Source organism: Diceros bicornis, chromosome 3 (assembly GCF_020826845.1).
Source record: "Diceros bicornis minor isolate mBicDic1 chromosome 3, mDicBic1.mat.cur, whole genome shotgun sequence".
Classification (NCBI taxonomy): Eukaryota; Metazoa; Chordata; class Mammalia; order Perissodactyla; family Rhinocerotidae; genus Diceros; species Diceros bicornis.
In genome coordinates, this window is record NC_080742.1 from 33684232 (window position 1) to 33828410 (window position 144179).

At 37.8% G+C, this 144179-nt stretch overlaps 1 protein-coding gene across 1 annotated transcript in view; it reads right to left on the reverse strand.

The window, feature by feature from the left end:
* SEM1 (SEM1 26S proteasome subunit) overlaps positions 1-6667 on the reverse strand; it is a 23006-nt gene extending 16339 nt beyond the window's left edge. Inside the window, exon 1 of the mRNA XM_058525929.1 lies at positions 6502-6667. Within this exon, the coding sequence (XP_058381912.1) occupies positions 6502-6577 (76 nt within the window). The 5' untranslated portion in view covers positions 6578-6667. The remainder of the gene's footprint in view (positions 1-6501) is intronic.
* Positions 6668-144179: the final 137512 nt, after the last annotated feature.

A 144179-nucleotide genomic window follows, 5' to 3' on the forward strand; every position in this document is an offset into this window, starting at 1 on the left:
TGAAGAAACTGAGGACTAAGAAGGTAACAGCTCAAGGAAAAATACAAAGGTCAATCTCACTCAAAGAAATCAATCCAAATCAAAATGATGTGATTCCATTTCTCATCCATCAGGTTTGCAATGACTAAAATGTTTAATATGGAGTGTAGGCAATCTTATGTGAGAAAAGGTGAACTGTAGATGGGAATGTTAATTAGTGAAATCTTCCTTGAAGGCAATTTGAAAACATATGTCAAAATTCAAAATGCACCTAGTCCTGGATGAAGTGTTAGAGCCCAAGCAGAGCCACGAGGGCACTCCTGTGAGGGGCAGCATTTCATGGTTGGTGTGTCAAGAGCCTGGACAGGGTGAAGAAGTCATCCAGTGCTGGAGGAAGGAAGGGAGAAGGTGGCCTGGCACAGAATGTTGAAGCCCAAGTGGGATAAGGAGGGCATCTGTGGGTGTAGGGGGCAACAAAGATTGGTTAGGGAGAAGGATGACCAAATAGACAACAAATTATAACCCACTGAACGAGAATCCATGAGTCTGTACTGATATAAATAAGCAGATGAATAAACTGAAAGTTTGATGATGAATGGAATACTGTATTTACACAGTTTCAAAGTCTATCCTCAAAAAATACCTATTAATTACAAAGGGAAAATGAATAATCTAACACTGCAAAAGTCTCACAGACACTACCTTAATAAAGTGATCCAAGTGAACATCACCAGTAACGGAACAAATGAGAATCATGTTCCACCCGACAGGATGAATGAGAACACAGCATCACGACTATGATACTCCTGCCAAGGTCCAGAACTTGAATCTAATCATGTGGAAACATGAGACAAATCTAAGTTGAGGAACATTCTACAAAATAACTGGCCTGTAATCTTCGAAAGTGTCAAAATCATGAAAAGTCAAAGACAAACTGCTCAAAACTGCTCTAAAGTCTCAAGAGTCATGACAACTGAACGTAATCCATGATTCTGAATCAAAACATTATTTAGACAATTAGAGAAACCTGAAAGGGATCTGTGGATTAGATGATACTAATGTATCAGTGTCTTAATTTCTGATTTTGATGGTTGTACTGTGATTGTGTCTTTGCAGGAAAAACACATTAAAATATTTAGGGGTGACAGGCATCAGGCTGGCAATTTAGTCTCAAATGGTTCAAGGGAAAAAGGTTGTCTGTACTGCACTTTCAATTATTCTGTAAGTGTGTGATTATTTCAAAATAAAAATATTAAAAAAATGAAGTTGCCAATTTGATCTGGCAATTTCCTAAGAGTTTATCTTATAGATAAGCAGAAAAAATACAAAGATGTAAAAATATTCATTGCAGCATGTTCTGTAATAGAAAAAATAAAACATAAAAACAAGCAAACAAAAATCCTAAAACCACCTAGATATCTATCAATAAAGAGCTAGTTAAATAGATTATTCAACAGATATACAATGGACCAGTGGTGCGCAACTACTAAAAAGCATGAGGTAGATTTTTATAATTAATGTGAAAACTTGTCTAAGATATATAATGTAAAAAGCAAGTAGGAGAATAGTATATATAATATGGTCCTCTGTGTGTATTTAAAGGCTATATACAAACACACACAATATATATATATAAATTCTGGAAGGATACTAAAAGAAACATTTAACAGTGGTTACCACTGGAGCATGAGAAACGTTTTTGGGGAAAGGCAAGGAGAAACAGTGATTTACTTTTCAATTTATACCATTTTATAGGTTTAAATTTTTACTATAAGCAGTTTACTTACACAATTATCCTATATATTATACTATAAAAATATTTTTAAAAAGTTAACTAGCAGGAGTTGACAAGCCAAAAGTTGATGAATGATGGATTTTGAACCTAGGTCTGATCCTAGATTCATCATGCTTATTCCATCCGGGGTTCAAAAACTTTCTTCTTGCAAATGATTATCACAAATGGACATTCAGTAGGCACTTTGCCATTTACTGTATTTACCATTTTTCTTAAAAATTTTTAGCAACATGAAGTCTCCATGCTACCACCATGTAACTAATTTAAATGTGTGATGGTATTATTTATGTGTCCACTATATCATATTTAATAACTGAAAATAGCAAAGCCCCTTTTGGCACTAGGTAAACTAACCAGCGCAGTATCTGACATAGTCAATATTAGTTGTTTCTACCTTCTACAATTAAGATTCTAAGGAATCCTTCTATTGATGGTTTAGTCCAGTTGGTATCCAACGTTCACGTAAACATTTCTCAGTGGCATTTTTCATAGGACAATTCTTCCTTGTGCAGGACTGGTCTACGCACAGCAGGCAGCTGAAATCCTTGGCCTCTATCCACTAAATGCTGGTAGTTATTTCACATTCCCACCTGTCAAGTGAACGCGACATCCAAAAATACTTCCCTGGCTAAGAACCACTGTAAGATGTCCTACTTTGTTAGGTATAGCTGAGAGTACCTCAGTTATTCCAGAATGCTGGCAGCATTAGGGCACTACCAGCCTGTTGTCTGCCTCGACAAATTCCCATCAATAACAGTGTTTTACCTAAGAATTTCTCAAGGAGGATGGGGAGGTGGGTGATATACTGTTCTTGATTTCTTCAGACAATACAGCAGTTTCACTGGTTATAGAAAAATTATAGAATACTTAGTATAATAGTATTCTCTTGGAAATACCATTGCTTCTGCAGGCAAACAGTTTCATTTCAAATATTCTAAAAAAGCTTTTCCCTTGAAAAAAGAAAAAAAACCTCTCAATTCTGGCACAGGAAGAAGAGAAAAGAACCTGAAGGCCCACTTGTTTTCACTTTTACTCACACCTACTTCTGATTGTCAGAGAAAGGAGATTAATGAAAACATTTTTAATACCCTTTCAATATCTGTCTGATATGAAAAATTGTTTGAAGCCTCAAATAAATCATAGAGTATTTTAGTTTTAGACGCTGCCCTACTACTACCAACCTAGCTGTATGATCTTGACAAGTTCAAGCTCCTCTACACTTTAAGTTGCTTTCCAGTTCTAAAGTTCTAACCACGCCAAAGCCTCCAAAACTATATTATAATCAATCATGCCCAGAACAGTGAATGTCTTCCTAATAAAGCCTATTTTCAATCAGTTTAGTCAAGAAGACGCAGAATGCATTTCACAAAGATCCTAAACATGATTTTTTAAGTTTCTGCTTAATGACTAGTAGATTACACACTCACCAATTAGAATTGTGAGAAACTGAAAATGTAACACAGATCCACAAACTAAATAATGAAAAAAAAAGAGCATTTGTTCCTCAGTACCTTCAGAGTCACTCCACGTTACACCTCACACTAAAGAAGAGCTATTCAGAAGAAACAATGAGGCCTCCATGAAAACACATTAATCTTAGTTTCCTTTTTAATTTTATTTATTTATTTTTTCCCCCAAAGCCCCAGTAGACAGCTGTATGTCATAGTTGCACATCCTTCTAGTTGCTGTATGTGGGACACGGCCTCAGCATGGCCAGAGAAGCAGTGCGACGGTGCGCGCCCGGGATCCGAACCTGGGCCGCCAGCAGCGGAGCGCTTAACCGCTAAGCCACGGGGCCGGCCCTTAGTTTCTTTTTTAAAACAGAAATTCCCCTTCCTTAAAATGACTAAACTGACATCCTACCAGACAAGTTATCTGGGATAAGATGTAGCAACAACACTCCCAAAAGATGGACAATCCTTTAGTCAAACCAGGGATACATAATTTCAGTAATGGTTTTCACATGGCAGGCTCTTAACTGCAAGCTACCCTAGACAATGGACATCATTCACTTTCTGGCCCACGGAGATCGAACAATACCTTTGAAAGTAAGACCTCCTACAAATTGAAAAGATGGTTACAGGCAATTTCAAGCTGTATCTGTTAGTGAGTTTGTCAATGGCATATTTACCACAAAGACAATCACAAGAAAAAGAATTTCCAAAGAAGGCAAAGAACTTGGAAAGTAATTCAGGGCATTAGTAACTGAACTGAAAACTCAAATACTGAAAGATTCAAAATAGGCCACTGTTTTAAAGTATTGCTCCTCTAACTTTAATGTGCATACAAATCTTTTAGGAATCTTGGTAAAGTCCAAACTGATTCAGTAGGTCTAGGCTGACATTCTGCGTTTCTAACAAGCTCCTAGGTAATGCCAAAACTGGATTAGTTCCATGGATCACACTTGGAGTAGTAACTCCATGTATTTAGTCACACGTGGAGACTAAACCATGACGAGGCCAAAAAAATGTATGAAATGTACAGTTTCAAAAGATAAATGCTTCTTTGGTGATAGTTTTCCAAGTTTTTTTTCTTTGTTATTTATCAGAACAGTTTTTATTAGTAAATATTGATTGGTTTCACTTAGCGGGCTAATTTTGTATGCAGCAAAATCTCACTAATTCAAATTAACATGAAAGGACAACCTGAATGAATTATAAACCACTGCAGAAACATACGAAACTTGAACAAAACAAAGGCATTTCAAACGTTATTTCTTATTCTAAATGGAAAATCTCCAGAAATGAATTAGGTTCTACATATTCAAACCTGAAGACAACAAATATTCTGTAAGGTGACCAATAAATGATGCGTTACTTAACGCTAATACTGTAAGTTAGTCTGTTGTGAGAGGCCTTTGTCTTCAGAAAAAATATTCTTTGCTTTTCCTTTACCTTTATTTTTTTTTTACTACGTAACTACCAACATTTTGAAAAATTGCTGCTCATAAAGTTAGAACAAGAACAAACTACATATTCTGCAAAAGCCAATGACACGAAAGCTGCTGAGAAAAATCACTTGTATCATCAGGTGCACAGTTATCTCTAGATCCTTTTCAAGCAATCAGTTCTCAACTATTTTAAATAGTTTCATTTATTCAACAAGCATTTATTGACCACCTACTATGTGCCACACTTTGCTACACTTTAGGGATCGAGGTTGGGTTGGGGACTCAGTCAGACCTTTCAGACCCTGGCTTGACCACTTAATGGCAAGGTTTTTAAATCACTGAGCCTGTTTCCTCAGGGTTGTAGTAATAATCAGACTATGTAATGTAAATAAAGTGCCTAACATCATACCCTATATGTGATAAACAATGAATAAATGCTAACTATTTGAAATAAGAAGTTTGAGCAAGAAGTGGACCTTGCCCTCAAAAAGTCAGTTTTCTACTACGTAGCTCAGTATCGGAGGATTATAAACCGACTTGAAAGTGAGGCAAAGAAAACATGTCTAGACAGATAAATCCACTACCAAAACAAAAATAAACAATCCCCACAATATATAATGAATCCCAGAACTGAAAAGAAATGTGCTTTGGGTTAGTTTATGCGTTTGTGTAGTATGCACACTAACGTCTTCTTCCACTAAACAAAATAAGAGTACACTATAAATAAAAAGAACAATGTTCCAGCTATGTGGTTTTATGCACAATAGGATCATGATGGGGTACAACTTAAAGACAATTTTAGTGAAGCAGTAAATGCTTAATGTAACAGATTTGTACACCATAAACCACAATTCTCTTCCTACCACCTTCAGAAAGGCTACCCAGTAATAACCTTCTGTTCTTATGAGATAAATATTTACCCTACACATAACAATTCGCCAATAAAGTAAATAATTCTGAAAACCTAACCAGCAACAACGATCTAACAAATAAACAGAAGCAGTGCAGCGAAAGAGTTTAAGAGCTCTGGTGTCAACTGGGCCAGATGTCCATCATTTCTAGCCAGTTATATGACACTGGACAAGTTTCTTAACTGTTCCAAGCTTCAGTTTCTTTATCTGAAAAATAGTAATATCGGTACCTACTGGCTAGACTTGCGAAAATGAATTAAGTTAATAAAAGCAAAGCACTTAGACAAATAACCACGCAATAAATGTTACCTATGTGCTATTACCTACAATGAGAAAACTAAAGCTCCTCTTGGTAACCACGAAGCCAATAAAAACATAGACGTCTGAGGGTCTTATAAATCCTTAAACTTATGTTTGTTCGAAGTTAAGTGCTCAAAAATAAGTAAGGAACAAGAGTAAGACAATGCGTATTAAGCACCAACACCTGATCCTCCCATTCTACTTAACAGGCTTCATTTGTAAAGTCCTAAAAGCAAGCAGCACTGGTCTAACCAGAAATAATTTAATTCTGGAAGGTTTAAAGGCAAAGGAAGGCTGCTAAATCAAAAGAAAGTAAAGAGAAAAGAGATTATGTAGACATGAAGGAGGTGGCAGTAACCCAGGTGAAGAGTAGAAGGACCAACCATCCCGGACGCGCGCTAGGGGCCCAGGGTCACCGTGGCTCCTCCCAGTGAGGAAGGAGAGGCATTCGGCCTCACCGCGGAGTCCCAGCGTGACACTCTGAACCCGAAGGCGGCCGCACGGAGGTCGCGCGTGCAGAGTGGGGGTCCAGACTTCCCCAGGCGCCTCCGGGCCGGGCCCTTGCGTCCGCGCCACCTCTAAGCGGAGGCCTGAGTCACCGTCCGCGCGACCCAGACGCCGGTTACCTTCCGCAGGGAACTCCTCGAACTCGTCGTCCTCCTCGAGGAGACCCAAGTCTACTGGCTGCTTTTTCTCAGACATCACGACCCTCGTGCACAAAGCCTCTCAGGCCAATAGGAAAGTTGCAACCTACACTCCGCCTCACCACAGCCGCCACCGCCACTGCCGCCTCTGAGGCCGGCTCTACCATAGAGACGCGGGAGACGAGCAACGCGAGGAATGCTGGGATACTGGAGGTCCACCCAGCGCTTCCTGCGGGTTTAGCAACACTTCAGAGTTAGAAAGGTGAATTATTTTGTACCTTTACCGTCTTCTCCGGACTCTGAATTGACAAACCTGAGATCAGGGTAGGTTTCCTTGAGTGGAGAAGACTCATAATGTGTAGAAAAATTAAACACCTCTGCTTAGTTTACGGCTGAGGAATGAATTGTCGGCTAAGATTCGTTAAAGGTCCGCTGAATGCCAGGCCCTTAACGTAGATTGGCTCCGTCTTCTTAAACCAATTCCCTAATCATAGTATTAAATATGTCCACCTCACAGAAAATTCAGGTTCAGAAAGAAATAGCCAAAGTCACTCAGATAGTGCTAGACGATCCAAATGTAGATTTGTTTGCCTGACTTTCATCTCCGAACTTTTCCATTATTGAATGTTCCTCCATCTTGCAATTAGACTGTGGTGAATACCCTGTTAAATAGAGTGTGTGTGTGTGTGTGTGTGTGTGTGTGTGTGTGTGTGAGATAACCAGTTTACAGGTTATTATAAAATAATACTGTGTAAAACTCGATGTATGTCACATTTTGTGGTATTCAAAATATTTGAATTTTTTGAATATTGAATATTATTTTGAATGTAGTGAGCTATATAAAAACTATGTTATATGTATATATGTAATATTATAGATGAATATTACATAATAAATATATATATAATTGGGTATTATTGTAAATTTTGATACATATGTTTGTTTATGTGTTTGAATCCCACTTCTTCATTCAACAGCATTTGTTCATACCATGTACCAGGCATTGTGCTGGAAATCAAACATGTATAGACAAGGTCTTTCCCCTCGAGGAGCTCGTATTCCACTAAGAGACATGTAAACAGATAAATTACAATGAAACACAGTAATACATTTGAATCTCTATTTTAAAATAAAATTATCTGAGAAATGAACAGTGTATAGGTGTACAAAGAATGGAGCAACTAAAAGAGCACAAATTTGGATGAGAATTTGGGAACCTACGATTAGATGTAAATTTTTAAAAAATAAGACGGCCCTTGTAATACTATTTTGATTTGTATTGATTACTGAAAACATTAGCAGTCTTCAAATTAGGTTCAAAGTATATGTAATTTGGCATGTTATATAAGTAAATAGCAAATTAATGAAGGAAGAGAAAAGGTGAGGAAAATCTAAAACTGGAAGTAAATGTAGACAGTAGAGATGTAGAAAGTATGCAGTATATTTCTTCATATTAAAGTCCATTTGTATGGCAGCATTTGCTAACCCTGATGAGATCTCTTCGAGTTTCATACTCTCTGTCATGCCCTCTGTCACAGTGCTAAGAAGTGGTGGAGCTGTTAGATCCTAAGGGCTTTATGAAAGGATAGGAAACAAACCATCTCAATGTGTGGAGAGGCAGACAGTTGACACAAGAACCCCCAAAATCATTTTTTTCTAACACTACTAAACATATACACATGTCAGAAAATGGCAAAAACACGTAAATGTAGACAGAGTGCAGAGGGCAAAAAGGTAGAATGAAGAAGAAAATCCAGCCTTAGGATTGACTTAGCTCTCTGTGGCTAGGAAAGCTGCCACAACTCTAGTGAGAAGCATTGTAGTCAAAACTGTGCCTTTACCTGCATATCATATCATATGTGTAATTGGTGGGTTATATTTAACTTCACAGGAAATCAAGTTAGCAGATTTTATAGTAGATAATTCCGTTTGTCTCAAGCACATCTTTTTTTTCCTAAAAGTTCCATTTGGGACCCACGTGGTGTTAGTTACATCACAAATACCTGAATCCTTAAATTTGCTGTGGAGTAATCATTCAGTAGGTAGGCAGAATGGATCACACAAGATTGACTTTTCTGTATCTATCTATATCCAGGAAGAAATGGTGAGGGGCTGTTAAATGGCTGATAATCTGGAGGAAAGACCAATTTCAAAGGCACCTTCATTTTGACTTCAAGAGAGCACAGCTAGTTAGCTGGCCATGAAGACCTGAGGAGGCAGACCTGTACCTCAAGTCTCTATGACGTCCTTTCAGGGTATGTAAAAAGCTTGGGCTCCAGAGTCACTCTACCTGAGTTCAGACTCAGGCTCTGCTACTTACTAGCTAAGGGGCCCTAGAAAATTGCTTTCCCTCTTGGGCCTCAGTTTACTTATTTTTGCAGTGGGAGTAATATGTTACCTTCCCAATAAGGTTGTTGTAAGGATTAAATGAGATATTTCATGTAAAACACTCAGAAGGGTGCCTGGTATGTGGTAAATAGGCAAGAAATAGTAATAGTCTGAAGTAGAAAGGAGAGTGATAATGCTGATTCCCACCCTCTAGCAATACATAAAACTCCTCAAGGTTAGAGTAAAAGTTTATTTCCAACAGCATTCATGCTTGTCATCAAGAAGTACTGAACTTTTGCTGTGCTGTGGCTGTTGTTTTTATCTGCCTTTTCTAACCTGCAGAACACAACCATGTGCTGCAGCTTCTCTCCGAGTCTCCAAAGGGCAGGTCGTAGATGAGATTCAATTCATCAAGTCCATGTTCAGGACCCGCTTCTCCCCACCGCATCACAACATTTAGTCAGCTACCAGCACCGTCATCAAAATTCCACATACATTTGTGATAATTGCAAGTGTAACTCTATTAGGAGAAAATGGAAATTTGAAAGGGTGGGGCAAACTAAACAATATGCAAATTGCAGCAATGGAAATAAAGTAGGGGAAGTGTAGAAAGGATGAAATATTAGAAAGTAGAGATTGGGATATCTTTTGTAGAACATCTCTTATTTCATATAAATCCATACTCTGTTCAAATTTTCATTCTTTTTGGACCTTTAAAATGTATTCACTTTCCCCTGAAACAAATCTTGAAGGTCTTTAAGAAAAGTGGACTGTTATAACTATGAAGGCAGACTCTGGACACTTGCAGCTAGCTCTAAACCCTACTGTGATCTATGTTTTTTTAATTATTGTTTATTATGGTAAGAATACTTAACATATCTACCATCTTAACACATTTTTTTTTTTGTGAGGAAGATCAGCCCTGTGCTAACATCTGCCAATCCTCCTCTTTTTTTGCCAAGCAAGACTGGCCCTGGGCTAGCATCTGTGCCCATCTTCCTCCACTTTATATGGGATGCTGCCACAGCGTGGCTTGCCAAGCCGTGCGTTGGTGCGCGCCTGGGATCCCAACCGCCGAACCCCGCCCCCTGCCCCAGGCCGCCGCAGTAGAGCGTGAGCACTTAACCACTTGTGCCACTGGGCCGGCCCCTCAACACATTTTTAAATGCACAATACAGTGTTGTCAACTACAGGCATGATATTATACAGCAGATCTCTAAAACTTACTCATTTTGTATAACTGAAACTTTATACCTGTTGAACAGCAGCTCCCCATTTCCCTCTCCCCCCAGTCCCTGGCGACCACCGTTCTGTTTCTCTATTTTTATGAGTTTGACTATTTTAGATACCTCATGTAGGTGCAATCATGCAGTATTTGTCCTTCTGTGACTTGCTTATTACACTTAGCGTGATGTCTTCAAGGTTCATCCGTGTTGAATATGGCAGAATTTCCTTCTTTTGTATGGCTGAATAATATTCCATTGTGTGTGTGTGTGTATACACCACATTTTCTTTATCCATTCATCTATTGATGGACATTTAGGTTGTTTCCATATCTTGCTATTGTGAATAATGCTGCAGTAAACATGGGAGTGCGTGTATCTTTTTGAGATCCTGATTTCAATTCTTTTGGATAAATGGCCAGAAGTGGGATTGCTGGATCATATAGTGGTTCTATTCATAATTTTTTGAGAAACCTCTATACTGTTGTCCATAGTAGCTGCACCATTTTGCATTCCCACCGACAGTATATAAGGGTTACAATTTCTCCACATCTTTGTCAATACATGTTACCTTTTGTTTTTTTTTAGTAATAGGCGTCCTGACAAATGTGAGGTGATATGTCATTGTGGTTTTGATTTGCATTTCCCTGATGATTCATGATGTTGAGGATCTTTTCATATATCTGTTGGTCATTTGTATGTTTTCTTTGGAGAAATGTCTATTCAAGTCCTTTGCCCAATTTTTAATTGGGTTATTTGTTTTTTTGGTATTGAGTTGTAGGAGTTCCTTTTATATTTTAGAGATTAACCCCTTATCAGTTATATATAGTTCGCACATATTTTCTCCCGTTCTGTACATTGCCTTTTCACTCTGTTGAATGTTTATTTTGCTATGCAGAATTTTTTAGTTTGATGTAGTCCCACTTGTCTATTTTTGCTTTTGGTCTTTGTGCTTTTGGAGTCATATCCAAGAAATCATTGCCCAGACTGATGTCATGAAGCTCTTCCCTATGTTTTCTTCTAGTTTTCTAGCTTCAGGTCTTCCATTTAAATCGTTAATCCATTTTGAATTGATTTTTTTGTGTGATATATGTTTAATGGTTTGGCTTATGGGGAGTGGGTAAAAATAAAATAAAATATAAGAACATTTTCTTTTAAAAACATATAAAACTTGAAAATATGTCATTTTTGAAATAAAGGGATCTTTTTATTCTTTTCTCAAAATTATTTAACATTGTTTATGGATTCTGCTGTGAGCTACATGCTGTGCCGATGCCACATGAGGATGTGGTTCCTCCCCTCTTAGAGTCTAGTAGGTTCTTTAGCTTCTATTAGTCCACCTGGAATAAAGCTTCTAAAATTTTTTTGGAGCAAATGTTTGAAACTAGCTATTTTTCTAACCAGCCCTGGCAGTCTCGTGGTTAAGATTCAGCGCTCTTTCCACTTCAGCCCAGGTTTGTTTCCTGGTCAGGGAACCACTTCTGTCTGTGGGTTGTCATACTGTGGTGGCTGCATGTTGCTATGATGCTGAAAGCTATGCCACGGGTATTTCAGATACCAGAGGGTCACCCATGATGGACAGGTTTCAGCAGAGCTTCCAGACTAAGACAAACTATGAAGAAAGACCGGGCCACCTACTTCTGAAAAAATCGGCCGTGAAAACCCTGTGAAGAGCAGCAGAGCATTGTCTGATATAGGGCGGTAAGGTGAGAGTTGGTGCAAAAAGACACGGCAGGGTTCCGCCCTCGTATACATGGGGTCACTAGGGGTCAGAATCCACTGAGGGCACTAACAACAACAAATTTTTCTAAACTTTAATGTGTGTTTGAATCTCTGTCGATCTTGTTACAATCTTGTTAAGATCTTTAACTACAATTAAAATACAGATTTTTTTTAATAATTTTATTTATTTATTTTTCCCCCAAAGCCCCAGTAGATAGCTATATGTCATAGTTGCACATCCTTCTAGTTGCTGTATGTGGGACACGGCCTTAGCATGGCCGGAGAAGGGGTGCATTGGTGCGTGCCCGCGCCGGGGATCCGAACCCGGGCCGCCAGTAGCGGAGCGCGCACACTTAACCGCTAAGCCACGGGGCGAGCCCTAAAATACAGATTTTGATTCAATTGGTCTCCCTAGGGCCTGAGATTCTACAGTTTTAACAAGCTCCCAGGTGATGTCAATGGCGCTAGTCTGGAGACCACATTTTAAGAAGCAAGGGGTTAGATGAAAAGGAAGAGAAAAATAGTCTGAGTTTCTGAAATTGATCCAGCTAACAATACTGCATGAGGAGTCTATAACTTGTTGTGGCCCCTTTAACAGTATAGGGAAGAAAAGACTTGCCCTCTACTCTCCTTGGTTTAATAGCTGGGTCTATAAAATAAATTAACGACAGGCAGATTAATGGGGTAAACAAATTTATTAATTTTTACTGGAGCATCACAGGAAAAAAAGTGAATACCCAAAAAAGCAGTGAGATTTGAGAGCTTAAATACCATCTTACTAGGGGAAGCGGGGGAAATAGGTAATTTAGGGGAGAGTAAATGATTTTTAGGAGAGACAAATGGCCCTTAGAAGAATAGATGGGAGGTCTGATAGTTTGTGACATAGTTTGTCTGGGTGTGGAGTTGATTTCTAGTGATAAGATTCAGTCCCAGAGAGGGAATTTATGACAGTTGAATTCCTTTTGGAAAATCTGTCTTTAGGCAGATAAGGGAAGTTCAGAGAAAGCCTCTTCTTACATTTGTCGTTTTTCAAATGCCTTCAGCTCAAAATAATCCATATACCAAAGTGGCATATTTAGGGGTGGCCAGAACTCCTTCAACAGCCATACTAAATTCAAATGTTTGCCTCACACTACTGGAATTTTTCCTCTGAAATCTTCTTGCTCCTTACACAGTAGGAGGCTTAGCTCTTCTTAGAGGGATATGTATCTGTGAACAATGCACACTCACATCTTCATTAATATTATGAGTACTCTATACTCAATGAATGGTTCTGGACTTTGAGAAGAATTATAATTCCAATAAAAGAAGATTTCTTGGCTCTTTTATCATAACAAAATGCTTGGACAAATAAAAATGTGAACAATCATAATTGTAAAATAACTCCAAAATATCTAGATCTCATTGTAGAGCAATTAATAATGAATAGAGCAATGGTTATATAAAATCCAAATGCTAATAATGATAAGTACTTAATCTACTACAAAGTAAAAACCCCGCCAAAAAAGACCCATCTTGCACCAAAATACATCTTCAAAAATTGATATTTGCATGCCCAAGACTTGTTTGAAAAGGCGATTATGGTCTCACAAGTAAATCATAAGAATTTTTAAAATTTTGTAAATGCTGTATTTATATGACAGACAAGAACCACTCTGAAGGAATCATTATGGTTTGCAAAATGATATGCAATTTCAAAATCATCTAAATCATTTCAATTGCCTATATTTACATTTATATAATGGATATTTATAATGGTGATTATTTTAGAACTTACCTTGTTTTCCAGGATCTCACATTGGTTTCTATGGGAACTAGAATGGCTCTGAAGAGGAGCGTTTTAAGAACTCTTTTCACATTCAGTGACTGTTAACTGAACTGCAAATTCTGTTTGTCTGTTAACGGTTTTTAACTCTTAAATTTTAACACAGAAATAAAAATTGGGCATTCTAGCTTCATAAATCATTTTAAATAATAAAAACTATTTTTATGAAACATCTGGCACATCGAAACATTTGAAAACAAAATAACTGGCTTTAGGAGCTAATAATCTGTTCACTTTATTAAATTCATTAGTGATTAATCCACATTGGCCATGTGCTTGCTCTTGGAAAATTGTGTAAAGAAAACTTCAGCAGACATGTTGTTTCAATGATTTTCTCTGCTAGTGATATGTGTGTGTGTGTGGTTATATATATATAATGTTTTCTTACTTTTGTAAAAATCCCTTAAAGAGGCAGTGTAGGGCCGGCCCCGTGGCTTAGCGGTTAGGTGCACGCGCTCCGCTGCTGGCGGCCCGGGTTCGGATCCCGGGCGTGCACCGACGCACCGCTTCTCCGGCCATGCTGAGGCCGCGTCCCACAAACAGCAACTAGAAGGATGTGCAGCTATGACATACAACTATCTACTGGGGCTTTGGGGGAAATAAATAAATAAAATTATTAAAAAAAAAAAAGAGGCAGTGTAAAATGTTCTGCATTTAAAGTTTCCCTCTGCATATGCCTTGCCCATCCTGTACTGTTATGTACCCTGGTACTGCATTGTACCTTTACCATGTTCTCACACCAGCTGGAACTTATTTTTTGAAACAAGCTCATAAGTCTTCGAATTTCAGTTTTTCTTTTTCTTGGAATAGATTTTTAGATCATAAAAAGCCCAATATATAACTTATGTGTTAACATTTGTGCAGTTTACTATATTTAATATTTCCCCACATTTCATGTTTTCCCATAAACTTTATTTTTTTAATTCCCTGAAGAAATGATATTTCAGTATATTTTTATTCAATTCCCTCTCAAAGTAATTAAAACCCACTAAAAATAAGAGAAGCCTATTTCAGAAAAGAGTGCTAAAACTAAATTTTTGTTACCCAAACTGTAAAAGATCACAGTTGAAAGCACATGGCATCCCATAACCAGGTTATGTAATAGCTATTCCAGTTATTGCTGACATATAATCTGTGTCTTAAATCCAAAAAGTGCATGTTGATGGCAGAGTGCCAGGCAGGGTGGAAGACGTGAGAATGTTTTTTACCTTTCTTGGATTGGTAGATTTCTGCCTGTAATCAGTGTGGCCCTGGCCTTGGTCAGGATTGCTCGAGACTAGTGACAGTTTGAGAAGTGAAGCTGCTGGCATTGTGTCACCAAGAGGCCATCCTGTAATTCGCTGATCTAGTATAAACTCCAAGAAATTGTTTTTTTTCTTTCTTAAAAGTATTTTTCGGGGCCGGCCCCGTGGATTGGTGGTTGGGTGCGCCCGCTCTGCTGCTGGCAGCCAGGGTTCGGATCCCGGGCGCGCACCTACACACTGCTTCTCCAGCCATGCTGAGGCCGCGTCCCACATACAGCAACTAGAAGGATGTGCAGCTATGACGTACAACTATCTACTGGGGCTTTGGGGAAAAAAAAGGAGGAGGATTGGCAATAGATGTTAGCTCAGAGCTGGTCTTCCTCAGCAAAAAGAGGAGGATTAGCACGGATGTTAGCTCAGGGCTGATCTTCCTCACAAAAAACAAACAAACAAACAATTTTTCATTCAGATTTGATTTCATGAAGTAAATTAGGGATTACTACACTTTGAAAAAAGTGAGGTTAAATAAATGGGAAACACGTAACCAAATGTTTTGGGGAAATGATTAATTGATTGGCTCTTCTATTTTTTGCAAGTTGATTTCGACGTGAAGCAGAAAACAAGCTGAAAAGTAAAGCTAGTATTATGTTAATCTTCAGAAGAGAAATATTTATCTTGAAAAGTATGTGAATCTGAAGCTGAGGGATATGATTGCCTGTCAGGTCTCCTCCAAGTATGGTCCGTGGACCAGTGCCCACCTGAGACAAGATAAATACAAAAAGTGAGTCCAAGCATTTAGAAACTCTTGGAGCAGTTTGACATCGCCACTTCACCCAACTCTGTGATTTTGTAATTTACAAAAATCAGTCCATGGCATTTGGGAATTTTTAAAATTTGCCCTTTACTACAATTAGTTTGAGATACATTGATCTAGCATAAATTACTGTAAGCCAGAAAAAAAGAGTGCATTTGAACTTCACAGTATTGAAAGTAATTTATCCCGTGTCATTCTGTCTGAAAGCTGGGAAGTGAAGGGTTTTTACCTCTGAAAGATCTCTTTCTAGCCCTAGAATAACATGTTTATTTTCATAAGATTACAGCAAAGGAGGCTGAAGCGGATATTCTCTCCTTTTGCAGATGTAAAAACAAAAGTGCAAAGGGCTTAAGTGAGATGTCTGATATTACACAATTACTATCAAAATTTTCTAGTCAAGTTAAGTGAAGAGCATTGCACAGAACTTGTTTAATATTCTAATAAATAAAATAAAAACACCCTAAGGTGGTTATGGCAGTGAATTGGATATATTTGCAATTTCATATGGTAGATGGCAGTGCTTCGTCTTATAGTTTTAGAAGGAAAAGCATTGTGTTACAGTCGTTTGATGGATGACTAGTGAAACTACACATACTAAAAATCAAGGTGAAGAGTTTGAAGGAATTCAATAAGCAAAAACAAAATTAAACAAAGAGAATGAAGAAAGATTAAGGTAGGAATGCATGTATTAGTTTAGCTAAGGAACCCATAGAGCAGAAATGTAAGTCCACACTTCTCTGAAAGGTATAAAATCCCAAAAGAGAAAGGGCTTGCTAACTTGGACTACAAATAGGAGAAATAAAATGAAAATATGAAAGGGAAAATTTAGACAAACATTGGGAATTTTTGTTAATTGTTAAGAGTATTAGGTTAGTTGAGTGGGTGCCAAAGGAATCTCTGAGGATATTTAAAACCTCATTGAACAAAGCTGTGGACATTGTATTGTGGAGAGCAAGACTTCAATGGCAAGAGGGATGGACTGGATCAACTGTGAGGTATTTTCCGGCTCTAATTTCTGCTATTACATAGCTCTGTGAAGAATAGTTGCTAAATTGCTTGATCAACTCAGACAAATAGAACTCAACACAAGAATAAAACCCCAGACAAAACAATAAAGTCAGCCAAAATTGAAACACGCCCCTCCAAAAAGAAAAAAAACTCTAAATATTGCATCATACCCCAAAGATGACAAATTCAGGCTCTGGCAACCTGCCCAGAGGAATAAATTCCAGAGACAGGACCCTTCGGTGGGCAAGCCCAATGAACAGGTTGGGAGAGTTCAACTTCTCAGACAGCCTTGCAAAACCTCCCAGCTGATCTTGATATTAGAACAGGCTTAAAAAGTGAAAAGGGAAAGAAATCTGTTAAAGAGCCTGGTCTATGAGTAAACTAATTCATTTATTCATTTTGCTAGGATTTATGGAGTACGTACTATAGGCCAGTCACTACACTGGGGTGGGGTACACAGGTCAACAAAAGGAAAAGATCTCTGCCCTTGTGGCACTTATATTCTAGTGTGAGGAACGATAAACAACACAGGATGATATAACTTAAGGGGTGGTAAGTGCTAACGGAGGGCTGGGGGTCAAAAGAGTAAGGAAGATGAGGGGCAGGGGGTGGCATGGAATTGGGGCAGCTGACTTTACTTACTTAATAATGCAACCAGGGTAGAACTTATGGAGGAGAGACATCTGAGCAAGATTTGAAGGAAGTGAAAGGAGGTAGCCAAGTGGATATTGAAGGAAGAGCATTCCAGGCCTAGAGAACTGTAGAGCACAGCAGGGACGTTGGAACAAACCTCGTGTGTCTGAGAAACAGAAAGAAGACCAGTGTGGCTGGAGGGGAGTGAGTGTAAGGAAGACTATTCGAGTGAGGTCAGGGAGGCCTTGTAGGTTGTTGTTAGGACCTTGTCTTTTACTCCCTCTGTGTAAACTACCCACAACATCTTGCTTCAAGAATCCTAGGAACTCAGTAAAGAAACTAATTCATGCCAGGTATCAACTTCCCTGGGAAGGCACTCCACCCACACATCAGCAGTGTTCTGCATACTCCTTCAGTCTGTAAGTTTTAATAATGTCAGCATCATCCAGCAGTGTGGGTCCATAATGTATAAATATGTCTTATAGTTACTGCTACTGAGAATGAGGAAGACTCATCAATATTGGAACTCTGGATATTTGCTTCCATTTATTCTTAGACCAGCAATTAAAAAAATCCAAACAAAATTACATTTGTGATCTTTGTATGATGTTTGTACATATGTGAAATATGTATTTTGTCATAGAAAATAAACCCCTAATATCAGCAATTCTATTATGGGCTCTTGCTGTGTGAAACCTAATCTTTACTAGGGGCTTGATAAATATTTAACGGTAAGGAGGAACTTAAAATCAATTTAGAAGACAAAAAATGGATCTGCCTATGAGAAGTAAAGGCAATATTAAAAGGAATTATTAGATGTTTTCAGATATTTGAAAAATAGTAATAAACTTAACTTTTAAGTTAGAAAACCACTGTTAATTTTCATTCATTCATTGGAAAATTTTATCGAGTACCTGCTATGTACCAGGCAAGTTTTCTTGACCCTGTGGATACAAGAGCAAACAACACATGAAAGTCTGCTATCTAATGTTACTCTATTAAAATTCTCTTCAGACAGTTCATCAGATCATCCTTGTGTAAAAGAACGTAGTTGAGGGCATGGCTTGGAGGCTCATCTGCAACCCAGCATCACCTGTTAAGATGAGACATGGTCCGGCAATTATGCTTCCTGACCTGTCCCCGTCTGGTCATCCACTCTTTACAATCCTCAGGCAGAGACTGCATGCTGAAAATTCAGGCACTTTGGAGAGAGAGAAGAGCACAGCATTTGAGTTAGAGCTGTGTTGTCCAATACAATAGCTGCCAGCCACGGTGACTACTGAGCAATTGAAATGTGAATTGAGTCTGAATTGAGATGCACTCTAAGTATAAAATACACTGGATTTTGATGACTCAGTTTGAAAAAAAAGAGAATGTCAACTATCTAAAACGTTTTTATATTGATTGCATGTTGAAATGCTAATATTTTCAATACATTGGGTTAAATAAAATATATTATTAATTCATCTTGTTTCTTTTTACTGTTTTTTATATGACTACTAAAAAATTTAAACTTATATGTGTGGTTCACTTCCTCCCAGTTAGGAGATCTGCATTTGATTCCCAGATCAGCTCAGTACTATTGCGTAATTATAGCTGATTCTTATTGAGTACTCAACTCATTAAGTGGCAAGCTCTCTTCCAAGCATGTTGCTTGTATTTGAACATTTCATCCTTAGAATAACTCTGTGAGGAACCATTTCTCCTGATGAGTAATTTGAGAAGCAGAAAGGTCAAGAAATTTGCCAAAGGCTACAGATCTAGTGAGAGGAAAAGCAATGAGGCTTTAAAGCTGTAACTAACCCAGTGGCTCTTCAAACCTGAGAGTTCTTCAGAATCACCTGCAGGGCTTGTTAAAACACAGATTGCTCTGCCCCACCTCCAGAGGTTCTGACTCATTTGATCTGGGGTATAACCTGAGAATGTGCATCTCTAAGTTTCCAGGTGATGTTGATGCTGCTGATCTGCAAACCACATTTCGAGAACTACTAATCTAATTAATGTATTGTATACCATGTATACCAATCTTAATAAAGTCCTCAGCCTTTTTGAACCATAATTTCTTTACCTTAAAATGTGGATATTTTATATACCTACCTCACATACCATAAAATTTACCATTGTAAAATGTACAACTCACAGATTTTTAGTGTATTCATAATTTTGCAACTATCACTATCTAATTCTGGAAATTTCCATCACTCCAGGAAGAAACCCAATACCCATTAGCAGTCACTCCTCTTTTCCCCCTCCAGGCCCTGGCAACCACTAATCTACTTTCTTTGTCTGTGGATTTGCCTATTCTGGACATTTCATACAAATGGAGTCATATAATGTGTGAAATTTTGTGTCTGACTTTTTTCCTTAGTGTAATATTTTTAAGGTTCATCCATGTTATAGCATGTATCAATACTTCATTCCATTTTATGGTCAAATATGTAATATAAAATTGTATGGGCATACTGCATTTTGTTTATCCATTCATCAATTACATCTATTACAGAAATCAATTAAAACATTTTAATATGAAAAACCAAAGGGAATTTGATTCCCTTGATGTTGATGCACATTTGGGTTGTTTCCATTTTTTGGTTATTATGAATTTGTGTGGGTTTATGTTTTCATTTCTCTTGGGATATAACTAGCAGTGGATCCAATAGGAGTGGAATTGCTGGCTCATATGATAACTCTATGTTTAACTTTTTGAGGAACTATCAAACTGTTGCCAAAGCACTGTACCATTTTACATTCCCATCTGCAATGTGCAAGGGTTCCAGTTTCTCCACAACCTTGTCAACACTTGTCTTTGTCTGTAGTTTTCATTATAGCCATCCTATCTTCTTTGGAGAAATGTCTATTCAAATCCTTTGCCCATTTTTAAATTGGGTTATTTGTCTTTTTATTGTTGATTTATAAGAGTTCCTTATATATTCTGGTTACAAGTCCCTTTTCAGACATATACAATTTGCAATTTCTCCTATTCTGTTGGTTGTTTTTTCACTTTCTTGATGGTATCCATTGAAGCAAAAAGTTTTTAATCTTTTTTTATTTAAATATTTTTAAGTAAAAACTGTATATATTTAATGTGTAACACGGGATTTGATATATATATACATTGTGAAATGATTTCTCCATTTAAACTAATTAACATATCATTTCCTCACATAGTTACCATTAAAAAGTTTTTAATCTTGATGAAATCCAATTTATCTTTTTATCACTTGTGCTTTTGGGTCACATCTAGAAGCCATTGATACTCCAAGGTTATGAAGATTTAGGCCTATAATCTGTTTTGAGTTAACTTTTGTGTATGGTGTAAAATAAAGGTTCAACTTCATTCTTTTTCATGTGGATATCCAATTATCCCAGCACCGTTTGTTGATCACAGGATTCTTTTAAAATTTAGATAAAAATACTTCAGAGGTTGTATTAATTATAATGTGTTTATTAATATTAATTACAATACTATTTTTTCATCTCTGGGTGCTTCCCTGCTCTTCTATCACAGCTTTGTAACCACTATGTTTAGAACAGAACAAATATCTTCTGAATTAAAACGTCAACTTAGTAATGACTGACCACAAGATAGGCTTGTTCGATTGTACTCCCCCATTTACTGTTATATATTAAAGTACCAAGATCCCTACCATTATGTCATCCTATATTAATTCCCCCATTCACACATATAGGATGAGGAACAAAGGAATGTTTATCCTATATGATGCTCCTTTGTGATTTTATAATACCATTTTGTTTTTGTTTGTGCTATGGTACCCATTCAACTGATGATATTAATACAAATTTGAAACGTGGTAAATTATTCCCATATGCTATTGTAGTAATTGGTTATACAAAATAGACCCAAATAAGATGAATGCTAGAAAATAAACAAACAAACAAAAGGCAAGTCTTACTGTGAGATTGACAGCAATTAATATATATAGATACTTTCTTTCCATGGGAAGTCGGGTAAATGGAATATAAAACACATTGTCGAAATGTTGTAAGAGGGTTACAATGGGGGGTGAAAATGTAGAATTCAAAAGGTGTGGGTGCATATGGCATCCAGAAAAATGAGAAGTATAAAGTAAGAATTTTTTGGTATGTCCCTAAACTAAGGGCTCCTGGGCTAGTGACAGGAATATTTAGCCTCCTGGACAGATATAACTCTGTGGTGCCATAAGTATAAGAGGAAGTTTCAGCAAGCTGTCTCAGCTTAAAAACATTCTCTTTGCTTTATTCCCTGGCTCCATAGTCATTAAACCCATGGCTGTCCTTAGTTCATTTCTGAGGTCACTATCTAGAGGGAAAAAAATTAACTTTTCTTAGTATAAATACCTTGCATTATAAATTAATAAACTTTTCTGGTGATTTTATGGAACATAAACTCTGTTAGATGAAGTTCCAGATCTAAGGACTAAGTGAGCAAGAAAATCCTAGACTAGTGTTGAGTCTAAGCAGCATTGCTGAGTAGACAGATGATAATGAAATAGAAATCAAGCCACAGAACCTTGTGCATTTGTTTCAGGATCACATTTATATTCAATAAAATTCTAGCTAGTTACTCTCATGAGTCAAATGATAGAAATAAAGTTTGAAGTCAAATTCTCCTTTTTCAGTATGTTGATTGAATAGCTCCTTAGCACTCAGAGAATTCTGGATAAGGATATAAGTATCCGAATAATATGTTCATGGGAGATGATTCCTGTGTTGTGAAAATGCCCACTGCATTGGCTAACACACTTTTGAAAGTTCCTAAAAAATAAATATTACCCACAAATAGGATTCTAATCAACATTTTTCCTTACTATTTCTTCTGAACTTCACGCTTTTTCCTTACTATTTCTTCTGAACTTCACACTTACAAATAAGAACTAAAAGCCAAAGGGTGTCATCCCACAACTTCAGACAAGGACTATGACTGGAGGAATTTTATATAATTTATTAGCTTTTACGATTTCCCCCATGCTTATTACATTCTTTTCTGCTGTCAGCAATTCCTATAGTACTTATTCTAGACTTCTAAAGCAGAAATCGTATGCATGTCTGTACAGTTAACAAGAAGGTAGTAGGGAGTACATGATCCAGTCACAGCCAGCCTTGGAGATGAGGAGAGGAATCTCTAGGGATAGATGCAGTGGGAACAGTATTAAAGAGAAAAGGAATGCAGGCTATGGAATTCAGTCTTACAACTTTCAAGTCATGTAGTATTAGAAGTCAAGCCACAGAGCCTGGTGAATTTATGCTCCATAAGATTCTTGTCAGTAGCTGCCATGAGTCATAAGTCTTTATCACCATGAGTTCCACAGGACTACATGAGGGAAGAAAAGGATCACTTGGAAATTACCTTGGGCCAGAGACTGGACCTGGTAGTTTTCACAGAATAGCCTGCCTATCTCCTGTTGGTCCCAGCGGGTGAGATTCTCTTGAATTAGGCACTGATAGCAGAAACCATAAGAACAGCAGACATCACAGAAGTGATGACCATACCCCACCCTGGCGGCCTAGTTTCTGTCATACACCTAATCAGGTCTCCCATCAGGACCTGCAGTTGCCCTTACTGTCTTGTGACTTCTGATTACGCGTGGGGTTGTTTTTACACTCACATCTCTGACTGAATTGAACATCTGATTGCCTCGCTCTACCTCACATTACCTGAGGAGATCAAGCAATGGTGTGTTAACTCCAAGGTTCAGGGATGGGGAGCAGTGGCAAAGCAAGCATAAATATGAAAGCCAGCACCTACCGTCTTATGAAAAACATGTGTTTTTTAGGGTATTAGAAAAGCAAGCTGTAGTTAGCTTAATTCCGAATTCTGGGGCTGATTCCAAGCAAAGCAAAATTCCCCACATCCTGAGCAGAGCAAGTCTATACGTGTGGTGGCCTTGATGTCTTCTCCCTAGGCAATCACTTCTCTTACCTTAGAACAGCATGGCCAAGTTGCCAAGGATTTTTCCCCTCGCATTGAGGGGCTGATTCATGAAACAGTGACTTGCTAGGTTACACTGTGTCCTGGATTTTAAAAACTGAGCAGGAGCCAGGGTGTGGACTATATGCAATTCTGCCCCCAGCTTGTGTCAGCATGTCCTGGTATTTTAGCAAAGTTTAAGTGTGTGCTCATTTGTGTGAAGAAAATCCAACAAAGGAATAAAATCAATCATTATAGGCCTCTTTATTGACAGGAACATCAAATGTTCTGGTCAAAGGTTGAAATGAATGAAAACTGATTATTTTAAAAAGCTCTGATATCAGAATGCTAGTCCTAAAGTAATTCTTTTTATGCACTATTTATTTCATTAAATTTTATAAGCCTCCCACAAGGTAGAATTTTGTCTATTTTACAAATGGAAAAATGACTTTTTTAAGATCATAATTAATCAATAATAAAGCTAAAGAAAAATAGCCCTGAATTTCTTAATCTCTATTCATAATGGCAAGATGGGCAAAGTCTAATTTATTACACTTCCATGATAAACACATTTCCTGTGAACTTAAAAAAAAAAATGCTATTCTTTCTGTGTCCTTGGGATTTTTAAAGAAATGTGAGAACAGGAGAAGGAGAATACACATTTTAGGGAATTTATGCCAAGCAAAATCCTATTTATATGCTCTTTTGTTTTAATTATTTTTTAAATAAACTTTATTTTTTAGAACAGTTTTAGATTTATAGAAAAATTATGAGGATAGTATGGAGATTCCCATATGCCCCATACCTAGTTTCCCCTGTCCTTAGCACCTTAGTATGGTATATTTATCACAATTAATGAGTTAACATTGATACATTATTGTTAATTAAAGTCCATACTTTATTCAGAGTTCCTAGTTTTTAGCTAATGTCCTTTTTCTGTTCCTGGATCCTATCCAGGATATCACGTTACATTTAGTCATCATGTCTCCTTAGGCTTCCCTTGACAGTGACAATTTCTTAGACTTGGTGTTTGATGACCTTGACAGTTTTGAGGAGTACTTAGGTATTTTGGTTTGAGCTATATCTATATCTATATTAGGTATTTTGTAGAATGTCCCTCTACTGAGATTTTTCTAATGCTTTTCTCATAATTGGACTGGGGTTACGATTTTTGGGAGGAAGACCTCAGAAATAAAGTGCCATTTCATCCCATGATATCAAGGGTGCTATCAACATGACTTGTCACTGTTGATGTTGACTTTGACCTGGCTGAGGTGTTTGTCAGGTTACGTGCTCTTTTGAAATTTTATTTAATTATACAGAATGATCTCTTCATTGAAAACTATTGACTTTAATTTTAAACATTCCAAGTAGCAGTAGAGTTAGAACTAGCTATCACTATACAGGTTACAATACATAAGATATGACATTGCAAATTTAGGAGAGTGACAGGAGGAGGAATTAAACAACAGAAAAACTGGTTTAGTGAGTCCTAAGTTCATCACGTGGACAATTCCTATGGAGCAGATCGATACTATCAGTTCTTCACTAGCATATTTTACTTTGCAAAACATGCTGCAATCACTCTTTGGTTATTTTTTTTCCCCAACATCCCTATGAGGAAGCAAAGTAGGGCTTCCTTCATTCACTGTCAACAAGTAAAGAAAGGGCTTTGAAGTCAGAGGGACTCGTGTTTGATTTTGAGCTTAGCCACTTTCTGCTGTGTGATCTTCAGAAAAACTTTTGGGAACACCTTGTCTATAAAAGGGGTCAGTGGTGATATGTACAAGAACACAAAAGGAGAAATGTGAAGTAGGTTGGGCAAAGAGGCATAGATTACAAAGTGGAGAATAATGTGAATTCCATGGCTCTTATATGTCATAAACATGTGTGTTCTTAATGCTCATATGCTTTATGGCACAACAGAAAACATGAAGCAGATATTTTGCTGAGGCCTCATGGTGTGGTGGGGAGACTCAAGCCCACTGAGTAATCATCCTACCATCTCGCAATCAGGTGAATCACATTTCAAGTGCTCAGGATTTGGAGTCAGAAGACCTGGGTCTATATCCTGAGTCTGTCACTTTTTACTGTGTGGCATTGGGCACGTTACTTAACATCTCTTAGCCTTGGTGTAGTTGTATATAAAATGAATAAAACGTAGGGATTAAATAAAAGCATCTGGTACATCAATGAGTATTAATTACATCTGAATTTTATTCAACTTTGGAGACAGCTAAGAATCAACTTGCCTCTGGAATAAGTAGCAGAAAGCTACAGAGTATTCTCAGCTTTGCTTTCAGTGAAGGAATTGGGCTCATAATGTCCTAGGCCATTATTTTGACATTTTGTTTAAGGCTAGTTCTTAATTTGACTCACTTATTTTAGGCAAGAATGTTTTCAAAAGACCTAAGTGATGTTATTAACAAATGGGTTACATCTTCTCCTCACAGAGTTAAGCCTCTAATTATACCTTGAGCTGATTTATTAGTACTACAGGCTTAAACATTTCCTAACTATTAAGACTGACTAGAGACTCAGGATAACTGTCCACATGCAAGGGATCTGAATGGTGAAAACACCGCAGAGGAAGAGGTTGTACTTGGTGGATGAGTCACAAGGAAAGTCTCAGAGAAAGGTATTAATTAAGGTAATAGGAAATTATAACAAGTAAAATATGGGTTAAGTGTCAGAGAATTTCCGTTAAGGACATACTTCCTGTGATAGGAGGGAAGAGTCTTCTAAAGGAGGTGATTAAAATCTCCAAGCTTAAGACCTTTAAAACGAGACTGAACAGAATCCTTATGAACACACCAAAGAGAAAACTCCTGCCCTGGTGGCCAGTGGAGAGGTGGTGAGTGATCTAATAGCCTTTTGCACTTCTAAGGACCTTGAGTCACTGATTTACCCGATAACTGAATACATCTCAAACCATCAAGTACTGCAGTTCTCTCCTTTGAGTGTGTACTCGTTCTTCCTATTGACACTATTTTCTTTTGGTGCAACCTTCCAATATCACTGATATTAACATAAAAACTCAATAAATCTACCTTCGTTTTTAAGATCCAATATATATATTTTGATTGTTCTTCCAGCAAAGGAAATTTTATTTCTCAGGATATAAAGGATAAGTGTTAATTTCAGTTTCCTCAAAGGGAATATAAGTTATTTTTAAATGCAAAACTGACTTTAACTTTTTTGGACTTAATTCTTTCATTTCTTGTTTAGTAGAGTACTATTAGTTTGGCAGCATCAAATGAGTGGGAATGAGCAGCATCTCTTAGGAACACCACCACTGGATATGTATCTAAGGAATGAGGAGTTGTTAACAACATCACTATTCTAAGTCCAATAAGGAGAGGATGCACAAAGACCTTTGCCTGTGCATCTTTGTGCCCCACCCGTAGTAACCATAAGTGGGTTGATCTGTATCTCAGGCAACATTGGGCCATAGCACTCCTCTAGGCCCATTCTGGCTTGAACTTACCCTCACTCATGAGCAGGCGAGGTGGACAACTATGTGGAGTGATTTCAGGGGTGCTGGAAAGGTCCTTCTTACCTGCCTACTTGGTGATATCTACAACAAGCATCATTCTTTAATTAGCATCAAGATGTGACACCCTCCCCCCACCAACCTTCCTCATCCACCTCTTCATCCTGCTCCTGCCTCACTCTCCACTTCTCCATATCTTCTCTTCTTCCTCTCAGGCTCCCCAAACTAGTGGCGCCGCTATTTGCTTTGCACCCTTATTTCATTTAATAGGCAAGTCCTGTTAAATCCACTTCCAAATATCTCTGAAATCATCTACTTTTCTCCACTGCCTTAGTTTGATCCACACTCATCTCTTTCCGGAATTATTACAACAGCTTCGTGAACTAGTCTCCTTGCTTCTTCTCGTCTCCCTTCAATCCATGGTCCACAGAGCAGCCACGGTGATCTTTTAAAACACTAATCTGTTTTAAAAGATTTAAAACAGGAGAAGAAGTGGAGAAAAGGGAACCCTTGTGCATTGTTGGTGGGAATGTAAGTTAGTGCAGCTGCTATGGAAAACAGTATGGGCGTTCCTCAAAAAATTAAAAATAGAACTACCATATGATCCAGCAATTCCGCTTCTGGGTATTTGTCCAAAGGAAATGAAAACACTAACTTGAAAAGATATCTGTACCCTCATGTTCATTGCAGCATTATTTATGATAGCCAAGACATGGAAACAACCTAAGTGTCCATTGATGGATGAACGGATAAAGAAAATGTTATTTTACATATATATATATGTAAAATAAAAAAAAAATATATATATATAATATAGCCGTAAAATAGGAAATCCTGCCATTTGTGACAACATGGATGGACCTTGAGGGCATTACGCTAAGTGAAATAAATCAGGCAGAGAAAGACAAATACCATATGATCTCACTTATATGTGGAATCTAAAAAAAGAAAACTGAACTCAATACAGAGGACAGATTGGTTGTTGCCAGAGGCAGAGGTGGGGGTGGGGGGAATGAGTGAAGGGGGTCAAAATGTACAAACTTCTAGTTGTAAAATAAATAAGTCCTTGGGATGTAATGTACAGCACCATGACTATAGTTGACAATGCAGTGTTGTATATTTGAAAGTTACCAAGATGGTGGATCTTAAAAGTTCTCATCAAAAGAAAAAAAATTGTAGCTATGTATGGTTACAGCTGGATAACTAGACTCTGATGGATGTTAACTAGACTTGTGGTGATCATTTAGCAATGCATACCAACACTGAATCATTATGTTGTAAGACTGAAACTAATATAATGTTATATTTCAATTATATCTCAATTAAAAAAACCCTCAAACACTAATCCGATTATGTCATGCTCCTGTTTAAACACCCTACCTACTTCCCTGCTGCCCTGAGTATGTTTCAGATTCCTTATACACAGCTTTCCTCTCCAGCCTTATCTCCCTATTCTCTCTGTCCCACATTCAATGCCCCAGCCACACTGAATTATGGGCAGCTCTCCAAATGTGCTGGCTTTTTTCCTCGTTTTGGTTCCTTCTCCCCTTAATGCTTTCTACTAATCCTTTCTTACCTGAATAACTCTCACTCATCATACAAATTTAACCATAGACAACTTGTTCTCCAAATGTCTTTCTGTAGTCTCCCAAGACAAGATTAAATGCCCCTCCTGTGTACTCCTGTGCCTCCTATGTTCACTCCTGTGCAGCTCTAGCACACCCTAATATTCCCTAAGAGATTGTCAACCAGCATGTTGGACAGGGACTGGGTCTTTCTCCTTGTGTTATCTCCAACACTTACTACAATGCTTGGCACCTAGTAAATACTGAGTAAAACTTTGTTGAATCAATAAATGAACAACAAATCTTCCCCTGGGAGAAGTAACACATTGATTCAATAGAATAAAAGGGAGACAAGTTGGGGAAAATTACCTAGGGAACTTTGTGGAGGAGATGTAATTAGAACTGGGGAGAGAAGGTGGCATTTGGGGTGAGAGGAACTGTATGAACAAAGGTACTTAAATTAGAATAGGTAAAGAATGTTCACGAAATATTGAAGAGTCTGGCTTCAGTAGAGTGGAGGATGTATGTTGGGTAAATGGAGAATGGCCAGATTATGAAGGGTTTTGAAAGACAGGAAGAAGACTTTAGACACAGTGTATTTCAAGATCATGACCCATTCATGATTTTAGAGCAGATGAATGACGTGATAAAAGTGGTGTTTAAGGAAGATTAATTTGGGAAGTGTATACAGGAAACATTGGACAAGGATGATTCTGCAATCATCAAAAGCAGCTAAGAGGTTGATGTGCCATAATATATGAATAAGGGGATGTGGTTGCTTATATTACTGTTCCAAATATTCACTCCCTCTCTCTCCCATCCTACATCTTCCACCTCTTGGCTCTGGACTTGACTATGTGAGTTGCTTTGGCTGATAGAATGTTAATGGGACTCAAGAAGCACTTGTGTGATTGGACTTGCTTCTACCATCACCAAGAGAAGAACCTGTCTTGGCTAGCCTGGAGAGAGAGAGCTGGGGAGCAGTTGAGCCTCAGCTGATCCCAGCCAGCCCACAAACACATGATAAATACAAATAATTGTCTTACGCCACTGAGCTTTGGGGTGTTCTGTTATGCAGCAATAGTAACTGATACAGGCGATAAGGATGTGACAGTGGTATAGAAAGAGGGGAGGGAATGATTATGTCATACTTTGAAGGACAAATTAATAGGTTGAAATAGGTTCTGGCCATAATGTAATAAATTTAAATATTAAAAAATGCAAACAAATAGCTTTAAAAACTATTTTTCTTTGTTGAATAAATTGAGAATATCTGAATAAGAAAATTTGAAGTGAATGAAAAACATTATTATTCCTAAGAAGCAGTTATTTAGGTATATTCTTTCTCTTTTGGGGGTAGATTTATTTTTCTATTCAGCAAATGTGTGCTTTGTGCATTTGCATGCACAAAGGCCCTTATTTGGTGAAATCTTTCTTTTGGAAAGTGTACCAGTCAGTTAATTATCTACTTAGAAAAGAGAGAGGATGATGTCATTGGAAACCATTTATTCTTGTGGATTTACATAAATGTAGAATGCAAATAAAATAACATTTTCTAAATAGTTCCCTGTACATTTTCACTTTGGGAGAAAAAAATTGACTGTAGATTTCTGGTAATTTTTTTTCTTTGTAGACTATAGGTAATTTGGAATGACTAATCCAGTTGTCTTTACTCAATTATCTGGCTTGCTTCTGGCAAGAAGCACATTAATGGTAGAAATCAGAGAGGACATTACAATTAGAACAAAGAAGAACCATACAATGCTTTGCTTGTAAGAGTTACCTATTGTTGTTGGAAAAATTACATTGCAACATTTTAATTTTGAAGTCAAATCAGTCATTGTTGTCTAGATAGAATCCTCTGACCACAGAGGAAAGTGTTTCTCTTTGCCATTTCACCAAACTTCCTGCTGCAAATCTGCTTTTACCTGAGTCCCACTGTGTGGATTCACATTGCTGTGGGCAAGCAGCTTCTGATTATTTTGCACGATCAGAAAGAGGGAGGGTAGGAGTGAAGGAGAGAGGGAGAGGGGATGGGAGGAAAGAGAGAGAGAGGAGAAGAAAATAAGGAAAGAAAGAGGAAAATAAATGAAAATTTTTCTACAGGGTTACTGGAAGCCAATAAATCTGGCTGAGGTATATGTACTTGTCAAGGCCCATCCTACTCTCTTGCCCTGGCTATATTCTTTGTAAAAGCTACACACCTTGGCACAATACTCCCACCTCAAGTCTGTGAAATACCCCTTTCTACCATTGTAGAGCTAAAACTTTCTGGGTGAAAGACTTAGCTTTAACATATTTCTGGGCAGGCATGTTTTCTCAGGCACATTTTATAAGTGAAGATTGGGATACAGTTAGGAGGATCCAGAAAGTGCTTGGCTGGTTCTGTCAAGAGAGTAAACTAGCTCTAGGTGCTTGGCATTCCCCTAACCCACTCCTGGGGATGCCAAAAGAGAAGGAAAAAGATTGAAGAATCCTAGAACCCGATACTGAAACTGTGAGAAGCTCCTCGGAGGACAGAGGGAGGTTAGGCCTAGGTGTGAGGGGCGCGGAAGCCTCCAGAGCAGAGGGCCAGGCTGTGCTCTGGATCAAAGTCAGCTGGAGAAGAGCTCTCTGGCTTGGGTGGTTAGTGATTAAAAAAAAAACACGTGCAGGAGGGCAGCCCTTAAGCATTCTTCCCTTCCTCTCCCCTTCTCCTTTCCCATGGGATAGGTGATTGCAATTCAGAGAGGCAGCTCTTGACAAAGAGTAATGCCATAGGTTGAGGCAGAGGAAGATTTCAAAGCAGGGCTGCCTAGATGATGGTGGGGAGAACAAACAGAGTGAGTGACAGAGGGTGAGTTTTAACACCAGAGACCTTCTGCTCTGAGGAGCATCCCCTCTCCAATGCCACACTCTGATGGGTACTAGACAGTGCCTAGGCTTTTGCCGCTTCAGCATGGAAAGTGACAATTTTTTGAGGTGCAAGCACTGTAAAAGAAGACAAACTGAACAACCCATACTAGGTGAGGTGCAATTAATGTACCAGATAGAAGAAAAATTTTTTTAAAAGCATAGTAAAAATCCTCAAAGAAATAAGGGAGACAAAACAGACACAAATCATTGTAAGAATGAATCAGTGAAAGAAATTGGGCATCAAAACATCAAAGTTGAAATAAAGAACTCAATATACCTGAAGATGAATTAGTGAACTTAAAGATCAGATGGAGAATTCTCCCAGAAGCAGCAGGCAGAAGAATATAGATGGAAAGGTAAGAGATACAGAAGATAGAAGTTTGAAAAAAAGTTGAGGTCTATATAATAGGAGTGTTGAGAAGAGGAAACAAATAAATGGAGGAAGGAAATCCTGCCATTTGTGACAACATGGATGGACCTTGAGGGTATTACGCTAAGTGAAATAAGGCAGACAGAGGAACACAAATACTGTATGGTCTCACTTATATGTAGAATCTAAAAAAGCTGGACTCATAGAAACAGAGAGTTGAGTGGTGGTTACCAGGGGCTAGGGGTGGGGAAAATAGGGAGATATTGGTCAAAGGGTACAAACTTCTAATTCTAAGATGAATATGTTCTGGGAATCTAATGTACAGCATGGTGACTATAGTTAACAATATTGTATTGTATACTTGAAAGTTGCTACGAGAGTAGATCTTAAATATTCTCACCACAAAAAAAAAAAGGTAATTATGTGAGGTAATGGATGTGTTAACTAACATTATTGTGGTAATCATTTCATAATATATAAGTGTTTCAAATCATCACCTTAAACTTACACAATGTTATATGTCAATTATATCTCAATAAAGCTGGAAAAAAAACAAAACAAAACCAAATAAATGGAGGAGAGGAAATATTTGAGAAGACAGTAAACAAGAATTTTAATAAATTAAATATCAGTGGAAAAAAAACTATATAATATATAACTTTCAAGCCAGCTGAAGGAAATTCCATATTTCTAAGCAAGTTAGGAGCCTTAGCCTGGATATCCCAACGAAAGCAGAATCTGAGATGAGGCTTATACGTAGATAGTTTATTTGGGGAAGTGAATACAGTGAGCAGGGGTGGGGAACTAGGGGAGTGAAATAGAAGGAAAGGAGGAAAAAGCAGCACAAGGATGCATTATGGAGCTGTGGACAAATGAAGAGTGGTCCCCCGGGACTCTCTAAGGAGGTGTGGAAAATATTGCTCACAATTGTCTGCCTGCCCAAGAATTGGAAGAAGGAAGTGTACTGTCCCATGGGATGCAACTCACATTTCCAGGCTGCCCATGAATAAACTGCCTATGCCATGCTGCTGCATCAGCTAAGCCTTAGGGGCAGAAAGCAAGAAGCAAGAGATACAAGGTGCAGGTGAGGCAGGGTAAAGCAAGAAGCAAGAGATACAAGGTGCAGGTGAGGCAAGGTGCTGTTGCACCTATGTAAAGCTGATCACTACAGGAAAGACTAGAGTAAAAGGTAGGGTGAGAGTATGTAAAGCAGGGCACAAGAGCTACTTGATACAGTAGGGAATAAAGAAAAGAAAAACCTACAAAAATAATGATAAAGAGAACACACAAAATTATATTGTAGAAATAAGTCCTAGTAGAATAATAATCACAATAAATATGAGTAAACTCAATAACCAAAAGACCTATATGTTCAGGTTGGATAAGAGAAAAAATTGAGCAAGATGTTCTTAAGAAGAGCTAGATTTAAAATAAAGAGATTCAAAAACACTGAATCTAAAAGATTAGAATACTACCTAACAGGCAAATATCAAACCATTGAAAGTAGGGTTAGCAAGCTGGTGTAGAAGTTTACACCCATCAAACAGAAAATGCATATTCTTTTAAAGTACAAATGGAACAGTCACAAAAAGTGACTATGTCATAAAGAAAGAAAATTCCTCAAAAAATTCAAAAAATTTAACATTACACAGACAGACATTATATTTACCAGAAAACAAAAAAGTCTGAAAACAAAACTACATTTTCAGACCATAATGAAATAAATTTAGATGTTAAAAAATGTAAAAGGAGGGCCGGCCCCATGGCTTAGCGGTTAAGTGCGCGCGCTCCGCTGCTGGCGGCCCGGGTTCGGATCCCGGGCGCGCACGGACGCACTGCTTCTCCGGCCATTCTGAGGCCGTGTCCCACATACAGCAACTAGAAGGCTGTGCAGCTATGACATACAACTATCTACTGGGGCTTTGGGGGAAAAAAAATAAATAAATAAAAAATTAAAAAAAAAAAAATGTAAAAGGATAGCTTTAAAAATGCTATGTGTGTAGAAACCAAATATATATATATTCCCAAATATATATAACTAAATAACTCATAGGTTAAAGAGTCAATCATGAGAAAATTTATAAACACAAAGAAAGCATTACATTTCAAATTTTCTGGGATATAGCTTGTGGTGTGAGGCCTGAAATTAAGATTCAATATTATATGCTGCATGACATCTGAAACTGAGAGGACTTCAAAAGGCCTAACTGTGAGTTTCCCTACTTTCACCAAATATGATGCAGTGGGAAAGGCTCTCCACCTGGCTAGTTCCCCTATCAGCTGGATTAGCTCCACCTCACCTGGTCCTCGACCAAATGGGTTTCACTCCCCTGCCAGCTCATGAAATTATTCAAGCAAGCCCATCATATCCTCCTGTGGGAACCAAGGGTCACCTTACCCTCTTGCTACTACAAAGCCTATCTCCCATAGCCCCTGTTTGTTCACTCTGTTTCTGAATACAATCCTTGTGGCCCTCTATGATGTGTGGTGTCCTCCCCTCTTGGGTTGTGAATATATGTGACTAGTACGTTGCTGTCAATCTCATATGTCCAATGTCAGGTGTCTTGTGTTTGGCCACCTTATACTATTTGGGGTGGGAGAATCCCTCCCTCACCAATGGGGGTGATTAGAAGGCAATCAAAACATAGCTAATGTGGAATATAGAGAAAATTCAAAAGATTTAAATATATTTGCCAGAAAACAAGAAAGTATGAAAACAAATGAGCTAAGAATTCAACCAAGGAAGCTAGAAAAGGGGCAACAGAGTAAACTCAAAGAAAAAATGAGGAGAAGGGATATTAGAGATAAAGTTAAAAAAAAAAAACACCACAACAGGGGCTAGCCTGGTGGCAAAGTGGTTAAGTTCGCAGACTCCACTTCAGCAGCCCAGGTTCACAGGTTCAGATCCCGAGGGTGAACCTACGCACTGCTCATCAAGCCATGCTGTGACGGCATCCCAAATACAAAGTAGAGGAAGATGGGCATGGATGTTAGCTCAGGGCTAATCTTCCTCACCAAAAAAAACCCCACAGAAAACAACAATGAAATAGAGAATAACAACAACAAAACCTAGGTAAAATATATAAATATTGAGAAAAAACATAAAATGTATAATTGGCCCAAGAGGAAATCGAAATGTTTAATAGACTAATACAATTAAATGTTTTATGATACTCAAAGCATTTTTACAGTTAAGTTTTACTAAATTATTAAAGAACTATTACACTTTATATGAGTTATTCCAGAAAGTAGAAAAAAAGGGAAAACTGCCTAAGTAATTTTATAAAGCCAGTAAAACCTTGATTTCAAACCCAGATAAAACAGTATAAGAAAATATATACATATGTCTGCTTTACTTATGAACATAGTTAAGAAAATTGTAAATAAGATTATTAGCTAATAGAATCAAGCAATGTATTTTAAAAAATAATAGTGTCATGATCAAGAACTTTTTCTCTTGAGAATACAAAGGTGGTTTAACTTAAGAAAATCTTATGTTAACACATTAAATGACTAAAAGGAAAAAGTGTATGTCATTCAAATAGCTGTGGAAAAAGAATTTAATACAGACTATTTTAAAAAACTGTTACTAAAAGGAAATTCTTTTCCAGAGATAAAGCCCATCTACTAAAAATTTACAGCCAACATTATACTGTATAGGGAAACTTTGAAGGTTGGCTGCAATGGTCACCATTATTTGATATGATACCAGAAGTTGTGGCCAAACAGTAATATTAGAAAACAAAATAAGAGGTATAGGATTAGAATGGAACAAACAACTGCCATTTTTCATATCTACATTAAAAAAGAACTCAGAAGAATTAGCAGAGAAAATATTAAAGTAGTAGAAGTATTGAGAGAGTTCAGTAAGCTTGCCAAAATCAGCTTAAAAATTTAACTGCAATAATTAGCTAAAAAACATTAAGAGAAAGGAGAGATACCATTTAAGGTAACCATCAAAACATAATGTCTAGGAACTAACTTAAGGATATAATACATAAAACTTCATGGAAAACTTTAAAACTCTATTTAAAGACTGTAAAAGAAAATCTGACTAAATAGATAAAATGACAATGTAACATTTTTTTCTCCTAATATTGACCTGAAAATGTAAATAAAATTCTGGCAATATGTTTTTAGGAATTTAATCAACTGATTATAAGATTTATATGGAAGAATAAAAGTCCCCAAATTACTAGGACAATTTTTAAATAGAAGAGCAAAGCAGGATGACCCACCTTAGGCTTTAAGGTACACCCTCGACCTAGCAATAAAAACAATGTAATATTGGTACAAGAACAGACAGAGACCAGTGTGATTGAACAGGGAGCTTATAAACAGACCCATGTACATATAAAACCTATTATATGATTGAGGAAGCGTTACAAAATGGTAGAGAAAAATAGATTTTTAATATATGATTCTAGCTGTGCTGGTTTACATATAAAGAAGAATAAAGTAGCTCTTGATTTCACAGCACACCCAAAGATGAACTCCAAACGAATTCAAGACCAAAAAGTGCAAGGTTAAACTATAAAGCTAATAAATAGAATGTAGAGGAATATTTTCTAACTTCATCCTGAGGAATGACTTCTTGGATCAAAGAAGCACAAACAATACTGTCCAAAATTAATGACTATAACTATGTAAAATTTAAGAATTTCTGTGCAGTGAAGGCACCGTAGACAAGGCTAACAGAGAGGTCATTGGAAGAAAATATTTTCTAGCTCTAAAACTAGAATAAGGGCCGGCCCCGTGGCTTAGCAGTTAAGTGTGTGCGCTCCGCTACTGGCTGCCTGGGTTCGGATCCCGGGCGCGCACCGAGGCACTGCTTCTCTGGCCATGCTGAGGCCATGTCCCACATACAGCAACTAGAAGGATGTGCAACTATGACATACAACTATCTACTGGGGCTTTGGGGGGGAAAAAAAAGGAGGAGGATTGGCAATAGATGTTAGCTCAGAGTCAGTCTTCCTCAGCAAAAAGAGGAGGATTAGCATGGATGTTAGCTCAGGGCTGATCTTCCTCACAAATAAAATAAAATAAAATAAAACTAGAATAAACAGAGAGCTCTTAGTAACTACAAAAATGAAAATGCAGAAAAAAAGAACCATGGCTATGGAAACGATTCACAAAATGGAAAATCCAAATAGCTAATGGATGTATGAAGAGATGCTCAACCTCACTAGTAATCAGGGAAAATAAAGAAAACTCAAACAATGAAATATCATACATTACCGATCAGAGTGGCAAAAATTAGAAATAGGATAATATCAAATGTTGGTGAGACCTAGGTGGAAACAGGAAAACTAGAGGTAGAGGTGGAAATAGGAATAGCCATTCTGGAGAGTAGTCTGTCACTACTTATGTTACAAGAAATATTTATATATATAAATTATATATATATTCTCTATTCAGTGACCTATCAGTCCCATTCCTAGTTTATACCTCAGAGAATATTCTCACAGATCCATGAATAGTTACGTATGAGGATGTTCATACACAGGTGGTATGTGATAAGAGTGACTTGGAGGTAACCCAGGTGCAATTACTGGGAGAATGTATAAGTAAAATGTAGCAAATACAGCACTTAGAAGCACACCCTAGATGTATACACAGCAACATGGAGAGATCTTAAAAACGTACTGTTGAGTGACAAAAGCAGTGCACATATTAACACAGTTTTCAAAGATATGTGCATATCTAGGGACATATTAAGCATATTAGAGTGGTTATCTATTGGTGAAGAGAGTGGGCAGTGGGGTTGAAAGGGAAAAAATAGAAATAAAACAAGAGAGAAGATCTGCACAGAGCCAGGAACCCAAGAGTATAATGAACACAACTGTGCTTTGGGAGTCCAAAAGACAAAAAAGTCCCAACACCTTGTTGTCTAATTGTGCATACAAACTCTCCCATAATCCCAAAATATAGAATGTAAACATACACACACACACACACGCACACAAACACACACACCCACCCTGAAAGAGCCAAGCCAGACAAAATTGTCTTTTTTTAATTTTTATTTATTTTTATTTTTTTATTGATGTTTTAATAGTTTTTAACATTGTGAAATTTTGGGTTGTACATTTTTATTTGTCCATCACCATATATATGTCTCCCTTCACCCCTTGTGCCCATCCTCCACCCCCATTGCCCCTGGTAACCACAATACAGTTTTCTCTGTCCATGTGTTGGTTTATATTCCACATATGAGCGAGATCATACAGTGTTTGTCTTTCTCTTTCTGGCTTACTTCACTTAACATAATACCCTCCAGGCCCATCTATGTTGTTGCGAATGGGATGATTTTGTCTTTTTTTATGGCTGTGTAGTATTCCATTGTATACATATATAACACATTTTCTTGATCCAATCATCAGTTGAGGGACACTTACATTGCTTCCACTTCTTGGCTATAGTGAATAATGCTGCAATGAACATAAGGGTGCATAAGCCTCTTTGGATTGTTGATTTCAGGTTCGTTAGATAGATTCCCAGTAGTGGGATAGCTGGATCATAGGGCATCTTTATTTTTAATTCTTTGAGGAATCTCCATACCGTTTTCCATAGAGGCTGCACCAGTTTGCATTCCCACCAGCTGTGTATGAGGGTTCCTGTTTCTCCACATCCTCTCCAACATTTGTTGTTTTTTGTCTTGGTGATTATAGCCATTCTAACGGGCATGAGGTGATATCTTAATGTTGTTTTGATTTGCATTTCCCTGATGATTAGTGATGTTGAACATCTTTTCATGTGCCTATTGGCCATCTGTATATCTTCTTTGGAGAAGTGTCTGTTCATTTCCTGTGCCCATTTTTTGATCTGGTTGTTTGTTTTTTGTTGTTCAGTTGTGTGAGTTCTTTATATATTATGGAGATCAACCCCTTGTCAGATGTATGTTTTGCAAATATTCTCTCCCATTCTTGTCTGTTCACCTTGATTCTGGTTTTGTTTGTCTTGTAGAAGCTCTTTAATCTGATAAAGTCCCACTTGTTTATTTTTTCTTTAGTTTCCCTAGTCTGGGTAGGCATGTCATCCAAAAAGATTCCTTTATGACCAATGTCAATTGGTGTGTTGCCTATATTTTCTTCTATGAGTTTTATAGTTTCAGGTTTCACCTTCAGGTCTTTGATCCATTTTGAGTTAATTAGACAAAATTGTTTTTAAAGCCTTAACTGGAAGGATTTATTTTTGTGTCTAACAACTAGTCAAATCACTTAAGGCAGTTGAGCTGGTTTCTGCTTTTATTTTTCCTCTTCTTCTTATGCAGATTTCTCTGGACAGTCAGCACCACACCCCCACATCAGTTACTCCCTACAGCTTTGGCAAATCAATAATATTAAATACTGAAAAGTAACTTGTAAAACTAAGATATAATTCAAATTAATGTAGTCAAAAATGTATCCACTCCATGTATTAAATCTTCTTAGTACAAATCAGTTGGGGAATTGGGTAATTAAACAGCAATTTTGATTAGTAGATTGCCAACAAGAAATTAAAGCCAAACTTCCCTTCTTGTTCAGTGGTAAAATTCTTGACCGAAATGTCAAGAAGATGTTTCATCTAAATCATTGAAAGAGGAAGCTCTGTTTCTTTGCAGAGTTTATTAACCCCCCCAAGAAACTGAAAAAATATGATGGTTAGCTGGAGTGTTGCTATCATCCCAAAAAATACCATTTAAAATATTCAAATGTTAATAGTTATTATTTATTAAGAGCTTACTAGGCTCTGTGGAATAGCTAAGCATCCTGCACGCACCTTATGAAGTGGTTGTCAGTATTCTTTTTTTTTTTTTTTTTACAATGGAAAGTATTTAGCTGAAGATTACATAGCTACTCAATGGTCAAAATGATAAAAAACAACCAAGTTTAAGAGATGTTTCCTCTTTCTCTCAGGAAATCCTTCGTATATGTCTGTAATGGCAGAGGAGCTGTTTCTGAATTGCAGGGTTCGCACCAGGTAGAAAGAAGGTGATGTGTGGGGACATGCCTTTTCCTGGTAGGAGATGAGGTTATGCTCCCCTCCTGCCGGTTTGCTTACCTGGTCAATATTTTGGCCTCCATTGTACATGCCTTTCCTGCTCTCTGGAACTCATGGTATGAGACCCCAGCTCATTAAACCTGTCCAAGCCAGACCTCGATGCACAGTCAGCCCTGGGGACCTGTTGTGGTCTGATACTAAGTTCTGTTTTCACCTAAGCGGAGAGAACATCTCAGCAACCCTTATTTTCCAAGAACACTAGGTTAAGACATATTGTGCAAGGAATTCTTTGGGGTCTGTTCCAAGGTCAGTAACTATTACTCAGTCATTATATTGTTTGTCATCCTCTTTCTTTCCTTTATTTCTCTCTCTTTTTTTTTTTTTTGCTTTGTTTTTTGCTATGATCAAATCTTAAGATATGGCAGGCAGTTTCCATTACGTACAAGAGCTGAAATTTCTTAAGAAGCAAGATGGCGTTTGGGTAATGAGTAGGAAGTCATGATAGTTAAAACATTAGCTTATGTGCTAAAAAGCATGCTAAACCAGCAAGCAAAAGACCTGATTGCAATTTCCCTGACACTGAACAATTGATTTTGGGCCTGCATTTTGTTATCTGTAAAATGACTGCATTGAGCAGATAATTTCTAAAGTCCCTATTAAAATTTAATGTGATCCTGGCAAGTTAATGCATAATTGGAAACAAAATGGAATGATACTGATTAAGGAAGTGCTCAGGATACAATATTTGAAGGCTACCTATGTGTCAGCACAGCAAATGTGACCTTAGAGTCATGAACAATAACAGAGCATTGAGGAAGTCAAAGACAGGAGGCTCTGGGCATAAAAACAAGCACCTGTGGTTCTTAAATTTGGATATAGTGAGTCAGAACCACAAGGTAATCCTTTCATGACAGACAGGTATGGCCAGACCTTTCCTAGAAAGAGGGGCTGATGCACTAATTCTCAAGGTATGATTTAATACTGGTGTCTTAAATGTGGTTTTTTACATTGTTGGAGTAATAGACTTCTTTAAGAATCTGATAAAATCTAGGCCTTCTACTCAGAAAAATGCAAATATGATGAACTCATATCATTTTACATGGAATTTTAGAAGGTCAAAGACACCATGCATTCAGCCTCAGATTAGCAGCCCTAGGTCATAAATGATCTCTAGTTCATCCAGAGGGTTGGTTGACTATTTTCTTGTAGTTTTAATGTTTATGACCTGACTCATTCATTCTTTATGTCTTTCAACAAATGTTCATTGATCACCTAGTGGGTAATGGAAATCCAAAACTGAAACACATAATGCCTACCTTTTGGGACTTTAAGGAAGTAAGGGTGGGAGAGTACAAATTAGGAGCAGTGTTTGCCTAGGGCAAGGTTTCTCAACCTTGGTACTATTGACATTTTGAACTGGATAATTCTTTATTTTGGGAATTATCCTGTGTGTTGTAGGATATTTAGCAGCATCCCTGGCCTCTACCCACTAAATGCTAGTAGCATCCCCACTCCCAGTTGAAACACAACAAATGTCTTCATACATTGCCAAATGTTTCCCTGGGTGAGGGTGGATAATCACCCATAGTTGAAAACCACTGGCAAGGGGAAAGAACCTCAAAATCTCTCAGCAAAGGCTAAGGAAGGATACACACAGGAGTAAACATTAGAGTGAAGCCTAAAAATGTTAGATGGGACTACCTTTCTCCCACTTCTAGTGTCCAGGTGAGAGGATTTTTTCCGAGAACGTTCTTGGCCTCTTCTTGTCTCTTTATTCACTCTGTCCCAGAGAAAATGAAATGACTGGCCTAATTGGAAAGTTTACAAAAGATCCCTGGGCTTACCAGACTCAGTATCTCTCTTGCTCCTTTTGGGATCTGCTGCCTGCAGGGCACACATGTGACAATGCTTCTCCAGGATCCCTGTTGGTCACCAGGGAAGAGTCTGTCTTGGTCACTGGGGAAGGCTTAGCCCCACTCAACACTGCTGCAGTGGACTGGTGAGCTGCCCAGCTCTGGGGTTCCTTTTTAGCGTCCCTGCTGTGTCCACAGACCCAAAGCCGTGACCTCCAATCTGGGCTCCAACAGTAATCAAAGTGGTATTTTGATCTCTCAAATCCCTCATCCTTTATTTTATTTTTCAGTTTATTCAGAACTGAGGTGGGGAGGTGGGATATTCTATATTTAGTCCATTCAAAGACCCCCTTCCCAAGAGATGATTAGGAGTTAGTCAGGCAGATAAGTTGAGAAAGGACAGTCTGGGCAAAGGAAACAGAAACAAGGAACTATGAGGTTGTGGTGTACTCAGGAAATTCTAGTCAGTTCAGTAAGCAGAATCTAAAGTATAAGGCCTGGGATGATTAGGTAATGAGTTAGGCTGGACAGGGAGGCAAAGGCCAGATCAAGAAAGGCCTTCTGTGCCACTCTGAAGAATCTAGATTTCTGTCTGAGGTAATTGTGGGCAGTGTGGAGGAGAACTTGAAGGGGTTGTGATGAGACAAGGAGACTATTGGAGTGTCTCCCATAGAAGTCAGGTCAGGAGAGGCTGGGGGGCCTGATCAAGAGCAGTGGTGGTGTGGATGGAGCTGTTTTATGATATTTATGCGTATATTTTTGGCATGAATTTTAAATTTTGTTCCTAATAGATGTAAAGTAAACCCGATTCATTGTGTTAATTATGAGGCCAGTTTGTGGTCGCAAATAAGAAGGGGTGTGTGTGCTTCTCCATTTGTCTCACTGAGGTGGTTTTTGAGTTATCAAAACTTGTGCCCAAGAGGGAATTCCTCACTAAAAAGAATACCAATCTTGAGCACGATTGACAGAAGAGCCACAGAATTGCTGACTAAAGAGTTGTCGAATACAACCATGGAGGAATAGTTAGGGGAACTGGAATGATTCAATTTGGAGAAGAGAATGATTCACAAAGGTGCCAATTCTACCCATTTTCACCAAAACAGTATAAAGAAATAGGTCTAAACAAAGGCCTAAAGGTCTTAGATAGTGTCTTAGTCCTTTCATGCTGCTATAACAAAATACCAAGACTGGGTGGCTTATAAACAACAGAAATTTATTTCTCACAGTTCTGGAGGCTGGAAGTCTGATATCAGGGTGCCAGCATGGTCGAGTGAGTGCCGTCTTCCAGGTCACAGACTTCTTGTGTCCTTACATGACAGGTGGGGGCGAGGAAGCTCTGTGGGATCCTCTTTATAAGGACACGAATCCCACTCATGAGGGCTCCACCCACATGACCTAAGCACCTCCCAAAGGCCCCATGTCCTAATACCATCACACTGGGCGTTAGGATTCCAACAAATGAATGTTGCGAGGACACATTCAGACCATGGCAGATGGGCCAGATAAAAAGGAAGTTTTGATGATGAAAATTAAATATTGGAGTTACTGAGATGATTATAGAATCTCCTTCTATAGAGACCTTTAAAAGTAGGACCTTTAAGTATAGCATATGGTTGAAGTGAGACCTTTTAAAAGATACCCTGTGTAAACTAAGGTGCCATGAACATAAGCTTCATAGTGCATTGATTTTGATTTTGTTAAAAAACAAAAAGGTGATTTTGAACTTGCAGTATAGAAACAACAAAAAAGCAAAATACATTCCACTCTGGAATTTTGCTAGTGTTATCTTAGATTCATTTACTCAACAAATATATTTTGAGTGCCAACTCAAAATACTACTAAAAACAGGTGCTGGAGATACAAGACTGCACAAAACAGATAAAAATTCATGCTACATGGAGCTTACAATCTTGTTCTTCAGTAAATGAGATAAATTAGTAAAATATACAGAATTTTAGATAGATATCAGTGCTAAGGAGAAAAATTAAAAGAGAAATAGGGATAGGATGTATATGTCTGGGAAGGGGGGTGGTTGAGGGTGTGTGCAAGTTTAGACAGAGCAGCTAAAGAAGGCCTCATTGAAAAGGTGAAATTTGAGTAAAGCCTGAAAGTTAAGGGAGAAAACCATGTGGATCTTTGGAGGAAGAGCAGTCCAGGCAGAGGGATTAGCAAGTGCAAAAGCCCTGAGGCAGGTACTCAGGAGTGACTGAGGAGGTAGAAGGGAGTGAATGAGTAGAAGAGAATAGGAGAGAAAGTCAGAGAGAAAATGAGGGCAGATCATGTAGGGCCTTGAATGTCATTGAAAGGGCTTTGGTTTCAGATTTTATTCAGAGGTGGGGAGGCAGTGGATTTTAAGTAGAGGAAGTACTCTGAATACCCCTCAAACTAGACTTTAGATGCCAGGAGCAGAAGCAGGAAAATCAGTTAGAAGGGTATTGTAATAACCAAGGGAGAAAAATGTGGCTTGGACTAGAGTGTCATGGGAAATAGGATAAATGGTTAGATTCTGGGTATTTTTTGAAGGTAGAGTCAATAAGATTTCCTGGTGGACTGGATATGGGATGTGAAGGAGGAATCGAGAATGACTAAGGATTTTTACCTGAGCTACTGAAAGAATGGGATTGACATTTACTAAAATGGGGGACTTTGTGAGAGAAAGAGGCTTGGGGTGTGCATGTCAGGAGCTCCATTTTGGATGGGTGAAGTTTTGAGATGCAGCTTGGCATAGATGCTTCTACTACACTGCAAAGCACTAAGAGAACAACAGATTATCTAACTCTACTACTTTTCCCTACCGCCCACTTTCTACAACCTCCCATTGACCTATTGCTATAAAACAACAAAAAATCTCTTTTATTCCAAGTTTTAAAATTCACACGACAATTCTGCTGTGCTTTAATTTTGCTCTTTAGTTTTATTTTGTCTAATAAAATGAAATATGCATTAAAATGTCTGGCACACGGTAGGCGTTGAATAAATATTTGTCAAATGAATGAATGGCAGTGGGGAAGCCACAGGGCAATTACCCTTTCCTGAAAAGACCACACAGGAGTGGAAGGAGAGCATGGCAATGTTGTTAGAATCTAAATAAGAACCAATATATGTCTCGGGCATTTTCAGAAAACCAATGAGAGATGAGAAATCCAGAAATCCTTTACTTCTATAGACCCCAGAGACTTGGACAAAAGCCTTCAAACAACGTATTACATTAAAGAAAGAACTCTTGAAGAGAAAAATACTGTTGTTTTTTTTTTTCCTTTCTTAATCTCAGCCTTACAACTCAAACCAAGCATGAAGAATTGGCAGTACTTTTTTTTTCTGGGAAAAAAAAGCCTTTCTACGATGAGAGATTGAAAACTCCACAGTGTTCCCAGCCAGAGAGTGGTTTCGCAGCATGATAGGCAGAGATATTAATTTGGGGGCTATGCAGTTGTAAATTGACTCATGGATAAAATAAAATGTGGTCTTTGGGAAGAGAGCTAAGGATCCATGTGCAAGACAAACCCATTGGATGAGATTTGTAATCTGTGCATAAGAGCTCCCTTTTGGAAAAGAGGAGGAATTTCACACAGGAACCCCCATAACTGAGGTAGGATGTGCCATGGTTGGATACAAATATTTAAGAAGGGAAGGAGTTTTTACATTCAGACGTAGAGAAAGGCCGCTTCTTGAGTGTGAGAGAACTGTTAAAATTTGGTGGGCATGACAGCAATAGTAACTGAAGCAAAGATGCCAGTTTCTTCAAACGTGCTGCGATATTGTCAGTTGAGTCCTCCAAGAGGCAGATACTGAGATGGAGTGGAGTTAAAGTGGTTTATGGGGGCGAGGGAGTGAAGGAGGAACGTCTGTGAAAGATAAAGGAGGGAGGAAGCCAACTTGGGCAGGGAAAGCCTTCAGATTGAGATGCAGTTCTGACACTTGTGCAAGGAAAGAGGCCAGGAGAAGCCAAACTCAGCAGGAAGAGCTTCAGACCATGATAGAAATCCAACAAGGTCTTGCCAACCCAGCAGGGAGCTTCCTAACCAGATAACTGGTTGGAGGAGGCTCTGCTGGGCAGAGTGGCCAGGCCCTAGTACCTCTGCTATGCTCTGTCATTGGCTGAGGACTTCCCAGGAAGACATGGTCTCAGCTCAAAAGCTGAGGAGGATACTGAAGGCTCAGCAGCTAGAAGCTGTTAACTAACCATGTTCCCTGTGGATAAATGGGAAGCTGTTTCTTGAAGGGAGATATATGCAGGGAGTCTTCATGGCCACCACACAAAATGTCATGGTCTTAGTGAGGCCACCTCAATCTACAAGTGTTGCGGCCTAATACACTTTGGTAGTAAATGTGCTGGAAACCTAGCAGACTTTGTAGAAAATACAATGCATAATGTTTGTTGGAACACATCTTATAAATAAAGCCAGATCTCTTCATCCAAGTTTTTGAAATGGTGCTGCCATAGCTATTTAAAGCTTTGTTTCCTCATATCAGTAGTTCTTCACAGCTTTGTCAGTTAAAAACAGACATAGCAACAATTGGAAAATGAAATTTTAAAAATGCCATTTATAATAGCATCATAAAATAGCAAATATCTAGTAATATATCTAGCAAAGATATGTAAAATTCTACTCTAAAAATAACAAAACTTTGCTGAGAGAAATTAAAGAACTAAATAAATGGAGAGAGAAACCATGCCGTGGATTAGAAGACTCAATATTTTTGAGATATTCATTCTTCCCAAATTGATCTATAAATACAATGCAATCCCTGCAGACTGTCTTTTTAAAATCAACTTTATTAAGGCAAAATTAACATGCAATAAGATGCATTCATTTTAAGTGTACATTTCAATAAATTTTCAAGAAAGTATACTCTAATGTATCCAACACCACAATCAAGATATAAAACATTTCCATTGTTCCAAAACATTCCCTTTATGCCACTTTGCAACCAATTGCCGCTCTCGGCCTCCAGTTCCGGGAAACCACTGATCTACTCTCTGTTTTGTCTTTCCTAGACATTCATATGGAATCAAATAGATGTGCTCTTTTATGTCTTGCTTTTTTCACTGAAAAATGCTTTTTAAATTCATCCATATTTGTTGCATATTTCAGTTGCTTGCTACTTCATATCGCTGATTACTATTTGTACATTGTATGAATATACCGCAATTTGTTTATCTAGTCACCTGTTAATGGATATTTGGGATTTTCCAGTTAGGGGCTACTTTAAATAAGGCTACTTTGAACATTCATTTTCAAGTTTGTGTGTAGACCATGGTTTCTCAACTTCAGCACTATTGACCTTTGGGGTGGAAAATCTTTGTTGTTGGGAGTTGTCTTGTGTATTGTAAGGTTTTTAGCAGGATTCCTGGCTTCTACCTACTAGATGCTGGTAGTGTTCCTCAGTTGTAGCAATAAAAAACATCGCCAGGCATTGCCAAGTATTCCTTGACTATGGGGTATGGGAGTGGCGAGACTCATCCTCAGCTGAGAACCACTGCTGTAAACATTTGTATTCGTTGTTCTTGGGTAAATACCTGAGTGGAATTGCTAGGTCATAGTGTAAATGTGTGTTTAACTTATTATAAGGAACTGAAAAAACCAGTTTTCCAAAGAGATTGTTCCATTTTACACTTCCACCAGCAATGCGTGAGAGTCCTAGTTGCTCCACACATTTGCCTACATTTGGTACTGTCAATTGTTTTTATTTTAACAATTCTAGTGAGGATAAAAGAATGTCTTGTGAGGGCCGGCCCCGTGGCTTAGCGGTTAAGTGCACGCCCTCTGCTACTGGCGGCCCGGGTTCGGATCCCGGACGCGCACCAACGCACTGCTTCTCCGGCCATGCTGAGGCTGCATCCCACATACAGCAACTAGAACGATGTGCAACTATGACATACAACTATCTACTGGGGCTTTGGGGAGAAAAAGGGAAAAAAAGGAGGAGGATGGGCAATAGATGTTAGCTCAGAGCCAGTCTTCCTCAGCAAAAAGAGGAGGATTAGCATGGATGTTAGCTCAGGGCTGATCTTCCTCACAAAAAAAGAAAAAAAAGAAGAATGTCTTGTGAGATTTCCATGATTACTGATGCTATTGTGCATCTTTTCTTGTTTTTATTGTTATATATTTGACTTTTTCTTAAGTGACTGTTCAAGTCTTTTCCTCATTTTTTGTTATTGTTCTTTTACTTGTTACTTTTGCAGGAGCTCTTTATATATTCTGCATATGATTTCTTCATCAGACATTTATATATTGCAGACATTTTTCTCAGTGTGGCCTATTTATTGACTTTCTTAGTGGTGTTTTGAGCAGATAAAATGTTTAATTTGTCAATATTTTCTTTTATGGTTAGTACTTTTTGTGTTCTAAAAAAATCTTTGTTTTTATCCTCCCAAGTTTGTGAAGATATTCTCCAGTATTTTCTTAGAGAAACTTTGGGTTTTACATTTTGAAGCATGAGCTATTGTGAGTGTATTTTTGTGAGTGGAGTAAAATAGAAGTTGAGGTTTGTTTTCTTCGTTATGAGTGTCTAGTTTGCTATTTCTTAAAAAGACTTTCCTCATTGGTGGCTGGACTAAAACTTCAATTGACTGCTATGTATGAGTCTACTTCTGGGCTTTCTCTTCGGTTCTATTTATTTAATTGTCTGCTCCAGTATTTCTCAACCTTTTTTATTATCACCCCCCTAAAGAGCCTTTCTAGACATTTTTCTTCCTAATTGCCCCTTTCCCCCATGAACTTTTAATATCAGAGGTATATTGTGTATCTATTTATGTACTGTATGTATATATGTGCTTTATACATGAAAAGAATAAGAATTTTTTTCCCCCTAAGAACCAATTTCCACCTCCTTGGGGGTGATATTACTCCCATCGAAAATGCATAGTCTATTCTTACAGTAATACCACATGGTAGCTTTATAGTCCATCTTGAAATGAGGTAGTGTAAACCTTCCAACTTTGTTCTTTTTCAAAAGTATATTGGCGGGCTGGCCCTGTGGCTTGGCGGTTAAGTGCGTGCGCTCCGCTACTGGCAGCCTGGGTTCGGATCCCGGGTGCACACCGACGCACCGCTTCTCTGGCCATGCTGAGGCCACGTCCCACATACAGCAACTAGAAGGATGTGCAACTATGACATACAACTATCTACTGGGGCTTTGGGGGAAAAAAAAAAAAAGAGGAGGATTGGCAATAGATGTTAGCCCAGAGCCAGTCTTCTTCAGCAAAAAGAAGGGGATTAGCATGGATGTTAGCTCAGGGCTGGTCTTCCTCACACACACACAAAAAGATGAGAATCTCTGCTATTGTGTTGAGAAACTCAGTTTAAAAAGTGTATTGGCTATTCTATATCTTTTGCTTTTACAAAAAATTCTGGAATCAGCTTGTCAATTCCTTTCTAAAAATGCATGGTGAAATTCCACTACTGGCCATGATGACATAACAGGGACTAAATCTGCCTTTTCATCTAAAGCACATGGAAAACTCTACAAAATACATAAACATTTTTTTCATATACTGGAAGATAGACAGTGAAGGACTGTGGTCCCCAAGAGAAGGGAAATAAATAAACTGAGCCATATGATTACCTCAGCTTACTGCTTTGAGGCGCATTCTGAATTGTGGAATGGGAAAAAGGTTGTCAAAGAGAGCACAGCAACTTTGCTGAGTTGAAGAGACAGAGATGAGAGTTCAGGGAATCTGAGGTGGCTGGAAGTTACAGGGAAGAATTCCAGAGAGGAGGCAGCTAAACAGAAAAAGAGTTTCAGAAATCTACTTAGAGTTCCCCTTGGGTTTTTGCTATACAATAAGATCTGCACACATAGGGTAAAACTCTCCGAGCTCAGGAAAAGAGCAACAGAGCTATGAGCTAAACTGCTCAGAATTCACACACGGCTTGGAATTGTTTGAATTCCCACCAGCCAAAGTGGAGATTCCTCACAGGTTAATTGGAACATTCAATAGAAATCTCAGAAGGGTCACATGTTTTATGGTGGAGCTCAACTATCCCTGCAGTAATAGCTACTCCAGACCCACCCTAAATATTCTTAAAAACAAGTCTCACAAGGATCAAACTAAAATGCAAGTAACTTGTCTATCAGAACTAATCCAGCACTCTTTAAAGAAAGGCAACAAAATCCAACACTAAACAACATAACATCCACAATAACCTGGCAAACAAACAAAAATTCTCAGATGCGCCAAAATCAGTAGATAGTGTCCTTTACACTCTTTACTGTATGTATGCTGTATCTCAATAGAAAAGTGAAAAGAGGAGCCAGCCCCGTGGTGTAGTGGTTAAGGTTTGTGCGCTCCGCTTCAGCGGCCCAGGGTTCATATGTTCAGATCCCAGGCGTGGACCTACGCACTGCTTATCAAGCCATGCTGTGGCAGGCGTCCCACATGTAAAGTAGAGGAAGATGGGCATGGATGTTAGCCCAGGGCCAATCTTCCTCAGCAAAAAGAGGAAGATTGGCAATGGATGTTAGCTCGGGGCTAATCTTCCTCAAAAAATAAAACAAAAAAAACAAACAAAAAAAACACAGATTGCTGGACCCAACCCCTAGAATTCCTGATTGCTAGGTCAGTTGTGGAGCCTGAGAATGTGAATTTCTAGCAAGTTCCCAGGTGCTGCTGCTGCTGTTGCCGCTGCTCCAGGGACCACTCTTAAGAACTGCTAAGATCGTGGTTAGTTTTAGATTCTAGTGTTAGTTAGACTTACTCAGCCATGTAGTACCAACTTTGAGATCTTGGTTGCATTTCTTGACCTCTCAAAGCTTTGGTTTCCTTTTTTATAAAATAGGGATAATAATGGTACCTACCTCATATGATGTGAGGATTAGATGAGATAATATACAAGTATTGGCACATAGTAAATGTGCAGTAAAAGTTAGCTACTTTATTATTATTAATACTCTTTCATATATTAGCTGTTTTTATTATTATCACCACTAAGAACAAGCTAATGTTCTCTGTATTTATTCTGTGGCCCTAAATTAGCTGGCATTGTTGTAGCTAAATGTGAAAAGCCTTTCTAATCCAAGTTTTCTTTTGTTTTGTTTATACAACTGTCTTCCAAAATATTCCTTTGGGGCTAAAATTTTCCATGCTTAGTTTAAGCCAAAAGATGAGGTTTTTTTCAAGGCAAATGAATAAAATCAGTTAAGCTTTGTTGAGTTATGGGAAAAAGAAAAAAAGACTACTTTTCATTGCTTTAGAAAAAACCTCACAGAAGTATCTAAAAAATAATGTAAACACAAAGTAAGTTCAGTTTGGGCATAATAATGATTCTCATGGAGAGAATTTAAATTAGCAACATTGGAAAAATCGAGTTTTTTTGAGAGTAGGATTTTGTTGACTCTAAATTAATTAAATTTAAGCTTCTTAAGGGAAAAATTAATGTTAAGACAGGATACTGTAGACAAATAGAAAATCTTCTCATACAGCGACATTGTACTATGGAACAATCAAGATACTGTTAGGAAAGCAACTGTCCAAGAAGAAGTCCTTCCATGTACAATAGTGTCCAGTAACTAGCTCCACAGCACTTCATTCACTTAACCCTGAAAGGAGATTTTGATATAGTTTTAAAATATGAATTAACACACCCTTTGAAGAATAGACCTAAAGTATAACCTTGGTCAAATTTTAACTCTGACATCACAGCTGGGTCTACATGTGGTGTGCTAGGTTTACCGTTATTCAAAATATCCCTTCTCTATGGAGGTTGATCTCAAACCTGGTCAGGTGACTTACTTTGGCAATGAAACATGAATGAAAATGATATTTGCCATCTCTGAGCAAAAGCTTTAAGAGCCGTCACGTGGCTTTGCCCTCTTTCTTTTCCCTCTGCCACAGATTATGTAATGTCCCAAGTGGGGAGCTGCTCCTTCAGTTAGACTCCCAGAATGAAGACAATGGGTGCAAAGTTGCGGGTGGCCAGTGATAGAGGAATAGTGTGAGCAAGAAATAAACCGTTTTTTTTCTTTGTTAGGTCACTGAGATTTTAGAGTTGCTTGTCATTGCAGCATAACTTAAGCTAAGCCAATACACACACACCCGTACATTATATACACACACACGCATTGTACACTCACCCACACACTCAGGTATATAGTGACACTCTTTGAAAAATGGACCTTGTGTTGGCCATCCCTAGGGATACACGTCTCAAATACAAAAAAGGCTTCTTCTCTCCTCAACAGTAACCTCAACTTGGAGGATGAGAGGCAGGGAAAGGTTAGAGAGGGGATGCTGTCGGTAGGTGGCAAAGATCAGAACTCTGAGTCTACTTCTAGATTAACTTTTTGCCATTTTTGAGAACCTATGGTCAATTCAAATTTCATTTAGTAACCCTTGTGAGAAATTGAATGACTACCTATCTTTCTACCACCAATAGGCCTAGCCCAACACTGAAAATAGTATATAATTAATTAATTATGCCTGGACAAATGAATGACTGATAATGGTACTGAGCATAGAAAACAGAGGCATTTTTTCTCCCTGAGTTGTGATGAATTTATTAAATTAACACCACGCATATTTTCCTAGAGAAAATATTCTTAGAGTCTCTTTGGTTGGGGTGGGGGAAAACAGGATGGGAAAGGGAGCTGTGGGGAAGGATAAGGAGACCTGGATGGTATCAGTCAAGCAATTTGGATTAATTAAATGTCTTTTTTGAAAAAAAATAGTAGACAAAAAATACAGAACAGCTAACACCACCTTATAAACAGTTTCACAAAGTATAAAGATTGTCTGGGAATGTTTCCAATAATAATGGGTGTTGCCATGCTTTAAAGAGGCTAAAGATGATCTATAGCTCACAAAAAGAACAGGTCTGAAGGTATTAGGTCATGTGCAATTTTCACAATTTCAAAGAATTCTATATGTCTGTGGAATCCATTAAGTGAATTATATGAACTCTCTTAAAGTCAAACTGTTTAACAATATTTTATAGACGGTCAGAATTTGAGTATTGTTATTAAATATCATTTTTGGCTTTCATTTTTTAAAAATCATATTTTAAATAATCATGATTTGGGCTCATCAAGCAGCCTAAACTATTTTTGAAAAGTTTTGGGTTCAATAAAACCCAAGCTGCTTTTTGCCAAGCACCTTTTCCTCTCATTTTCAAAACCATATGTATTTTAAGGAAAATTTAACCCATGTGTTTTTGATTCATTTAAATTTAAATAATCAAAATGGTGTTTTTTACAAGCTAGTTTATGTCAAAGAAGCTTTTTGAGCCTTTTAAAGAAACTTTTATTCTAAAAACAAGAAGCAGTGATTTGCCAAGTGTAAATGCATTTCAACACCAAGAGGCTTGTGTTCATTTGTAACTGCAAACCTCTGATTCCTAGTCCCTTCTATATCTGGCAGAGATAGATCATTCCTGTTCTGTAATGTACTGGGGCCTAGACTCCCTAAAGTTAGCTGGCTTTGTGATGAAATAAATGTATTAAGGCTGTAAAAATAAGAAAAATGGTGATAATTGTTAAAATGTTTCAAGAAATCATTGGTGCTACAATAGGCTGTGTAGCCAAATGGAGAGTGTCTTCCTTCATCTGTCACACATTTATTGGGTTTCTATTATGAATATGGCAGGGAGTGGTAGGAAAGATGCTAAGATGAACATCTTCGGGGTTCCTTACCTCCAAATTAAGATGGGCAACCTCAGAAGTTTGCTTTCTTCATTCATTGAAATAGGGAGAGTCCTAAAAAGTCCAACTGGGTGGTATTTTGGTGGAAGGAAGACTGAGATTTGGGTTTTGGAATTTTTAGAGACAAAGGTAATATTCTTGGGGAATTAGATTAAGAATGAGAGGGAATAGAGTTTGTCAGGCAGATGGTACTGCTTTTTCTCTCTCCTACCTCTGTCTCTCCCTAGGGTGAACAAGTTGCTCAGATGACTGAGCAAATCACAATGTCCTGTAAGCTGTTATGTACTAAAGCTTAACAGCCACTTATTTTAAATCTTCAGATATCCTCTCTAAACTTGGAATTGACTTAAATGGCAGATAAATAGGCTCCTCACTTCTCACTACTCTGGTTCTCAGTAGCTTCCTTTTCAGGCCTATAAATATAAATAACATCAAACATATGAATCTTTTGGGGAGTAACTAGGATAGCACTTTGCTCTTTGCCTCACTCTCTGGAAATTTGCTTTGGACAGAGAATTATTTTGCTGCCCTCCTCTTACAGAGATAAGTAGGAGTGAGGGTTAGGGGAGGGAGATAGGAGAAGGTTTGCTCCAAAATTTGACCTGATTCAATAAAAAGGCAAAACTCCTAAAAAAGACAAAACTCCAATTTCATGGCTTCTACCATGTCTTTATGGACCTCAGTGTGTACCTAGAGTAAGATGATTCTTAGGTAGATGCTGCTTAGCAAGGCATTGTAATGGGCCTCATTTCTTAGACACGTGGAACTGTACACATTGTCAAAGAAAAAAGGACAATTTATTGGCTTATATAAACAGGCTGTGCCTTGCACAGCCTGCCACATGTGATTTTGCAGGCTGTGCAGTACACACCCTGTGCAGTTGTAAGGTGGCTCTGTGTATAAATGAAATGTCCAGGGACAGATTTCAGACATGTCTGGTTCCAGGTGATCATATGATGGCATAAGTGATCTCTCTCTCTCTCTCTCTCTCTCTCTCTCTCACACACACACACACACACACACACACACACACACACCTCCCAATGCTTTTCTTCCTCTACTTTTAGAGTCTTGTATACTTGTATCTAAAAAGGGCTAAGGGATAGTTTATCAGGAAATGAGCTTAAGAACCTCTGGCATTTTGTTAGATGAGCAGCTTTGAGTACATCATCCCAAAATAAAAGAACATATAACTCATAGCAGAGCATGGTAAACATTATGAAAAACTGAACTTTTGGCCTAGGATGATTGTTTTCAACCCATGACACCATGATGGTCAATAGTTCCATTAAAAATCTCAGCCTAATTATCACTGGCTTAGGTCATGTGCCTATCCCTGAACCAAACATGGTGGCTGAGGAGCTAGAATGTTTTGATGGGCCAGGCCTGAGTCTTGGTCAATACCTGAAATTGAGGGATGGATTCAGCCCCACCTGAACCACATGGAGTAAGAGTGGAAAGAGATAGTCCTCACAGACAATCAATAATAGAAAGCAAAATGGCAAATTCTAAATCTGCCACCTGATATTTTTCATTTGTTACTGAGCCAACTTGTCACCAAACCCTATTTACATATATCCCTATTAAATTTTACCTGCCTGGTTTTCAACTAGCATTCTAGGATGTTGAGATAAATTTGAATCTTTATTCTGTCATCTTTCAATAAGTCACATTAAGCTATTGGAGAAGTTGATCTTCTATATCCAGGTTACTGTATAAATCTTGAGTAAAACCAGACCAAAAATTGTTGTGACACTTGAGTAGCTTCATGCTGACGTAATTTCATTCAACAGTTATTTATCAAACACTTAATAAGTGCCAAATATAAAATTACATTCATTAATACTCTTGGTTATTATTGTTCAATCAGCCTCAAATCCAGTTACATTTATTATTATCCAGCCTATATTTTTTTATCTTCTACCCGAGGATATCTCTTGATTCAATTTACATAAACATTTTGAATGTGAAATTATGTGCCAGAAATTGTGCTAGCATTGGGGCTACAAAGCGACCTAGAGTCTAGTAGGGAAGAGAGATGTGCAAAAAAACCCAAAACGTGATTAAAATAAAGTGTGATCAGAGGAGCAATGATCATCAGATTCTATGGTATATTTGCTGTTAAAATAAATGAGTTTATAGACTAACAATATGTTTAACCCTACCAAAAAAAAAGATAAATAATGATTGAGGCATCAATTTTCTTAGTTAATCCAGGTTGATTCCTAGATCCCTACGTCATTTCCCAAATACTCATACATCATCTGTTTAGCAAACAACTCTAAAATTTTGCCAGAAATCAACTTCACATTGTATGTAATTTCCAAAAATGATCTTTTCCACCCTTTTAAAAAAAAATCAAGACCCTTTAGGGCCCTCACTTATTTTCTGTGATGTCCCCAAAACAATTAATGTTGACTTGGAGACCACACCTGCCAGTTCTTTCAGTACCCTAGGATCTAAAGTATCTGGGAGCAGACATAGTCACTCATTAAAATGCAGAGATGCTATATTCTTTTATCTTACTGCTTCTCTTACCTCTCTAGACCAGTGGTCCTCAAACTTTAGCATTATCAGAATCATCTGTAGAGCTTTATAAACACAGATTGCTGGGCCCTACCCCCAGAGTTTCTGATTCAGTGGATCTGAGATGGAGCCTGAGAATTTTCATTTCTAACAAGTTCCCAGGTGATGCTGATACTGCTGGTCCAGGGACCACATTTTTGAGAACCACTGCTCTGGAGTGTTTATCTACTACTTTGCTTGGAAATCATTTTTCTTGCCAAAAAAAATAAATAAATAAAGGAAAAATTAAGAGTGAAATAATTCTGCTTTCTCCCCATAACCTAACAACATCACACCATCTTTTCTAAGTAGTGGGTCTCTCTCTCTCAATTCGTTCATTCATTTAACAAATGTTTATTGAGTACCTACTATGTGCCAAGCACTGTACTAAGCACTAAGGAAACTAAGATAAAACAATCTCCAGCTCATAGAGAAGCTCGTTTGGAGAGAGACTAAATAGTAAGCAAACAGAATCCCCCTGGGAAGTGCTGTGTTGAGGTCTGCTAGGATCATACGAGGGATCAGAACATCACCAATTATATAATTCATGAGTCTTTTGTAGAGGAAGGGGAGCTCTCCCAAAAGAAGCGGCAAGGATTGTCCACCAGGAGAAGTGATGCTGGGCAGACAAAATTCACACTCCACTTTGGGGGTTGGGGAAGATTTTGCAAAACAGATGACATACTATGAATTATTTCTATGCCTTTCGTAAATTTTTCTGTTGCGTTAACTTTTCATAGTTTTTGTTTATGTCTTTTCCTTTTATGTTTGAAATCACTGATACTATTACAAATAATTATAAGAAAATGAAATTTAAAAATATTTTGAATATCCTTTTCTCAGGAATTAGAGATAAAAAGCCCACATTCCTACACCTGCCTGCTGCCCCCTGCACTGAGGGGGACCAGAACCAAACTCCTGGAATGTGTGGCGCAGCATCATAGCTGCATGACCAAGGTCAGGTTCCATTTGTAATCTGGGAAGCAGAGACATGAGAGGGGAAAGTGGAGTCATGAGGGATATACTGGGAGCTCTGTCTGATGTTGTTCCGGAAATCCAAACTTCAGAGGGAAACTGAGTCAGAAACCAAGAAAGGTTAAGTAATGTCAGAAATTAAGGTTCTGGGTGGTACTAAAGAATTTTTCCAGATATGTGTTTTTATCCTCTAGGTGATTTGTGTTGGGCTTCTGGCTCTACTGGGTCATGGTATACTAAAGGTGGAGTTCAGCCTTTGACACAGTCTCAGGCACCATCTTCTTTATTAGGTGTGAACAAGCTCGTAGCATGGTGCCAGGTAGCTTTGCACAATGTGGCTTCACCTCCTCCTGGGGGTACTTTGCAGGCAGCCCTCTCCTCTCTCTCAAGAGTAGCAGGAGAATAGGCTATAGAAGACAGAATTCCCACAGTTTTGTCTTATACACATTACCTTTGCCTCTAAAGGTATGAGATTCAAGATATCTCAAGACTTCGGTTTCTGAAGCCCACTGATCTCTCTCTTTCTTTCTTACAAACACACACACACACACACACACACACACAAGATTACATCATAAAAACTGCAATTACTTCTGGGTTAGGAAAAGCATTGGGCCTTGTCATTCAACAAGTATTTGTTGAATATCTACTATGTGCCAGGTCCAGTCTACGTGCTTAGGATGTACTGGTGAACAAAATTGACAAAAAACTCTCTGCCCTGGTAAAGCTCACATTCTAGTGGAGTTTTTTTACATCCCATGTGAATGAAAGTATCAGATTCTTACCTCAAATGATATTTAACTGGGAAGGGGGTCAATAAAGCGGGAGAACCACAAGGAACATGAGGTGGACAAGTGGCTTCTCTGAGTGGGAGAGTGAGTAGAAAGGGGATGGGTGACAGAGATAAATTCAACTACTTTACAGTTTACATTTATCTTTTTAACAAAAATGGAAAAAAATATATTAAAAAAACTAGGAAGCATAAAAGTAGGCAAATTTAATAAATAAAGTGATTTTCTTTTTCCTCCCAACAAATCTGTTTCTGCTTTTCAGGTTTTAACATAATCCACCTACCAGTCAGTCGGCCAGTCAGTCAGCACGTTGTGCTCATAGTTTTACAGTATAGTGCTTCCCAGATAAGAATCCCATTCTTTCTTTTTTCTTACATGCTTTCAAGAGCTGTCTGGCAGTCACGCTGTTGAATTGAATTTAAGGATGCTTTCAGATTAGTGCCATGAAACAGGCAATTCACCGTATCTCCATAAGACACATTACTGTCCCCTAGTGAATGATATCTGACAGAAACAGTAAAGAGTGACTTATCTAGCATCTAACAAGCATTGCTTTTCCCAGGATGGGCATAAAAAAGGGATGCTGAAGGGAGGCATCTCATGTAAGTCTTAGCATCATTGAGTAATCACAATGAGTACATTGTAAGTCAGCCAGCCCACATCAACCATTGTGTCTGGAAAACCTATACTATGGCACCTGTCTTTGAAGAACTTCGATGGTGAAATTCCATTTCAAGTGAAATAGAATAAAAAGTCCAATTCTCTGGAACCTCCAAAAAGAGACCCCTCCGTAGGTTTATTCCTAGGGAAGGAGAATTGGCCCCTGAAACTATGCGTGAGACCAGAGTAGATTTTTGTTGGTGGACTTTGTAGGATCACGGAGCCAGAGTTGCTACCAAGCATTCACCATGGGGAAAGGTATTGTCCTGGGTTTTCCATTCATTTATGGGTGTGATCTCTCAGAAATGCCTACGAAAGTGCTGTAGCAGAAAGACATTGCATAGGGACAATTAGCTAGTCAGTCAATAGCATTGTTGGCTGCTATTTTCTGTTGAAAACAGGTCAAAGCCTCAGTGTAAGTAAATAATCTCATCCTGAGGTAGAGGAAGACTTTTCTAATCCTTAATGGTGTCCTTTGGGACTTGTTTTAGAGTTTCATGGAGTCATAGGTGGGTATCACTGGGAATCGGTTCCAGATTTCCACAGGATTCTGTACTGTGAAAATTGCTACATCAAATGAACAATGAATTGGTTCACAGCTACTTTGGGGTGGATGGGTAGGAAATATCACAATGGTTGTTTCCCAATTTGCAAACTAGTAAGAATTTTTTTCTTGGAAAATTGGACACATATGTAGCTATAACTAGTCTAATGTTTAGTTTTCCATTTTTAAAAAAGTATGAGTAAATGTCTACTAGATACAGTGCTTTGTGTGCTAGCATCAGAGGAGAATGGGTTTGGGCAGGGTTGACACCATTTTGTAAAATGATTATTAAAAATCTGTATGGGGTGAAAATTCAAACAAATACTTTTCCTGAAGCTATAGATTCAACCTGAAATTAAATCCACGGTTATTCCACTGTGGAAAGATTAAGTGGATTTGCTTCGCTAGAGGTCCCCACTTACTACCAAGGCACCTCTAATCTCTGGATTGAGGCCTATTCCTGTAATGTAACTCATTTGGTTTTTTCACACTTTCCCCCTTCAATTCTAATAGATTCCTGTGGGTTTTGTGTTATATTTTCATCGTTCTGATCAAATAATTATTCCCATCCCATCTTGCTCATGCTTCTTTGCATCATCTCTTTTGTTGCAGATTTAAACTCATATGCACTCCCTCTTGTCTCCTCCCTACCAATCCCGCCCAGGAATCATACTATGGTTGAATAGAAGGTGTTGAGTGTTCAATATGTTTTCCGTGTATTGTCAATTGCTTTATTACTGCCTCTCTCCACTTCTTTGCTGCTGAGAAGCACGGAGATGTTCATTTAAATCGCTAGGCTTCTGTCATATCACAATGGAATGGATGCCTGGGATTGGGTGGATGCTTTGAGTAATACTGAAAGCTGTGTATAACTTGTGTCAGCAGCAAAGTGGCTAAGAATGCAGAAATACCCACCTCAGAGGATATAGAAAAAGCCCCCTTAGAGTGGAACTATTTTCCCAGAAATATCAGGCTTATTAATTTCTAGCATCCCGGGACTTATAATTATGGTGAATGAGCTTGAAGTTTAAGATTCTATAGTTGTCATTCAAACAATATTGGAGATCCAAGATATATTCTCAATCGAAGTACAAGCGCAAACTGAGCTCATCCTAGTACTCTCTTTTCTTGCTAGATGTCCATCAATATCACTTATTTCTTCCTGAGCATATCTCAGTTTGGGGTCCTATGAAACATCATTGAAATAGGTAGCCATTAAAAGGAAAGAGTTCAACATTATGACAAGGAAGGATGTTCCTGCTATCTTGTTAAACGTAAATACAGTGTATTACATGATCTGATTTTGTTACAAACACACCAGACACACACACATAACCCAGGAAGCAAAGAATGATATTATATACACCAAAACATTAGCTGGGACTATCTCTAAGTGCTGGGATTCTTATACTTTTCTTTATGGTCATCTTTATTTTCACAATGAATGAAAACAATGAATGTTATATATTATAAATTAAACCAAAAGCAATTTGACTTCATATATAGAGGGCCACCACGGGGATGGGACTTACATTAGAAACAAACAAACAGAACAAAAAGTCCGTGTTACAGTTATATGATTTCAAAAGGAGTAACTTAGAGGTTTAATAATGATTTCCTGGTTCTGAAGGTGAAAATAAGTTCTGATAGAGTTCAAATTAGTCTAGTTTTCATTGAGGCTTTCAATGTTCCCATTCAATGTTCCAGTGTGTGTTTTGCTTATGTGTAACATATTTCCAGATGGTTTGGGAGGAAAAACAACATAAAGATTTTATAAGGCAGTGTCATCACATTTTATTCTCATATTTGGAGACAAAATATTTTATTGTGCCCTTCTTTTGTGTATGTGTATACATATATATATATACACACACACATACCCTTCTCTTGATATATTTAAAGAATATTTTTCCACTTATGCCTTTTTGTAAGTTGGATCTTTTTTTTTTTATTTAGTGTTTTTTGATCTCCCTCCAAAAGCTTTATGACAGCTGAGTTTAAGTGGTTGCTTCAGGCTACAGAAGTCAAAGATAAAATTGAATTATGCTTCCAGGCTTGGCATACAAAATCAAGAAAAATTTCATTCATTATGATTAATTAATCCAGAAGCACAGTGGTAGTATTATGATTATATTGTATCTGGAACTTGGCGAATTTTCAACTGACATTTACGTGGTAAAGGAGAAAACAGAATGGTAACTCTGTGCCTGGCAAACTGCTCCATAATAGGCTGGAAAAAAAAAGAAAAGAACAAACAAGAGATCAAGGGGAAGAAAAGATTTTATATATTGCGTGTAGGGGGTTGGGCTTTTTGAGATTCCGCTCACTATTGATTATCTCCTGGAAAATCCCATACTATGGGATAATGAATGGCTTACAAGTCAGAGTTATCCTCTACACCATTTTTACAGATGCCTTGATTTGTCATACATGGTGTTATAGTGAAAATTACTCACAATAATAGTGACATACACAAGTGAATAATAAAAACGCTTCAGAAATGCCTGTTAGAGAAGAGGCATTGCTAACAAGAATTGCCTACTCAAATTCTTTTATATGGACTCTTTTCCTTTGTTCTGATAAATTTCGTAAATAGATTACCTGGGATTTAAGATACTGTCTAGCAGACAGCTGCTATACCTAAGGGACCAGCACCAGCTGGGGATGGAGACTTTTCAAGGATGAGGAAGACAGAGAAAGAGAGAGAGTAAGAGAGAGAGGGAATTAAAAGGAGTGAATCTGTTACCCACTGCTGCAATAATACTGAATAATAAACAATCACAAAATCTCAGTGGCATCCAACAATAAGTACGTGTTTATCACTCATCTGTGGGTCAACTCCACTGATCTCTGCTAGGCTTGCTCATGAATATGCAAATTAAGGGAGGTCAATTGCCCTAGGCTGGCGGGGATCTACTGGGCTTCTCAGCTTCAAGATGCAAGTGTGCAGGTCAGCCAAGAGGCTGTGCTCCCCATCATTCTTGGAACAGCTGGCTAGGTGAGGCATGTTCTTCTCATGGCAAAGGCAGAGGCCCGAGAGAGAGCAAGCCCCACCACACCAACAGCTTCAAACCTAAGTGCACATGACATCTGTAAACATCTCATTGGTCAAAGGAAGTCATATAGCCTGGGCATTAGTGGGATGAGGGAAATAGGAGACCCTGGAGACAGAGAGTAAAGAACTGTGAGCAGTAACTCCATCATCACTGGGGGTGAAAAGGGAAGGGGGAGTGAGAGTGAGAGAGACTTGCAAGCAAACCATTTCCTTTAGATCTCCCCCGAATGCATGGCCAAGCAAGTGAGGAACTCATATTGGTAATGGTCTCAAGCCTTCAAAGTGTTGAGAGCTTCATTAGAATTTATTTTGAAGGATTCTTGCTAATAACATGATGACTGTGGGGAACACATTCTGTTGTGGGTCACAATCCTACATTGGCAGCAACATTCCTTCCAGTATATTGGCATGAAGTTTTTTCTGAGCAGTGTGGGAGAAAGTTTCTTTTCTGGGGGCCTGTGAATTTCCATTTGTCATTAATTTTGAATCACATTGTCATCGTGACAGCTCAGGGGCCTTACAGATGCAAACATCAGATAAGGCAGGTAGGTGTAAGTCAGGTTGCTCTCTGAAATGTACTATGCATAAGTGCTATATATGGATGAGGATCCAAAATATGCTTTCTGTATAAGAAAGCCATTTAAAGACAAAGAGTACTTTAATTATTAAAGCATGTATAGGAGCACTTCCAGAAGACTGGCCTCTATATATATATTTGTGTGACATTATTCAAAAGAAATCCTTTATACTCCTTGAAGAATTTCATTTTCTATACCTGTAAAATAAGATATTTAAAACATGTAGTAAAACTTACCTATGTACTGAAATATCTATACTGAAATATTCCAGTCTATAATTTTGACAAAATTAAATGTGTTCTGCTTTAAGCATCTATTCCAACAGGTATGTGACTGCTAGACAATGTCAGGATCAGGCCAGCACACTGGACATACAAATGATATCTTTTGTCTACCCAACACTCTTTCCTTTGGACATCTACTGCTTCTCTTCTATAGGAGATTCTGGGGGAATTGTCAGTCAGAGGACCCTGCTCTCCCACCAGTACCACCATGATTGAGACCATTTGACCCTAAGTGGGGCAATGAGACTCTCTCTCCTGGAAATTTGTATCTCGAGGGGTGACACCCAGGGATGGAATCCTGTGAACAGACATAAAACAGATGGAGCTGAGCCGTCCAATGGCAGGGTACTAAAGAGAGAGAGAGCGTTCTTAGTTCCATTACCTGGATCCTCAGAACTGCCCTAGTTTCTACATTTTCCAAGACTTGAATGTTCCTTCCTTGACTATGTAACTACTCTCTCTTTCTAATAAATTGCTTTTTTGCTTTTGTTAGCCAAAGTCAATTTTTTTTGCTTGCGACCAAACAAAGCATGCTTGATAATGTGGATGGAATCAGTTGGCTTCTATTCCACTCTTATTCTAATTGGAGAGGGTTGAAAGGCAATAACCTCATTTCTCAGACTCCCATGCAGCTAGGGTTCTGGATGTAATTTAAGTTCCACCAATTTGATGTATTAGTGTAAGATTTAGAGGTCTGAAATGAGGCAGAGGCCATTTTCCTCTCCCTTTTTGGCTATCTCTGCTGATAAACATGGTTGTGAAAATCTGAGATTTCTCTGCGGCAGTGTCCCACTGTCCAATCTGCAGCTTCCTTCGTGATGAGAAGAAGTTGTGGTGGTGGCAGCAGCAGCAGCAGTGGCTACTTGCTCTGATCTCCTAATCCCTGCATTGTAGCTTCTTGGGTACCCAGAAGTGGTAGTAGCGGTGGCAGCAGACTGGTAGCAGGTTCTTGACTCAGGCATAGCTGTGCAGTGGTAGTAGCTGATGGGTCAGTTCTGTAATATTTTGCAATCGCTTCTAAAGACAGCCTGATCCTTCCACATGTCTAATGATTTTGTAAGTACTCATTGTCTGTATTAAATTCTTCCTGTTTATAAATACCTAAAGTGATCTCTTTTTCCTGCACTGAACCTTGGCTAATATAGAACCCTAACTGAATTACAGATATATAAATGATCTAGAAAAGGATCACATGAGACAATTGGGTAGGAATATGCAAATAAAACGAATGTTGTACAAGGATGGTCAAATTACTTTTGTACTTGAGTTTCCTCTATTTCATCAGCAACAGATATGTACTTCTGTCATCAAGAATAAAGAAGCTATAAAATTTGTAAGATATAGATAAGCACTGAGTTATAAGAATTCAGATTTTACAAAGAATTGAAGAGATTTTCTTACAATGATTTTTGTCTAATATTAATATAGTTACAGCAGCCAGTTTTTTAATTGAAAAGTTGATTCTAAAATATATTTCGAAGACAAAGAACTAAAAATAGGCAAGATATTCCTTAAGAAGTAGTAGAACAAGGTGAGGGACTTGCCTTACCAGATATAAATTTATTCTAAAGCAATGATAAATAAGGTAAAGTGATATTGTTACTTTGGGGAAACTGACAGAACATAATGGAATGTCTAGGAAGAGACTCACACAACATGGAAACTTCAGTTATGACAAGGCTGGCAATGAGGATCAGTGGGAAAAGAGTGAACTAGTCACTCTAATCTGCTGAGAAAACTCGTTATAGGAAGAAAAAAAGCTCTACTTCGTTCTATTCACACACACATACTTCAAAATGGTTTGGTGATTTACCTATGAATGGTAAAACTTCAAATTTTTAAAACTTTGAGAAGAAAAATGTAGTAGAATAGCTTTAAGACGTCTGGGTAGGATTGAGTAGGGAAGACATTCTTAAACAAGATGCAAAATCAATAAATTATAAAAGGAAAGATTGGCCTTGTCTTTGACTTCAGTTATTTCCTGAAAGACACAGAGGTCTAGTCAGATAAAAGTCAGATGCCTCCGAGATTGATCCTTCCTGGTACTCTGCACGTGGCAGCAGTCACATCCAAATGACTGGAACATAACAGGAGCACAGAGTTAAGGACTAAGAGAAAGTAGTGTGTAGACCAGGTCTGTAAGTGTGGGTGGCCAGGTGAGTGCCACGTAAGGAAGACCTGCTACCATTCCAGAAAAAGACAGGACACGTGGGATAAAATTCAACACAGACTCTCACCATATCAGATCTCATTGTAATACCTTGTTATTTTCATTTTCTATTAGATGTTCCATAGTGATAGGGCTTTATGGCTTTATTTATTATAACTTCTGTTCAATGAAAACGCTTGTAGAACATATGGCATTTCTAGTTCCCATAAATGTGAGGCATTTAGAACACTAGAGAAGTTATTGATTTTTTATTTAATCATTGGGTATCTAATTGTATTTTAATATAATGCAAATGATCTAGGCCCTTAGGCAAGAAACAGGTGAAAAATCCTCTCCTAGGAATGAAAGGACCATTATAGGTGAGATGGAGGGCAGAATCATAAGATAAGACGTAGAAGTGGAGAAATAAAAATGGGCGAGCTCTCAGCTAAAATTCATAGACCAGAATAGCAAAAACCAAGTATTTGAAATGGAAAACAATTCCTCACTTTTTATACTATAGCAAAGATTCTTCTAAAGGAAAAGAGATCATTTTAATAAAATGGAGGTCTATCATAATAACAATTTAGAAACAGGATGACTGATAAAAATAAGCTCTTGTTAAAAAAATAATAAAACTGTGTTTCTTAATACTTTATAAACAAAACCTTCCATAGAGTAATGTCCTTGAACAGTGATAGGTATTTTGCTTTTATTTTAACATTTTTTAAAAGTTGAGGAACAACTTTCCTTCTCAAAGATTCCTTGACATATTAGATAAAAATGTGAACAAAGAGGAATAATGTCGTAAAAGGAGGCATCTAATAACCTCATCCCAACCATGTAAAAGCATATAGGTCTCAAAATTAGTAGACCTGAGTTCCAATAATTAGTGTTGAGACCTTGGGCAAATCTCCCAACTTTCTTACATTTTGATTTTCTTGTCTGTAAAATGAGGGTATTGTACAAAATCATACTGAAAATCCAGACAAGCAGAAAGGCAGGCATTAAGCACCAGGAAAATTCCAGACCCTGAGTATAACAGGAGGCCAGAGAGGAAAAGTTAACAAGAGTATGACAGAGCTTCACTTTTAAGAGAGGCTGGGTGTCCAGCAAACTAAAATGACAGACAGCATCTAAGACAGGAAAACATTAACTGAAGTTGGTGGAGACTGAGGTGGAGGCTGAATCTCTTGAACAAGATGAAACTCCAGGTTGCAGAACTGGGGCCTAAGAACTAGGTGGCCATCACCGAAAGGAAAAACGTGCTGCTAAGGGTGGAGCCAGTGCTCCTTAAAGCACTCTTGTCTCAAGCCTGACATTAGTGTTGGGGATTAGGAGAGTCTGGTCTAAGAGGTAGTGACAAGGGACTCTGAAGGAAGATGAGAGAGGAAGCTGGAGAACCAGGAACCTAAATAGCACTGAGGTTCTCAAGACAGTAAATCTCTCAGAGAAGAATGAAGATTTCATTAGCACTTTTGTAAAACCAGAAAACATAGTCCTAGACAGGCTGTATGGCTGGCAGCCCAGAAACTTCACTGTAAATCATTTGGAAAATCGTGTTTGTCAACAGAAAATTAAAATGCCTTTAATGGTAGTTGCTCAAATGTTGTCTCGTGTTTTACCACAGCCTCCTTTCCTGGGGAGAAAATTTCAAATTTGTCATTATTATCCTCTCTTAGAAGTGGCTCAGGGCACTTGTTGTATGAAATACAAACCAAAACACAACAGTCAACTTCTGAATGGGATGCCAGTGTCATATATGGAAGCAGCATGCAAACCACAAAGGGAGGAGTGTAGCAGCAAATTTGTCAGGTTGCCAATACAAGACAATGTCTAAATTCCCATAACTAGATCTGCCTTTAGAATATTTTATGTTTTCCAAATCAGACCTGGGGTTTTCTGGAATGATGAACAGTAACACCCTAAGCAGCAAAGTCTTAATCAGTACTACTTTGAAATTTGTAACTGAAAATTAATCAGGTCACCCTGTTGAGGTTAAGAACATGATTAAGTGATAATGTTGCTCTTTTCACACATGGAAAAACCCCAGGGCAGTTAGGGGTCCTATTAAGCCTTTTGTATTTTTTAATTGTTTATTTAGATTTGACTTCTATGGACTTGGTTTATATGCTGTTGCTTTCTGCATGAGTTAATCTCTATATCTCTCCACCCGGTTTTCGATACAATATAGTGTTGTGGAAAGAAGTTGAATTGTCTCATCTTTACCACATACTTGCAGAGAGCCACTGAGTCAGGCATCTAAACTTTCTGAGTCTCTCTCCAATCTGTAAGTGAGGATAATCATACCCATTTCACTGACTTGTCAGGAGCAATAGCCCAAGGGATCCTCTGTGCAAGACCTGGCACTCAGCAAATGTTGATTTCCTTTCTTGGTCTGCAACTGGCCCCTTCTTATCTACTTAACTACACTTCCTACTCATGTCTAAACCTACAACTTTCACTCCAACAAGGCAAGTCTCCTTAATGTTCCTGTCGTGCTAATTCTTACTTCCCGCCTTGGGTTATGTTACTGTGGCCCCATCCTCTCTTCCTAATTTCTACTCATCTTTCAGGTCTAGAAGAAAAACGTGTATACACATTAAGTATCAACAAAATGGAAATGAATCATGTTATTTTATTTTACTCCTACCTCTAACATCTTTTCTTGGCTACATATTTGTGTAGACAGTCATTCCGTAACTTGTGAATATCATGGGGAATGCATAAAATAGACTTACTGAAGTTCATCTATGTGACATTTATTTTCAATTCTACAAATATTTATTGTTTGCCTACTATGCAGAGGATATAAAGTTGAGAAAAAAAATCAATCTCTTCCCTTGTGGGTCCATTATTCTCTTAGGAAGAAATTTGAGTGATGCTGCATGTTGTATTTTTCGTTCAGCTAAGGTAGTTATTATGAAGTATCTTGTATCTTTATATCTGGTGAAATTCAGGCCATAGATAGCCTTTTGCTTATATTTTGTGGATGGTAAAATGAGATTATGTAGTCAACACTTTAAATAATATGATGAATTTAAATAAGATGCTCTAATTTCCATCCAGGTATTTAAAATTCATATTGAATCAAAAATGGACAATTTTTAAAAAATTTGCCTACAGATTATGGCTTGTAATTGATTCATTGGGAATCAAACAAAGGGCTTAGTGGCGAGGTGATATAACCAGAACATATTCTCAAGAGGTGAATTACATTTACCAATCAAGTGAAAAATACCTTTAAGTATAGAACATATGTCAATCCATGTGATTCTTTGCCTTCAGTCAATGGAAAATAAATCTGGTTAAATATGTTTGAATATATTTTGTCAGCTTTGTTCACATGGTTTATATTTGAACTCAAAGCTGCTACCTTGATTTATTAGTTCTAGGCTGGAGGGTCATCCTGTCCCCTTCTAGAACATTCTTCTTGTGCACTGATAATATCTCTGTCTCATAGACTAAACCTTATTTCTTATGTTCACAAAGAAGACCTTATTTCTTAGAAAATAAAAAGGAAGCAATGGCATTCCTAAATATTGCTAGCAATATTTAGTGTGGGCTGATGTTGTATGGAATTTTTATTGATTTCTTCTGGGTAGAAGAGGGACATGCTCTGCTTCTGTTAGAGAAAGTTAGTTGGGGGTGATGGTCTTAGGCTCTTCGAGTCGCCCATCTATCTGAGAACCTGCTGAGCATGATTACAAATCACGAGTTGAGCTTGGGTTTTCCCAAGCTGGCTGCAGAGACAACTTGTCTAGGCTCCCAGTGAACAGCCACAGCCCACAGAGAATGTGTGTTTACCCAGACCTTTTACATGGTTTACTTCTGAAAATTGGTTCAACCACATGGGAATCTAGTTAGACTCTTGGAATTATAATCTTTGACTGGCACATAACCCAAATATTTTTATGGGATTTGGAAATCAGATTGAAGCTTAGAAAATGAGGGGAGAATAGTATGAGTCCAAACTTAAACCTCTTTCAGATCCATCTAAAATCATTTAAAACCTCTTTCAGGTCCATCTAAAACCATTTAAAAGCTTTTAAAGCATGAGTTCCCATCACCAAGTCATTCTTTTTTACTAAATGTAAGTAGGAAACAGAATTTTAGTGAGACACAGTGAAAGATAATTTTTCAGTCCTCATGCAGCTCACTTGGAAGGTAAATGTATGTGAAAACTTCCCTGTGTATGATCCCCTAGGCATATTTTACCCAAGTGTTTAGGAGGATAGATTTTTGTAGCATAAGGTCGATTTAGTAGTAGACACCTGTGGTATTTCATCCATGAACCAAGGTCAGTTCTATGGTTGATAAACTGAAGTGCAAAACTGATAGACAAACTCTATCTTTAGAGATCTTCAAGCTATTATATCTGCATTTCTGAGTGCAAGAAGGGAATAATTAAGACTGATGCTTTATTTGTAAATGCATTATTTTTCTTGTTAAGAATAAACCATAGTTGCTAATAGAAAGAAAAGCTTACCCATAGTATAAAGCTAGCGAAAAACTTGCTATGCAATGAAGAACTTGCCTTCTCTAGTTCTAACATTCAGTAGCTGAAAGCAGATCATTGCCATAAAGAAGTATTTACCAATTTTAAAAGGTCTTGGCCCATCATAGCTAGTGTTAGATTTGGAATATAGCTTTTGTTGCCAAGGTGACAAACACTTATAAATATAATGCATCTTGTAATGTGCTTTTAACTTGGTATTTTTATGGCTTTTAAATCAGATACCATTAGCAAATATATTAGGTAATTTAGCTGAAAGACCATTTTCCTCTAACACTTTTTGTTACATTTCCCCAGGTATTTCAGTAAATGTCTGTTGTGACATTCTACTCCTGCTAGGCTTCCAACGTAAGGGGATACATAAAGAACATCTGGTAAAGATTAACATATATTACCTTGCCTTTTTTGTATTGATCACCAAAAAACGTATAAAAGAGAGTTAAATTTGTAGTCTCCTTGAAGAGCAGCCATGGTTCATATTGTTATTTTGGGGTCTACACCCTCTCCCCGCAAATAACAGTCTGGCTTTAAGATTCAATGCACAGAGGAAAGGGGTTTTGGGACAGCATAATAACTATATATTAACACTCCCTAAAACCTCCACACCTAAATGCTTTCTCTTGGATATCAAAAAAAAAAAAAAGGAAAGCTATGGGGAAAATAATTACACTAGACCATCTGGAGCTGTAGTATTTCCACAAGTCTCAGTTTATTGTTCCAAACAATAAACCCAACAGCCCAGGCAGGGAAGGACTTAAGTCTAAATGTAGTCATTAGATTGTTAAAAGAAGGCTTGTGAAGTGGACATATTTGTCATGGCAAAGGTAAAATCAGATGAGACATATTTAGTTTAAGCCCAAATTTGCATTTATTGTTACCTTGTCAGAAATTCTTCTTAGAAGATTGTCCATTAATTCATGTATTCTTTTTTCTTTCATTCATTCAACCAACAGACATTTAAGAAGCATCAGCCATGTTCCAAGCACTAGAGATACAGAGATGAGCAAGTCCTGGCCCTCAAGAAGAATATACTATCAGGAAGGAGGTAGGCAAATAATGAAGTATTACAACATACTGATAAATGCTAAGGTAGAGATTGCACACAAAGAAGGTGTCAGGGACAAGTCCTCAAAGAGAAAAGACTCTTTGCAAATTGTTTTTAGAGAATGAGGATGGAAAAGAAGAATAAGCATTTTGCTTGAACAGAAAAACTCTTTACAGTTAATGTTTTATATCGTAAATCCAGAATTGCTATTTCCTTACTGTGTGATCCTGAATAGCCTCTCTGTGCCTCAGTTACTGCTCCTATGTAATGTAGATAATTATCCTTGCCACCCGCATAGCTCATAGAAGACTGTTGATGAGAATAATGGGATATGGGTGGTGTAGCTATTTGAATTCTTTGGAAAAGAAAGATGCTATGTAAACACACAGCATCCTTATTATTCCAAGCGGTAGCATTTTGGATAATTACCGTATAATACTGCACCTTTGTGTGTGTGTGGTTTGTTTCTTTATAGAAAAGTAAGTGCTAATGTTGAGTTTCTCTAATAACTTTGGAAGCAATTTTAATCCAGCAGACAAAACATAATAATCTTTAGAGTATGTTAAATCCCTTTGTATTTGAGTAAATTTTGTTATTTACCAAGGTCTTAGGCAATTTTACCACAATTATGAAAAGCAGTGCCCAGCAAGCCCAGCTCTCTCAGCAAGTATCTGAAAGACACTATTGCAGACAGGCCAGAAGCTTCTATACAACAGACACTGTGTGTGTGTGTGTGCGTGTGTGCGTGTGTGTGTGTGTGTGTGTGTGTGTGTGTGTGTGTGTTGTATGTGTGCCTGAGTCTGGGGCTTGCCAGAAAGAGCTGGGAACGAGCTGAGACTGGCTAGCATACCTGAGGCAGCTGTTACACGGTGGCGCCTGGATTCTTCTCTCAGACTGCAGGCTGGCTCCCCTCCTCCTCCTCCTTTTCATAGTCTCTCTAACTCTATCTCTCACTGTCTTTCTTCTTCCCTCCTGTGACTTGGTGGGAGATTCTCATGGCCTGAGACTGTGCCCTATTCCTGCTGCCAGACATTCCAGGACTGGCTGGTGGAAGAACACACACTGGTCGGGGCATGAAGTCTCAGAGAAAAAACAACCCTCGGCACTCTTATCTGTTTCATCTTTGTTTTCACCCATTCATTCTCTCTCCCTCCCTTCCCTCCGTGTCTCTCTCCTTTCTGTCTTTGTATCTCCCTCTCTCTCTCTCTCTTTCTCTCTGGTTCTCACCTTGACTTTTGTGCTGGAAATTAGCCATGAAATGCATGGCAACCAGGGAAAATGACAGTTCAAGGCAGATCTGCTCTTGGGTCTGCTTTGGGTTATCTCAACAAGATATTGTTTATCAACTTGACCTGGGATTTGCCAAGGCACCCAGCCATTCATTAATAAAAGAGGCAGCCTGTATTAAGGAGCCTGTATTAATCCCTTGTCTCCCCCTGGAAATAGTGCTGCTCAGAAAGCCTCCTCCAGGAGATGCCAAAGAGCAGTGAGGTTACACAATAAATAGCTAAATAGCTGCAAGGATTAAAAAAAAATTATACAAGAAACCTCACTTTTCAGTTTAATCTGGCCTCTCATGTTTGAGGTAGTTTTCTATAGGCTGCCACTGGAATTGGACAGAACTAATATAGCCAACCAGGATGAATATTCCTAGGGAAAAATGCCAGTGCTAAACCAGCATGAGAAAGGCAAAGAACCCTAGACCCCTGGAGGCCCAGGCCCTTGACAAAGGTAAAAGGTATGTATCACCACTGGAAAGGCCAATGATATTAATCCTAAGAGATAGTCTCTGGTTACATTTCATGGACATGGGACTAACTGACAGAAAAGAGCAATTACTTATAGTCATATTTTTAAAAAAATTTGACAAAGATCCCTATCATGGTGGATTAGGTACATTTAATATCTCAATTAATAAACCTTCTATAGTAGTAACATGTCAACTTTGGTTCAAGAAATCCACACCAGTTGATAGTCATCCAGGAAACGTCTTTCATGCCCACATATTAAATTTAATCTGCCACCCCTGTTTTATAAGACTTTGTATTCATCTGCTAAAGAAAAGATGCTTATTTTATCATTCCAACTTAACAGTGTGCTTAGCAAAGCTGATAGGTAGGAGTTGAGAAGATATTCATTGAATGCCTATTTTTTATATTTACAAAAGAGGTAGATTTAAGGGAGTTACCCAAAAGCAATATTTTTTTTGTCCCACCATTATCCTATTGGTCTTCCTTTCATTCAGCGGATTTATCTGTCATGAAGAATTTAAGTTTCATATTTTCCTCTGTCAGTTGTGAAAAGGCCTGTCAGCTGGGGCTTACACTACAGTTTGCCAAAAGGCCTATAGCACACAATGACAATACAATCTTATATTTGTGCTCCCAGTCTCCAGATAATCCCCCACTTTCCTTCTCTGCAGCCCAGTTATGATCAGGCTTAAGTTGCATATTCCATTTTTAGCCAGATTTTGCTGATAAATGCTATCAGCAAGACTGAAATGAAATACAGCAAGTTTAGCTCTTATTACCAGTGTAGAACATGCCTTGGGAGTTGTGTGTGTGATACTGAGACGGTAGTTGTATAGAACCATTTAATTCACAGAAACTAAATAAAGGAATGTTAATGGTATTGGCTTTTATCTGTTGAATGTTCCAAGGTCTTTTATTCATGCACCTGAAAGTACAGACCTTTAATTAACATTCTAGAAGATATGCCAGAGATATGGGACAATTTCCCATATTGTTTCCGGTGGGGACATAATTTTGAGAGAAAACTGTGCAAAGTCTTAATGTTATTTATTGATACCTTCAAACACAAGACACTTTGTTTTTGCCATTTTTATTCTGAGTTCACAAATACCCCTAGTCTAAGAAATATTTACATTTCCCACATCCATACAGAAGCTACCACATTCTCATTAAATGGAAACCATATAAATAGTGAGAGGCCTGCAAACCATTCTTTTTATAATCTGCTGGGTCTGCAGCAAAATGTGAAGGACTGGGGCATTAGAAGAATGCATCATTGTCTCAGCCAAGGAGAGGGAAGGGTTAATCATCATTCCTAGAACTCTGGAGTGGAACAAAAAGCTTGCAGCCTGACACCAAAATAACATCACAAGGAGAAGTGAAATTGCTTCTAAGACTAAATTGCTTCATTTGAAAATTGTAGTGATACTGAGAACAATTATGTCACTTAAACTTTCACAATTTTGTTTTTATAAATCAGTTATAAAACTATCATGTGGTTTAAATGCAATTATTTAATAAGGGCATTTGTAATTGTCCAACATAATCAATTATGCTTCAATCAGGTTCTTCTCTGAGACTGTATTTTTGTTAGCGTCTGAGTCATTCTTATGGTAATATATACTTTTTAAAAAAGCCAAATAAAATCATTGTTTTCTCTAAAAGTTCTTTCCCCCCTCTGATTGCAAAGCATTTCCCCCACTGCAAACTGAGTCTCAGAATTTTTTTTTCCCTTGTCTTAGAAACTAAACATCTACTCAAAGCATGAGAAGGAAAAACAGACTGCTAAATAACAGGGGAAGTGAAAGTTGGTTCTTCAAGAGTCATGTTTTCCGAGCTGAGACAGGGGACAGTGCTGGGGGAGCAAGGAGCGGTGCATGCAGGTTACCCAGCAGGAGCCGTTACAATGTTGGTACCACAAGTCGCAGATTATGACTTTGATTTTCTAAGAAAGAGGAAAGATTAATCATGGGCTGAGTCTAGGCGCACTCAGGCCTCCCAGAGGCTATAGGATTTTAGTCGCTGTGTTGTGCAATTTGAGGGCTATTTGGTCCACTTTGGACTGCCTAGAGAGCTATGTTTTCCTTCCAAATTTCAACTGAAGTCTCTGCTAATGCCTTATCCCTGTGTTTTGCCTGGTTCATCCTGATCTCTGTACCCACTGGCTTAACCAAGAGGCTTCTCATGGAGCCAGGCTCTCAGCTTCTCTTCTCTCCCCATCCTTTTTCTCTTTTGTAGGCAATTTCTCCCTTACTTTGACACTTCTTTTATATTTTCTGTTTCTCTGAAGATTCTCACCACTTCACGGAAGATATCAGCCCTCTTTCTCTCTCTGCTGTGTATCCTTCCCTAAGAGCAGTGCTCCTACTTAAGAGCATTTCCTCCTTTTTGATCACTCTTGGAGAGAATGACTGAGTGCTGCCAGTGACTACAAGAGGTTTAGCTTCAGCCACATGGATTCACCAGAAACTGGAGCAGGGATCCCAACAAAGACTTCACCATAATGGAGCCAGTGAATTTGTTTCAAAACCCAAATCTGACAGTATCACTTCCCAGCTTAAAACCAGTCCATGATGTTCCCTTATCTTAGCGTAAAAGCCAAAAGGTTCTGTGTGTTCTGGCCCACCTAGTTCTTGAGATTTCCTTACACCTTCTTTCCCCGCACTCTTTGTTCCAGACACACAGGCCTTCTCTCTAAAATGGCCACTTTCTCTTCCAGCCCAAGGCCTATACACCTGCTGTTCCCTCTGCTTGTGATGTTCTCCCACCCCCACCTGGCACAAACACCATATTCCTTACCAGGCTAGTTCTTACTTATTCCTCTTTCCCCTTTCAGACCAAGCATCACTACTTAACGAAAATCAACACAGATGCCCTGAACCAAGAACACTGTCTCCCTTTTCTATACTTATAGGATAGTGGACTTTTCCTACAAATTATTTATTACACTTGCAATGTTATATTTATTTGCACTATTATTTGATTATTATCCCATTCCAATGGCCCCTCCTCAAAAACAGGGACTTTATTTTTGCTTTACCTGCTATCTCTGCACTTAGCAGGCACTCAGTTTATTTCTATTAAATGAATGAACTCTTTGGGGTTCATAGAAATTTTGTATCCAAAAATAAAGGAAAGCAAATTTCCTAAACCGAGGTCAAGCAGCAACATTTGAGAGCACCCTCACATGTGTTCTTGGAGAAATGTACACTGACAAATTGAAAACAGCCTGAGCATCAATGGAAGAACAGATAAGTAAATTGTGCTATGTTCATAAAACATAATACTATGCAGCAGTTAAAATTAATGAGTTAGTGCCATATGTGTCTACATTGCCAAGTCCTTAAAACACATTCATAAAGAAAATGAGCATAATAAGAAATATATGCTGGATTATTTGCCTAGAGCCCATGGAAGAGTATTCAGAAACAACAACAGTGATAACACAAGTAAATACTGAGACTGGGAATGAAATTTAGGAAGTGTGGGAAGATGAGGCTTTCAGAGTCCTTTCCTCCCTTTTCATGTCATTCCCCAGGCAGATTACAGTAAGAGGAATGTAATCAATCCACGCTTTTTTTTTGGCCACATTGTTACTGTTTACTTTCTGGGGTAGTGCTTAACTGCACTTGGGAACAAACATATCTCCAAAGGGTAAAAACTAGAGAATCATAATCATTTATAAGTGGAAAAAGTAAAAGTAAATAAATTAGAGAATAATAACAATGTAGAAGAAAATCAATATATACAAAAAAATATTGAACTTTAATTCCTCCTTTGAAATATTCTATGGGACTAAGTTTAAAAAGATAACAAGATATAGAAGATTTCAGAGGTCTGTTAGCAAGTTGAAAATTAAGTGAAATAGGCAAGAATTCTCTAACTCAAGCCCTCAACTCCAGACTGGGAGACATTAGACACTGAAGTATCTAATGCATAATGATCTTGTTCATAGTGCAAGCTGCCTCCTTTTGTGCGTGTGTGGAATTGCAAGTTTTAGAAGCCACTCTTTCCCAAAATATTTCCCTTACTCACTTTGCTACAATGCCTTAAAATCCACTTTTCTTATTGACTTTGAGTCAATGCATTGAAGAACTCTTAAGCCCACAGAATTTTAGAATGACAGAAAAGCCTTATTTTTTTTGTTTAGATGAGGAAACTGCTGCTTGGAGAGTTAAGGTAACTTTCCAAAGCCACCCAGTTGTCACACAGCACACTGGTTACCAGAACCCAAGATTCTTCATTCCTGGCCCATTATTCTTTCCAACATACTACATTGTGGTGGTGTATCTGGGGGCCGTCATAGTAAATCTGTATCAGTTGTTAATGCTGTGGTTTGCATTTGTTTGGCTAGGCAGTCACCCAGCTGGTACCTGAGGGACAAAGATAAAGGTAAAATCAGATGAAGAGTGCTATATACATACAATGGAATATTATTCAGCCTTTAAAAGAAATGAAATTCTGACACATGATGCAACATGAATGAACCTTGAAGACATAATGCTAAGTGGAATAAGCCAGATACAAGAGGACACTATTATATGATTCCACATATATGAGGTACCTAAATTAGCCAAATACATAGAGACAGAAGGTAGAATGGTGATTTCCAGGAGCTGAGGGAAGGCAGGAATGGGCAGTTATTATTTAATGATTACAGAGTTTCAGTTTGGAAGATGAAAAAGTTTTGGAGATGGATGGCGGTGACGGTTGCACAACAATGTTAATGTTCTTAATGCCGCTGAATTGTACACTTGAAAATAGTTAAAGTGGCAGATTTTATGTTATGAATATTTTACCACAATTTAAAAAAATGAAAAAAAAATTGGATGAGAAATCATGAATTATGGATTCCAGCCCAAGAAGGCAAGTGTGGTGGGAATTCTAGGCATCCAGAAAGTACTATGAAAGTACAGGTGCTTGATGAAGGTAGGGAGTGGGAGAGGGGGAAAGAGGAATAGAGAAAGACCTATTCTCTAGACCAGCACTATCCAATAGTACTTTCTGTCATGGTAGAAAAGTTCTATATCTGTGCTGTCCAGTGTAGTAGTCAGTAGCCACTAGCCACATTTGAGCACTTGAAATATGGTTAGTGCAATTGAGGAACTGAATTTTTAATTTAAATTGATTTTTAATTAATTTATACTTAAACAGGTCTGGCCCTTTTATTGCTGGTGATTTCACTTAAAAGTACCTGTATTTCTGCTTCTTCTAGCTTGCTTTCTATAAATTCAAGCACCATTCACTTGTTCATTCAGTCACTGTTAGCAGATGTAGCGCATCTCCTGTGTGCCAGACTCTTGCTAGGCAATAGGGATAAAAGAGAGTGAGAGGAATTCTTTACATTGCTGAGAGGAGCATAAATAAGTGTAACCACTGTGACAAACAATGTGGCCGTATGTCCTGAGGTAAAATATGTTCCTGTGACCTAGTGCTTCTATACCCTAGAAAAACTCTCATATGTGCTCAAGGATATGTGGACATTAAAAATCATAAAAGGCCTGTGGGGCCAGCCTGGTGGTGTAGTGGTTTAAGTTCGTGTGCTCCACTTTGGCAGCCCAGGGTTTGCAGGTTCAGATCCCCGGGGCAGACCCATGCACCACTTATCAAGCCATGCTGTGGCAGGCATCCCACGTATAAAGTAGAGGAAGATGGGCACAGATGTTAGCCTAGGGCCAATTTTCCTCAGCAAAAAGAGGAGGATTGGCAATGGATATTAGCTCAGGGCTAATCTCCCTCACCAAAAAAAAAAAAAAAAAATCATAAAAGGCCTAAAGGTCAATGAAAGAACAAATAAATTGGGCTATGTTCATAAAATGTACTATACAGTAGTTAAAATTAATGAAGGAGAGCCATATCTACCTATGTGGCTAAACCCCTGAAACACAATAGTGAGCAAAAAGAAAAATTCAATTGCAGAAGGATACAGACAGGATGATATCATTTATAAAGACCTTTTTAAAAAGCTTGGAAACTTATTGTTTATGGATACATATATATGTAGTAAATGTAAAACCATGAGTGGGCATGACAGACAGCACATTCAGGGTGGTGTATACTTAAAGCAAGAGAGGGAATGGGATGGAAGAAGGTACACAGAGGTCTTGAATCTATCTATAATATTCTATTTATTGGGCCAGCCCAATAAATAAGCCCAATGTGGCTTAGCAGTTGAGTGCACGCGCTCCGCTACTGGCGGCCCGGGTTCGAATCCCGGGCGTGCACCGACGCACCACTTCTCCGGCCATGCTGAGGCCGCATCCCACATACAGCAACTGGAAGGATGTGCAGCTATGACATACGACTATCTACTGGGGCTTTGGGGGAGAAAAAAAGGAGGAGGATTGGCAATAGACGTTAGCTTAGAGCCGGTCTTCCTCAGCAAAAAGAGGAGGATTAGCATGGATGTTAGTTCAGTGCTGATCTTCCTCACACACACACACAAAAATATATTCTATTTATTAAAAAAGATCTGAAGCAAATATGAGAAAGCCAGAGGGTGGGTCCGTTGGTGTTCATTATATTATTAGCTATATTTTTGTGACTACTTAAAATACTTCATAATAAAAGAGATGCATAAGAAATGGCTCTGCTGTTAAGAAGCACTCAGATTAAAGGGGCATTATACGTACAAACAAAAAAATTGTCATAATGTATTAAAAGTAATAATGGGGCATGTATGAAGTGGGAAGGTGAACACAGAGGAAGATAGAGCTAACTCTGTTTCAAGGAGTCAAGGAAGACCTCACCAAGCGATTGCATTTGAGTTCATTCTCTGAGGGTATGTAGACTTTACTTGGGAGAAAGATAAAAAAGGATATTTATTAGAGACTGAAAGACAGCTTGTACAAAGGTCAAGGTGCAAAAGAATTTGGTGCCTTCAAAAGTAGCAAGAAAATTTGACCTCCCTGGATCCAGAACTGTCAGGAAGAGGTGGGGTGGTAAGGGTGGTAAGACTGTTTGGTATTGACTCAGGCCAGGTTCTACAATCCAAGCCAGGACAGCAGTGTTGGGGAGTGGGTGGAGCTGAGGGGTGATAGAATGGAACAGGAAGAGATTTGAACCAGGGAGACTCGTTAGGAAGCTCTTGTCATTATTCAGGTGGTGCGAGCCTGGACTTCAGTAATAGCAATGATGACGTGGAAGAGGATGGTTGGGGGATGTCACAGGTAGAATCTATAGGACTTGATGACTGGTTGAATGAATGAAGGAATGAAATAGAGCAAAGAATCAAAAATGATATTCCCATCTTGGACAACCTTGGCTGGTGGTGGCATTGACCTAGAAAGTAATATGGGAGAAGGAGAAGAAGCAAGGTTTCCCCAACTTGAGAGTGAAAAGGAGGAGAGGTGAGAAGATAATGAGTTTGGTTTGGAATGTGCTGAATTTGAAGAATCTCAAGATAGAGTGTCTAGAAGGGAGATATGGGAATGAGCAGCACAGAGATAATAAACAGAATGGAGGATACAAGGAACAACTTGTAAAATGAGAAAAGAAGATTTCACCATAAAGCTAAGAAGTTGGATCGTCATGCTTTAGGCATGCTAAGGTATTCCTTCCAGAGACTGGTCATATATTGGCAGGAGAATATGAAGACCTCTAATTCAACAGCAATAAAGAGAAGTAAACAATGGGATTGTGCTCCAGAGTTTGGCATCTAGCCTTAGCAAACTAGTGTGTAATGAAAGCACCAGCTTTGTAGTTAAACAAACCTGCATTCAATGCATTCATTGCATTTAAACTTTCATTCCCCAGTTACTAGGTGAAAAATTGAGCAAGTCCTAAAATTACTCTGATCCTCATTTCCTTATCTGGAAATGGGAATGATAATACCTTCCTAGAGGATTGTGGTGAGGATAAAGTATAATAATGTTGGTTGGTAAAAGTAAATATATATACAAATACAGAATACTGTATTACTATAATGGTGATGGGTATCACTTTTAATTATAGTATAAAAGTTAAAAGACAAAAATATTAAAAATAATTATAACTAAAAAATGATATACTCTGGTTTCTCTTCAGATCGTATAAATCTTCCACCTTTTACTAAAAAATGTTAAAAGATGCACAATATAAATAGACGTAAATTGTGACAACAATAACAAAATGTGTGTCTAGGGGCAGTTAAAGTGTAGTGTTTTTGTATGCACGTGAACTTAAGTTGTTTATCAGCTTAAAATAGACTGATATAACTGTAAGGTATTTTATATAAGTCCAAGGTAACCACACACACACACACACACACACACACACACACACACACACACATACACAAAACCTATGGAAGTTTCACAAAAGGAAAAGAGAAAGGAATCAAAGCATATCAATGCAAAAAAAATCAACAAGAGCCAGCCCTGATGGCCTAGTGGTTAAGTTCAGCATGCTCTGCTTCGGTGGCTCGGGTTCGGTTCCTGGGCACAGAACCACATCACTCATCTGTCAGTAGCCACACTGTGGTGGCGGCTCACATAGAAGAACCAGAAGAACCTACAACTATACACAACTATATACTGGAGCTTTGGAAGGGAAAAAGGAAGAGAAAAAAGTAGGAAGATTGGCAAAAGATGTTAGCTTAGGATGAATCTTCCCCTGTAAAAAAAAAAAAATCAACAAAACACAAAGTAAGACAGCATGAGTGGAAAAGACAGACAAAATAACTACAAGAGTAGAAAATAACTAACAAAATGGCAATAGTAAATTCTTCCCTATTAATAATTACTTTAAGTGTAAATGGATTAAACTCCCCAATCAAAAGACATAGAGTGGCTGAATGGATAAAAAAACAAGACCCAACTATATGCTGTCTACAAGAAACTCACTTTAGATTTAAGGACACACATATGCTGAAAGTGAAGAGATGGAAAAAGATATTCCATGCAAATGGCAACCAAAAGAGAGCAGGAGTGGCTATACTTATATCAGACAAAATAGACCTTAAGCCAAAAACTGTCACAAGAGACAAAGAAGGACATTATATAATGATAAAAGCATCAGTCCACCAGGAAGATATAACAATTATAAATATATATATGTATGCAACACCAGAGCACCTAAATATATAAAAAAAAATTAATAGAACTGAAGGGAGAAGTAGACAGCAATACAGTAATAGTAGGAGACTTCAATATCTCACTTTCAATAATGGATAGAATATCTAGACAGATCAAAAAGAAAACAGAGAACTTGAGCAACACTGTAGACCAAATGGACCTCACTGATATATACAAAACATTCTACCCAAGTGTAGTAGAATACACATTCTTCTCAAGCCCACACAGAACTTTCTCTAGGATAGGTCACATGTTAGGTCACAAAACGAGTCTTAACAAGGTTAAGAAGATTGAGATCATACCAAATATCTTTTCTGACCACAATGGATTGAAACTAGAAATCAGTAGCACAAGGAAAACTGCAAAATTCACAAATATGTGGAAATTAACACACTCTTGAACAACCATTGGGTCAAGAGGAAATCAAAAAGAAAATTAGAAAATACCTTGAGACAAACAAAAACAAAAAACACAACATACCAAAATTTATGGGGTGCTGCAAAAGCAGTACTGAAGGAAGTTTATTGCCACAAACACCTACATTAAAAAAAGAAGAGGGGGGGCCGGCCCCGTGACTTAGCGGTTAAGTGCGCACGCTCTGCTACTGGCGACCTGGGTTCAGATCCCGGGCGCACACTGATGCACCGCTTGTCAGGCCATGCTGTGGCGGCGTCCCATATAAAGTAGAGGAAGATGGGCGTGGATGTTAGCTCAGGGCCAGTCTTCCTCAACAAAAAGAGGAGGATTGGCATGGATTTTAGCTCAGGGCTGATCTTACAAAAAAAAACAAAAAAAAAAGATCTCAAATAAACAACTCAATTTTACACCTCAAGGAGCTAGAAAAAGAAGAACACTAAACCCAAAGTTAGCAGAAAGAAGGAAATAACAAAGATTAGACCAGAAATAAACAAAATAGAAAATAGAAAAACAATGGGAAACAAATCAATGAAACTAAGAGTTAGTTTTTTTAAAAGACAAACAAAATTGACAAACCCGTAGGTAGACTAAGAAAAAGAGAGAAGACTCAATAAATAAAATCAGAAATAAAAGAAAAGACATTACAACTGATACCACAGAAATAAAAAGGATCATAAAAGACTACTGTGAACAATTATACACCAGCAAACTGGACAACCTAGAGGAAATGGACAAATCCTAGAAATGTACAGCTACCAAGACTAAATCAAGAAGAAATCGAAAATGTGAACAGACATATGGAGATTGAATCAGTAATCAAAAACTTCCCCCCAGAAAAGAAAAACCCAGGACCAAATGGCTTCATTGGTGAATTCTACCAAACATTTAAAGAAGATTTAATACTAATCCTTCTCAAACTCTTTCAAAAAATTGAAGAGAAGGAATACTTCTAAACTCATTTTGTGAGACCAGCATATTCTGATACCAAAGCCAGACAAAGACACTACAAGAAAAGAAAACTACAGGCCAATATCACTGAAGAATACAGATGCAAAAATCCTCAACAAAATACTAGCAAACAGAATCTGACAGCACGTTAAAAGGATCATATACAGTGACCAACGGGGATTTATCCCTGGGAAACAAGGATGGTTCAACATAGGGAAATCAATTAATGTGGTACAGCATATTAACAAAATAAAGGATAAAAATCACATGATCATCTCAATAGATGCAGAAAAAGCATTTGACAAAATTCAGCATCCTTTCATGATAAAAATTCTCAGCAAACTAGGAATACAAAGAAAGTATCTTAACATACTAAAGACCATATATATAAAGCCCACAGCTAGAATCATACTCAATGGTGAAAACTGAAAGCTTTTCCTCTAAGATTAGGAAGAAAGCAAGGATGCCCAATCTCACCACTGCTATTCAACATGGTTGTGAAAGTCCTAGCCAGAACAATTAGGCAAGAAAAAGAAATAAAAGGCATCCTAATCAGAAAGGAATAAGTAAAACTGTGCCTCTTTGCAGATGACATGGTCTTATATATAGAAAATCCTAAACACTCCATAAAAAACCTGTTGGAACTGATAAACGGATTCAGTAAAGTTGCAGGATAGAAAATCAGCATACAAAAATCAGTTGCGTTTCTATACACTAATGAACCATCTGAAAAGGAAATCAATTCCATTTACAATAGCACCAAAATAAAAATTCTTAGGAATTAACTTAACTAAGGAGGTAAAAGACATATATTGAAAACTACAAAACATTGATGAAAAAAATTAAAAAGATGCAAATGGAAAGACATCCTCTGTTCATGGATTGGAAGACTTAATACTGTTAAAATGTCCATACTACCCAAATGATCTACAGATTCAATAAAATTCCTATCAAAATCTCAATGGCATTTTTAAATATAGAATAAACAATAGATAGAAAAACAATTTTAAATTCATATGGAACCACAAAAGACCCCAAATAGCCAAAGAAATCTTGAGAAAGAAGGACAAAGCTGGAGGCATTGCACTTCCTGTTTCTAAATATGTTACAAAGCTATAATAATAAAAACAATATGGTACTGGCATAAAGACATACATATAGACCAATAGAACAGAATAGAGAGTCCAGAAATAAATCCACGCGTATAAGATCAACTGATCTTTGAAAAGGGTGCCAAGAATACATAATGAGGAAAGGATAGTCTTTTCAACAAATGATGTTGGAAAAACAGAATATCCACATACAAAAGAATAAAATCGGACCTTTATCTTAAACCATGCACAAAAATCAACTCAAAATGGATTAAAGACTTAAATGTAAGACCTAAAACTGTAAAACTCCTAGAAGAAAACAGGAGAAAAGCTTCATGACATTGGTCTTGGCAGTGATTTCATGAATATGATATCAAAATCACAGGTGACAAAAACAAAAATAAACAAGTGGAACTACATTAAACTAAAAAGCTTCTGCACAGCAAAGGAACAATCAACAGCATGAAAAGGCAACCTACAGAATTGGAAAAAATATTTGAAAACCATATATCTGATAAGGAGTTAATTTCCAAAATATGTAAGGAACTCCTACAACTCAATAGCAAAGAATCTGATAACCCAATTAAAAAATGGGCTGAGGACTTGAACAGACATTTCTCCAAAGAAGACATACAAATGGCCAAGTATATGAAAAAATGGTCAACACCACTAATCATCAGGGAAATGCAAATCAAAATCACAATGAGATATCACCTCACAGCTGTCAAGATGGCTATCATAAAGAAAAAAAAAAAGAAATGTTGGTAAGGATATGGAGAAATTGGTGCCCTTGCACATTGTTTGTGGGAATGCAAAATGGTGCAGCCACTATGGAAAACAGTATAGAAGTTCCTCAAAAAATTAAAAATGGAACTATCCTATAATCTATCAATCCCTTCTGGGTATTTATCCAGAAGAATTGAAATCAGGATCTTGAAGAGATATCTGCACTCCCACGTTCATTGCAGCACTATTCACAATAGCCAAGATGTGGAAACAACTTAAATATGTATCAACAGTTGTGTGAATAAAGAAAATGTGATATATACATACAATGGAATACTATTCAGCCTTATAAAAGAAGATAATTCTGCAGTATGTGACAATATGAATAAATGTTGAGGACGTTATGCTAGGTGAAATCAGACATTCACAGAAAGAAATATACTGCATGATCCACTTACATGAGGTATCTAAAATAGCCAAATTCGTAGAATCAGAGTGGAATGGTGGTTGCCACGTCTAGGGGGAGGGGAAAATGGGAGTTACTAAGCAACAGGAGTAAAGTTTCTGTTAGGCAAAATGATTAAGTGCTAGAGATCTGCTGTACAATATTGTACCTATAGTCAACAGTACTGTTGACTTAAAAATTGCTTTAAAATTTAAGAGGCTAGACTTAATGTTAAGTGAACTAACCACAATAAAATTTTAAAAATGTGTAATTTTGGTAAGGTATTTAGTATACATTAAGTACTTAATAAATATTAGTTCCTTGCCCTTTCCTTAGCTCTTATCCTTGCTAATGCCTAGTCTTGCCTGAGAACATTTAAGTAAACTGCTTTTTCCTCAAAATTAGCAAAGTACTCCAAACCACAGAAATTCTAGATTCCTTGAAAGCAGGGATCGTATCTTATACTTTGATCAATCAAGTATATGTTGGACATTTACTATTTGCCTAACAAGCTTTGGATTACCAATAGTGTGTTCCACAATGCTAGTACCTAGTAGGTGCCCAATAAATAAATAAATGCCTCCTGAATTGAAGTGTACTGCAGTACAACCAATAAAAATAAGCATAAAATGCTTTATAATTTAGGTTAATATGTAATCATTTGGTAACAACCTTGTTAAGCCTAACAACATCCACAGGCAATAAGCATATCATTTTATAAGGAGAGGGAAATAGTTATAACAGTTATTTGTTCAAGTTCACAGAAGGAAAAAGTTATTTCAAAGCCAGAAATAGACAGCAGTTAATCTAACTGTCAGTAAATATAGGGAAAGCTCCCAGTGGTATTTCAGTTATGGGCCCAGTGAGGCGTGAACAGACCATCCCTTAGGATTTCTAATGCAAAAGAACAAAAATAAAAATAGAAGACTGCCTTTCATTTAGTTAGTCCCAAGTTCTGTAATCATATTCTAAGCACCAACCAGAGGAGAGGGCCTTGAGTCAAGGAGGAAGTAGGTTTGGCTCAGAGGGAGCCTGTCTGGGTTCAAGGGAATGAACTACACAAATTATGGAATGGGTTCATATCTTTGGGGTCCTTCTTTATGACTGTGCTGAAAATAAGCTGATAGCATAAAGAGTCACCACAGAAAGGGAATCTGGTTTAATTTTTATCTTTGGGACTTTCTGCTTAGGTTGACTGTGGAGAAAACAAAGCTTAAGCCAGGGTCTAAGGCGGGCCAAGACTTCCCACCTTAGGTATTAATAAGTTTTGCCAGTAAGTATTCAGAAGTGAGGTTGGTGGGTTGGTGAAAAGCACTGGTGTCAAACTGGCTAATTGAGGTATGAGGGAGTGGTGGGAAGATAGTAAAATGAAAAAGAAGAGATGGCAAATGGGGCAGAGTTTGAGACAGAGATATCTGTGGTATGTTCAGGTCAGAAGTTAAAACAAGAATCAAGTTAGAGACTCCTCTCTAGAGTGGATAGACTGGGAGGGGTAGAGTCCCATCCCTCTCTGGTCTACTGTGTCCTCATTTGTAAAATGCACATATTGTAAATGCATATATACAGAAGACATCTTCTGTAAAATTATTTATGCTTCAAAAAATCTGTTGCTCTGGGATATGGAAGTGCCAGTTGGGGTTGAGGGATGGCAGGAAAGGCAATTGTATAGTCAGTAAGCAAAGATGAAAACCTGAAAAGTCAAGAGGTTAGTTAGAGGCAGCAGGAGAGATTTCTCCCAGGAAGCAAATTACACAAGTAGTCCTTGGGTTGTGGGTTGAATTGTGTCCCCCCAAATGATATGTCTAAGTCCTAACCCCCAGTACTTGTAATTTGGAAATAGGGTCTTAGCAGATGTAATCAAGTTAAGATGAGGTCATAATGGATTAGAGAGGGCCCATTCAATGACTGGTGTCCTTATAAGAAGAGGGAAACTTGGACACACAGATATAAACAGGGGAGAAGGTCATGTGAAGATGAAGTCAGAAATTGGAATTATGTAGCTACAAGCCAAGGAACACCAAGGAGTTCAGGCAACCACCAGAAGCTTGGAAGAGGCAAAGAAAGATTCTTCCATAGAACCTTCAGAGGAAGCATGGAACTTCCAACACCTTGATTTTGGACGTCTAGACTCCATAACTGTAAGAAAATAAATTTCTGTTGTTTTAAGCCACCCAGTTTGTGGTACTTTGTTACAGCAGCCCTAGGAAGATGACTTTCACCTGTACAGTTCTGCGTTTTATGAGTCAATGGAGAAAGCTGGCCTTTGCATTCTGTGTCCTTAGTTGAGACCTGGGCATTGCACTCCCCTCAAGGCCCACCCCTTTATCCCACCAGGCCAGTAATCCTCTGGGGGATCAAGGTTTAGTAAGAGCACAGGTCATACTTTACCTCTAGTATGACTGGAGAGCTCAGGCTTAGCATTCTGGGCCATATCTTTTCTGAGCTCTGACAGCCACGATTTTTCTCCTTCAGAGCCAAGAGCACACAAATACCTGTACCTCAAATTCTTTCATCTCTTACTAGTGTGAGAGGTAGGTATGGTGTTTGGCCAAGTAGAAGAGTAAGCATTAAAATAAGTAATAGTCCTTTTGAGTTTAGGGAAACCACTGGATCAGTGGCTGTACTTTAGAGTCACTGAGATTTTAATAAACACCAATGTCTGGTCCCGCCTGTATGGATTAGACTGGGGTACAGCCCACATATTGGTATTTTTTAAAGACTCCAGTATTCAGTCAAGTTGAAAACTTGCACTGGGTAATAAGAAAGGGGTCTATGATGGATCCACCCAACTTCTTACTAGGTCATGTGGAAGGAGAATTATTATACCTGGTTCATGACTGTTAGAGTTCTCTCAGAACTACTCTTTGTGTTTTAGACCTAACATCCAGTTTTCCCCAAACTCCTCCTCCTTCTTCATCCCCCACCCTCAACCAGTCACCAAGTCTTCTTGATTCTATCTTTAAATGTTTCTCAAATGCATCCTCTCCTCTCCATTCCTTTGGCCACTGCCTTAGTTCAGCCTCTCCCCACTTCCTGCCTGGGTTTCCACATGGCAGCCTAACTCAACGTCTGGTCTGTAGCCTCCTTCACTTCCAATTCATTCTCCAATTGACACCAAAATAATCCTTTGAAAATACAAATGTCAATGTGTTTCTATGCTGCTTAAACCCCTTTAATGGCTCCCTTTTGCCTGCAGAGTCATTTCTCAGCTAGTTACATCATAAACAGGACTCTCCACAATTTGGCCCTTGCCTCTTTCTCTCCACTGTTCTCTGTTGCCTCTTGTCTCTTGCACTTTATTCTTCATCCATAGTCCACTGTGCTATTTCAAACCTTAATCTTTTCATACAAGGTTGTTATCTTTCCCCAGCAAGTCTCTCCCTAAACCTACCGTCTGGCTACCTGGAATATTTATATTCCTTCTCTAGGAAATCTTCCTGACACCCGTTCCCACTTACTTGTGTTTTATCACCTCTATGCTTTGTATATGTTTTTGTTATTTCCCTTATCACACTGCCTAATACAATTTTTAAGGTCAGTATCACTTCTAGATGGTGAAATTCTTGAAATAGGTTCTGAGTCTTACATCTGAAATCTTACCCTCTGGAACAATACCAGATATATGATGAGCCCTCAATAAATGTTGGGTAAATGAATAAAAGAACAAAGAAATGAATAAATACGTTTGTCTGCTGGAAGGATAACTGTAAATCAACCGATGAACTTGATCTCCATGCCTAAAAGGACAGTGAGAGGTGGAGTGAGAGATGTGGGTGAGGGAAAGCACTTAGGAAGAGAATATTTATCTTGGAGGGAAGGATGATATTGGCTTAGACAAATTGGGCTCAGGAGGGAAGTAAAAGTAGTTATTCTATTGTCAAGAAATGTAATACTGGTGGGCACTGGTGCAGAAGATACTTAGTTCAACTACTTGCTCTGGCAGAAATCAATTGTTTTGTTTTTGTTTACCCAAATGGGTCTGTAAGCTGGGACTCTCATTCAATCAGAATATTTGATCAGTCAACCCTGTCATGCTAAAGGATAACCACCTTCATGGAAATAGAAGACTTCCTGATAAATATTCAAGTAGCTTTGGTCATCTGAGATAATGCTTAGCATGATAGGAAATAAACTATTTAGTGAATGCATTAAAACCTGTCCAAACAGTCCAATGAGAGGTATATTGAGGTATATAGGTAGGGCTAACTGAAAAGAGACACTTTGATGATGAAATCTATGATGATGGTGGTCTACTGTCACTAGATGTTTGATGGAGATTGAAGGTCTGAATTCTCATAGCCCCATATGTCTTTTATTTGAAGCCCTTACCACAATTATACATTACATTTATAAATTGTATTTGATTAGTATATGTGTTCCTGATTCTATGATATATGAGGGCAGGGATTCATGTCTGGTTTTTCTCATTCATGTATCTATAGTATTACTATGTTACCCTGTATACGGTAAATATTCCATAACTATTTGTCAAATGAATGTGTTGAATGAATAGTCCACTCCTTTAAACACTGCCTCTGGATTGATTACATGATGAACATGTGCCCTGATCTTATAGGATCTTATGGACCCAAACCTGATCCAGGAAGCCCCTGGAATCTTTTCTCCGTTCTCTACCTAGTCCATACTATTCACAGTGTCCCAGATAGCCAAGCTTATGAAAGAACATGAAACAGTTGGTTCCCAAAGCTTAAGATGTACAAGATCTTAAAGTGAAATCAGGCAAAGTAGAGTGAGCAGCATATTCAACACCCACTAAATAAACTCTCAAGCTGGTTGGTGATCTTAAGCATAGAATGATCCAAGCCATGCTTCTAATATGATCTCAGTTGCTAAGAATATCTTTTTCCAGTTCATCGTTTTATTCTTCAAGGATGAAGTGATGGGAAAGGAATTCATGAAAAGATTGAAAATGAGTCGTGTTCAGGGTTAAGACTGCTACAATATTGGAACTATAAACTTTTACCAGGAAAAAGCATTGCAGATTGTGATGGAGAAGGAATGAAGCAGAGGCACAGTTTCTTTAGGTCTTCAGATGCAGAAGGCTTTGTACTATTAAGAAAAGGCATAATTCTTCTTATGCTGAGGAATGTTGTCATGGTGAAGAAGTAGAACAGGAACTGTTTGCATTAGTCAATGAAATCCAGAACTTGCTAGAGCACTTTAGACCTGAAGTTAGAGGAGGGTAAGGATCTTGTGGAATCTAACTGGATGCCCAGCAGGCTGATGTTGTGACCCAGAAACTTGACTTCTGCCTGGCCAGCTAAACACTTCTCCAGCCTACCTTATAACTTGTACTGCTGGAGGCTTGCCCAAACCATGCAGACATGTGCAATTGATATGCTGGGCCAGGTCCTGTGACTAAATCAAGATAATATCAAGGGTATCCTTTATAAACTGTTGGATGGAGGCCAGTCTAGTCTATTGCATCATTCCTAATGACATTCTACTCCTAATGACTACTGAGTCCGAAGGTAGCTTTGCTGTCATCTCACTCTGGATTCGAACTAGTTTGTGTGCCCTCCAGAGGTCATTTGGTATAGACAATTAATGTACATTATTAGTCTTACAAATTGAGGAGCATTAGAGGGTGATGGCGTTGAGAATCAGTAGTCTTATATAACCTCATCTGCTCACTTTTATATTACATAAGAAGATTCAGAACCCAAGGAGGGAAGAGAGAAAGTGAAATGAGCCTTCACAGCAAATCTGCCTCAGTGAACTTCAGGAGATGCTTTGTATCTGGCTTTTTTTTTTTTTTCCCCGGCTAACTGTTGTTAGATGTTTACCCTGTTTTAAGGTACTATGCTAAACTCCTTGTATACATTACCTCATTTAATCCTCATAACACATCTCTGAGGAATGCATCACTAGTGGCTCCTTTATACAGGTGAGGAAACTTTGGAATTTGCTAATCACTTGTAGAGTCAGTTCCATAAGGGGATATACAAGATCACTAGGATCCATATTAATCTCAGTGCCATGGTTGTGGTGGAAAACATGACCTAGAATTCACGGTGCATCTAGAATAAAGCCCAGATCAGCTTTTGCCTGTATAGTTGGGTCAGTAGTAGCCCAGGGGATCATAGATAATGTTACTAAAAGCACGTGGACATAAAAGTCAGTTCTCAGGAATGCTATGTCCTGGGATTCAAATTACCAAGTTAGGGTTCAAATCAAAGGAAGTCTGGGAAGAAAACAAATTAGTGATATAATTCCCTCCTGTTGGTTCCTGATAATCATCATTGGATTCTGACCTTAAAAGGCTAGCCAGATAAGAATGATTTCCCATAAGAAATCAGAGATCTAGGAATTAAAGCACAATCCAGGTCAACATAGTCAAAGTATAGTCTTTAGACCCTGCATCAGAATTTCCCTACCTCAGATCTTCCCAGTCAAAATTTCTAAGAATATCTTGTGGAACTGTGGAGAGGATAAAAGAAAAGAGATGGTGTTCATCCCTATTAACTTTCAAAATCCTTAAAAGCATCCAATCAACTACATGCCAATTTAGAAAAAAAGACAAAGGGCATATTTTTGAAGCTATTCTATGGTTATGGGTACTGTGAATAAATGTGTTTGTGGGGATACCCATCTTTTGTCAACTTTGTAAAGCCTATAGTTCTGAAGTGATTGATTGCCATTGCATTTTCTCCTCCTTTACTCAAAGTATGAACTGAATAATTAATGAATGAGGCTAATATAGAAAGCTGGAATGAGGTGGCTGAAAGAGGGGAACTAGATCAATGAAACTGTTGAGCCAATTAAGTCTAAAAGATTTCTGAACATTACAACTCACTTTGAATCTCTGTCTTAGAAGACATCAAATTCAGAGAGTGTAGGAAGCATGCATTTGGAAGACGCTGGTTTTTACCATAAGATTGAAGTTCCTTTCTTTTATGCTCAAGTTGTACCAAGAACTACTTCAGGATTTTTAAGCAGACTGTAATTTGTTTCAGTGGCTCTTCATTCACTATTTCTTTAGATTTCTTTAGATCCCTGGCTGGAAGGAGTCATTCTGCTTCTTAGCCATTATCAAAAAAATCAGAAATATCAGCTAAAGACATGAGTTTGTCTATGCAGAATCAACTCTGCTTTTGTATATTCAGATGGACTGATTTGGAAGTAGGAAGTTAATTTCAGAACTATATAAACAATGGAAAAGATTAAAGATATTATCAGTCTGGAATTCATCTAAACTTCATTATAAACTCCTTTTGGACATTACATCTTTTCAAAGGGGCACTGGATAAAAACTTACAGTGAGTTTTTCAGTGGTGGTATTGAATAAAACAAATTGTTTTTCATTTTTGTGACTGACAATCTAGAGCACTGGTTCTCAAACTATTTTCCCTTGGAACGTGCTGAACTTAGATTTTTCTACTTCTAAAATCAAGCAACAGGGATCTTTTTAATCTGAATGAAAAATTACTCAAATTTTTCCTTATTATTTATTTACTAATACTGTTTATCTGCTCATAAATGCTAATAGTCAAGAAATAAATGAACATATTGACAGATTAATAAAGAAAATGTGATATATATATACACCTATATATGCAACGTAATATATATATATACAATTATGCTAAGTAAAATAAGTCAAAACAGAAAAAGACAAATACTGTATGATATCACTTAAGAAGCTGAACTCATAGAAACAGAAAGTAGAATGGTGGTTGCCAGGTGCTAGGGGTAGGGGAAATGGGGAGATATTGGTCAAAGGGTACAAACTTCCAGTTATAAAATGAATAAGTTCTGGGGATCTAATGTACAGCATGGTGACTATAGTTAACAATACTGTATTATATACTTAAAAGTTGCTGAGAGAGTAGATCTTAAATGCTCTCACCACACACACACACACACAAAAGGTAATTATGGTGAGGTGATGGAGGTGTTAGCTAACTTCATTGTGGTAATCATTTTGTAGTGTATAAGTGTATCAACTCGTCACGCTGTACACGTTAAACTTCAAAATGTTATATGCCAGTTATATTTCAATAAAGCTGGGAAAACAAGAAATAAATGAAAAAGTCATGGAACATTAAAAACAAAAATCCTCAAGGCCAGCCCCATGGCCTAGGGGTTAAGTTCGGCGTGCTCTGCTTCAGCAGCCTGGGTTTTGTTCCCAGGCACAGACCTACACCACTCGTTGGCGGCCATGCTGTGGTGGTGACCCACATACAAAATAGAGGACAACTGGCACAGATATTAGCTCAGGGTGAATCTTCCTCAAGCAAAAAAAGGAAGGCTGGCAACAGATGTTAGCTCAGGGTGAATCTTCTTCAGCAAAAAGAAAAAAGAAAACCCAAATCCCCAGAAGCAGCTGATCCTTGAGTGCCAGCTTGGCATCTTTGAGATGTGAGATCATGGTGTGTTATCATATCAGCTGCATAAAATGTTGTCATATGATAGGAAAAATGTTTATATGATAGAATTATATTCAACTATATTTAAGAAAATTCTCCAAAGAGCACTAGCGTCTACAGGAACACTAAACACAGAAAAAGTTTGAAAATTACTCGTTATGCAAGTAATGCCCTCTGACCCAGCTTTTCCACTTCTAAGTATCGATCATATCTACTGCACAAAAATATCCAAACATGTGCACATGGTGCTTATTATAGCATTGTTTGTAATATTGAAAAATTGGAAGCAACTCAAACATAGGAGAATGTTTTGATAAATAAAAGCAAGCTAAAGAGTAATTTATGTATATGATCTCATATTATACATGGACTGGGGAGGAGAAACGGGGTCTTAGAAAAAGGTCAGGAATTATACACACCAGACTTGTAATAGAAGTCTCCTCTAAGTGAGAGAGTGAGGCTAAAAGGGCAAAGGAGAAATTGAACTTTTTAAACTATATACTTCTGTATTGTTTAAATGGACTCATGAATCATTTTTGCACCTAAAAACCGGTTTTCAAAAAAGAAATTATGTGCTGAAAGAAAAGCACATGCAAAGAAATTTTTTTCCTTTAGAATTTAGTGCCAGAAAAACTTTGCTTTCAAAAAGGAATTTGTTTATTGCTTCTTCAATTCTAATGATACTAATTCATGATGCTTCCCTTTGAATTCTGTCTTTCAAGAAACTCAGACTCAAAATGCTCAGTCAGAACAGCCGTACTAGCCTGTGAGGTTAGCATATTTGCTACCACCTCTTTCCATGGATCACATTTCTAATTGCTGGGTTTATTTTATCAAACTTATTTTATATGTGATCTTGGTTATAAGCCACTTCATATATTTTAAGAAAGAAATGAGGAATACATAAATAAACAAATAACCTAATAATTATTTTCATTGAATTTGAAAGTCATTTCATGTTTCAGAATTTCTGTTAGTGATAGTTTACTTGTACCCAAATCTAACTCAATTTTAGACATTCTTATTCTATAGCATGTAACTCACACCTTAAAAAAATAATCAGAGGGTTCCAGAACTTGCAGAAAAATATATACAGTATTTCGCATTTTTTTCTTACATTGTCTGAGGTAGTTGTTTAGATCTAGTAAGCCATCCAAGTTAATTATACCCAAAGAAAGTCCATAGACCGCAGGGATTTGATGACAACATATCTATTTATTGAAGTCCTCTGTGGAAGAAGTAAAATAGTCCTTAAAGAATATTCAATGGAAAGACCCCAGTACAGATTTATATTAGCAAATGAAAATATAGTCTGTTTCAACTAGTAAGGCTTTAAAACTGTACGTTCTTTAGAATACTGATAATCATGAATATAAGCACACTTTCCCCCACCCGTTGCCACACAGCAACACACAGTCTCATACAGCATCCTGTTTTACAAGTCTCAAGGTTGGCTCTATCCCTGGTTAAAAAAAAAAAAAAAAAAAGTAGATCACTTCTGGTAATTTTTAGTGTGCTCTTTATTTTGAGTGTCTTTTGAAACATGTCCTGCTGTGCTCCAGAAATAAACTGGCAGCTCCCCCTCTTGCCCTGTTGAAACTGCTCACCCTTCAGTTCCCCGTGCAAACAAAGCTATGAGAAAACTGTTTGGGACAAGGCTTTTTCCAACTAGTGGCTTGAGTATGCTCTGGGAACACTAACATGATTTTTTAATTAACATTAATTCTGCTTAGCTTCAACTATGAAAGAAATGGGGTTTCTTCGAACACCAATTAACAAAGCAAACCCCAATAAAGGGAAAATACTCTCTCCCCACTTCCAGCCCCCAACAGGAAATTCCCCCCTGTTGAGTTTTCCCCAAGGTCTCTATAAAAGTTTTTCTGATGAACTTGCTAGAACATTAATGAGAATGAATCAGCACAGATTTTCCATCATATAAACAGAAATATTTAATTTCATGAAAGGGGACAGCGTGCTTGACTCTGCCCAGCCACCACATAGTATCTTCAGTTTTTCCTACTTTCTGGTAATTTATTGCTCATAGTGTTTTCATTGCAGTAATTCCTCAGGGTTTCCCAAACCTGAAGATTATACCTAAACATCACAAATGAAACAAAAAAGACTTAAGGCTTTACTTCATTGCTGACTCCATTTTCTTACTTGAAGCGGAGGGAAAGGATGTGTTCTCTTTGTGTTTGCTCGGAATAAATTTTCCTGCATGGGCTGCTCCCAGGACCCAAAGGGACAATCATACTTCTTGACATGCCCAGGGGGCAGAGCACCATATCCAAAGATCCCACTAGGACAACGTTTCTCACACCATGTTCAGAAAAAAACACAAGATGTTATTCTGTCTACTACCCAAAAAAGGGTTCTGTGGTCAAATAAATTTGGGAAATGCTACAAACCATGTTCTTTTAGAGATTTACAAAACATGTTTGCATGTTAAAAGCTCTGAAAAGAGTTTTAATTAAAAAGAAAACCTAAGTAACTTTGCTTAACCCTATTTATTTTGCCAACTAATTTGACCACAACACCTTTCTTCATGGAACACTAGGTTCTACAAATCACTGAAAAAAGTGGGAAGGAAATGAATACTTACTAAGCACCAGCTATGTGCATTGATTATTTGAATTAATCCTCCTGACAACTCTATGAGATAAGTATTATTATACTCATTAACAAGTTAAAAATACTTTGAGGCTCAAAGCATTTTTAAATCATACCCAGTTTTACATATATAATATATAATAAATAAATATATAATAAATTATAGAGCTAGCCTTCTAATCAGGTCTGTCTGACTTTAAGGCCTGTGTTCTTTCTACTCTATTACATTTACTGTTTAATCCCCAAACTACTTTGTTGTGGTGGCCAAAATTCAACTTACTTCTTGTCCTATATTAATGGATTGATTATATCCAAGCGACAGGCTCTGTGAGGGCAGAGGCTGTGTCTGTGTGTTCATCTGTCTCTCTCCAGTGCTCAACACAGTACTTGGCACACAGCAGACCCTCAACAGCTATTGGACAAAAGAATGACTATGGTATCGAGAACAAGTGAAGGTACTACAAGTTGACTATGATGTTTCAACATGAACTAGAGAACTTTCCAGGGATGGTAACCCAGATGGGTGAGGAGATTTGAGACTACATCACATGAGGAAAAATGGACTGTTTTAACTGCTAATCTGAGTTGGAGAAGTCTCTGGGGAGGGTGGCATGACATGATGATGTTTTGAATATTTGAAAGATAGGACTGTCATGTGAAAATTGGATTATTCAAGCATTAAGTGGGGTGAATTTATGACCTTCAAGATTCCATTCAGGCCTGGAATTCTACAAGCTTTTGGGCTGTTAAAGATACACGAAAGAATGGTGTATTTCACAGCCACTGGTGACCAATTATTTTCCTGGACGCTCAACTCTAGACCATATAGTTTGAAATTCCTGTACTAGTCAGGTTCTCCAGAGAATCAGAACCAATAGAATATGTAGAGATATATTAAAGGAAATTTATTATGAGAATTAGCTCACACAATTATGGAGGCTGAGATGTGCCACAATATGCTGCCTACAAACTGCAGACCAAGGAAAGCCGATGGTATAGTTCAGTCTGAGTTCAAAGACCTGAGAACCAGGGGAGCTGATAGTGTAACTCCCAGTCCAAGGCCAAAGGCCTGAGAAGGCAGGGAGTGGTCAGCATTGCTGTAAATTCCAGAGTTTGAAGGCCCAAGAACCAGGAGCTCTGATGCTCAAGGGCAGGAGAAGATGGACATCCCAACTCAAGAAGAGAAAGAGAATTTGCTCTTCCTCCACCTTTTTGGTCTATTTGGGCCCCCAATGGATTGGATGATACCCACCCATTCATGGTGCTAGTCTACAAAAGGAGTATTAAAAGGAATATATTGAGGCATAAGGGGAGTAAATAAAATTTCAGACTAGTAACATCTGGGAACCCTTCTTGTATGTTAATCAATTAGTTGCAATATTTATAGAAAACCTCCAAAAAGTACAGGGAACAGTATTGGATTTGGATAGGGAGGAGTGCTTAGAAAGTTAAATATGTAGAGACAGAAATAGAGACAGATATATTCTGACCCAGAAAAGAGAAGAATAACATGAAGGAATTATATTAAATAAAAACACATTACATTTTTATTATGTGTTTGTATAACACCAGTAATATTTTATCGAAGAATTTGGGAAAACCACCACACACCATAAAGGGTAGCTCTGCATACTGTATAACTGTTTATGATTTTTCTAAAGACCAATGTGGAAATGTAAAAGTACAGAGATGGTCCCCAACTTAACAATGGTTCAACTTAATGACTTTTCAACTTTATGATGATTTGAAAGTGACATGAATTCAGTAGAAACCGTACTTTGAATTTTGAATTGATCTTTTCCCTGGCTAGCAATATGCGGTATGCTACTCTTCTGATGTTGGGCAGTGGCAGCAAGCCACAGCTCCCAGTCAGCCACTCCATCGAGAGGGTAAACAATTGACACACTTAAAACCATTCTGTACCCATACACCCGTTCTGTTTTTCACTTTCAGTACAGTATTCAATAAATTACATGAGATATTCAACACTTTATTATAAAATAAGGCTTTGTGTTAGATAATTTTGCCCAACTGCAGGCTAATCTAAAGTGTTCTGCATATGTTTAAGATAGGCTAGGCTAAGCTATGATGTTCCATAGGTTAGTTGTATTAAATACATTTCACCTTGTAATATTTTCAACTTAACGATAGGCTTAACAAGGCATAACCTCATCATAAGTTGAGAAAGATCTATCTTAACAAAATCGGATCCATGAGTTAGGTTCCCCTATAATCCTATGTAAACTGTCCTCCACTCTGGTGTCAAAGCTAATAGTCCCTAATCATTTACTGGGGTTTTCCTCCTTGTTCCTAATCCAGTTAATTATGACTACAAACAGTTTTTGAATACATCTGCTAGGGAGATCATTGGAAATTGTTTATATATAAAACTATTTTTATGTGTTAATTTTTTTAAAAAGCAAAATGAGGAATATGCTGTAGATCACTTGGAAGCCATTTACACAGCAAAAGTGTGCTGAGAGCGAACTACATGCAGGGTACTTGGGGACCCAGCAGAGAAACATGAGTCTGTCTAGAAGAACTCACACTCCAGAGAGGGAGAGAGAACATTTGGCAATAACAAGAATACAAAGTGCAAAGTAGCAATCACTGCAAGAGAAGGAGAGATGAAGCACGGTGGATTTCAGAGGATAATATTTATTTACCAACATAGTACATGTGTCAGATCTAGACTCAACAGACTATCATGGTTTCATCTTCCATAACAATCTGCTCAATACAAAAGGTCTGACCAAATGTGCAGGACATACATATAGTCTAGAAACATTGATAATATTATTTTATTTTTTTACAGATTGAAGATATCCATGATGACATTATGATTATTTGCCCATGTTTTCACATTGTAGGGACAATGTAGATACAAAAACAAAGCAACTGTGTATGTAATCCATTTAAAATTATATGGCATAAGTGAGTGTCTTGGAATTCTGGATAATTCTCATTTGTTCAACATGTGAATATTTACTTAATTTCTTTGCTGATAATTAATAGGAATAAATTATGGAATGTCTATGGAAGAAAACAGATGCCTTAAAGCCTAAATAGTATTTAATGGGAAGGCATAAGTAAGAGAATAGACCGTATTTTTATTTCTACTGCTAGATTCTATATGGTTTTCTAAATATGTTCACAAGGAGAAACTAGAGATAAATTACCTTAAAATGGACAGCGTGTATGCTGTTTAATTGCCAGGAACTAATAAGCATTTTGAATCAAGTAAGACTGAAGGTTCTTAACTCTGTAGCTTAAATTTGTTATATACTTTAAATTAAGAAACAAAATTTTTCTTCAAAGAATAATTTCATGCTCAGAATTACTAAAAGCATGTAGCATAGAATGACTCTACCTTTTCCTATCATCTTTTCATTCTTCTTTTTTTCCCTAAGACATAAGGTGGCATATCCAAGGGCTTATCCTTCATTAGATGTTTCTATGAGCAGCAGAGCAGAAAGCTCTAATATCTATTCATTCGTAATGTGTCATTCTGAATGTATTAAGGACAATTGACTTCACATGTCATAGGTAATTAGAAAAGTCACCTTCAGTTCCAGGTTTTTAAAGTACAGCACCATATACTTTTAATGAGTACACATATTGATGTCCTTCAACATGTCTGAACATCTTTCCATCTCTCACTTTTATGGTGGATAAATTATCTCCCTAGCCATTTAATTTAAAAGATTAATCCAAATATATTTCTTCTTATTTTAATTCCTTAGCTGAGGTTGTGCAAGAGAATTTTACTATGTTTTTTCTTGTAAGCAAGAGAATTTATTTCTGTCCTGAGATTCAGTAACTCAGAACGTTCTGTCCCTAAAAGTAATTTTTAGAGGCTCACCTGAGAAAACAAGAGAGTTGAATAAGGTGTAGGTGAAAAATGGAAAGTTGATATGTTATGTTCAGACAGCAGGGAATAGTAGGCTCATGAACGCTGTGCCTTCTAGGAAGGGCACAGTTAGTTCAGGTGTGAATGTCCAACTTGGGTCTCTATACTTTTTAACAGCAGTTCATAGGACCTGCCTGCTGATGAATTGTAGTAGATTGAGCTGGAATCATCCAGATGTCCAGGCCTACAGACGTGTGTATCAAACTTCAGGATTGAACTGTGTGCTATTACTGCTGATCAAGGGCATGGGTGAGCACCTTCCAGACTTTTTACAGATATGACACATTTGTTATCAGAAGATGGACATTTAGGGCAGCATTCAGTTTTCCAGATAAGGTGTCTTCAACATAGGAAAACTTTCTAATACTTCTCTGGCAGAATCCTACCTCCACAGGCATCTTTGCACCAACCAATCATCAAAGCACCTGTTAGGTTTCAGACCTTCTCAAACTAGCCCTCTCTACAGTATGAAATATGACTGATTACGGCTTGTTTCTTGAAGCACTCTTTTCCTTCAGCTTCCTTGATGCCACACTGTCTGATTTTCCTCCGACTTCTCTGGCCTCTCTTCTGAGATTCCTTTGCATGTGCATCTTTCTCTAAGCAGCCTTTAAAAAGACACTACGGATGTGTGGTCAACTACAAATGATAGACTGGGAAGAAAATAGACAATACTGCATTAGTGTGGGCTAACCTGCTAAAACAAATAGTACATCCCAAAAATGTATTGTAGCTCAAATATAATAGAGGGCTTTTTTGTTTTGTTTTGCTCACCTAACAGCCCACAGAATGGGGATTCATAGTTGGCAGGCAGCTACCTCATATGGTGATTCAGGAACCCAGGCTCCTTCTCTCTCGTGGCTCTACCCTACACGTTGTCATCTGTGTGCACCCAGCTAAAGAGGATGAAAACACAAATAGGAGGCATAACAGAGACTTTTCAGCTCATAACCCATTGTCCAGAACATAATCACAATCACACACACACATAATCACATTTAACTGCAAAGAAGACTAGGGAATGTGCTCTAGCTATGTGCCTAGGCAAAGAAGTGGAGAACAGATTTTGTGAGACAGCCAGAAGACTACCACAACATGTCACAATGGATTAATATCATTTATGTACAAGAGCTTCTACAAAATTGAGTAGAAAGAAACACAACAGAAAAATAAGTAAAGGGCATACACATACATACACAAAAATATCACCAAAGCAGAAATGCATATCACCAATAAAGAGATGTTCAATTTTAGTAATTATCAGGGAAATATGACTTAAAATAGCAATGATATATCATTGTCAAATATTTTAAAAAGCAAAAATACCAAGTGTTGATGAGTATTCTGGGAAATAAACATTCTCATACATTGTTGATGGAAGTGCAAATTACAATAACTTTTAAGGAAAATAATCTGCAAATATATATTAAAATATAAACTTATACTCTCTAATGAGAAATCCAACTTTTGGGAAACTGTTTTCAGTAGATGGTGTGATGTAACCTCCTGGATCCCCCTCCAGGACTGAAGCATTGGTTCACACAGCTGCCAGCAGTGTTGCCTGCTGATGGCTCACAGCTGTGTCTCTCTTCAGGCATTTTCCTCCACAGAAGGAAGCTGCCTTCCCTAGACAGTGTCCTCTCCCTGGGGGCAGTCCACCTGTGCTGGCTGGTTGACTCAGAGGGTATAAAGGCTGGTCTCCTTACCTCAACTGGAGATATCTCTCAAGGACTGGCTCAGTGAATAAAAAAATATGTAATTTCTGCTTGGGTCATTACATATCAGAATGGCAAAAGTCAAGGATAAAGTTGTTTTATTAAAGTCAATAATTCACAAAGAGCTTCAGGTCTTACCTATTTTTGAGACTAGTATTAGACGGGTAACTCAGTTTGTTTGGGGGGATTTTATTTGTTTGTTTATCTCAAGGCACAAAGTTATCTTCCCTGTAACTGCATTATGTATGTTCAAAGCTTCATCTAATTACAGCAGAGCAAATTGCCTGTTTTGCTTTTTCAACAATTTTCACTTACTACTAAGGTACAAATGGGCACAGACAACTTGTTTGTTTGTACTTCAACTTGGCTAGCTTATATACCTGTGTTTTTCTTTCATGTGCCTTGTATAGTGGTTGTGATGGTTAATTTTATGTCAGCTGCACCACGGGGTGCCCAGATTAAGCATTATTTCCAGATGAGATTAGCATTTGAATCGGTGGACTCAGTAATGTGGGTGGGCATCATCCAATCCACTGAGGCCCTGGATAGAACGAAAGGGAGAAGAAGGAGGAATTGGACCCTTTTTCTTCCTGCCTGCCTGCTTGTGTTGAGACCTTGATCTCTAGCCCTTGGACTGGAATTTACACCATCAGCTCCCCTGGTTCTCAGGCCTTTGGACTAGGACAGGAGTTACAACACTAGCTTTCATGGTTCTCCAGCTTGCAGATGGCAGATCATGGGACTTCTCAACCTCCATAGTCACATGAGCCAATTTCTCATAACAAATCTCCTTTTATATGTATAAAATTTATAAATATAAATATGTATATCCTATTGGCTCTGTTTCTCTAGAGAATCCTGAGTAACACAGTCGTGTGCACTTGACCCTCATAACACCTTTGGGAAGTAGCTAAATGGTTATTGATGTACCCATTTTACAGATAAGGAAACAATTTGAGGAAGATTAAAAAAAATTGTTCATAGCCAGTTCATTGTAGAACTGGAACTTAAACTGAAATCTCTAATGTCTAGAGTAGGTGTATCTTCTTCAGGCACTTTTTCCATAAAGATCTACATAGAAAGCTTGAAGTTGCTTCCCCTTTGTAATATTTCTTCCATTGCCTCAAGCCAGTAGTTATTCCAAGCAGGGACTTGCGTCCAAGTCATACCATTTTAAGGACCCTTGTATGCACTTATCTCTGTTGGGGAATAAAAAGAATGGATGCTTCTTGAGCAGGGGCTACGTCTTCTTACAAGTTTTGTAATGGGTTCAGAACATTTTGGCCATGTCTACATAATAAAAATAAAATATTTCCCTCACTAAAAGCAATTGGAGATGTGTGTGTGTGTGAGTGTGTGTGACACCAAAATGGCTAAACTCCTCCTGACCTACCTTCCCATTTCTGAACCTGAAAAGCTCTTGCTCACAAGTCTAAGGGTCTGCTGGCTGCAGGACATGCTTCAGGGCATGCGGCAGCGCTGCGAGGCATGCCTAAAAAGACCGTGCCAGGTCTGTGTGAGATATGCTGCCCCAGGGCCCCAACCCATGTGGAATCCAGGCACACTACTATGTGAGTATCTTTCCTCCTGCTGAACATGCTTCTGACAATGATTTTTCATTGTAATAATTTCTGAGGAAATAACCAATGTGTGGCTTTAGAACAATCAGTTCTCTTCAGAATTGTAAAACCACTCTAAGAAAGCCTTAATTTTGGTCCCTAGAATTAAATTTAAAAAAACCTGTGGTTTGAAAAAGGCCTTTGTTCTGAACATGCTCCGCACCTCTCCTCTCCTGTTAGCCGGCCAGCAACTGTGTCTAAACCCGTGAAGCAGGTTGTCCCGCGCAGTTGGTGATACCTTGCTTTTCAGCTGTGACTAGAATCCCACCCCTGACCATTTGATGTTGCGTTTTATTTTGTTTAGGGTATATATACCCTAACAAGCTTAGGACAGTGTTATAGCTTAGCACAGATTTCACTTTTAATTATTAAATTTCCTGCCAACAGAGGCAAGTAAAAAACAGATAATCCCAAATCTTTTCTTTTGAATCCCAGGTTGAAGATAAGTATATACTCGTGTCAATGCCCCCAAATATCTGGAGGTGCATAAAGGTGCAGCCCTTTTTCAGGAAGATAGTATTTCAACAGCCAATCTCAAGTGCACAAGGCACCCAGAGGATAATGTAAACCTCCCATCAGTTTATTTTTTGGTTCATACCAGGTTCCCCATCTTCCCTGGTCTCCTTCCCTCTTCCCTTTCCTACCTTTGGCTGTGGCCCATAATTGGCCCATCCTTCCTGCCTCCTTCATGCAGCTGCCTCACATACTCAAGGCCGTGGAGACCAGTGCTTCTGAATCCTTCCTCAGGGAGATGATGATACCACATAGTGTTGAGAGCAGCGGAAACCTCAAATTACTCAGAGTGAAGGATTTACAACATGAACCATTCTACTGACACTGATGGGCTCTCATAGGGATCACATCCATGTATTATGGTATCACAGAGGTGAGAATGGGAATGGGTTAAGGGTATAAAGAAGACATCCTGTCACCTTTTTCTTCTTTTTTTTTTTTTTTTTTTTTGAGTAGCATACTAACTTCCTGACAATTCTTAATCTAACCTTAAATTAAGTTTTCAACCCCCAACCGAAGAGATGAAGCAGGGAGTAAGGCTGACAACAGAATATAAACTGAGAATAAAACCTGATGCCAGAGCGATAGCAAATCAGGTCATTTGCATTTTGAAAAACCAGGAGTTGACTGAAGTTTTTAGTTTGTTCAGCAGTTTCCCAACACTGAGTTTATAGTTTTTACAAAAGGCACTAGAGAAAAAAGAAGAGTGATCATCAAACAGGTTGAAATTTTGCATAAATAGCAAGCAGATGCATATGAGTAAGAGAATCCTCTGGGGTCCTGCTCCAAATGCTCCTCAAACTGGCCTCCTTCCCCGTCTGCCCGATGCCAGCTGCCTGAGCTCTGCTGACCCTGCTTCTTCCCAGTCAAAACACACCTGTCTTCAAAGAGCCATATGTTGGACAGGAAGAGTTCATCTCTTGCCATACCCCAAGGAAGGTCAGTTCTTTATGTCTCTTCAAACAGGAACGCAAGGAGGGACAGTCCCAAAGCATCAACATGGAAGGATCTATTGGATACCCTGTCTCCACAACTACAGCAAGTTGAAATTAACAACCCATTTAAATAATTTTAACATGTTTAGATGGCAAGATTCTGAATAACATTTGACACGAGTAGTATCATTGGCCCTAGAGATTGTAGATATTTTAGGAAATTTGTTTCCATCTTTCTGAAATCAGCATAAACATGTTGCCCATTAAAAGAAGTTATGCCAAAATTGAAAAAGAGAATATGCCTTTTTAAAACAACTCTCTCTTTTGGGGGCAGAATATCCGTGACTTCTGAATGAAGAAATAACCATTCTCATTCTAGACTAAATGCAATAGGTCATTTTACTTAGAGAAAGGAACATTCTTCTCATTTCCCAGAGATCACAAAAGAAAATTAAAAGCGCTACAAATGTTGTGTGGCTGCTTTATGAATTAGCCCTTTAATGTTTAGAAAGCAAGTACAACAGATAAGCTTCCCAGCAGTGCATTTTTTTTCCTCTAAGGGACCAATGAAGATCTCTGTGGTTAGTGATATTTTTAATTCAGCTCTGGACTTTCTCCAGGAAATCGCTAATAATTACTAATTGTATTTTTGTAAGTTAATGAAAGGATGCAGGATTTTTTCAATGCCTCCTTTCACTTGTATAATTAATGATGTTGCTTTTTTACATGATTGAGTAAAGCTACAATACAGAGACATGACTTAACTGAGAAAGCTTCTTTGTGCAATCTTGTAGAAATTAAGTATAAATCCTAGTCATGAAATTGTCTTAAAAGAAACTATTTATTCCTTCATCATCTTTTTTTTTTTCCATTTTTCCTGCTTAGATTTGTTATAAACACCAGCAGAAAAGGGAACCATTTAGTGAGGTTGTTCTAAGTGTAGTTTTCCATTGATTTGTGGACAATCATATTTGCAAAGATATATTAATGGGATTTCCTTAGAGAGCCTTTTCACAGAGTTGAATTTAACTGAATGTCAACAAGAGTAAAGCACCCAGAGTATTTTTTCTGGTGCCTCCAAGTTTTCCAAACTGCAAAATTAGGTAGCTTCTTAAATTTGTGAAGTCAAGTCTTTCAATAAAACCTCCAGTTCTTTCATTAGATTAAATGAAAGTTTATGATTTGGAGAAGAACCTTCTAGGAATAACAAGAAAGAAAAACTGATGTTTTGTATCAGAAGGTGTTAGTTTCCCTTTCAGATTCTTCTGCTAACTAGGAGAACATCATCATGGAAACATGCAGGTAGACTCACTTACAAATGATGTGTGTTTCTGAGCATCTTACATTAAAGACTGTTACAGAAACTTGACCATGCATTAGACTCATCTCTCCTATTGCAAGCTCCCTGCTATGTTGCCCTCTAATATATTGTTCATTCTCTCTCTCTCTCTTCCTACCTTCTGACCTTTCTTCCTTCCTTTCTTTCGTTTCTCCCTCCTTCCCTTCCTCACTCTCACTCTTTTTTTTTATTCCGTCTTTCCTTCCTTCCTTGCTTGCTTTATTATTATTATTATTATTGCTTTATTTTTCACAGAGAAGAAATATTCCAGCCTTTGAAGATAGTTTGAAGCCAGACATTTATTCCCAGTTTGGGCAGAGAGAAGGGATTCATTACCAGATATTTAAAAATCAGCCACACATTCAGTCTGTGATTTGAATGTTTAGGTTGTGGTGTGATAGCAGGGGCATTGAGTACAAAGCAACCCAAAAACTACCAAGGAAGTACCAAGAGTTATGTGTCAATAATATGTCAGTCTGGTACCTAGGACCACAATCAGATGTCAAGAGAGATAAATGATCAAGTGCAAAGCATTATACTACTACTAATACTAGCAAACACTTAAATAGCACATACTATGTCTAGGCACTGAGTATACATATTTATATTCCTTACAACAATTTCATGAGGTAGGTATAATTATTATACCCATTTTACAGATTAGGAAATGGAAGCACAGAAGGGATAAATAACTTGTCCAAGATCACACATTAGTATAAGAATTTAAACCCAGGCATTCTGGCCTCAAAATCCATCCTCTTAACCACTGTAATATACCATCTCTCTGCAGATTGGTTTCTTCCAGTTCAGTATCTTTTAATGAGATCACTCACTATTAGTGGCATTTCCCCAAAGACATTTTGAAGGAGCTATTTTTTATCTGCCCTGGCTATTCCTTTGATTACTCAGTACACGTTGTCATTGTAGCATTATCCCCACCCAACTCCATTCCAAGAAAACAAATCTCTTCATCTACGCTCCATCCATCCTTCTGTCCATCCGTCTAGCTCTAAGATTTACATGATTCTTACTATGGGACCGCCACCAAGCAACATTTTTATACAGGTGAAATCTGATTAGGATGGACACTAAAGGCAGCCTTGAAGGGGAGAGAGGGAACTAAGAGGGAAATATTTCTGTAAAGAGAATTATGCAGCCTGAAAAGAGTCCAAAAAAGAAAAGAGTGTACCATGGTTAAGAACACTGGCTCTGGATTCCGGGTAGACCTAGGTTGAAATCCTGCTTCTGCCACTTCAAAGCTGTGAGACCATAGGCCAGGTACTTAACTTTTCTGAGCCTATATCCTCAGCTCTTAAATGGGAATAATTACACATGCCTTGTAGGATTGTTGTGAGAATTAAATGGATCAATGTCTGTCAAGTTCTTTGTAGCCCAACACCAGGCACAGGGTGCTTAATAAACAAGACATTCATACATATAGGGATGGACATACATACAGGTGTAGGTATGGATAATCTGAAGAGTGACAAGCAACCCTGGGAATTTCTAAGTGGGAAGAAATATTTTTTATTTCTGTGACGAAGAATAGTCATTGCTCTTTGCCTATAGAGGTGTTGAGTTTTAAAATAATTTTAAAATTAGCAAATTCTTATTCAGTTTTCAAGAACTCACCCGTACTTTTGAGGCTCCTTTTGAAAAGGAACCATGCTCATCACTATGCAAAACACACATGCACACGTACACGCACACACACATAATATTGGGACAAACCTCTTTGTGGCTTGGACCTCTTGCCAAGACATATAAACAGCAGAATGGATGAAAAATATTGGAGGTGAAGGCTGTGCCTAACCTACAGCCAATGCAAATGCACTTATGTTTGATACACACTTCAGTTAAGGCAGTAAACAGTCTTCACAGCCCAGGAATAATTTTGGATTATTTATTTCGACAAACACATTCCCACTGGGTTCCTACTGATTGTGAATTAATTTCACTCAGGTATTTCTCAAGGGGAATGTTTTATGAAATTATCATATGCAAATAGCTTGTGGCATATTTTTCCCTTTTATTTATTTATTTTTTATCCGCACCAGTTATTTTATGGAGTGCTTCTCCTGCAGCACATCAAAACTTGCTTTTCGGTCATTAGGCACAAAATAAAGACTTATACACTTGGGGTTGGTTCACAAGTCTTGGAACTAGATGACTAATTTTCTTATCTCAGAATCTGAGAATCCAAAAGTATGAAGGCCTGTTCTTTGCGTATTCATTTATGCCTGGTGACTCAGACAGGTACAGGGGGAAAAAATCATCACATGGAATAAATTGCAGTATTGTTAGTCTCAACATGCAAAGTTATTCTATGATACCTAATTTCAATCTGTTATGCCTAATTAAAGCAGTGATAAAATGAGAAATAGAGAATCTGAATTTTAAATAAATTTTAAAATATATGAAGATTTTTAAAGAACTTAGTGGTGGAAAACTTCCAAGTAAAATAAACCATCATGCTTAAAATGATCTTTAGAGTCTTTCCTTTTTGTTTGATTGGCAGTCCACCCTCCAAAACGCTCAAGCTGGTCAGTCTCACAGTGGATCAAGAAGTTGGTCTGTTTTAAAGGTAACTCCGTTTTAAACATACCAAGGAGGACTCAGTGCTCCATGTCGTCTGAGGAGGTCTAAGTGATACATTTCATACTTCATCTTGTGAGGCTTGGAAAACCTAGGGCTTAGTCAATTCCAAATTCAAATTTAATACCAAGATGTTCAAAAGCTTCATGGTAGAAATTTTTCTTTCTATCAGATTCAAACTTGTAAGTGGCCAGGCTGTATCAACTCATGATGGCACCTACTGGAAAAGGTAGTTCTTGCGTTAATCAGGGCCCAAGCTTGTGACAATATCTTTTGCCAAATTATTTCCATAAGTAAAAATTTAAATACAAAGAATGTTATTCATCAAGGTGTTAACGGTTAGTTCATTAGTAAACAAATATATCTATGTAAAATAATGTCTAGTTTCCATGGAGAGCCTAGGGAAACCCAGAATCACATGTTTACTTATTTGATAAGTAGCAACACAGGTCACAACATGGAATCTCTATCTGTTATTGATAGTACCTTGACCTAAACCAGGTTCACAACTACTGGTCATTATCCTCAAGTTACATGGCTGCTTAATTTGCCTTTATATGCTCATGAGCTAAAAGACATGATAGAAAAAGATGTCTGGTAAAGAAAAAGAGTGCCAACCCGCTATTCCTCCAATGTCTTGAGGATCCTACAGGTGAGCTAAGCCGACACTGTGCTGAGGTCTTGCATTTGCCTCAGTAGTAAGTCTGTGAATTCTGGCCTGAGTGGAAGCCCTTTGTTCTGTAGGGGGGCTATGTAAGAAATTTTAGTTTTCTCTAAATGGAATAGATGTGGCTCAGAATCAGACTCCCAAGACTACTGCCAGTTTTCTTTCTGTTCTCTCCTCCCTGCTGTGGAAGCCACAAGACGCAGAGTGGAGGTAAGGAAATGCGTTTTTCAGAAAAGTAGAAAGATTCTTCTAATAGGGAAGGCACAGGCACTTTGGATCCTCAGATGTGGGAGAACGCTAGACCAGATGAAATCCTAACTGGAATAATTAAGGTAAACAGCTAATTAGAGGCTTTTGAGCCTGAGTGGATGGAGGAAACTAGAAATAAAGGTGAAGCAAGCCAAAATGGCAAGCTTTCTTGACAAATTGCTGCCTGAAGCCAAGAGGCATGAAGTTCTGCCAAAGAGAACAGAGACTGGAAGGTTTCAGACACTAAGAAGGGATTCAGAATTATTCCTTTTTAGACTTGAGAAGGAAGGCCCAAAGTCTAGTGATAGAATATTTTTAACCCATCTTTAAGTGCTTACAGTCTTTAAATATTGTTGTTTAATATGTGTGCCTCTTCTTCCACTAGGCTATTAGAATAGTTGTTTCACATATTTATTTTTAACGAAAGACTATATTTACTGAATCACAGTAGGACTAACTTGGCTATTCTTGGGAAAGTCCTACTGGTTGCTTTATGCAGCCATAATGTAAGGCGCCATGATTCATTGGGCAGGGGCCTCTTGAACTGGAACATTGACATTGGGAAGAACTGCCTAGCTTTTATCAGGGTATTCCTACACCTACTCAGTAGTAAAGACCATACATGTGTGTCTATCCCAGAGAGAATCCCAAGTGTCACCCTGAGTTGGCGCTGTCCCCCTGGGTACATGGAAGACACTGAGTCATGTCCTATCTCAAAGCTTTATTGTCTTTCCACCTTAAACCACAGAGAATTTATGTAAAATATTAAGCTTAACAGCTTAAGTTTTCCTCTGCAGCCTACTGCATACTCCTGGCCCCGGACACAGCATGATGCATGGGTTTAACAGTTAAAGCACTTTTTTCATGCTCTACCAAGGAAACAGGAAATCATATATAGCTCCGGTTATATTGGCATTAAAGAAAAAGCATCTCAGCCTGTTTTCACATACCTAATTCAGATAGGAGAAGACAGTCTTAGCCATAAATTCCAAAAAGGAATTCAGAAGTAAAAGTGGAATCAGGGGAATGACTAAGAAATACGGCAATTAGAACTCTAAATGTCACAAATACATATGTATAAAAATGTTTATTGCAGTATTTTTTTGTAATCATAAGAAATTGGAAACATCCTGAATATCTATCAGTAATGTGATGGTTAAATAAATTATACAGCCTCCATACTGTGGAGTTGAATGGATTTCATAATAAATTACATAAGATAAAGGTGTGTGGTAGATATAGAAAAACCCCTAATATATATTGTTAAAGGGAGAAACAAATCAAAAAGCAATGTACATTATATAATCACATTTATTTCATAATCAAAATTAAGCATATATAGAAATATTATATGTGTATCCTTAAATGCATTTTTTATATGCTTTGAGAGAATATACCAGTGAATGGTTACCTCTGAGGTGGGAAGTAAAATGGGGAATGAAGGGAAAAAGAAAAACCTAGACTTTTTTTTTACTCCACTGATTTAGGCTTTTTAAAAACGTTTTTGCAATAAATATGTATTATTCACATATTACTTGTTTATATAAAAAAACTTTAAGAGGTGAGAGGCAACAGCTAAATGGTTCTTTACCTACAGTATCCTAAAATTTTTCTTTTTGCCTTTTTCCATTTTCTTCTTTCATTCTCCTATCCTTGCATTGTAGGAGTTCTGTCCTACAGAATTTTCAAGTCCCACCCAATGGACTTTTATAGATAGCTCTTCATTTTTGTAACACTTGGTAGAATCACGTTACTATACTTTTTAGGCCAGCAGAAGATTGATGGATTAATATATCAGGATCTTAGTGGGTATATTAGTTTACGAGGGCTGCCATTACAAAATACCACCATTGAGTGGCTTAAAAAACAGAAATCTATTTTCTCAGAGTTCTGGAGGCTAGACATCCAAGATCAAGGTGTCAGTAGCTTTGGTTTCTTCTGAGGCCTCTCTTCTTGGCTTACAGATAACCATCTTCTTACTTTGTTCTTACCTGGTCTGTTCTCAGAGCGAGCCCATCCCTGGTGACCATTTGTGTGTCCAAATTTCCTCTTCTTATAAAGAGTCAGATTGGATTAGGGCCCACCCTCATGGCCTCAGTTTGACGTAATCACCTCTTTAAAGGCTCTATCTCCAAACAGAGTCACATTCTGAGGGATTGGAAGTTAGGGCTTCAACATGTGAATTTGAGGGGAACACAATTCAGTCATAACAGTGGGCCTGTTATGAGCTCAAAATTTTCTTTAAGTGTTCCCACTTGTTCACTAGAAGAAACCATAGAGACTGAGTCCTTTAAGTGCAAGTCTGTGTTCTTAAGAGAGGACTCCTAGTCACCTCCAGGCCACTCCAAAGGAAAGGGCATGCACAGGGAAATCAGCACTTTGAGATCCCTCTCACTTACCTGACTATTTCTCAAGGAAGGTGGTGCAGAACACCAAGGTGGAGGACAAACTTTACAGTGAGTCCATCTGCTCTGCCACTTACCAGCCCTTCTCTAGACTCCAGTTTCCCATCAGAAATAGGAGGGTCGGGGCCAGCTACATAATTTTCAGCCCTAGTGTGAAATGGAAATGTGGGGCCCTGGCTGGGGTGGGGATGTCAATCTCCCCAACTGTGGGCAAATAGGCAACCCCCAAGGGATTATAAACTCTCCAGTGGAACATGTGCAGTACCTGGATCAGGAGTGGAAGAGGCCCCGCCAGTCATCCCAATTGCACTATAGCGCTGCCAGCTACAGCCTTGCCCTGCACTGAGATGCCATGGGGGCATGGCCTGACCCTGACCCTCCCTGTGCTCATGCCCAAGTCCCCGGCAGGGATGGAGGGCAACAGGCCTCCCCTTGTCAATGCAAGCTGGTTGCAACCCCAAGAGGAGGGTGACTTATTTTCTACATGCAAGGTGGGGATGGGGAAGGGTAGACCAGGTAGAGTGTGCAGCTCCAGGTAGTGGGGAGTGGGGGTCTCAGAACCTGTCCAGGGAGATGAGATGAGGCATGGGACAGTATGTGAGCCAAGGCTTTAAGCCCCAGCACATGTTCCATTGTCCTATCAAACTTCACCTACAACACACAGAATCAAAGATACAGTTATTAAGAATTTCAAGACATCAACTGCAGAGCATTAAACCCCAAGTACAAGGCCCTTCTGAGTGCAGCGACCTGTGTGAATGCACTGATCATATGCCCATGAAGCCACCCTGCTCATTGCTAAATAGTCTAAGAAAGGCTTACTTGGCACAGAGCCTGATACATGGTATGAGTTCAGAAAAAGAGTTTGTTCTCTCTCCATTCCATTCATTAAAGGAAGTTTAAAATCACTCTTGCATAATTCACTGCCTTCAGAGAACTTATGTCATTTATCAAGATGAGTTTATCAAAGAATCCAAATGAAAGTAAATCATGCCCTCCCATCCCTCAAGGCCCAGTGTAATTTCCTCTTACTCCAAGAAGCCCTTGCTGTTGGAATAACCTTTCCACTCGCTTGGATGGAAGTTCTCCAAAAAATTTGCTTGTTCCAGTATTAAACTCTGCCTTAGTCCAACCCAGGCATGTACTATACAGTACATCAGAAGGCCCTGGGAGATGGGTAAGCCTTATCTGATTGTGTGTCCTTTATAGTACCTAGCACAGTTTGGAGTTGAATTAAATTCAATGGAATTGAAATGGATTCAATTTATTCTGAGTAAGCACTCTGAGTAATCCCTGAGTTTCTCATTCCCAAATTTGATTGTATGTTTTTTTAAGTAGCACTAAATGATAGAGGAACTACAAATATAGGAAAAAGCTCTAAAAGGAATTTAAACAAATTCTGGGTTTTATTTGAGATTTCAGGAAAAAGTTCTAGTCCAACAAAAACAAACAAAAAATTTTCTTATCAAATAATAATTAGCCATATTAATAAATATGTAAATTAAACTCCATAAATCCAAGACATTGAATGATATTTAAATGGTCAAATGACTAGGCTTCCATTAAGTTATTATTTAGGAAAAAATTGTCTATCCTAGCATACCTATAATATTCTAAAAAAAAAAAAATGCATGCATATGGACTTGAAGAGAACATAGAAATATGAAAACACATTGATTTGCCAGGATGATGAGGTTGTGGAGAAATTAGTCCTTTTCTTTACTCTTAAGTGTTCAATACATTTAGAAAATAAACTATAACAACATGTTTCTACTTGTACTGCTACTTACCTTAGTCCTCAAGTAGTTCTTTCAAGAATACTGGTCCCAAGGGAAAGGTCAAGTTTTTGACTAATCAAAATTAGTCACATTTGAAAAGAAAACATAAGAACAACAGAATTCTCTTACAAAATTATTTCCTAATATTCTTTAAACTAATTAATTTCAAAGATTAAAGGACTTTCCTGTTAGTTTCTTAAGAGATCTGAGATTCCTATGGACAATTACACCTTTTTAAAAACACACCTTTGGCGTTTTATTCAAATTCCATTCATTACTCTCGCTAGCCAGGAAATGGATTCTCATGGATTGCTTTCTTGCAGTTTACTTCCTGCCAAAAGAGCATAAACTACCAGTTGTGGTGTTCGCTAAATATGTGATTGAACACCGTATCAGGAATACTTTTTGTAGAATTGTTTTGGAAAATTTTATTTAGGTAAGGGCCAACCATTTGTAAATATCTTCTAACTAATTTATCATATACCAGTTTATTCTATTATTTCAGCCACCAAGCTTAAAGAAGTAGGATTTCTTATAAGCCAAAAACATTCCTTGTACTTTGAGAGTCCTTTGGCTTATATTAGCTTGTGGTCTCTGCTCCCATGAAGTTTTGGCAACCTTTACTTAAAAAAAAAATCTCACAAGAAACCCACATCTGGATTCAATTGATTGGACTTTAACCAGCCTCCGTTGCAATATGCAAATAACCATCCTCTTTGGAGTGTTACTTCATGGCTGATAAAACTAAGGTGTCTTATTCTCAGAGCCCCAAACTTCTTTCTCATTTCCTTCCTTCTTCTGATAGCAAAACCTTTCAAACAGACAGATGTCTTCATCCAGAATGCATCTCAAATGGCTGCCAATATTGCCTAAAAACATCAATGCTGTACCGCGCAATATAAATCAAGCAGATGTGAAATTTCATTAACAAGTTTGCTTCATTGTGAGGCAAACTGACTTGTTCCAACCACTTCCATTCATGGATGAAGAAGAGACTTAGAACATGGACACAACTCTCTCCACATACCTGTTTTCTTCACTTAATTCCTCTCATTTTTATGCTGACCTATGTTCTCTCCACCACCCACTCATCCACCTGTCCAGAACATCAAAAAGTCTGCTTGTTTTTGCAAATCTAGAGGTCATTAATCTCCTTCCTTCTTTCAACTCTTCATTGGTTTCTATATTTTGCTTCAATAACTTGCTTATGATCTCTCTTAAGACGTCTAAAACATGGAGATTGTTTTAATACTTGGAAAATGATCCAGGATACCCAAAGAAGGTAAAGTAAAAGTTTTGTTGTGCCAAAATTTTTAGAATACCTGGTAATCTGAGTTTCCTAAAATCTAGAGCCAGATGCTTCTAATTGTAAACTTGAGAACTTGAGGACAGTTGATCAACATGATTATGTACCCTTAATTTCAGTTCTAGATGTGAAAGCATGCCTACAAAAATGTTCTCGTCGATGGTCTCTGCACTGGATGCTAGTCCACTTGAGAATTCAAACTCAGATATATCATCCTATTAGTTTCGCTGACATTTATCCCCACCCCCACACCCCCAATTCCAGTTTTATGTGAATTTAACACAGGTGCAGACTCAGGCTTAACATAAGGGAGCAATTTTCTGATTCATTCGTGTAAGACCTGAGGGAAAGAGAGAACAAGCCATACCAAGGTAATATTGCACTGTTAAAAAATTAACTTAGCTTGTTTTTCCACTAAAGCAAGAATACTCATATCCACTTGCTTAGATATGTAAACCAGGCCTCACATACTGTTCTCGTCTCAGTCACAGTGTGGTAGCATTTTTAAGCTCCCATTTTTGTAAAATGATTTTAAGGGAATATAGACAGATGATTATTTTTACACTTTTTTTGGGGGGGGGGATTCAATCTACATTGTTGTTTCAGTTCTACTGGGGGCAAGGATGCAACAGCAAAAATAGAATGATCACTCCCGCAGGCACCTTGCTCTGCAAAAGTGGCTTTTGTTCTGAAAGGAAATGTCATGTTTAAACATAATTTTTATTATTATTTGTAAAAATTCTTGGGTTTTATTAGTTCAGGGCTCAGTGAGTCTTGTAGCTGAACTGTACAGTTATTCAGTGCCTAGAAGCAGAATGAAGGGAGAGACTAATTAGCATAGTTCTTACATCACCACTGGAAATTCTTTATTTGCCCTCAGGATCCACATTGCTGTGTCTGCTCAACACTTAAATATGACAAGGTCAGTAACCCTGTTTTTGTAACAATGAATGCTAACAAACCGGGGCCTCACACACATTGTCATTGTTTAACAGGGTCAACTGAGTTAACTGAGAGCATTATGCATGTACAGTGCCAAGAAGACCCCATCAGCAGTCAAATATAGAATGTTATCATATTAGCATAAGTAGTGGAGCAACAGATGGCCTAGCTGTGAGCAAGTCAGATTTACCCAAAGATTCTGCACCAACAATTGAGCCGTAAGGATTTATACCATGGCACAGGGGACACTGGACAAAGAAATGAGAGATGAGGGTTCTAGTCTCACCTCTGACACTTCCTCTCTGAAGGATAAGTTTCCACAGCAATAGGATGAGAAATCAGACCAGATGACATCGAAATCCCCTTTATGCCCCCAAGGCCATAATTCTAAGGCAGTCTACAGGATAAATGCATTGCCCTTACAAATTTCACTGGAAACGTATTTTTAATACAGTGTGTTTTGTACTGAATTTCTATTTTTATTCCTTTGGCATTTGGCAGAGAGGTAAAGAAAGCTGAATTCCATCAAGTCTGGTTACCTCAGGTGGTGTGTGTGCAGGAACTTAGAAGTCTGTACAAGTTGAATAAAGTGATGACTGACATGTGCTCCTTAGGCTTTGCAACATCATCAACACTATAGTACAATCTACTGATCACTTTTCTTCTGAGAAACTCTGTGTAGATTTCCATTGGGAGTTTGTGACTCCCTTTAGAATTCTGGTGAAATAAACATTATTCAATATGTTTTTCCATATTGAGAAAGGGAGTCACTGCCAGTTAAATCAATGTTAGGATAATTTTAAAGCTTAACCAACAATTTTTTCATTTATGTTTTTAAAATTATCTTTTTTTCTGTCATCACACACACACAAAAACAATTCATAAATATCAAATAAATACTAGGATAAAGTGGAACTAAAACAATTACCTAGAAAGAAGAAAACCTATAAATTCTTTAAACATGAACCGAGGTTCTTTTGGTGGAAGAAGGGGAAACAAGGACAAAAGAAAAACTGCCTAATGGAAAACTACTATAAAGTATTGTAGATTGGCATATAAATAAGACAAAAAGTATGAAGGAAGGAGTGTTGCTTTTAAAACCATTTTAGTATAAATAGACATCTTAGAAAACAATTTATTTTTAATGCAAATTGTTCTAATGTTATAGTATAAATTTCCTTTTCATATCATATTGGTTAAACTACGTCTTTTCAACCTTAATTTTTTCTATTAAGTTGTAAATGTTTGTAGTGGGCCTTTTAAGTGCTTGATGCAGTGTTTTTATTCTGTGGCAAAACATTTCTCAGATGTGCAACATTATTTTAAAATAAATCCCTCAAGATGAATATAGTTGCTGGAGTCCCTTGAAATGTATGGCATTTAAGAATAGACGTGTGTTTCTTCAGTGCAGGGGCTCTTCAAGGGAATTTTTGACTGCTGATGCAAACGTTAGTAAGCAATGCACTTGTTTGGTTAAGACTTTTAGCCTTGACCTCAGGCTTTAAACCCTTGTCCTTTATTAATCACGTGTTTCCTGAATCAAAGAGAATATTTTTGGAGGGGGAAAATTGTTCTGGGACTGAAGGAGTGTTATATACCAAACAGACATGCCCAGATGACAAATAACCCCTGCATGATAGCCAGGGTTCATCCAGCTGGTCGGCCCCATATTTTGTGATTGATGGTGTTGATGTTCTAAATAGGCCTAAGATGTGCCAAGTATAAGAGCCATAACAAAGTCTTTCAGATTTATACTGTAGATGGAAGGAGGAAGCGAGAAGGCATGTTCCCAGCACATGGCAATTCTGAGAATGGTGTCATGATTACAAGTAACCTTGCAGAGTTTGTCTGGTTTCTTTCGAAGTTAAACAAAAACTATTTGCTGGTCAGGAATGAATAGGGTCACATAAGGTCTGTCTGAACCTTACGATTACTAAAATGTTTCTCTGTAACTGGACACCTTCTGAAGCTGGGATAACATTGGAATCCATTGTAGGGATCAATACACTGATTTTTCCTTTGCCTTTTGAGGCTTCTGAGAAAATAAGAACAGTTCTTTGCTTTTAAAAAAAAAAAAAGAAAATGACATCATGACATATATTGAAGCCATTAAATGTTTGAAATAAAAAGCCTTAAAGAATATTTAACCTAACCCTACTCTCTTTACATTTAGGAAAACGGGACGATTTTTTTATTAATCAAGGAGAGCCACAAGAATTCTATGTTGTTTATTTTTTAACACATTTATCAGTAATTCTTTAAAGGCAGATAATATGTGAAAGAGCCAAAAACTTGTATTTGGGCTTTTAAATGAGTGATAATGATAGCACTTAATATTTTAAAATGAATATTATATATAACTCATATGTATAAGACACTGTTATACTGTTATTTTATCAGACTTGCATTAGTGAGAGTTCATATCCTTATGTTTATATAGCACTTATTTTTGTGAACCTTCACAGCACTGAGGAAGTAGAACCTGGTAAACTAACACCCATTCTTCATCTCCTCTATATAAATTGATTTTACTAAATTGATTCCATTGAGTGCTTTGAGGAACAGTCCTGGGAAACTTGTCCCTGGAATTGATGTCAGCATGCTGTTCAGGGCAATTTCTATGCAGATTCCTTGAGAAACTTCTTTTTAGTCTTAGTATGCAAAATAGTTGTGCTTCTCTGAGACAATATATTTACATTTATCATAAGGACTTTGAGGTGCACATAACTGAGGGCATCTCCTGCTTTGCACTGGCCATTAAAAAACATGGAACCGGGTGCCCTGGTGGCGTAGTGGTTAAGTTTGTGTACTCTGCTTCAGTAGGCTAGGGTTTGCAGGTTCAGATCCCGGGCACAGACCTACACACCACTTATCAAGCCATGCTGTGGCAGCGTCCCACATACAAAATAGAGGAAGATTGTCACAGATGTTAGCTCAGCGACAATCTTCCTCAAGCTAAAAAAAAAGAGGAAGATGGGCAACAGATGTTAGCTCAGGGCCAGTCTTCCTCATGGAAAAAAAAAAAGTGTGGAACCTAATTTGAAACCCACCTTTCATGATAAAATAGGGCTTAACAGTGCACGTTTTGGTTTCTAGTTCATTCATGGATCTATTAGCTTTTCTTATCTTTTCTTTTTGTTGTGGATTTCTTACTAAATTTTGTTATCTTGCTGTATCTATCTTTATGATCCTCAAGTTTTCTGGAAACAAAAGAAGACTGTTAATTAATTAATGTTTTGGTTCTTGTGAAAACATGCTTTTCCCCAATCACTTTTCACAAATTCTAGAGGACTTTATAAATGGGAAAACTAATGAAATGCAAAGTTTGTGTTGAATGGACATGAATAGTGCAATGGCTTAATGTGACAGAATATTTAAGATCAAAATTGTCAACTAATCAGATCATATGAGGCTTATATTATCATTATTAGTATTAGATTTTTATTTCCCAATTGAGAAAGGGTTTACCCAGTCAGGGAAGCTGGTTAGATTCTGTGTTACCTAATACTTATAATATTTAAGATGTTATAAATGGGTATGACTATATCTAGAAACCTAAAGTTGATAAATACTATATACAAGTAAAGAAAATCAAATCATGATCTATCATTACATTTTTATGACTCTTGTATCAACAATATTTGCCATACATTAACAAAAATGTTAAAGGGACCGGGTAAATTATCGTCATTTATTATGAAATCAGAAATCAACTGGCGATATGGCACATTTTGGAAGGCAGAATTTTTAAAGTGCTGCTGAATTGCCTGGTTCAGAAAAATATTCAGCAGATACATGTAGAATCACCTAATTTGCCAAGATCAGACTTTGACGTGTTTTGGTTACGATTGCTAATATAACAATTTAGAAAATCTTTAAACCTGTAAGTCCTGGGACATTCACTTAGGGAGAATGTCCACAGTTTTAAGGGTGAAATACTCCTCCTCACTTAACAGAACAAAAGTGAAATTTTCCTCTCTATTGTAGCTTTGAAAAATATAATGTTACAATACTCTCTTTGGTTTTGTTTTCATTTTTGGCACATTGCTGTTTCTGTTATCATTATCGTGGTTGTTATGTTTAAAAGTGCTTTATGTTTACCCATTAGCCTTCACTGCAGTTTTCTAAGGCTGGGAAATAACTCGTTCTTGTACCTAGTTAACAAATACATAAACATTTAGATTCTTTTTCACTCATTACATAGCAAGTATGGAGTATAGCCAAGAATAAAGTCTGTTATCACATGACTCAAGACAATTGACTGTGACCACAGGATCATGTCTCCATGAAAGCTGTGGCCAATAATGGTCAATTAGACCCAGCAGCAGGGATACACAGGGATATGACCAACAGGAGAATTCTGCTATAAGCTCTATTCTGACTGGAGACATTTTGAATCTCTAAATTATCTTCAGATGATATTTAATACAGATAAAAGTGAAAATAAAGTCCCAAGAAACCTATGCTGTCTTTTGCTAAAAAATCCTCCCACTGGCAAGATTGTGAATTTAGTCACAGTTTGTCACAGTATAACCTGCAGCTCTACCCATAGAGTCCTAAGCTTTTCCACCTCTACGTGTTGGAACTTTGGCTGCTATAATCAGAGTTTGTCCAGTCAGATGTTTATTTTCAGCAATAGATGACTTTGTTATGAAGACAACAAAAGTGCTCATGCTAAGGAATAAGAACCCCACACCTACTATAGTATAATATACACATATAGCATAGTTATGAATAATTATTTTCAGATGCTTTACTTCAAATGAGATTCTTATCGTTCCAGTGCCCCTCTCCATCGAGGAAGGGGTGAAACTCTTAACTACATGTGGTTAAGGGGATGCTCTGGGATCTGAGTTCTCTTTTTCTCTGGGTTCTGCTGATCTCTTTCTTACATCAGAGCTCTTGTGACTGTTGGTGGGTTTGCTCAGTCGTTGAAGCTGCAGTTGTTTCAAGTTCTCTTGAAGCAGGGATTATCTATTAATAGTATTTTTAAGGATGTTTGCTTCTTCCCAACTTCCTCAGAAAAAAATCTGTCCTGGTTACATAACAGGCTGGGAATGCCTGCTCTCTCTATTTGTTGCTTTGAGTTTGCTCTGAGCACTGCTGTAACCACTTCCCTCTGTGTTCTCCCTGCACAAAATAGAAGAGGTTCTATTTTGTACTTTGGTGGGCAGGAGAGGCCAGGGGAGTGGTTTCTAGAACAAAACTAAAATTCCACAAATACTCATATGATCCCACCATCACTTTAAGTAAACACTACATCATGATACATCCTCTTTAACCATATTAAATATGCATGGGCTAGCTATTAGAGAACTCATCAGTATTCCGGATTAGATTTTATTTTGCTTAAGGGGGAGTCTTTCATTCAAGTTACTGTCAATGTTGATGGACTGGTTTCCGCTGTACTAAACATCTACCCACTTATAGTTTCACCAAGATGCCTATGAAGTCGTCAGTCCCTTAGTTCTCACCATCCCCTCAGGTATCCTCATCTGTTCCTGGCTCTTAGTCTTTCATTTGTTTTCATTTCCACTTACAGTGAGTGTACACTGTATCCCTGAGCATTTTCCTCAGAGTCTCTCTACTACTGTTCCAAAGAGCCTAAACTTCCATTCTGTCTGTCAAAAATGGTTAATACATGAGTATTAACGTCTTGTTTTTTATATAGTAATTGAAAGGTTGCCTGCTGTGCACAAGACTCTGTTCTGCTAGCCTGGAACCTGACTGGACACAGCATTTGCCAACCACCTGCCGGGAGTGACAGCGCACTGAGATAGAAGGTGAACTCCGTAACCCAACAGGCATTTGCCAGGGTCTGATTTCTGTGATTCAGGCATGTACCTTTTAAAGGCTCTTCATCCAACTGCAAATCTTCCCTTCACTCATCCACTTGTTTGGATTCAGAAGATAGCACTTGGCACAAAGGGACATATTCCCTAATAACGTTTTATTCTTTTCTGTCAGCCACCCTCTCTTTAATTCCCTGCATGTGGTGAGCTTACTCAAAGTCCCCTGACTATATACCCTGAGCCCTATCTTCAGATCTTTGTGTTCCTTTTCACCATTATCACTCTAGAGAGATTTTCTTTGTAATCATGGTCAGCTCTACAGTCTCGTCTTTTGTAATGGTCTGTATTAATATCCTTTCCTTTCTATAGCATCCTGTAGGGTTTTCAAAATGTTTGATTTTTAGCTTTTCTTTTGTGATTTTCTTATGGTTCCATTTTACACTTGTTTAGATACTTCCAATCTGATTGACACATCTGTCAAGATCACTTTTTTGACCCACTTTCTGCTCAGCTTCTAGGATTCATTTTGGGAGTTTCACTGTGGTTTATTCATCTTTCTTGACTTTCCCTACAATCTAGACTACTGTAGATGATTAGTGTCTCTCTCTTGAGGTGGTTTTCTCAGCCATCATAGGGCTTGAGAACTCTTGCAAAGGTCTAAGATTTTTGCATCTGTAACTTTTAACTGCCTTAATGAATTTACAAGGGTTTCTCTTCTCTACAGTGACTAAACTTCTCTTGTCCTTTACGGGAACACTCAATATCATAATGGTTTCCATGCTGTTTAGTTTCCTCTTGTTTCTTAACCTCCTTTTTTATTCGTTTGTACTAATATGTCAGTATGCTTGGCTCCTGTTTTAACTGTCGTATTCTCTATGCCTCTTTCTAAGATTTTAAATTAAACCCATGGATGATAAGTTTGTATTTCTCCTTCCTTCAAACTGTAGTTTTTGTCAACACAATACCTATTCATTTGAATAGGTAATTTAGGCTTGAGCCATAAACCTAAATATCCTTCATCTTGTATGTGTTAAAAACATCCAACGCTAGATGTGTAACTTCTAATTTTGCTAATTTGATCGGAGAACTGCAGGAATGTTTTTTCTCTCTTTGAGTCTCTAGAAGATAATTGTTTTCAAATATCTTACGTTTTGTGACTTTTCTAATGCTTAAGCCCATTACTGACTAATGAGGGTAATTGGAATCTCTCTTGTTTAACATCTTTGTATGTGTTTATAGATCGTAATTATGTCTCATTTCAGTTTTTTTTCTTCTCAAGTGGATATATCCAGCATTCTGCACCTTTTTCCCAGAGGGTGACTGATATAAACGCTTCATTAATTTTTTGTTCTCCTCCAATTTTCTCGAATTTTAAAAACGTTGGTTGCACATTCTGCCACATTTCCTATAGTTCCAAAGAAAAGTGCAGGAGGAATTTTGTGTTCACCTTGCCTCTGTGACTCAATCTGCACTTTGTGAGTTGCCAAAAGCTAGTTGGATCCCCTCCTCAGATCTCACAAGAGCTCAAGGTGGGTCTGACATCCCAAGGGCTCCCTCTGGCCCACCTGGTTTCCTTAGACAATGGTCCCCAACATGGCATTGCTTTGCAAGGGAGTGGGCATCAGAGTATACAGCCCTCCACAGTTCTTTGATACTGAAGAAGCCATACTGCCCTTTACAACCAAAAAATGACGAAGTTGCTTGTGTGTTAAGATGAGACCTTAAAATAGAAGTTTTTAGCAAAAGATTTATTAGTCAGTTGGATGGCCACATGAGTTGACATTCTTATATGGGGTGAATCTGGAAACATCCCTTCTTCCATCAAACACTGCTCAGTCAGTTCAATCACTCTGCCTCCACCATTAGGTCCACAGTTCTCAGAGAAATGGTGTAGATAATTTTGTTAAAGTTGTATCTGTTTTGTCAATGTGCAAGAGAAACAGGTAAAATCAAATGAAAAAGTAGGGGACAGAAGAGGATAGGAGAGATTAAAAAATAAAGATAGCTAAGAATAGATATAAACATAGATTCCAGCTAATAACAGAGAGAAGTTAGGTAAAATACATATCCTCTTCTCAAAACTCCCTCATCTATATAGCCTAATATAAAACTTTGGATTTTTCATGAAACCAAGAAGATAAAATTTTTTTTCTAGCAAGAGAACACTGCTAAAAGAAGTTACAAAAATTCTTCCCAAAACAATAGCAATTATAATAATATTAAATTCAATTTCCCAGTATCCTTTAGGAAGCAAACACTGATCTTTCATTTTCACCCAGAAAGGGGCATAATCCATGTAAACTTGTAGAGAACTTAACTTTACATGTTTGTACCTTCTCTTACCTTATTTTACAAGATTGAGAATGTATTTCTTGTATCATTTTATTGATTATTTTTATTTATAATGACATTGGATTTTAAGTTCCTGGTGATAGTGTAAGTAACAATATCGCAAAGATTGTACACTAGCCCTCCCATCTGGATTAATGAAGGAATTCGCATGCATCTCTGAATACCAATTTAGGATCTTTTTAGATAGAGAAAGAACCAAAATAATGGACAAACAATATAATATATTGTTAACATAACAGATATTCTGCCACTTTTTAAAAATGCTTGTAGAGGGGCATTACTCTTATTAGCCAAGGTTGCGCTTCACCCACTAGAGCCCCATCATCTGCAGTGGTACAAGTCCTAGAAGAGCTGATTTGTCTATTGATTGTCATGAAAGCTTTGGTTTTCGTGAAAGGAGGAAGGTAGAACTTTCTTTGGTGTGAGTAGTTCCCATCACTGTCCCAAATCCTGTCCATGCTCCCACAGTGATTAAACTCTTTCATGGGCCCAAATCAAATTCTGGCTCTTTTTAACTTTAACAGTCCCTTCTGGTTAAGACCTTGAAACAAGTTCACAGAGACTGGGCTGGAGGTGTTTGAGAGATACCACCCAGTGATGATTTGACCATATTCTTCCCTGCTGAGAGCCAGCCAGATACCACAGTAAAACATCCATCTTTGCCTTTCTCTTACCTCCGGGAGAATTTCCTGCATTAGTAGGGATGACACATTCTAAAGGCCAAGCCGGGCCACTATGTCCTCTTCTTACTTGAAAGTGTTCTTCCTGGTCTCCCAGGAGTTCCAAACCTCTCTACACCAATTCCCCAAGATCCTGGTGACCTTCCCTAATATCCCAGATTTGTTGGTAAATTCATACAGGTTTTCACTCCCATAAGACTCTTTCTACAAAAAGAAAGAGTGCTACTCCCAAGGAGACTACAAAAAAGGGGCTGGCTATTTACTTGAGGAGACAAAGCAAAGACTAAAGTAGCCATCCTCATTCCTTGGATTTATGTAGCACTTTACATATTAAAGAATGCTGTCATTTAGCTGGTCTCTATTTTGTCTCTACAATTACCCTGTGACATAAATAAGGGCAACAAAATTAATATTTAGAATTGAAGAACCAAAAACTTAGAAATATTAAGTGGCTTGCCAAAGTTAGCTTCTCATAAACACAGACACAAAAATCCTCAACAAAATATTAGCAAATCAAATCTATCAATATGTAAAAAGAATAATGCAGCATGAGCAAGTGGATTTTAAACTGGGAATGCAAGGCTGAAGTTTTAATATTTGAAAATTGATCAGTGTGATCTACCATATTAATAGCACAAAGAAGAAAAACGACATGATCATATTGATTGATGCATAAAAGGCGTTTGACAAAATTCAACATCGATTCCTGATAAAATCTTTCAGCAAATAGGGAATAGAAGGGAATTTCCTCAACCCGATAAAGGGCATCTACAAAAACCTACAGCTAATATCATATTTAAAGGTAAAGACTGAATACTTTTCCCCTAAATCAGGAACAAAGCAAGGATGTCAGTTATCACCACTCATACTGCCTTGTAATAAGGCAAGAAAAAGAAATAAAAGGCATGCACATTTTAAGGGAGAAATGAAACTGTTTCTATTCTGATATGACATGACTGTATATGAAGAAAATCCCAAAAATTCTAAAAATAAAACAAAACAAAACATTTCCTAAAACTAATAAGTGACTTTAGCAAAGTTGCGGGATACAAGGTCAACAGGCAAAAATCAATATATTCTATACAGTAGCAATGAATAATTGGAAACTAAAACTTTAATATATATAATTTGTGTATATAAATTAACTACATATATATTTAATTTACATATATATTTAATTTATTATAGCTCACGAAAAATGAAATTCTTAGGTAAAAATCTAACAAAACATAACAAAGCCCATATGCTGACAATTACAAAAAGCTGATGAAAGAAATCAAAGACCTAAATAAATATAAAAAGACATAGAGTTCATGGATTGGAAGAATAAATATACTAACAATGTCAATTCTTTCCCAAACTAATCTAGATATTTAATGAAATGCCAGTCAAAATTGCAGCAAGATTTTTTCTAGATATAGAGAAGCTTATTCTAAAATTTATTTGGGAAGGCAAAGGACCTAGAACAGCTAAATCAATTCTGAAAAAGAAGAATAAACTAAGGGAATCCTATTAACCAATTTTAAGACTCACTATATAGCTACAGTAATTAAGACAGTGTAGAGCCAGCTCTGATGGCCTAGTGGTTAAAGTTCGGTGCCCTCTGCTTTAGTGGCCCAGGTTCGGTTCCTGGGCATGGAACCACACCACTCATCTATCAGTAGCCATGCTGTGGTGGTGGCTCACATAGAAGAACTAGAAGGACTTACAACTAGAATATGCAACTATGTACTGGGGCTTTGAGGAGGGAAAAACAAAAACAAAAAAAAAAGAGACTATAGTATTGATGAAGAGATAAATCACAGACATGTAGATCAATGCAACAGAATAGAGAACACGAACTAGATCCCACACCAAAAAATGGCCAAATGATTTTTGACAAGGTTGCAAAGGCAATTCAGTGGAGAAAGGACAGTGTGTTCAACAAATGGTGTTGGATCAATTGGATATTCATAACAGAGCCCATATGAACCCAAAATGAACCAAAATGAACCTCAACCTAAACCTCATAGTATATACAAAAATTAACTCAAAATGCACCATAGATATAAAAGTAAAATATAAAACTATAAAAATTTTAGAAGATAGTCTTCATGACCAGAGTTTAAGCAATGAGCTCTTAGACCTGACACCAAAAGCATGATCCATAAAGGAAAAAATTTAGATAAATCAGACCTCATCAAAGTTAAAAATGTTTGCAATACCTATGTGTATCAAATCATCATATGGTGCACCTTAAACTTATCAATGTTACATATAAATTATATCTCAATAAAGCTAGGGAAAAAATCTTGTTCTATGAAAGACCCTATTAAAGAGGATGAAAAGAAAGCTGTAGACTTGGAGACAATATTTGCAAACAACATATCTGACAAAAGACTAGTATTTAGATTATATAAAGAACTCTCAAAACTCAACAGTAAAAAAACCAAGCAATCCAATTAGAAAATGGGGAAAAGATGTGTATAGACATTTCACCAAAATGGACATGCAGATGGCAAAAAAGCAGGACATCATTAGCCATCAGGTAAATGCAAATTAAAACCACAATGATATCTCGCTACACATCTATCAGAATGGCTAAAATAAATAGTGAGCACCAAATGCTGACAATGATGCAGAGAGAATAGTTCACTCATATACGGCTGGTGAGAGTGTAAAATGGCACAGCCACCCTGGAAAGCTGTTTGGCAGTTTCTTATAAAACTATGCAACCACACTGCCACTCATTAGTTGCACACTTGGGTATTTATTTAGCTCAGAGAAATGAAAGCTTATGATCACATAAAGACTTATACACAAATGTTCATAGCAGCTTTGTTCATAATATCTTAAAAACTGAAAACAACCCAGATGTCCTTCAATGGGTGAATGGTTAAACAAATTTATGGTACGTACATATCATGGAGTACTACTCAGCAGTAAAAAAAGGAACAAACTTTTGATACACACAACAACTTGGATGAATCTCTAGGGAATCATGTTGAGTGGAAAAAAAGTAAATCCCAAAGGTTACATATTGTACGGTTCTGTTTATATAACATTCTTAAAATAAAATTATGAAAATAGAGAAGAGGTTAGTGGTTGCCAGTGTTAAGGAGGAGGTAGGAATGAATGGGAAGTGGGTGAGGCTCCAAAAGGGCCACATGAGAGAGCCTTGTGGTGATGGAGTGGCTCTGTGTCTTGACTGTTGCAGTGTCAACATTCTGGTTGTATATTGTACAATGGTTTTGCAAGCTGTTACCATTGGGAGACACTAAGTAAAGGGTATATGGGATTTCTCTGTATTATTTCTTAAAACTGTATATAAACCTACAATTACTTCAAAATTAAAAATTTAATTTTAAAAAACCTCTGCTCTGTGAAAGTTGAGAGAATGAACAGACAAGCTGGAGACTGGGAAAAAATATTTGCAAAAACATATCTGACAACAACTTGTATCCAGAATATGTAATGAATTCTCAAAGCTCAACAGTAGTAGAAAAAGCAACTCAATTTTTTAAAAAAAGGTGGGCAGGGCCCGCTTGTGGCTTAGCAGTTCAGTGCGCGCGCTCTGCTACTGGCGGCCCAGGTTCGGATCCCCGGTGTGCACCAACGCACCGCTTCTCTGGCCATGCTCAGGCCGCGTCCCACATACAGCAACTAGAAGGATGTGCAACTATGACATACAACTATCTACTGGGGCTTTGGGGGGACAAAAGGAGGATTGGCAATAGATGTTAGCTCAGAGACGGTCTTCCTCAGCAAAAATAGGAGGATTAGCATGGCTGTTAGTTCAGGGCTGATCTTCCTCACAAAAAAAAAAAAAATTGGCAAAAGATTTGAATAGAAACTTCACCGAAAAGGATATACAAATAACATGTAAGCACATGAAAAGATGTTCAACATCATTAGCCATTTTAATAGGTGCATAGGGAAATGCAAATTAGGGAGATGTTAGGGAAATGCAAATATAAACCACAATGAAATACTACTATGTACCTATTAGAGTGGCTAAAATAAAAAATATTGAAAACACCTAGTGCTGACAAGAATGCAGAGCAACTGGAACTTTCATACATTATTAGTGAGGATACAACATGGTACAGCCCCTCTAGAAAATAGTTTGGCAGTTTCTTTGAAGTTAAATGTGCAATTACCATAAAACCCAGCATTTGTATATTGAGCATTTATCCCAGAGAAATAAAAATGTTTGTTCACTCGAAAACCTGTACACTAATTTTATACAACAGTATTCATAATCAGTCCAAACTGGGAGCAACCCACTGTCCTTTACCAGGTGAATGGATAAACAAATTGTGGTACAACCATATAATGGACTACTACTTATTAATAAAAAGAAACAGACTATTGGTATAAGCAACAGCTTGGATGAATCTAAAAGACATTGTACCAAGTGAAAGAAGCCAGTCTCAAAATGTTACATACTGTGTGATTCCATTTATATGACATTCTTGAAAATATCAAACTATAGTGACAGAGAACAAAACGTTTGACAAGGGTTAGGTGGGAGAGAGTTTTAGGAGTTTAGGGAACTGTTCTATATTCTGATTGCGGTGGTGGCTTCATAAATCTATGCATGTGTTAATATTCATTGACTTTTACACCAAAAAGAGTCAATTTTATTCTATGGTATTTTGTTTACAATTATTTAAAGTGCCAAAATATATATATACACTCCCGGAATCTGACAAACCCTCATCAGCCCCTACTGCCACCCTGGTCCAGGCTACCACCATCTATCTTGTCTGCATTATTACAATAGCCTTCTAACTGGTCTCCCTACTTCCTCTCTTCAAACATAAGTCAAATAATGTCATTCTTCTGCTCCAGAGCCTTCTCTGGCTCCTCATTTCTCTCAAAATAAAAACTGAAGTCTTTACCATGGCCTAGACAGTTGTCAGGTCCCCCAGGAACCTCTCTGACCTCTTCTTCTATGAGGCCTCCTCACTCACTGTGCTTCAGCTGACTGACTTTCTCACTGCTCCTTGAACATGCCAGGCCTTTGCACTGGCTGTTCCCTCTGCCTGAAACACCCTTCTTTCAAATAATCAAATGGCCCCCTTCCTTACCTCATCCAACTCTGCTGAAATGTCATCTTGTGTGTGGGACCTACCCTGACCACTCTATTTAAAATGACATCTCTCCCTACATCCCCCTCTCCCATTTACAGCTTACTATTTCTCCACAGCATTTATCATCTTCTAACATATGGTATTATTTATTATGTAATACACTTATTTTCTGTCACCCCCAACACACACACACGGATGTAAGGTCTGTGAGGGTTGAGCTTTTGCCTATTTTGCTCACTAATGTATCTTCAATGACTGGCACATAGAAGATTCTCAATAAATATTTATGGAATGAAGAAAGTGAAGGAGAGAGGGAAAGAGTTATGGAAGGAGAGAAAAGATTAATTTGTCATTAGCCAGGTGAGGAGAAGGGGAGGACAAGAAGGGCATCACTGGAAGAGCCAGTGAGTCTGCAAAGGCCAGTAAACTAGGGCGGTGTGAGAGCTCAGAGGGCAAGAGCACAAGGTGAGGCCACAGCAGGTACCCGGAATCAGCCTTCAATGCCATGCGAGAGAATTTGGTCTTTATCCTTAGGTTAAAAGCATTTATGTGGCTGAGAAACATGATGTTTGTGTTTTACAAAGATCACTCAGCCCCAGTGTGGAGAGTGAATTAGGTGAGGGCAGTGAGCTATTTAGGAAGCTAATTGTAACCTAGTAACTAGTTATTTAAGCAGAAGCCATGATGATCTGAACTAAGACTGTGGCAAAATTGACAACACAAGGGGGCACATTTCAGATTCATTAGCAGAATCAGTAGGAATTCTATAAATGTGAGAAGGGTAAGAAGTCAAGGATGCCCCCTGCCCCACTCATCCACCAGATTCTTCCTTGTGCCTCTGGAAAGGAGAGCACAGAAGAATGACTTTATCAGAAAAGGATGAGTCCAATAGCAAGTTACTTGCAACATTGTGAACACACCACTCTTTTGCATCTCAGTGCCTTCACCCACTGGAGTTGCTGTGTCCAGAATACCCTTCTTATCCACCTTGCTAACTCCCACTTCTTTAAGTTTCAACTTACAGACCCTGACTCAGCTTACAGATATTATGAAAAATACACTCAAAGAACTTGGTAACCATCAGAAAAGGCAAGATGTATGAACTGATAATGCAGTTATTGGACAGCTTATGGAGATGGGGATTGATCCCACTTAAAAAGCAGACATTTTCCAAACCAGCAGGAGATCTCTATCCCAGAAATATGTTATTGTAATGTAAGTGGCTCACGAGGCTCATACTGTTATAATGAGTTTACACAGGACTCACTGGGGTTATAAAAATAAAAATATTAGCTTTGCACTGTCAATGCCAAATGTAAATACAGTGATTCTATGTGTTCCCTTGATATTTGACCTTAAGCAAGTTTTTCAACCCACTTTTGCCTCTGTCTTCTCATCAAAAAGGACAAAATGATCTCTCAGGGCTATTCCAGCTCCAAAAATCTGAGATTTTCCTTTTCTTTCTCCATGAAGCAGCCAGAGCAAGCATTATGCATATTTTACAGATGGAAGACAGTCTCAGAGAGAAGAAGCCTTCCTTTTGAACAGACCTGAATAAGAGCCCACCTCTCCCCACCCTGATACCTGCTCGCATGAGCTGCCCATCATCCAACAATTGCAACATTAAAAATAATCGTGTTTTTAAAGCCATAAGGAGAGCTTGATTTTAATGAATTTTTTAATTTTGCCAGCACAAAAACAGCGAAATTTTTCTTTTGCTCTTTTGCAACTAAATAAATTTAAGTCAATTTTTAGACTGGAGGATTTTTTTTTTTTTTTTTGGTTGTTTCAAAATAGTTAAAAGTGTGTTTTGTAATAGAAATGCAGACTCAAATTTAACTACTGTGAGAGTTTGGACTCTTTTTTTTTTTAAGAAATAAGAAAGCAAATTAGGTGTTTATGTAGATATTTATGTGAAGGGAATCATGAAAAAGATTGAAAAAAAGTTAAATACGAAAAGATGTTATGGTGTATTATTGAGTTAGAAAGTGCCATAGTTATTTTTAAATACATGTTATATATGTTATGTTTTTAAAACTTAAATCTGTTAAAAAGTTTCATAATAAAAAGCAATATAAACCAAACCAAAACCAAAACCAAACCAAACCATAGATCCAGGAAGCTCAGTGAACATTATGTAGGCAAATACCTAAAACTCTACACTTTTTAGGCATATTATATTCAAACTGTGGAAAATCAAAGATAAAGAGAAAATCTTGAAGGAAGCCAGAGGGGAGAAAAACACCTTATCTATAGAGGAACAAGGATAAGAATGACATCAGACTTCATTTTGGAAACCATGCAAGTGAGAAAGAACAAAACCACCAACATAGCATTCTGTATCCAGCGAAATTATCCTTCAAAAGTGAAGGAAAAATAAAGACTTTCAGCAACAAAAATTGAAGGAAATTGTCATCCATATCTGCCTGGCAAGCAATATTAAAAGACTTTCTTCAGAGAGAAGGAAAATGATATAGATCAGGAGCTCAGATCTACATGCAGAAAGGAAGAGTATTAGAGAAGGAATAAATGAAGGAGCTTCTCGGTTCCCTCCTCTGAGGTGCTGGAGCCATGCCCAGCACCTGGGTTCCCCCACCCATGCTAAATAATGTGGACATGAGAATGATGGATTGTTGGCTTAAAAAGAAAGAAAAGACACCTACCCTTCTTGACCCACAGCTGCAACCTCTACATTTAGTGATACAGAAATGAACGTAGCAAGCTTTTGGGCTCATGGAAGGGAGGAATCTACTGCAAAGAAACTGGGCAAAACTGTAAATAAGAAGTGAAAATGTGGTGAAAGCTATCTACCTCTCTACTTTATAGATGTTAATAATGTACCTTATTGTGTCTTATGCATTGGAACATTTTCATATAGTATCATGATGCCAATTAAGTTGTGGTATCATTGTGAAACCATTCAGAGTTTAAATAAAAATGAGTTGAATATTTTAAGTGTAGATTTTATGAGCTCTTTAAAAGCCAAAAATTATTATATTTTTTCAAACCAGAAATCAAAAAGCCATTGAAGGATCCTATAGATTTTAATTTCTAATAAGGTAAATATCAATTGCTGTAACCCACATAAACAGAAAGCTTTTTGAGGTCTCCCCTTTTTTTTCAAAAGTAAAAGGTTCTCGAGATCAAAAAGTGAGGACACAACTGTATTTTATCTCTAGCTGCGATAGATCCATTTCTTGCTATGACCTCAAAAAGAGTCATTTTTATGGAATTCCAAGCACTAACATAAGTCCCTGGCTGGGCCTAGGATTATGGTCCTTGTAGCTCAGGAAGCTGGTTTTTGGTAACCTGAAGGACTTGGACCACAGTTAGACTTTTTCCTCATTGCCTTTTTGTCTATTTTGTTTGCTATTTTTTTCTTTTTTTATATGCTCTTTTTTTGTTTTTCTCATTTTTCCTTTTTTCTTTTCTTTTTTATTTAAACCACTTTATTGAAGCATGATTGATGTACAAAAAGCTGTATGTATTTAATGTATACAGCTTGATGAACTTAGATGTAAGTATATACTGGTGGAAAAAACTATAAATGGAGCTTAATTAATTACGTGTATATAAATATAGCTCACTGCAGAGCTAAGAATGTGATAGGATCAAGATACTTTTTGTTCAGAGTCTAGTGTCATGACTACTGGGCTCCTCCAATTCAGTTGTAATGGATTTCCCATTTTTGTGCTCTTCTAATTGCCTTCACTATATTCCCAAGGTCTCAATCATTCCTTCTGTTCTGTTGATTCATCTTATTTCTTGGAGATCTCCCTCCCGGCGCCATTAATTCTCATATTCCTAACTGGATCAGTTGCTTTTAGTTCTGCTGCACAGCTATCATTCTAGAGTAAGAATGTCACTGCTCTCATAGATTGGATTAATTGTTCCTGAAACCTTCTTAATCAGTTATTAACACAAAAATGCTTTATAACCATAATGCTGCATAACAAGTCACCCGAAATCTCAGTGGCAACCATAAACATTTACTGTTCTACTCTGCTTCAGACTGTGGGTTGAATTCAAGATTGCTCTTTATGTCTTTCATGCAGTGCCAGCTGCTATCTGGGCATTCTCTTCTCATGGAAGATAGCAGAAGAGAGAGAGAGAGTGACCAAGACAAGCCAAATAAGCATATTTAAAGCCTCTGCTTATGTTGCATCCACTAATGTTCCATTAGCCAAAGCAAATCATATGGTCAACCCCAACCTCAAAAGAGTGGGGAAATGTATTTCATCTACTCTAGTGGGAGGCAGTGCAGAGTCCCTTGGCAAAGCCATGAATGTATATGCAGATGACAGGGAAGAGGTGAACAATAAGAGGCAATAGTCCAATCCACCATAGGAATGTATGCCTTATTCATTACTCCCTTGTTTTGTGTGGAGAACATCCTCTAGTAACTTCCTAAGAAAGAGTGTATGGGACGTAAACTTTGTGAATGGGACATGTCTGAAAATGTCTTTATTCTGTCTTCATGTCTAATGGGTAAAGAACCTCGAGAGCGTTGCTCTGTTATTTTCCAGTACCTAGTGATGCTGATGATAAGCTTCTTGCCAGGCTGCTGCTTGTTATTTTGTAGGTGCCCCTTTCTGTCTCTCTCCATATCGTCTTTATTCCTAATGTTCTACAATGCTTCAATGAGACAGATATAGGTAATTTTTCCTTTACTGTGCCAAGCTGTAGGCGCTCTCCAACTGACAGACTTTTAATAAATCTTTCCATTTTGTTGCACAACTCAGTCCTGACCTCCTTTGTACCTAATGTTTCCAAGTATGGAGACTGGAGACTTATACCCCTCCAGGTAATACTTTATAGGCTGCAGCTTTCTCCAATTTGCTTCATCAGTTTTCTATATTCCATAAATTTCTTGAATTCTCTTGTCTACTGATGATCCTTGTCCCATCCTCGTCATGTTGTAGAGTTATAGCACTTAAAACATTTTTTTTGTTATGATTTTATTGATACCTCAGGAGGGAGAGGTAATAAAATGGTGTACCTAGGTCATTGTGTTTATTATTTTCAACAGTATGAATATTTTATTTTGCTGAACACTTTTACATTTAAATAAAATGTAAATATTACATTACATAAAAACATAAAATATTTTTAGTTTTTTATGTTATTTATGTTATAGTACCAAAGACTATAACATTTTTAAGACTGTTTAAATAACCTGACTATGTTAGCATCCAGATTTTCAAAGGTAATTAGTTTGAATGTGATTATTTTACTTTACAGAAGAATTTGAAACATTACGAGTGATAGCCAGTTTCTCTAAGGTAGCACTGTCCAATAGAATTTTTTGCAATGATAGAAATATTCTCTGTCTGTGTTGTCCAGGACAGTGGCCATCAGCCACGTATGGCTATTGAATGCTTAAAATGTGGCTGGTGCTATTGAGGAACTGAATTTTTAATTTTAATTTTTATTGATTTAAATTTAAATAGCACATGTGGCTAGCAGCTACTATATTGGACAATGCGGCATGGATCTAGAATTTGATTAAATTCACAAAATTATAAATATGTTTTTAGGCATATGTCACTTATGTAAAGAAAATTACACCTGAAAGGGATAGACATGAGAAATTTAATAATATGTCTGGACAGTATAAATTTATGTTTATATCAAGAATATACTCGTTTGCTTAGTGAATATTTCAAGGGCACATACCATGTGTAAAGCACTATGTCAGGTGCTAGGGTTACAAAAATGCAGACACACAAGGCACCTTCCCTCAAGGATCTTTCAGTCTGCTGAGGAACCAGACACACAAACCAACCAGTAAATACAATCAGAAGATTGCCTTACTTGCCTATACTTAGGAGTGAGAGGAGAGTGTCCAATAACCCAGGACACTCAGGTAAGCCCTTAATCAGTAAGTAGTATTTGAGTCCTGACCCAAAGCTGAGTAAGACTTTCCCAGGAGATTAATAGGTAGAACACTTCAGTCAGAGAAAGAATAGCAAGGGTACAGGCGTAGAGACAGGTTCTGGAAAGGTGAACCACTTGATACTACTAGAACCTAGAGTGCAGTTGTGGGAGTCTCAGGAGATGACAGTGGCCAGTTAGGCAGGATGAAAGATTACTGCAGTGTTAGAAGAGCACCCACTCCCAGTGAGGGGAGATTAAGTATAATCCTGACATAGTGCAGACTCATTGAATTGAAAGAATGGTGAACTTACTGTATGTTCTGATCGAACTCTCTCCATTCACTCGATCAACAAATATTTTTTGATATTCTCCTAAATCTTCTTTTACACTGATGATTTGCTTTAGAAACTCTTTTTAAGTCGCTGGTAAAAAAGTCAATTTTAATCCAGCATCAACTGAAATGAGAACAAATTCCTAATTAGAAGACATCCACTTAAGAAACACATTTAAAATAATGACAAATATCATAGTACACACGTTTGCCACTCCAGAAAACACAGAATTTAACTCTGACATACAATGCAGAATAAGAGAAGTCATTTCAAGTGCTCTTGCACTTTCCAGTAAGTCATAAATGTGCTTGTGCTAATTACTTATTGGCAGGCACTTCTAATCGTTTTATCTGCTTTTCAAGTTTGCAATTTTGATTTATTTACATCAAAATTTGGGCACTTGGAAAATTAGTTCCTCTAAACAGTTATTTCTCCCTGGGAATTTTAGACTATACCAGCCACAGGCTAAACCCACTAAGAAATGGTAATTTTTGGAATAAATGTTCTAGGGAGAGGCAGAGAATAGAGATGAGAACTGGCCCAAGATTTCTATAGGCTTTAAATTTCTCTGAATGAAGAAATGACAAAATACAAAGTATCATTCCCTGGTCCTTTAAACGCGCACACACACACACACACACACACACACACACAGAGGAAAAAAATTCACTAAAATACTCTCCATTAGAGTCAGTGAAAATAGAATCCTGGGTTAACACTGTGAGTTTAAAAAAATAATAGAAAATACTTACCAAAGTGTCATGACCCCATTTTATTGTTGAGTTCGGCCTTTCCATTCTAAATCCCTATTTTCTGTTTATAACTTACTCCAAAATGTTCCTTTTGACCTTCAGGTCTGATATTTCTCTTTCCTCGTCTCAATCCAAAGGCGAATTTATTTGCAATTTGAACTAAATCTTTTCAGTTATTTCAGTTACTTGAGTTTGAAGAAAATACCTGCTTTGTGCTTTCAGAAATCGTTCAGATTTTTTCCAATGTTCAGATAGCTTAAAAATGACTTTGTTTTGAAGCCATAGAATTGGCATGGCTGTACTGAAGATCCAATTTGAAAGGAGCTGGTTAAGAGATTTGGATTAAAGAACCAGAAGTGATGAGGCTCCATAGCACGTAATTGCACACCCTCCCCCACCAGCCATGTTGCATGTGCATGTGACAATAGCCACAAGATGAGTGTGAGTAATTCAAAGAAAGTTCAAAACTTGCCAAAAAAATTAAAGTGTATATGTCTGACTTTTAAAGGTTTGAAGTAATAATAAAATAGTCCCAATTACCAAGCCCACAAAGGGCTCATGTTCAGGGAACATCCATGTGACTTTCGCTAGAATTTGGAGAATATGATGCAAAATTCACTACTGGGACTTGAACCTTCTGGATTCTCACTGAGGTTTTCTTCTGACTTTTATTTATGATTCTAGGTTGGGCCTCTAATCTTGCTTCATCATTCTCTCCACAAAATGAAAAATGACCTCATACGTGAGCATGCTGAAAAGAATAAATCCTACCATCTATACTTTTCAAGGGCATTCATTTCAGTAAATAACTTTATTTCACACCTACTGAAAGCCAGGCTGTATGCGAATGCTGTGGATATGGAGATGGATAAGACAAAGATTTTCCCACAGGAAATTCCCTGAATATGGAAGAGACTGATAAGTATAATGGTTTGGAATAAATATAAACAGAGATTATTTTCAATAAAGACAGACAACAATTTGAATCTATTTCTTTCAAGACAAGAAAGATAGAAAAAGAGAGATAGACAAACAGACAAATAGAGAGTAGACAAATAAAGATACAGATCTAGACATTTAATTCCTATATACCCAGAATGGAAAATTTTTAAACTCTGCAAAATCACCATCAACCCCTCTTCACCTCCAATTCAATCCAAGTCTTCCCAAATAAACATACAGTCTAAAGAAAATCAGCGTGCGGGCTAAGAAAATGCATTTTTAGGGCAAGTCCCTGAGTTGCTCAGTCATCCTCTTCCAACCAGATTGTCACCAAGCCACTCCTACTCAGGAATTCTGGAGCTCTCAAAATAAAGCCCATCCTAACAACCCCTCCAGATAATTAAAGTAAAAAATTAGCTGGTCCCTCTGCCTGAAAATAAATTCTTTGTCCTTCCAACTTCCAGCGTACTTATACCTGCCTCTTCTAGAACAACTACTACTTTCCCTGGATTCTAAATTACAAATTTTTTCACATTTTTTAAATCATCATTCATCTTGCAGTCAATGGGTACATTTACTTTAAGGTTTCTTTTTGCCCACGAATATGTTATTAAATTGATAGTGAGTCTTGTGCTGATTCATTAATTCTACAAATATTTTTTGAGCACCTGCTCTGTGCCAGGCTCTATGCTAGGCACTTGGGCCATATCTCACAGTCTTTGAAGATATGTATCTCATGACAGTTTCAGAATTTATCAAACACTATGCAAATTCAAAGCAAATATTGCTGCTGAAATCTGGATTCAAAGTCTCTTGACTTCTTGATTTGGATTTTTTATATGCATATGAAAGTCACTTTTTAAAAACTTACAATAATGTCATACTAATAAAGTGAAGTTTGGGAGCTGAGAGGCAATGAACACATTACAGTGTGTGCTGTGGCGATGTGGAGTGGCTACCCACACAGATGGTATTGATTTTCATTTCCTGTGAAGTTGAATCAACATGTCGTGGCTAATGTCTATGTAATTTAATGTATTGAATAAAATGTACCATTGCTCTCTACTGGGGGATAAAAGGTCTTACTTGGCTGTGGTGTCCTTGTGCTCTAAAACCACAACAGACATATTTAACCATCCTTAGTTATTAAAAATCAACCTTAGAAAACCTTTCTGTTTCTCAAAAAACAACAACAACATAGTTTTTCTTTGATTAACTCATTTGTGTCTTTATACCATAGTAGAATGAAGGCAAGCATTAATAGAATTTTCTCTTAGACTAATGAGTTTTGCAAATAAAGTTCCATTATGGTGCTGACATCATCAAATGTCCACAAAGTGCCTGGAAGGATATATGGTAAGAATCAACAAGCTGAAGTATCAGTAGCAAATGAGATGATCTCCACCCCAGGGTCCATGGCAGAGTAGACTAAGAGGGGCCTTCCTTTCCTGTGCTCCCTTGCCATCTCTACTGGGCCCACCTCCCTCCTAGGTGACCAGGGCTCTCATTTGGCTCTCTGATTGTCTGAAGCCCCTCACTGCCACACATCACATAATACTAGTCTCCTTTGGTTCGGCTTCCTTATTTATTTAAAAGAAGACAGTTATGCTCACCCCACCAACCTCAAGATTTTTGTGAGGAATTGGATTAGATAACTTATGTGAAAACACTCATAAAATTGTAAAGTGCAGTACAAATGTACATCATGTTCTAGATGTTAGTGTTGTTTTTATCATTGTTACTCAGCAGTTGAAGCATCCTGCTCCAAAATTATCTGCCCCCTACCCCGACCATCCAAACTGCCATTCTTTTGAATTTGGTTGGTCAATGATTCAATTATCTGGCTACAGAAACTTGAAATAATGTGTAAATGAATGATAATTTTTAAAAGGGCTCCAGAATTGATAAAATGTGATGGGGAAAGTGATTTGTGTACATTAGTTTGGGGCTATTTTAACACCATAAAACAGAAGTTAACAGCCACTAAGAGAATTTTGACTTTGCCCACTTAATTTCTTCCCCAGATCTTCCCAAAGAAGTGTCTTCTCTTGGGATTTTTTGATTCAGAATTGGGAGACAAGGGAAGACTGAAAGGATGAGAGGCTCTTTGTCTATGACTGCAGAGGGAGTTTAAGGAGAGTGAACTAACTGACTGAGTGTGAGAGAAAAGGGGGTTTAAGAAGTCTTGCTAAAGGTTTTGTGTCCTCTTCAAGGGGCTTATTAAATATAAGTAAAGAAACTGAGCATGCTGAGTTTTTTCAAATTTCCAGGCTATGTCTCTTTGACTGCTATACTGCTATAAGACTGGACCACAAGGGTCACAGTTTCATATCAACATTCATTTAACACTAAACTAATGCCACGTAACATATTAATCACTTCTTATGCATTATCCTATTTAATATTTGCTCTCATCCTGTAAAACATAGTATTGCACCCACTTTTATACATGAGGAAACCCAGGCTTGAAGAGGTGAAATAACCTGCCACAGTAACACAGCTAGTAGGTTTCAAAACCAGAACTTGAAGTTCAGAGACTGACCTTTCAATCACTCACTGTCTGATTTCATGCAAACCAGTCCCCGTTGGTAGATTATATGAGAGAAAGAACTTTAGTCAGCTGTAATGAAGGATAGGAAAGAAGAGAAGTGGAGCCTTGAGTTTCACTTCTCTAATCAAGTTGACTCCTCAAGTTCGGAAAGCAGAGTCTCAACAGCCTTTGTTTCTGTAAGGTTAGCAACAACTTTGCTATTTATTGTTAAAGCAACTGAATAATGGTGCACCCAATGGTGCACCCAAATAGCTTTTGAAATAACATTCAAAAGGAATGAACGAACCAACACCGAACACCTACGTTCCCTACAAGCAAAAAGGAAGCTGCCTACATGAAATTAGGTTATCTGACTATACTTAAAGCAGGGACATTCCCTGTTACAGATATATTTGTAATTGGCAGATTAATTCATAGGTAATTCCAAACTTAGACATTAAGGACAGCTGAATCTACAGCGAGATCTAGATGTTTCTCTTTTAACAACAATGGAAAGGAATTCTTTATTTTTGAAATTGGTAATCGAAGAAATTAATATACAGAATGGTATCATAGGTAAACTATAAACAAAATTAGCAGATACTTATCTGACTTACATATAGTCTACTAGGCTTAAGTCAATTCTATTGTCTTCGTATTCCTGACAGTATCTAGTATACTGGCTTACCTACATAGGTGACTATTGAAATAAAGAATGAACAGCTAATGAATTACAATATATATATTTCTTCAGTAAAAGTGTGATTTTTTTTTTTTCTTTGTGAAGAAGATCAGCACTAAGCTAACATCTGATGCCAATCCTCCTCTTTTTGCTGAGGAAGATTGGCCCTGAGCTAACATCCATGCCCATCTTCCTCTACTTTATATGGGACACTGTCAAAGTATGGCTCTACAAGCAGTGCGTCAGTGTGCGCCTGGGATCCAAACTGGCGAACCCTGGGCCGCCACAGTGGAGCGCAGGCACTTAACCGCTTGTGCCACCGGGCCGGCCCCAAAAGTGTGATTCTTAATTAACTACTAATGCTTCCTTGGAAGGGACAGCTAAATTCTTCTAGCCCCTGTGGTTAGGCTTAAAGTCTCAGTGGTGACACTGGACCCCTTTTGTATCATTCTTGGGTTCCACAATTGCCCTTACACAGTAAGACATTATTGGATAATAGCATATTAATAAACAGCTTCTTAAACACCCTCTGAATTCCTGGAACCCCATTTTCTATTGTTCAAGGCTTGCTGCTTTAACTGCTGCTATTACCCTTTGTTTTCCTATTGTGCATTGTGCTGCATTCAGATTCCTGTGCATACCTTGCTTACTAATTTATGCTCACTAGCTTTGTGTAAGAGCTGAGGCTCTGTCTTTAGAGAGAGATGGTGCAAATCCTTTCTACTGAATATCTGTGTGACCTAAGACAAATTATACATGAGCCTTTAAGCATCAGTTTTCTTATCCGTAAAATGGGAATAATAATAATATATATTCCTCTTTTCATAGCCTAGTTCATCTTTGCTCATCTTCTGGGGATTATGCCTTCAGAATACTAAAAGTTTCCCTTTCTAAAAATTCACAATACAGGGTCCTTGTAGCCATATAACTGTCATATTAAACATTCATTTAATCGGAGACCTCAAAACCACTGTTAAATTTAAATACTGTATGGTTAATTAGTGTTAAGTAGGCTTTCCTCCATTTTCCTCTTGGCTTTCATTGATGTCAGATTAATTTAGAAGAACAGAGACCTGGTGGGCATGAGGCGTGTCTAGTTACTTTTTAAAGAGAATAGGACAAAGTGGGAGGAGAAAGAGGAAAGTACAGACCCTAGTCATTGTAAGAAGGACAGTACCACGAATTAGATCTCACTGGGAGGCGGCACTGAGCTTAAGAGAGAGGGGCACGTGAAGTAGAGAGGAGACACCACATAACAGGAGAAGGAGAGGATGCCCAACCATCCCTTCTTTTCCTACTAATTTTTCCTAAGGCTAGTCCTGGCATGGGTAACAACAACAGCAACAGTAATAATAACAACAATAGCTAACATTTATTGAGCAATTATTATATGCCTGCCAAGTGCATATAATATGGATTTATATGGATCTGGTGCTTTATATGAATTATTTCATTTAGTTATCACCACGGCTCTATGACGTAAGTAATATTATCTTACAGATGAGGATGTTGAAGGTAATGGATATAAACAACTTGTTCATATCACACTGCTAATAAATAGTGGTGGCCTGGGGATTTGAACCTAAGTGAGTCTAATGCCAGAAACAAGACAATTAATCACTTTTTCCATAAGAGTTTAAATTTCAAAGATTCTATCCTTTTGTCCATAAATACATAGTCATATTTTTCACACCATATGTCATGATTTAAGATTCTGAAAATGTGGTCCTCATAAGGTTATGGTAAATCAAGGGTATAGGCTTCCTATGTTTTCATAAGCAGATTTCACAAGCAGAATTTACCAACGTACTACACCTAGGAATAGTCACACATGCAGACCTAGGCTATAATAAAATAAAAGTCAACTTTGTTCCATTTTTCCCCCAAATAATAGACTAAATGTTCATAGAAGACGTTCCAGTACAGCACAAGTTACTATGCTGAATAAAATATTTAAAATGGTTAAAATCTGTAGCAAAGCTGTGAAGAAGTAAGGGATTCCTTCTGAGGCCAGAAACAAGAAAACAAGAACCCACAGAGGTAAACAAGCACTAGAGGCAACTTTTGCCCTACAGGTATACGCTGAGGCTTGCTGGCCGAGAGCTGAGCTTCCCAACCAATGTGAGGATCCTGTCAGCCCTTGGGGTGATCAGCTGGACCTAGGCCAGCCAGAGCTTCCACGAAGCTAATCACCTCCATCTGGATCTAGCCTCTTCCAGGACTCCGAGAAGGACTGCTCAGGTACAGTGAGTGGTGGCTCCACGGTCCGTGCTGAAGACGACCCCTACAAATATCATACTGCCCTCACCACTGCCTATACTGATTGAGTACAGCCCAACAGGAACTCTACAACTTGAAATCCACTTCATCAGCCAACTGCAGATGGACCATTGTGGACAGCAGTTCAGCCTGTGAAGCTGTTGGAGGAGGCCGTGATACTGGTACCCGAGGAGCATGGCATGCAAACCAAGATGCAACCGCTTGAGGATGTGGAAGCTGGGAAACCAGGCAGGGTCTCTTGGAAGACAAAGCTCCATGAGGTGCATCTCATCCTTCTTCATTTATAGAGGGTGTTTTAGTTTCCCACAGCTGCCATAACAAATTATCACAAACTGGGTGGCTTAAAACAATACAAATCTGCTCTCTTACAGTTCTGGAGGCTGGAATTCTGAAATCAAGATGTTGGCAGGGCCATACTCCCTCTGAAGCCTCTAGGGAAGAATCCTTCCTTGCCTCCTCCTAGCTTCTAGTGGCTTACAGCAATCCTTAGCTTATTTGGGCTTGTAACTGCATCACTCTAATCTCTGCCTCTGTAGTCATACAGCCTTCTTCCCTGTGCATCTGTGTGCCTCTCTGTGTCCTCTCTCCTTCTCATCAGGACACCAGTCATTGGCTTTACCTCCCATCCTAATCCAGTCTGACCTCATCTTAATTAATTACATCTGCAAAGACCCCATTTCCAAAGAAGTTCATAATGAGGTTCCTGGTGGGCATGGATTTTGAGGGGGCACTTACTCAACCTGTTACAGAGGATATTTATATCTATCTGTGGCTAATGTGCCCTTTCAGTGACACATCAGTAGTATCCTTTCAAAGTGACTGCTATGATAACGCCTGAGCAGTCTACAAATTAGAGAAAAGTTTAATTGAATTAGAAATCCCTTTGTACTGCCACAAAATAACAAGAACTCCAATATTATATTTGTCAATGAAAGCTATTAGATTCTTAAAATAACATTGTTGGAAAAAATGGTTGAAAAGTTTTTATCACAAATTTATGACAAAGTTTCTTGCTGATGATGATTATCAAGAATTTTAAGAGATTGTAATTTAGAAGTCTTGACTAGGAATTGCTATAGCCATTGCAGGCAAAAAGGAAATCTGATTAAACAATGTAAAATATTTTGTTTAGAAATTTTCTATTTAATATCTTAATATAATATTAATGTACAATTTAACAACCCAGACATCCATCAACAGGAGAATGGATATAAAAATTGAGGTCAAACAATGGACTACTGTACAACAATAAAAATAAATGAAACTCAGCTATATACCACAACACAGATTAATCTC